This window comes from Lynx rufus, unplaced genomic scaffold (genome assembly GCF_022079265.1).
Source record: "Lynx rufus isolate CCGP_SWC_20201006 ecotype Redwood Valley unplaced genomic scaffold, mLynRuf1.p SCAF_2, whole genome shotgun sequence".
Classification (NCBI taxonomy): Eukaryota; Metazoa; Chordata; class Mammalia; order Carnivora; family Felidae; genus Lynx; species Lynx rufus.
The window spans coordinates 222236932-222372161 of NW_025814834.1; the positions used below are offsets into that span (position 1 = coordinate 222236932).

At 58.1% G+C, this 135230-nt stretch overlaps 9 protein-coding genes across 15 annotated transcripts; 7 read left to right on the forward strand and 2 right to left on the reverse strand.

The window, feature by feature from the left end:
• Positions 1-7058: 7058 nt before the first annotated feature.
• Positions 7059-9086, forward strand: FNDC10 (fibronectin type III domain containing 10). Its single transcript, XM_047083442.1, has one exon. It carries the CDS (start codon positions 7059-7061, stop codon positions 7743-7745), a length of 687 nt encoding a protein of 228 aa, XP_046939398.1. The 3' UTR covers positions 7746-9086.
• Positions 9087-16280: 7194 nt separating this feature from the next.
• On the forward strand, positions 16281-42699 carry SSU72 (SSU72 homolog, RNA polymerase II CTD phosphatase). The gene is made up of 5 exons (XM_047083449.1): positions 16281-16436; positions 25995-26138; positions 39856-39995; positions 40584-40702; positions 42195-42699. Exons 1-5 carry the CDS (start codon positions 16357-16359, stop codon positions 42294-42296), a joined length of 585 nt encoding a protein of 194 aa, XP_046939405.1. The 5' UTR covers positions 16281-16356; the 3' UTR covers positions 42297-42699.
• A 1097-nt stretch (positions 42700-43796) lies between these two features.
• On the forward strand, positions 43797-49741 carry TMEM240 (transmembrane protein 240). The gene is made up of 4 exons (XM_047083456.1): positions 43797-43853; positions 44214-44320; positions 48642-48850; positions 49374-49741. The coding sequence occupies exons 1-4, from the start codon at positions 43797-43799 to the stop codon at positions 49520-49522; spliced, it is 522 nt and encodes a 173-aa protein (XP_046939412.1). The 3' UTR covers positions 49523-49741.
• A 511-nt stretch (positions 49742-50252) lies between these two features.
• Positions 50253-73704, reverse strand: LOC124514974 (ATPase family AAA domain-containing protein 3). The gene is made up of 16 exons (XM_047083432.1): positions 73439-73704; positions 69796-69872; positions 68902-69003; positions 68541-68600; positions 67924-67993; positions 67459-67624; positions 67230-67299; positions 63813-63968; positions 63096-63152; positions 62728-62853; positions 62409-62533; positions 61394-61445; positions 60984-61054; positions 60011-60178; positions 58572-58680; positions 50253-51123 (listed from the first exon to the last, which is right to left on the reverse strand). The coding sequence occupies exons 1-16, from the start codon at positions 73638-73640 to the stop codon at positions 50980-50982; spliced, it is 1755 nt and encodes a 584-aa protein (XP_046939388.1). The 5' UTR covers positions 73641-73704; the 3' UTR covers positions 50253-50979.
• Positions 73705-92225: 18521 nt separating this feature from the next.
• Positions 92226-93725, reverse strand: TMEM88B (transmembrane protein 88B). Its single transcript, XM_047082411.1, has 2 exons — positions 93450-93725; positions 92226-92486 (listed from the first exon to the last, which is right to left on the reverse strand). Exons 1-2 carry the CDS (start codon positions 93723-93725, stop codon positions 92226-92228), a joined length of 537 nt encoding a protein of 178 aa, XP_046938367.1.
• A 996-nt stretch (positions 93726-94721) lies between these two features.
• On the forward strand, positions 94722-99784 carry ANKRD65 (ankyrin repeat domain 65). The gene is made up of 5 exons (XM_047082412.1): positions 94722-94776; positions 96299-96371; positions 96898-97197; positions 97340-97874; positions 98390-99784. The coding sequence occupies exons 1-5, from the start codon at positions 94722-94724 to the stop codon at positions 98828-98830; spliced, it is 1404 nt and encodes a 467-aa protein (XP_046938368.1). The 3' UTR covers positions 98831-99784.
• A 3630-nt stretch (positions 99785-103414) lies between these two features.
• MRPL20 (mitochondrial ribosomal protein L20) lies at positions 103415-108634 on the forward strand. Of its 2 annotated transcripts, XM_047083450.1 has the most exons (4): positions 103415-103523; positions 103613-103723; positions 106765-106842; positions 108237-108634. In XM_047083450.1, the coding sequence occupies exons 1-4, from the start codon at positions 103437-103439 to the stop codon at positions 108408-108410; spliced, it is 450 nt and encodes a 149-aa protein (XP_046939406.1). In that variant the 5' UTR covers positions 103415-103436; the 3' UTR covers positions 108411-108634. The 2 variants fall into 2 exon arrangements, with proteins under 2 accessions (XP_046939406.1, XP_046939407.1); XM_047083451.1 differs by lacking the exon at positions 106765-106842.
• A 2861-nt stretch (positions 108635-111495) lies between these two features.
• On the forward strand, positions 111496-120662 carry CCNL2 (cyclin L2). Of its 4 annotated transcripts, none has more exons than XM_047083433.1 (11): positions 111496-111816; positions 112164-112238; positions 112503-112612; positions 113417-113537; positions 114523-114587; positions 117061-117160; positions 117364-117468; positions 117553-117694; positions 119203-119314; positions 119388-119480; positions 119644-120662. In XM_047083433.1, exons 1-11 carry the CDS (start codon positions 111511-111513, stop codon positions 119996-119998), a joined length of 1584 nt encoding a protein of 527 aa, XP_046939389.1. In that variant the 5' UTR covers positions 111496-111510; the 3' UTR covers positions 119999-120662. The 4 variants fall into 4 exon arrangements, with proteins under 4 accessions (XP_046939389.1, XP_046939390.1, XP_046939393.1 ...); XM_047083434.1 differs by having other exon boundaries at positions 119206-119314; XM_047083435.1 differs by lacking the exons at positions 111496-111816; positions 112164-112238; positions 112503-112612; positions 113417-113537 and having other exon boundaries at positions 114541-115615; positions 116402-117160.
• A 1639-nt stretch (positions 120663-122301) lies between these two features.
• AURKAIP1 (aurora kinase A interacting protein 1) lies at positions 122302-123964 on the forward strand. Of its 3 annotated transcripts, none has more exons than XM_047083447.1 (4): positions 122302-122437; positions 122839-122928; positions 123254-123699; positions 123797-123964. In XM_047083447.1, the coding sequence occupies exons 2-4, from the start codon at positions 122877-122879 to the stop codon at positions 123896-123898; spliced, it is 600 nt and encodes a 199-aa protein (XP_046939403.1). In that variant the 5' UTR covers positions 122302-122437; positions 122839-122876; the 3' UTR covers positions 123899-123964. The 3 variants fall into 3 exon arrangements, with proteins under 3 accessions (XP_046939403.1, XP_046939404.1, XP_046939402.1); XM_047083448.1 differs by lacking the exon at positions 122302-122437 and adding an exon at positions 122444-122597; XM_047083446.1 differs by lacking the exon at positions 122302-122437 and having other exon boundaries at positions 122604-122928.
• The last annotated feature ends 11266 nt before the right edge of the window (positions 123965-135230 follow it).

Sequence of the window (135230 nt, forward strand, 5' to 3'; positions counted from 1 at the left end):
CTTGAGGTCATGACCTGAGCCGAATCAGAGGCTTAAACGACTGAGCCACCCACACACCCCAATTACAGATTTTTAAAGCCTATTTTTTCTGCTGCACTCTCTTCAGTCCAGTTTCCTTTCCTCTGTGTGCTTCAGTCTCTCTACTCCATGTTGAAAACTTTCCTCAAATGTCTGATGAGCCTTCTTTCCCTGCTTGAATGTAGGAGACACCGCAGTGGGTAGGCTCGGGCTCAAACAAGCGTGTCCCCAACCTCCAAGCAAAAGTGGTTAAAACAAGACAGAGGGTGGTTGCTCCCTTTAGTGGGGGTCCGAGGGCTGGTGTCAGGGTTCCCTAATCTTCAGGGACCCCATCTTTTCCCCTTTGCTGTTCCACCGCCCTCACGGGCCACGACGGCCTCCCAGGCTGCAGCTCTCGTGCCTGTGAGCCCGCCGGAAAGGAAGAAGGGTCAGGAAGGTGAGACCTTGGAGCTGGTATCCATGGACCAGAACTTGGCACACGCAGCTGCAAGGAAGGCTGGAAGGCAGAGTTTTTGTGGGAGACACGTTTCCAGGTAAAGCAGCGCCGGCGTGACTTAGAAATAAGGGAAGAGAGACGCCTGGGGGGCCCAGTCCATTAAGCCTCCTACTTTGGCTCGGGTCATGATCTCACGGTTCGGTTTGTGAGTTCTGGTCCCCTCGCTCCCTGCCCTTCCCCCACTCACTCTCTCTCAAAAGTAAACATTTAAATGAAAAGAAGAGCAGAATGGATCTTGGGAATAACTGGCAGTCTCAGCACTTCAAAGCTGACTGGGGGCTCTGCTTGCCTGAGCTTGCCGTCCCGAGGTCGTCCAGGGTCCTGCTGGGCGAGCTGGTGAAGCCTCCACAGCCTGTAGCAGAACATCTTTTCTCTTTCTTCTGGGACTGTTCCACTTCTGCCCTTGGAGAGCATGCCTGGCAGGGGGGAAAGAAGCTTGGAAATCACGCCCCACACCTAACCTCCCTTCTAGATGTTCTAACACCTTCTAGATGTCCTCCCCTTCAAGGAAACCTCCTAACCTCCCTCCACAATTCAAGTCAAATCATCAACATCGGTATTTTCTCAGGGCTCACCGCACGGCAGGCAGTGTTCTAACTGCCTTGCGTGTTTTCACACATAGTTCTTGCTCAGCCTAACAAGCTGGGTGATATCTCCAGTCCTGTTTTATAGATAAGGACACTGAGAGTTGGGGCACCTGGGCGGCTCTGTCGGTTGAGCATCCGACTTCGGCTCAGGTCGTGATCTCACTGTTCGTGCGTTCGAGCCCCACGTTGGGCTCTGTGCTGACAGCTCAGAGCCTGGAACCTGCTTTGGATTCTGTGTCCCTCTCTGCCCCCTGCTCATACTCTGTCTCTGTCTCTGTCTCTGTCTCTCTCTCTCTCAAAGATTAATAAAACATTAAAAAAATTTTTTTAAATAAATGTATGTTACCAAAAAAAGATAATTAAAATTCATACATTTAAAAAAGAACAGGGGCACCTGGGTGGCTCAGTCAGTTAAGCGTCCAATCCTTGATTTTGGCTGGGGTTGTGATCTCACGGTTCCTTAGATGGAGCCCACGTTGGGCTTCGAGCTGACAGCGCAGAGCCTGCTTGGGATTCTCTCCCTCCCTCTCTCTCTGCCCCTCCCCTGCTCACTCGAGCTCTCTCTCTCTCAAAATAAACTTTTTTTAAAAAGCAAGAATACCCAGAACACTTATGAAAAACAAAATGAAGGGGTTATGAGCCCTACCAGATGATAAAGCATATTCAGATCCAAATACTTAAAACAGTGTGCAACAGAGCAGAACCCAGCAATACTGCATGGGACTCCTCTAGGGATTCCTCCCACACCATAAGCCATTTAATAAATGAAGCTGATTGGAGGCTTGTGCCTTACACCAGAACCAATCCCAAGTTGATCAAAATCAGACCTGGAATAGATAAAACCAAAACAGCACAGGGGGTGGGGGACAGGGAACCAAAGGAGAATCCACACCTTTTTTTTCCCCTAAAGATTGGATTTTTAAGTAATTTCTGCACCTAACATGGGGCTTGAACTCACAACCCTGAGATCCAGGGTCAGATGCTTAACTGACTGAGCCACCCAGGCTCCTAAGGATCCCTTTTTAACATCAAGCTGGAAGGCTTTTCTAAATATGACCCCAAATCCAGAAATGATAAAGGGCGTTACGTTTTACCACATACACATAAAGCATTTTTGCCTGGTGGAACCGTTACAAGCAGATCCAAAAGGCCACAAACTGGGAGAGGTGTTTGCAACTTAACATTACAGATAAAAGGCTGGGACGACACAAATTGGTAAGATGGAGAGGAAATGGGTCAAGGACACAAAAAGGACAGAAAATACATTTTTAAGTGAAGGTTCCTGTAGTTTTTTAAAGTCAAGAGCCCCCCCCCCCCCCAACACACACACACCTGGGACGCTTCCAAAAGGGGGAGGCTGCTGGGCCCCACGTCCTGGCGCCTGTGCAGTACCCCGCACGGCCGGTAGGTGGCGATGCCCAGCCCTGCGCCCCCTCCCGGAGCAGGTGTGACGCGCTCGCTCGGGGTCCTGAAGCCCAGTTAGTTCCATTGCTTCCAGGGCATCTTGGCGCAGGTGCACATGGCGTCCGTTCTAGGGCTGCGTGTGCGGCAGTGTGGACGCTATCAAACCACGGAAGCAGCTTGCCATCCACAGGGCTCTGCCACGTAGTTCCCGCGTGCATCTCAAAGGCATATCATCAAGAAGAGAAGGCAAGAGGAGAGAGCATTTAGTATGCTACGACTGTAAACAGGGGCCTGCACACCCTTATCTGCTGACACGCTAACCGCCTGTGGAGGGAAACACGCATTGCTGACCACGGTGGCTGGCTGGGCCGTAGGACAAGGTTCACCATACTTTTATAATGTTGTATATGTGAGTCAGGTTTTGCCTCTGCAAGCAAAAAAAAAAAAAAAAAAAAATCAAATGATGAAATAAACCAACAATTAGGAAAGCAGAGTCCTGTTTTCAGTAACAAGGTGGGTTCCGGCACTTGAAAGCCCTCAATGAAACGATGGGAAATCTGTGCAAAATATAAACAGATGACCATTGGAGTGTGGCACTTCAGATGGAGAAGTGCACGTGTGCAAAAGGGCAGCCCTGAGCCGGAACCGCGGGAGCTGAATAGAGGCCTGCCGCCCTCCCTCCCGAAGGCCAGTCCCAGCTGAACTTCCCCAAGTCAAGTCCCTCCTGACTCCACAGGAGGCCTGGGAAACCATGTGTTCCCGTCACAGAAGCGGTTCCCCGGGTTCTTGGTCACAGCCCCAGGCTGTGGTCCCCACCTTGCCAGCCTCTGGTGCCTCACACTGACCCCTCACCAGGAGCTGGGTCCCAGGGCTGTGTCTAGGCCCCCCAGGCACAGCTGGAGGCAAGGGACGGCGGGACCCGCTACCCACCGTGCTGCCTCTGAGGCCCCTCTGGACCCAGCCGGGGTGTGGGAGGTGGGACCGGGCAGAGATGCTCAGATCTGCAGGGAGGAGCCGTCAGGCCGAAAGAATGACCTGGGGGTCCTAGGAAAGAGAAGGGGTCCGTGGAGGAGGAGGAGGTGAAGTCGGTGAGGTTGGCAGGGCCCGCTTAGGACCTCCAGGTCACGCATCCAGGGGACTCCGAGGTGCACAGTTAGAAAATAGGTGTGTCGATGTTTAGGCAGGAGTTTTCCTGGCTCCAGTGGCCTTGAAGTTCGGGGGCCTCCTAGCCTCGGGCAAGGCTGGATCCGGAGCCTCGGAGCAAAGAGTCTGTGCAGGTTGCTTGCACTTCTCAGGGGTCGGCTTCGTTCTCAGACCAGCTCTTCCCACACCTCATTAGGGCTGCAGCAGCTGGCAGTCCGTCCCCTCCAGCGGAGCAAATGCCCCTTCCCGCGCCCTTCGGCAAAGGCCTCGAGGCCAAGGAGATCATCGTCTGAGAGACCAGGCCCGGGTGCCCCGCCAGCCCGTGGGCGGGGGAGGGAGGGTGAGGACGGAGAAAGGAGGTTCCCAAAGAGAAATGAGGGGTCACTACTCCTGGAAGTCGGAAGGGGGGGCAGGTGGGCACCACCAGGGTTTCAGCTTCAGTTGGCGTCTCTCTCACTTCAGCCTGGCTGCACCCCAGTGGCCAGCCTCCGTGCCTGCAGAGCCCAGGCTCCTTCCCCTGGTCTCCCACGAGCCTGCCCAAGAAGGTGACCCCAGGCAGAAGTGGGGGCCACCTATTCCAGCCCACCCCACCCCGCCTCTGGGGGTCCTGAAAGGTTGGTGAAAGGAAAGCTGGTGTGTGTGTGTGTGTGTGTGTGTGTGTGTGTGTGTGTGTGTGCTTTTGGCGGGGTGGGGGGAACTTTGAGCGATGGGCCACGTGGTCTGTGCACGGGAGGCAGGCGGGCTAAGCTGATGGATGTGCACGGGTCCTGCCCACGTGCCTTTTCTGCTGGCGGGGAGGCCACCGGAGCCGCACTCAGCTACCTGGGGAGGGAGCGTGCTGACCCTCGACCTCCTCCTCCCCTCCCCTTCATGGAGCAGAGATTACAACAGGCCCAGATGCTCCCACAATCCCCATTAGCCCTTATATTTCTGGGCAGGGGGCGGCTGAAGGGGGTTCTCATTGGAAGTTCTCAGGACTGGTGGATCCGGGATCACAGATGGACTGCCTCTGGGGGGCCAGAGGAAAGGGCCCCAATCCTTCCACTTTCCCCTCAGGCTGTGGCTGGTGGCAACACAGAGCCACGCCCTGGGACTGGGTGTCAGGAAGAGTACAGTAGCTATTCTGCTGGCCATTGGCAGGGGCAGCCATGGAGGTGGGTGTGGAGGTTGATGTGGGGTGTAGGCTGGTTGGGGGGGTGTCCCTTGTGGTCTCTGGGGACAGTTCCTTTGCTTCCAGGGCCCAGAACTTCACATGGGAAGAAAGCCTTTCTCACGTCTGCCCTCCCCAATCCTGCTGCATCTGAACAGAACTCACACAGGGACACGCGGGCACAGGTCTCCCCTCCCTCACTCGCTCTTTGCCCACAGTAGGCAGGATGCCCTGGACGGAGCAAATGCCCACGTGGGGGGACAGCAGAGCCTTCAGCCTCATGGTCAACCCTTCCACCCGGCCAGGAGTTGCCCTGACCAGGAAAAGCTCTGCAGTGGTGAGCCCCCAGCCTCAGAACAGGCTCAGGTCACGGACACCAGAGTCCCCAGAGAGGCATCAGGCTGGATCTAACCAGATCTCCACCTCGCCACTTTGCAAAATGCTGAACGGCCCTCCTATTTCTGCCTGGCTCTTCTCCGTGGGGTGGACTGGCAGATTGGCTACCCGTAGGTCCTCAGGCCCAGAGATGCCACAGTAGTGGAGATTTGGGCCACTGGAGAGAATGGGGCCTCCCCCACCCCCACACTGTCGCCTGGGGCAAAGTGACTGCAGGAGCTTCAGGCTTCCATGGGAAACCGCAGCCCAAGGAGCTCGGGGTAGGGACATAGAAGTTCCTAGATCATCATCACTTTCTGCTTCCCTGTGGAAGCGCTCAAGTCCCCCACCGAGCTGGGGCAGTCCGAGCCCAGGGCCCTCCATGCCAACAAGCACCCCTCCCCAAATCTACCCACAACCCTTCCCCACGAGGTGTAGAGGCCTGGGGAGACCCTTGCAGGGTCCCAACCAGCTGGAGGGGCCTGGTGTTGGGGTCAGGGTCCTCCAGGCTGGTAATGAGGCATGCTGGGTACAGGGCTTCTGACCCTCGGCCTCAGGTTTTGGTAGAGGCCTTGAGATCTAGCGCTGCCCTAGGACTTTCTGGGATGACCAGAATTATTAAGGCTGGGGGTGGGGAGCAAGGATTCTGTGAGTGCTGCAGCCCACATAGTCCCTCCTCTCTCCCCCAGGTGAAAACAGCACGTGGGAGGTGCTACAGGGAACACAGGGTCCATGAGACAGTTGCCAGGGACTTCTTGTCGCCTCCCTTCCCAGGGCAGAGTAGCCCCTCAGACAGAGACATGTCCCCTGCACCTGACGTGTTTCTGCTTCAGGTCCCTTCAGGTCAGGCGGACCCCCAGCCCTGGAGGGGTGTCCTGAGAACCGGGTCCTCTAGGCAGGGACAGCACTGAGGGGCTGCTGTCTTGGGCTGGTCCTGAAGACAAGAGTAGGAGAAGGTATGTGTCCGTCCTTCCCCGGGGATGCGCCAGGTGAACTTGTTGGGGGCTGTTCCCTTTGCCCAGCCCTGACCCCCTCCCCAGGGCATGGGGGGAGGGGGGCTAGCCCAGGGTCATGCGTGGGAAGGGAAGAGAGAAGTAGAGGACTGATTAGAGCAGGGGATGCTCTTTGATGAGAAGCTCCATTCAAGTTTTCATCAAAGGAATCCTCGTCTCTCCGGTGCCCCTCCCGCGTGGGCGCTGCCTGGTCTCTAACCCGGTGAAGTAAAGTGTCCGTCTTCGGCCCCTCCTCGTCACTGCAGGCCGACCCTTACCCTGGGTCCCCACCGCGTATCTGGGGAATGGGGCAGCCGAGGGCAGAGTGACCCGGACTCCTCAGCGTTCCACGGCGCTGCCTCCTCTCCCTGTCCGGAGGCGCTGCCAAGGGCGGTCGAAGAGCGGCTCTCGGAGGCCACCACTCCCCGCCCCGTCCCCCCCACCCCGGTCCCCAGAGAGCCTTCGGAGACGCCTAGAGGGGGCGAGGAACGGGCGGAGAGCCGCTCGCTCGGCGACAAAAGAAGGGACAGGCGGCGTGGACCGCGCGCGCGCGTGCGCGCGGGGCCCGTCGCATCTCACCCCGCCCCACGCGCGGGGCCGGGATCTCCAGGCCGCGCTGGCCACCCCCTCCCCTCGGCGATCCACCCTCCGGGGGCCGCGGGCCCGCGAGGGTTAAGGGGGGTGGGGCGTGGGGCGGCCCCGCCCCCGCCGCCACGCCGGGTCCGAGCGCGCACGGGGCGCGGGGGCGGGTCGGAGCGGGCGGCGGCAGCGGCGGCGGCGGAGGGCGCGGCGCGCCGGGGAGCGCGGGGAGCGGCGGCGGCGCGGCCCGCGTGACCCTCCGCCGCGCCCGTGAGCCCGCGAGCCCGCGCCCCGCCGCGCCGCCCAGCCGCAGGATGCGCGCCCCGCCGCTGCTGCTGCTGCTGGCCGCCTGCGCGCCGCCGCCCCGCGCCGCCGCCGCCGCCCCGACGCCGCCGGGCTGGGAGCCGGCGGCCGACGCGCCCTGGTGCCCCTACAAGGTGCTGCCCGAGGGCCCCGAGGCGGGCGGCGGGCGCCTGTGCTTCCGCAGCCCCGCGCGCGGCTTCCGCTGCCAGGCGCCCGGCTGCGCGGCGCACGCCTCGGCCGGCCGCTCGCTGCGCGCCAGCGTCCTGCGCAACCGCAGCGTGTTGCTGCAGTGGCGCCTGGCGCCGGCCGAGGCGCGCCGCGTGCGCGCCTTCGCGCTCAACTGCTCGTGGCGCGGCGCCTACACGCGCTTCCCGTGCGAGCGCGTGCTGCTCGGCGCCTCCTGCCGAGACTACCTGCTGCCCGACGTGCACGACGGCGTGCGCTACCGCCTGTGCCTGCAGCCGCTGCCGCTGCGCGCCGAGCCCGCCGCCGCCGCCGCCCCGGAGCCCGCCGGGCCCGCCGAGTGCGTGGAGTTCGCTGCCGAGCCGGCCGGCATGCGGGAGATCGTGGTGGCCATGACGGCGGTGGGCGGCTCCATCTGCGTCATGCTGGTGGTCATCTGCCTGCTCGTGGCCTACATCACCGAGAACCTCATGCACCCGGCTTTTGGGCGCCCCGGCCTGCGCAGGCAGCCCTGAAGCTCCGGGCGGCCCACCGGGGCTCTGCCTCCTCGAGATGGGCGCCCGCTCCCCACTCCTCACTCCTGCTCCCTCCTTAGGATCTTCACGCAGGGCCCACCGGAGACCGGTAGGGCCTTGGAGTCATCGCACGACCTTCCTAGCCCGGCCTCTGCCTCCCAGACTCCAACTCACTCGGGACTGACCCTTGGGCCTGCGCAGGGGTGCCAGCCTCGTCCAGGGCTCTCCCTGCTTTCCAGAGGCCTTTTTAGGGGCCACCAGGACATACAGCCCCTTCTAGCAAGAGCCATTGGCACCCCCGGGTCATCACCCTGCACCTCCAGCCTGTGCCAAGTTGGAAAAGGAACAGGCTGTCGTCATCGCTTGGTCACTGTGTGCTTTGCTGGCTCGACGAGGTCCCTTGGAGCCTGTCCTCTCCCCACCTCACCCCAGTGGGCTTAGATTAGCTTCGTGCCTTAGTGTCTCTGGCCCACTGCGGAAGCCAACCACCCGTCCTGTGCTGTCTGAGGGTGTCCGGTGGCCCTGGTACTGGCCGGCTTGTGTGTGCTTCCGGCCAGGGCCCCCTGGGGAAATTCCCCCCCCCCCTTCAAGCTTTGCAGGAGCCTCAAGTGTGGGTAAGCGTTGTCCTGTGTTGTCTTCCTACTCTGGTGTGTGACACGCCGGAACCATGATGTAGCAGCAGGCAGGCCCAGCCTTTCATTGCCACGTCCAGGGGTGAGTGTCCTCTTACCTTGTGTGAAGCTGGCGGCTCTCCAGGGCTGCCCCTCATTCTGTTTTGTGGGTACTGCCTCTGTCGAGGGCTTTACGTGGTGAGTGAGGGCAAGTGGCTGGAAAGAGGGGTCTGGTTGGAAAGGACAGCGTTGTATCCAGAGGGTGGAAGGAGGGAGGCCGGCCTCGCCCAGCAGGACTTGCCTCTGTGGTCTGGGTCCCAAGCCTGGACCACAGCATGATGGACAGCACCGCCCCACCCCTTCCCTGGGTTGGCAGTCAAGAGCCAAGGACTTGGCTGGTGATGCCGCTGCCCACGGTGGATGGAAGGCCGGCCCTGCCCCTTTCTGGGAAGACGTGAACCCCCTGGCCAAGGTTGCTTCCTGAGCTGGGCACCGGGCATCCCCAGGAGGGGTGAAGCTCACTTAGCTCTCCAGGAGCCCCTGACTGTGACCACATCCTGGACCTGGCACTTCTGGAGTCACTGTGGCCAACCCCTCCCCGCCCTCACCCTAGGTCCTGGCTGGTGCCCCCACAGTGCCCGCTCCCTACCTCTCTGTCTTTGCTCTGCCTGCCCTTGGCATGGCGCTGGTCAGGTGCAAGCCTGGCGTCAATGTCTAAACGTCCATCATTTTAGACCAAAACCACTGTCTTGTGTGTTTACTGGGGAGGAGGGAGGGAAGGGTGCAGGGTGAGGGGAAGAGGTGGCTTCTCCTCCCAGTCCCAGGGCAGCCTGCCCTTCCAATTTGGGGCTGGAAAAGTATCTCCTGGGCCTGTGGTATTTGGGGGGGAGGTGGTTGTGGCACTGTCTACACTTGGAAGTAGTCCAGTCTCACGGGTGACCCAGTTGAGCCGTGACACGTGCTAATGCAGCTCCAGGAGGGTCCTCTCCCCAGCCCGGGCCTCCCCACGCAGCGCTAGAGCCGGGGAGAGGGGGACCTGGGGGCCGCAAGTGGAACGAGCACTGGATCACCACCCATCCTCCCAACAGCCCGCCCCCTTCTTGGCTGTCCTTGAGATGCTGGAGCTGGCTGTGACCCTGAAGAGCAAAACCAGCTGGGGGCGGGCCAGGCTGTGAGGAGTGACTCATCCCTGTGGAGGGGGCAGGGTGCAGTGATGTGTCTGTCTAGACAGCTGGGGCAGGAGTGGGTTCTGCCTCCAGAAGCTTTCATTCCGACTTCCTGGGGGCCCTTTGCCTGCTGCAGCACCCACCCCCACCGCCCCCCACCGGTCACGTGCTTGGGCGTCTTCGACAGGGTAGAGGTGGGAGCCCTTGGCAGCTCTGGTCTGAGGAAGCCTGGCGTCTGCCATCAGCTCCTGGGTGCCGTTGGGTTCCGGGACCGGAGCCACTGGGAGGCTTTGTGAGGCCTGCCCTCATCCCGTTCTCCCCCTTCCTTGGCGCTCCACCTGGTTTGGGGCCCCTTTGTGGGTTCCAGCTCATACCAGCCGGAGCTACAAGCAGGTCCCATGCGCCGCTTGGCCAGGCTGGTCGGCACTGACCTGCAGCCTTCTGCTCCGTACGGTTTCACTCCAGGGGCTCCTGGAAGGACTGGAGTCCGACTGTGGGTTTGCAGAGGCGAGCGGCCCTGCCCCGGCGCGGTCCAGTCGGCGAGCCTCGGCCTGGGGGCTGCCCCGGAGCTGGTCTGGGTGGAGCGCTCCTGCTTCGGAGCTCACCGTTATCCTCACCAGTGCTCCCTTCCCCCCTGGCCCCACCGTCCTTCCAGGGGCGCAGGGGACACTCAGGCTCGCTCCTACCCCACCTGGCATCACCCCAGTCCGCCTGAAAGACTGACCGGTGTACCTTGTCCAGGGCGTCCCCTCCCCTCCATCCCTACCATCTCCTGGAGGAGACTCCCTCTCCTGCCCCCTTCTGTCTCTCTCCCTTTCCCTCTCGTGTGGCCTCTGCTCTCCTTGTGGCCACTCCAGTTCTGACTGGCCAATGGGTAGACATGCCACCCTCCTGTAATCTCCACGGCTTCCCTGTGTCCTGCAGGTGGGGTCCAGATGCCTCATTTGTCGGTTGAGACTGCCAGTCTCGCGAGTGCCCGGAGATACTTAAGCTTCTGACTTTCTGACGTGGAATATAAGTAACCGCTCTGGTCCCGAAACGCCGAAGGGCTGCCTGGCTGTCATCCTGGCCGTGCCGTCCAACAGCCGTGCGGCCTTTCAGAGCCTTGGTTTCCTCCTCTATAAAATAGAGACCGTCACAGAACCTAATTCACAGGCTTGTTTCAAGGCTCACATCGCTGTCCACGCCCACTTGGAGTGCCCTCTGGGCTGAGACCCCCAGGGCTACATCCCCAGCCGAACCGCACGCGAAATGTAGACATGCGGCCCTTCTTGAAATTCCCATTACGATGCCTTCTGTGTGCAAAACAGAACCCCTCATCCATCCCCTGCTCAGTCGCCAAAGCTGGTTCACAGCCTTTATTTCTCGCTTAGCGGGCAGGAGTGACCCACCGTCATCCTGTGAACACGCGCTGAGTGCCCCGGGGGGCTGGCTCTGCGGCCCCTGCAGCGACTGCATGACGCGGGACGCAGCCCGGGCAGCAGCAGCTCGCCCCGGGGCCCGGGTTCCTCGGGCGCTGGGAGGCCATTCAGGCGTCAGGCCTCACGGGAGCCGCCAGGTTTCCTCAGCGCTGGCCCCCGTGAGGATGTCATACTCTCGGAGGCTGCTCAGCTGGGGGCGGGGGGGAGGGGGGGAAGGTACACACAAGGCGGCAGACAGGATGAAAGGCGAATAGAGGAAAAGTCTCTTGACGGGCACATTGCGGTGCTGGCACTTCCCTGGTCATCTCAGGATTGGAGGTCAGGGCTGGTGGATCTGGTTTTCAGGGACAGTCGGGAGCTGCCGAGGACCCCGGCTTGGGGGACCAGCAGTTTGGCCCCTTCAGCCTGGGTCTATAGAGGCCGGGGACCCTGACACCCAGAGCCTCCCCAGACTCGCCACACCTCTCTGCTGCACCCATTTCGTTCCTCACTTGTCATTTTCTGTTTAGCTTTGCTAACCTAGGCAGTTAAGACTTTTATGTTTTCTGGACTTGGCTTTTTCTGCCACGCTTCCTTTATCTGTAGGGATGTTACTATGCTTCTCGTTCTCTGCTCTTCTCACGGTAAGTCTTCCTGGGATTCAACTGCCACTCTGTTCTGTTGGTCATGTAGAACCGAGACTGGTTTCCTCAGGCTCCTCGCTGAGTGTGGGTGGGCTGAGATAGCTTTCCTGACTTCCCGACTGTGTTAACACTGTTCAACACGTGGCCTCACAGAATCTGGGATCTGCCTTTTCTTTCCCCTTGTCCATTTTGGGGGGGCGGGGCACAGGGAGAGAGAGAGAATCAAGCTCCACGCTCAGCACGGAGCCAGACACCAGGCTCGATCCCATGACCCTGGGATCACGACCTGAGCCGAAACCAAGGGTCGGACGCTGAACCGACTGAGCCATCGAGGCACTGTGCCCCGTCCACTTTTATCTGGACTTTCTCATCCGTTGACCCCGGCATCTCTGTCCTGCTCAACTTGGATTCTAGTCCCACAAATTCTTCCACGCCCATTCCCTTCTTCCCTCGTTAGCAAGCACTCTCACGTGTCCTCAGATAATCTGCTTTTTAATTTACCTCCAAGTCGTGCTGTTGATCTTTACTCTTTACCCAACTCCGCGTCTGAGATTCGCCATGTTGCAGTATGCACAGACGTCTGACGGCTTCTCTGCCGCATACTATTCCTAGTGTCCTCGCCCCTCGGGAGAACACGGGTAGGTGCAATACAATCACGACGTTTCCATGCAAATCCTCAATCGTGCTCTTAAGCAGTTCTTGCCCACCCAAATACTACAAGAATACTTTCCTAGGGCGCCTGGCTGGCTCGGTCAGTATAGCATGCAACTCTTGATCTCAGGGTTGTAAGTTCAAAGGGCAAAAAACCCCGAAGAAGAAAGAGGACACGTAGATCTATAGCTTAGTACAGACTAGCATGTGTGAGGGAATTATGAGGCCAGCCAAAGAACCAACAAAAAGGATCAGAGGGCAAACTCCTAGAGTTCAAGCAGGGCCAGGAGCCTCTACCAACCAGCCAGAGCGCAGGCCTGCTTCCTGAGATTCGGTCACACACACATATGCTGCCTGACGTCGCTGTGCAGCTCACTGATGCGGTTTGTTTTTATCCTTTCTTTGGTTTCAATTATAGTTTCTCCTTGTATGTCTTCAATTTCACTAACTTTCTCTTCTGTAATGTCCAATCTACCATTAATTCCACCCAGTGTATTTTTCATATAGATATTTCAACACAAACCATAAAACAACAAATTGATAAGCATAGTTTATCAAGCTTCAGAACTTTTGTCCTTCAAAAGAAATTGATGAAAGGAGAAAATATTTATTTTTAAATGTTTATTTTGAGAGCGAGCACAAGCAGGGGAGGGACAGGGATAGAGAGAGAATCCTAAGCAGGTTCCGCACTGTCAGCGCAGAACCTGACTCGAGGCTCAATCCCACGAACCATGAGATCATGACCTGAGCTGAAATCAAGAGTCAGACACAACCAGCTGAGCCACCCCGGCGCCCCGAGGGAGAAAATATGTATAAATTACATGTCTGGCATATGTGTGTGTATATATATGTATAAACATAGATATAGAGCTTGAAATGTAACATGATGATAAATGTATAAATGATTTAGGCACTTCACCAAAGATGTAGAGCTGGCCAACAAGCACGTTAAAATATGCTCAATTTCATTAGTCTTTAAGTAAACATACACTAAGACTACATTAACATACCATGAGATACCACCTATTAAAATGTCTAACACGAAAAAGACTAATCATATCAAGTGTTGGCAAGGTAACTCCAACACTACTGGTGGGGACGTAAAATAGCACATCCACTTTGAAAACAATCTGGCAGTTTCTTAGAAAGTTAAATATACAAACATCTGACCTAATCATCCTACTCCTAGGTATTAACCCAGGAGAAATAAAAGACTGTGTCCATACAAAGGCTCACCTATGGATGTTCAAAGCAGCTTTATCTGTAATAGCTAAAAAGTGAAAACCCAAATGTCAGCAGATGGATAAAGTGTGGCCCACACACTCAATGGAATACTGCCCCGTAATAAGAAAGAGCCAGGGGCGCCTGGGTGGCTCAGTCGGTGAAGCGTCCGACTTCAGCTCAGGTCACGATCTCACGGTCCGTGAGTTCGAGCCCCGCGTCGGGCTCTGGGCTGATGGCTCAGAGCCTGGAGCCTGCTTCCGATTCTGTGTCTCCCTCTCTCTCTGTCCCTCCCCCATTCATGCTCTCTGTCTCAAAAATAAATACACGTTAAAAAAATTAAAAAAATAAGAATGACCCACTATTGATACATGGAACATCTCGCCTACAGGCACTCAGCAAGTGCCAATAGGGACAACAGCTCGATGTGAAGAAAAAAGCCATCTCAGCTGGAAACAGAGGTCTTAGCTCTTTAGAGCTGAGTCTGTGAATGTGGTGGGCAGAGCAGAGAGTGCTAAAAACAACGTTCAGAGTCACCAAGAACTAGTTGAATGTGGTGTTGGGAGCACAGAATGGCCGATGGGAGAAGGTGGGGGGAGTGGGGAGTAACGTTTCTTCAAGTTGGTGACATTTATCTGAATCTCAGTCCGAATCTCAGTCTGAATTTGGGGGGTGGTATATGCAGAGGTATATAAGGCATGAGACAAGCAGGTTGTTGTTGTTGTTGTTGTTGTTTAGTTGTTGGGCCACTAAGTTCTAAACAGGGAGCAGGAAGAAGGAGGTAAGAGAGCTTGCTACTGTCAGACCAAGTCTTTGAATTCCGGTTAGTAGGTTCTGAGCACCTAGGGAAGCCACTGAGGACTTTGGTCTTTAAAATGTAAATAACTCTCGAATTTGTTGTGAATGTAAAAGAAAGTACATGTTCATCATAAAAAAACGGAATCAAAGAATTCCAAAAAAATATAAAGGACATTCAAAGCACCCTTAATCCTACCACCCATAAATACCTGCCACCTCACTTTTAACATTTTGGTGTGTGTCCTTCTTATGTTCAAATAAGTAGACAGCAGGTGGGGAAAGTGTCCTCATTCCTCCTCATTCATCCCTCAAACCCCCAAGTTCTTTTTTTTTTTAATTTTTAAAAACATTTATTCATTTTTGAGAGTGAGACAGAGCATAAGCAGGGGAGGGGCAGAGAGAGAGGGAGACACAGAATCCAAAGCAGGCTCCAGGCTCTGAGCTGTCAGCACAGAGCCCGACGCGCGATTCGAACTCACGGACTGCCAGATCATGACCTGAGCCGAAGTCTGACGCTTCACCGACTGAGCCACCCAGGCGCCCCACCCATTTTATTTTTGAGAGAGAGAGAGACAGAGGGGGAGAGAGACACAGCATGAGCAGGGGAGGGGCAGAGAGAGAGGGAGGCACAGAACTCGAAGCAGGCTGCAGGCTACGAGCTGTCAGCACGGAGCCCGACGCGGGACTGGAACTCACGGACCGCGAGATCATGACCTGAGCCGAAGTCAGATGCTTAACCGACTGAGCCACCCAGGCACCCCAAACCCTCAAGTTCTTCCAAGTAAATGCTTCCTTGCTGCCGTCTGCCCTGTCCTCCCCCACCCCAACTGTGTCCAGCAGTCCTGAGAGTCTAGGGGCCGGGTTCTCAGCTTGTTTTCCCTGCAGACAGCATGAGCAAGGATAGGATACTTCAGTATCGGTGACGGTGGTCCCTCACCATCTGGCTTCTGGGTTTCACACGTCCTCTCCAACAGGAAGCCTCTCTTCCACCGTGCCTACGGTCACACCTAGCCTTTCGAATACCTAGTTCAAAAAGCCGCCACCCCCACGTCGACAGCTCCAGGCACCCCACTACCACAGCTGTTCCACTCCAGGGGGATCTCCAAGTCAACGCACAGAGTGCCCCTCCACTGCCGCCACCCTTGCATGGCCTGATTCCTCCTCTTACCCAGTGCGGCTCCCACGGGGGAGCATCGCCCTCCGCTTGCCCCCCCCCCTTTGTCGTGCTCCCCTAGAAAACACCAACTCCCTGTCCACTCTAAACCCGGATCCAGGCGGTGGACAGGGCTGGAGAATGACAAAGGGGGTTCCCTAGTCTGTTACACCGTGACCCTAAATCTCGAGCCCGCAGTGCCTCCAAACCGACCCGAGGACCTAGTCAACTTGCTCTCCCGCGGGTCCTTCACGGGTCCTCTCCCCAAGTGCTTCGTAACTTCACCTAAATGTTAAACTTGTAAGGGTTTTGAGGAGAGCCGTGCGCTGACGCTTGCGCGCGCCCCGGGCCGCAAGGCGGTTCCAGAAGAGGCGGCGGGGGCCCACGACAGAAGCGACCTGGAGCACTGGGGACTGACAGCGTGCGCGCGGAGCGGGTCTAGGGGGCGCGTAACGGCTCCGGCGGCAGGAGCGAGAGCCCGCGGTCCGGCAGGCCGGGGACAACGCACACAACCGACCCCAGCCGCTGTCGCGGCGGGCGCGTCACTCTCGACGACGACGGCGGCGAGACGTTCGGGGCGTCGGGGGCGACACTGCCGGCGACGGCGGCGGGGTTTTGTGACGTAGGACGCCAGCGCGAGGCTCCCGGGGGGCCCTAAGGCAGCCCCTGCGAGGGACGAGGGCCGCGGCCGCACACGCCCGGAGCAGCGGAGCGCTCGCCGGAGGCCCGGCGCCCGGGGGCGGGGCCTCCTCCTCCCCTGGCCGGGCGCTGAGGGCCCGCGCGAAACGCCGCGGGGGCGCCGCGCGCCCGCCCGCCCGCGCCGCGCGTCTCGACGCGTTACGTCGCGGCGCCGCCGCCTTGGCGTCATGACTTCCGGGCGCCGCGGCCGCCATCTTGCTCGCGCGGAAGCTCCGCGGCTGGGTGGGAGTCTCGGAGCCGGCGCGTCGCGGTCGGTGCGGCCGCCGCTATGCCGTCGTCGCCGCTGCGGGTGGCGGTGGTGTGCTCGAGCAACCAGAACCGGAGCATGGAGGCGCACAACATCCTCAGGTAGTTAGGGCCTCCGCCCTGGCCTAGCGCGCCCTGTCCGATGCCGGCCGACAGGCTGTTTCTCCGGCCTCGCGCGCCCTGCCCTGCCTGTGCTGGGCGGCGGCGGTCCCGGCCCCGGTTCCCGGCCCGTGCTGGGCGGCGGCCCCATTCCCCGGTCCCGCAGGCCCGACGCCGGCGGCCGGGCAGGCGGTGCGCGGCGGCCGCCGGAGGACGCCGGGTGGGCCGCGCCGGGCTCGTTGGCTTCGGGGCCGAGCGCAGCGAGGAGTCGACGAGGCTCGTTGGTCCGCGCGGTACCCCCACAGGGTTCCTAGCGTCGCGGGAGAATTCAGGTTCTGAGCCCAGAGGTTCCCGTTCGCGCAAACCTCCAAGCTCCCGGTAAACCCAGATGCTTGATGCTGTTGCATCCACTTTGCACGTATGTTTGTGCATCTGAAAATAGCCGATCTTCTGTAAGATTTTCATCGGTGGGGCGGTAAGTGCCAAGTCCAGGTGAGGGTCTAGGAGATGGTAGTGTCCTGACGACTGTCTCCAGGGGGTGTCGTCATTTATCAGATCTGGAAAACGTACACAACGTAAGCTCAGGATAAAGGAAGGCTTAAAAAAAGAAAAACCCGCCTATTTTGTAAATTTTATGTATTTGTATTTTTGCCCCTGACTACATTTTCGAGTCTCCTGCCAAAAAATGCCCCTCTCCCCAAAGCCTCCAGTCAGTAATTTCTGCACTCCACGTGAATTCGCTTTTTGTGCGCTTGCAATCGACGTGTCAGCACTCTCTTTTGTGATCGTGGCGTTGTATGTATTTAATAAAAGTTTATTCCCGCTTGGTAATTTTTTTCGTTCAAAATCACTTGTTAAAACGTGAACTTGATCTCTCACATTACAGTTAAAGTTTGGTATACATTGTCAACTTTGGTAGTAAAGCAAAGTTGAAACCGCCTTTTCTGCCGGAAGTTTCCACAAGGGATAACAACAGTGCCTGCTCGCAGTTCTCACAGTGCAACTTTAACTCTCCCCAGTAACTTGGAAAACTTAGAATATCCTGCACCTTCTCCCGTTTCTTAACGAAGGTAGGAGTGTCAGGTGTCCAGGATCTGCTAATTAGAAGTTTAATTTTTTCTAATCTATGCCACACAGCCCACAGTATTCGCTTAATGTTTTTTGTTAGAGCATGGGATGCTTTGAACCTAACAATTCATTGTGAAGGTGGTTTTTAAGCTACAACCTTTAAAACCGCGAACTTGTTTTATTTTTTATTTATTTATTTAAAAAAAAAATTTTTTTTTTCAACGTTTATTTATTTTTGGGACAGAGAGAGACAGAGCATGAACGGGGGAGGGGCAGAGAGAGAGGGAGACACAGAATCGGAAACAGGCTCCAGGCTCTGAGCCATCAGCCCAGAGCCCGACGCGGGGCTCGAACTCACTGACCGCAAGATCGTGACCTGGCTGAAGTCGGACGCTTAACCGACTGTGCCACCCAGGCGCCCCCCGCGAACTTGTTTTAAAACCAGGAATGTGCTAGAATTAAGTTCAGAGTCATTAAATGTTTGGTGAGTTTGAGCAAAAGAATGTAAGGTTAACATTCCTGGAAGATTCCTCAAGGAAAATAAAATTTAATGTCCTGAGTTCTAAGAACGCATTATTTGGAGACCACCTCATTCTGCTGGTTCTGGCCGGTGATCTGCATAACAAAGTTGAGATGAAATGTAACAAAAGGAAAATGTTTTTTTAGTTACCTAAAGCAACTTTGTTAATGAAACCAGTTCCAAAAGTCTTGCCTGTCTGATAACTTCCCTGAGACGGTCATCACAAGACGGCGCGCCCTTGTTTAGTTCAAAGCGGCGGTAGCGGCTCAGCACTGCGTCTCCTGTTTCCCCTGGAAATGGGGGTGCAGAAGAGCCCCTCCGAATAATCACCAAGAAGGAATTATGTGTGTTTTTACCTGTTTTACTGTTAAAATTTTACTCAAAAAGATTCAGAATGAGGATACAAGGAGGTAAGTTTAGGTAACCTGTGTTATTGATGTGAATGTGACATTAATTTAGACATGAATCTTTAGGGTCTAAAATACTTACATTTGGGGAATGTATTTTGTTGTTAGAAAGTAGTGTTTGTACAAACAAAGTTCTCCTTGTAAAAGATACAGAGAAGATGGAGACGATGGCGATGACTCAAAGGACCTTTTCCGTGTACCACCTTCTGGAAGTTTCTGTGTGCACAGACGCCTAAGAGATTAAAATGTTGTTTGGTAATCTCACATAATGTTTGATTTCGGTTCTTGTTTTGATGTATTGAATTTGAATACCTCTGTTCACATTGAGTAATGGCAGTGGTTACAAAATCAGGACACAGTAATCCAGAGGAATTCTGTGTAGCAATTAATTTTGTAGCCAGTTCCTCATTAGGAGACACTGGGGCTGTTTTCTTTCAGTCTTAAAATGTCAACATCCTTGTGCCGTATGAATATCTTTGCACAGTTTTCTGATTTCCTTGGCATGAATTCCTAGGGATAGAATTGCTAAGTCAAAAGATAGGCATATCGTACGTTTTCATATATTTTGCCAGACTGTCTTCCAGAAAAGTACCTGTTAGAGAATTCCCAGTTTCTCAATTTGGGTGTTTCATTTTTTCATGCTGCTGGGGCAAAAGAGGATCTCCCCCTTCCTTTGGTTTTAAAATTGCTATTGAGATGAACCAACTTTTCATGCCATTTTCACTTTTGACAATTATTTGTGGTTTTCTATTTGGATTATTTACAGGTTTTAAAAGCATCTTTAAGAAATGGATGTGGTGGTTTTGTTACCGCCTTAGAGCTTATGAACGTCAGGGCCTATAAAGAGGGCGTTTGTGAAAGCCTAGGAAAATGGCGTGATAAGTGAGAAAGGAAAACTGCAGCTCGGTTACAGCCACCTGAGACGGCATAGTATCAGAAGGAATGCAGTGAATTGAACCTGCACAGTAGGTAGTTTTTTTAGTGAAACCCTATTTTATTTTATTCTTTATTTTTGCCCTTTTGAAAATCAGTTTTGACTATTTTTGACAGCTTAAATATTAGTGGTAATAAATGTTGGCATTTTTAGTCACAGTGTTCCCTGGGGTGATCATTTTTGATCCTTGGAGACTAACTTGTTTCAGATACCAGTCCTGGGAGCACTTTAGGTGTTTAGGAGTGTTTCCACAGAGGCTTCTGTTCTTTGTACACTGTAGATTGAGATTGCCCTTTGGGGTCAATTAATTTATTTTTTGTTCCAAACAGTCTCCTAGATGTCAGTGGCCATGTTGATTTTTTAAAATTTTCGTCTGTTTATTTTTTCAGAGAGCACGAGCGCATGTACGTGAGTGCAAGCCAGGGAGGAGCAGAGAGGGAGAGAAATGCCAAGCAGACAGCTCATTGTTGGCACAGAGCGTGACGCGGGGCTCAGACTCACAAACCGTGAGATCGTGACCTAAGCCGAAACCAAGAGTCCGACACTTCACCAACTGAGCCACCCAGGCACCCTAAGGGCCATGTTGATTTTTAGGAAGCTCTCTGATGGTAGCCATTCAAAACAGATTTTAAGGATAGACTTATATATTGCTGAACTGAGTTCTCAATTTGCTTTTAGTCAAAGGCAGTGTGATTTGGGGAGGATGAGCAGAGAGGCTGCAGATGTGAAGGAAACCAGGTGGGGGTCAATCTCTTGAGCTCCTCTCTGCCAAGCGCTTTCTGTATGCCATTTGATTTCATCCTCGTAACCATTAGGAGGTCCACACTTAATACAGGTGAGGAGATGGAACCCAGCGCAGGAAGCCCTGGCTCACGAGTGACAGCAGGGATTTGGACACGAGGGCCTCTGGGTATAAACCAAGACTCTAGATGGGAAAATCGTGGGCTGAAGAGGGGTCCCGGCTGAGGGGAGGACAATGGAATTGGCTGAGGTCCTGTGGTTTTCCGATTTGGGGTGAGGCAGTCAAGTCTTCGTGTCATGACTGGGTCATGTGGGCCTCCGGCCACCCTGGGACAGGGGCAATTAGACATCCTCTCCCAGATGGGACCAGTCTCAGGCTGCCTGTGTTTATACCATAACAGCACACCCAGTTGTGCTAAATCCTCATTTCCAGTAGTCTCTTGTCCTTTACCGGGGGGGGATAGTCAGCTATGCAGCCTCTCTGGCTGTATCTTTTGATATTTTGGTTCTGAGCACACTGGAATGGAAACCATTTGGGAAGGTGAGAGGATTTGAAATCACATCTTTATGGCAGAGGATGGGGCGCCTGGTGGCTCAGTTGGTTCAGTCTGACTCTGGATTTCAGCCCAGGTCGTGATCTCATGGTTCGTGGGATTGAGCCCTGTGTGGGGCTCTGCGTGGAACCTGCTTGGGATTCTCTCCCCACACCAGCCCCCCACCTACTTACGTGCACATGTTCTCTCTCAAAATAAATAAACGAACTTAAAGAGGGAGGTGCCTCCAGGGGAACACATGTGCCTTCATAGATTTTAAGGGACTGCGTTGTTTTTTGTCTTCAGGAGGCAGAACTGAAGTGAGGGTGATGGAGGAACATAGATTTTTGTTTGAATACGAACATGGGTTCAGAACAGGGTAGACCAAGCATGGTAACCACTCTAAGAGCTAAAATATTCTTCCCTGCATCAAGGATCATCTTCAGTCTTTTATAGATGAAAACAGGAGGAGCCCAGAGCGGGGAGTGGTTCAGCAGGCTCCCATCTATGAGGAACACATTCTTGTTTAGGGCCAGTTAGTGTTGGAGCAGGAAAGCAGCACATCGGTGGTCAGCTGTTGCTGGGCCATCTGAGGTACCGGGTCTCGCGGGTCAGCTCTGCTGGCACTGTGCGGCGTGGGTGGGCAGGGACACGAGAGGCTGACAGGAACCAGCAGAGCAGGGTGGCCTGCCAGAAGCCGGGGTTGAGGAAAAGGAGAAGTCGGGGGGAGGAACACCCGAGAAGGGGTGCTGATGGGGGGGCTAAACGTGATGGCTCACTTGTCGCAGGCCTGGCACGGTGATCTCACGCTTAGCCGTTCGGTTTTGTCGATGACCTTGTGGGACGGTAAGAGTAAGGTGTAAACCCTAGAAAATATTTACCGGAATGTGTTTTCAGCCAACGTGTAGCAGACGATGACGAACCTTCCTGGAGTGTTAACGTTCCAGAAGAGCTCATCTTGCAGTCGTCGCGCTGTGACACGGCAGGCAGGCATTCAGGTGCGATGCTTGTGAGCAGTTGATTTGTGTTCTGTACGTATGAGGTCATCACATACCAGACGTCGGGCCGGTGAGCAGTGAGTGATGTGCCTGCGTGAAGGTGACCTGGGCCCGTGCGTGCCTCGCGCCCTACTTAGACACAGGGTGTGCCTTCAGAGGGTTGGCGGTGGGTCTAGGGTTCCAGTCGTAGCCACAGTAATGCTTGAAATTAGATTAATAACCATACTGTAGAAAACTTGGATGTTAGCTTATGATCCTTTTTGGTATTCATTTTAACATCATTATTTTACCTTTAGCCATGGGATGGTAATTGAAACAATTCGTTTCCCAAAATTTAACATTTTCTTTGATAGGTTCTTTGTGATAGGTTTTTTGATACTTGGGAAGACATTTGATAAAGGGTAGTTTAACATGCAAAATAGTTGGTCCTTGAGACGAAGCTTCTTGGTTGTCAGGAATGTTTTTATAGCGTTCAGTTCTCTTATGTAAGGTCATTGTCACACCGCAGTGTTGTCACAGCACAAGATGGGCTGCTCTGTCACTTGCATCAGCTGAGAAGAAAGGGAGCTTCTGTTGCCAATTAGTCTTTTTGCCACTTGGGAACATTCTGCTGGGGGAAGACCGAGCCGCATTTCGTTTTGTTTCAAAATACGCTGGATTGCCATTTCGGAAAGTCGGGGAGGGTGGGGAGGATGGGCCCCAGGCTGTTCCCAGTGGGGGCTGGCTTCCTCCATTCAGAGTCCCACCTGGCCCTTTGGGGATCCTGCAGTCACCCCCTCGGAAGCCTAGGGTATCTACTTTCACGGCTGTGGACAGACAAAAGTGGAAAATGTTCCATTTGGACACCTCATTCAAACCTCGAACCCCCCTGTGATGGAAGATGGGTAGAAGAGATAGGTGGGCCTGCCAGGTGGCGGCCCCAGCAGGATGGTGGACGTGAGTCCCTGCACCGAGGGGTCTCTGGTTGGAACCTCCTGGGAGCTCAGTGGGCAGCTTTCAGGTGGCCTGCCTGGAGCACCCTGGGGTCCGGTCCAGGGTCTCTGCATCACGGGCTAGGATGTGAAGATCTTTGAGGTGCCCTGTCTTCCCGCTCTCCCCGATCCCCTCTGCTCCTGCCCCACAGCTTTCTTCACTGCTGTCCTCTCGCCGGCCTGTCTGTGCTGCGCACTGACCGTTTTACCTGCTTTGTCGTCCCTCCGCCCGCCTCCTGACCTCCTGACCGTCTGAGAAGAGAGATTTGGGTCTGTTTTCATCACTGCTGTGTCCCCAGTGCACAGTAAGCTCCAGGAAACGTTGTTGCATCAAAATGGAATGATAAACCTGCCATTGGAAGTGGTGGTGGGTTTCCATCTTTTGAGACTTGAGTTGTGCCCTTGGGGGTCTTGCTTCTGTCGCTGATGTGGTCTCACAGCACACCTCCGTCCTTTCCCTCGCTGGCTAGAGTTGCGGTGCCCGGGCCAGCAGGTGCTGGGGATGCGAGCGGCCCAGCGCCCCCGGACACTGGTGAGGGGCCGGTGGAGCTGGCTTACCCGCATCCCGGATACTTGCGACGCTTCCGGGAGCCTGCCTTTCCAGGAGCCACAGGGTAGACTCACAGGAGACTTGAGGCTTGGCATGGGTTCGCACACCAACAAGGGGGGTTATGCCACTGGCCAGGGTTGGTCTCAGGAATCCCTCCCTCTTTCCTTCAGTGATGTGCATTTTCCACCTTGCATCAGGCTCTAAGCCGCTGGGGCATCCTGAGGACACTTCGGGGGAAGTGGCTCCGTGCTAAAACAGCAGGCTGCTTGTTGCGGGCAGTTCCTGACAGATTCGGGCTCACCGCTGTGTGCCCTCCAGGGCTCTGTGGCCACGACCTGCTCGCTCAGGACCCTCTTAAGGGGAATGGGACCCGCACGGAAGCAGGTGCCCATGGACCTTCCTTGCTCGGAGATCAGCAGGTGGCTGGCGCCTGGGTAGCAGCTTGTCCCTGTCGGCTGTTGAGGTGACCTTCATCGTGGGCGTGTCGGTGATCTGGCAGGAAGTACTTGATCGTACGTGATCTGAACTAGCGAGGAATCGGGTTCGGATTTGGGGTGAAGACGGTCTGCGTGTACCTCCTCAGGGCACACGAGTAGAGGTGTCTGTGTGTCCGTGCCGGTCACTCTCTGGTCACAGCACAGGGTGTGTTGTGGTTAAGTGTCAGAAATGTTGGTTGTCTTTAGGGTTTTAACGGTTCAGGTACGCGTGGGCCTTGGTTTGCTGATCATCGTGTTCTCTGTCGTGGGTGATGTCCTGGGGGCCTGCTTGCACAGCTCGGACTGGACTTCTAAGGACGCAGGCAGGTGACTCCACCCTTGCCAAAGTCGCAGGACTCGGGTGAGGTGAGAGACGGAGTGTGAGTGGGGGAGGGGCAGAGAGAGAGGGAGACACAGAATGTGAAGCAGGCTCCAGGCTGTCAGCACAGAGCCTGATGCGGGGCTTGAACTCATGACCTTGAGATCGTGACCTGAGCTGAAGTCAGACACTTAACCGACAGAGCCACCCAGGCCACCCCTGTTCCAACTCGATGCCCCGAGTAGGTACCGGCTGTTGAGGCTTCTCTTCCCTTGGGGACACAGCCCCTCCCAGGCCCCTGTGCCACCACAGTTGGACATATTTCCACTCTTTGATTTTTCTGTGAACAGTTGCACCAGATTTTGTGTGGGTGGCACCCTTCACCCTTTTCACAGCGGCAGTTGTGTCCCGCTGCGTGGAGGGACATGGGCTGGTTCTCGTCAGGGTTGCGAGGAGTGTCCTGCGGGCCGTTAGCAGATGTGTGCACGTAGCCCGCAGGACGGACTTCCAGAGGGAAGTGTGTACGTTGGAGAGGGTGGGCGGTTTGTGCTTGACGGATGTCGGTGCCCTGTCCGGAGGCTCACAAGTCCTTGCAGCAGCGCCGTCTGAGGATTTTCTCCCTTGTAAAACTGCTGTTCGTTCACCGTCCGTCGGGTACTGTAGGTGCCAGGGACACGGCGGCAAGCAAGAAGGACCACGTCCTCGCTGCGTGGCGCTGACGTGGCAGTGGGAGGGCGCTGACCCCTGAGCACACTCCCCGTCCTTCGTCTGATGCGTTTCTCTTGTGACGAGTCAGATGAAGCCGTTTCCTTCCTGTAACTTTCATGCCTGTGCCCTGCTCCTCTGGGTTATCTGTCTCCTCCTCTACGTCAGGGCATGCTCAGCCGTGGCCTTGTTGACATTCTGGCCTGGAGGACTGTCCTGTTCCCTGTTGGAGGCTTAGCGGCCTCCCTGCTACCTAGATACCGGCAGCACCTCCCAGTTGTAAACAAACAAAAATATCTCCAGACATAGTCGAATAGCCCAACTTCTAGAAAAGCCTGAGACCCTTCTTGGCCAGGCGGGGCTTGCGCGAAGGATGTGGGAAACACACGTGCTCTCCCGAGGCCTGCAGCTGGGGGAGTCCCTTCAGATGCAGAAGGTTATGGTTTACAGATAGACAACTATGATGAGAAGTCCCATTTATTGAGACGCTTTTACTTAAACTTTTTACTTTTACTCACCGTGAGTTTGGAAGCTTTCAAGTTCTATGCCGACTGACTTTTGCACATGACCGCCACAGACCCGAGAGTGGTTATCAGTGGTGACAGAGCGTCGTGGGCCCTCATACCTCTGGTGGTTATTGTGAGAGGACCTCTGTCCCCGTGTGGGTTGTCACAGGGGCTGCGCTTCGTGTACATCCCCCGGTTGGTTAGGAGACATGCTCGTCCCTTTCCTTATCTTTGATCCAGGTTACAAGAGTCTCCAGCACTCGGGGACTATCTGTTCTTGGCCCTCACAGCCGACACGGTGCTGCCGGCCGCCCCTGGGCTCTCGGTTCTGGTTTCCCGGCAAGCCCCACACCACAAGATGCTGGGGACGGGACGCGTGGCACTCCCCGTGGTAGAGTGTGCTGTTAAGTCCATGGGAGCCTCTCAGGAGTCAGGAGATAGAGGTCCTGTGAACCTGAACCCTCTACAGAGGTCAGGGTAGTGGTCAGGCATCAGGAATGTTCCAGAAGAAATCTTCTCTAACCCTGCATGTCTGGCAGGCCCCTGAGGGTCAGAAAGTTTCTAGAGGGACGTGGTATACAGCTGTGGTGCTCAGACGCCACCTTGTAACTGGGTTGAGACCCTCTGTCTTCCGTCCGGGTGGGCTTCGTCCAGATTCGCGCAGTATGCTGCAGGATTGCTGACAGTTTGTGCATGCGATGCCAAAAGTTACAGATGTAAAAGCGTGTTCTGTAGCATCAGCAGTCACTCTGTTTCCCATGTCATATCCCTTAGTTTGAGAGGTTTGTGTCTTAATCCAACTGTGATTCTTTCTCTCCTTCTGTGTCTTTCAGCAAACGGGGATTCAGTGTCCGGTCCTTTGGAACAGGAACCCACGTGAAGCTCCCAGGACCAGCACCGGACAAGCCAAATGTTTATGATTTCAAAACTACATACGACCAGATGTACAATGATCTCCTTAGGAAGGACAAAGAACTGTATCCCAGTGGGCTGCCCCTTTACAAACCCCATGTGCTGGTCTCTGGCAGGTGTAATCTGTGACGTGTACGTCACTCTGACCTCCGGTTTAGGGGCGTCCGTGAGGTGGGCACGTAGTGGCCGCCTCCGTGGGGTGTGTGGAGTCACCCCACACGCGGTGCAGAAGCGGACACGTAGGGTGTGCAGATGGAAGCGTGGAGCGCACCTTGACAGAGTCGAGGAAAGTTCCGATTTAACATTAAGCAGAACAGCTTAGGTGAGGAAAGCGGAAACCACAGAATTAAGTTGCTTTTCTCACTGCAGGGCTGCCCACCGCTGTCCTCTGCAGGTAGGTAGGCGTGTGCGTGGGTGTGCGTGTGTGCGCGCACGTGTGAGCGCGGTGTGCACTGATGCGTATGTAGACAGGCCGCTTCACACATCTCTGCCACGTTGCCACAGGGTCAGATTAGTAGGAGGGCCAGGTTTGCTACCGAGGGAAGCATGTCAGAAGCAAATAATCTGAGAGAACTTTATTTCATCCCAAGAAGAGGCAAAACAGACAGGATCTGCTACTTAAGACTCGTGTGAAAGAAAAGGTATTTTTTAAATAGGTTTTTATGAACGTGACCTCCGGCTGTGCAGTGGTTAAGATCATTGTTGCCTGGCTTTTGCCCAGGGCGCTTCACGATCACCCTGTGCTGCTTTAAAACTTCGGGGCCTGCCTTGTTACGGTGAGTGATTTATAGTTTTCAGGATGGAGCCCAGACATGTCCCAAGTGCAAGGAATATAAACACCAGACGGAGAACTTTGTCTTCGTGTTGGTGCTCTTACAATTTTTAATAAACTATAAATGTTTTTTTTTGTAAATCTGTAGATTAATCGGTTAGCTGGAGTGTGGCTCCACGTGTCATTCTAGCAAAGTGTAAAACTGGACCCTGACGGTTATTCCGTCTGCCCCCTATGCTCTCCTTCCTCACCTACGATGAGAACGTTCTCAGAGGGCACTGAGGCCACAGTGCCATAGCCTGGCACGTGGGGCTGTCTGTGAGTCGCTGTGGATGGTGGGTCACCTGTGACGCACCGCTCCCAGGAGTCCAGGACACGTGGTGCAGTGGACCCAGCGTCTTCCTGGGAAGTCCTGCGTGCCCCCTTTCTCAGAAGCCCAGAGCCTGCTCTGGGAAGAGACCCCGAGGATTTCCAGTGAGCTGTGCCCCGGTCCCTGCATTGCAGTGACGTGCTCTGCTTGTGTCCTTGGGCCAAGAAAGAAGGCTGGGCCCTGGCTCACCGAGAGCAGCATCTCAGAAAGGCTTTCTCCCTGAACTTCTCCCTTGCGTTGAGAGCTGGTCTTAAGTCTTGCAGAGAAGTGTTGACCACAGCCCCTTTACCCTGGAAAAACCTTTGACCTTAAGTCAAAAACCTTTTTGTAGCTTGTTATAAACTCTCCATGTGTCGTTAGGCTTATCTTGAGACTCTGTTTTTGAAGATTACTCTTCAGCTGGCACCATTCATCTCTAAAACTCTTCTGTTCACGAGGGAAATGGAATCAGAGAATGTTTATTTGTTCGTACTCCCTTAATCATTACAGATTAGGCCTTCTGACCACGGAGTTGACCATGATCCCCCTGTTTCTAGGAACAGGCAGCATGTAACCACATTTTAAAAAGACCAGAATGAGAGGGTTTGGAGTAGGAGGGTTGATGTGATGTCCTGGCAGTTCTGAACGAAAGAGCAGAGAGCAGCTGCTCAGAATTCAGAATCTCCTTTGTAGGCTGACTTTGTACAGAGGCACAGTCTCTCCACAAAGCATCCAGTCCAGGAGACAGCCACACGTGTGTGCCTTTGCTGCATTGTGGGGAGGGTGTGGCTGGGAGGGACGTGGCTGTTCCAAGTGTCACTGCGCTATTTGCCTCCTGAGACCCTGCGTGGGAAGGTCATCTTCACAGACCTCCCTTTTTGATTGCCCCTCGTGAGGCTCTGGGAGGGACACCTTTGTCGATTTATTAGTCACTTCTCTTGGGTGGGATCTCTGTCCTTTAGGAAGGGGGGTTGTACTTGGTTAGCTCGCCCAAGTACAGCCCTTGGCCAGTAAAGGAGGGACACGTGTTCCAGGGGTTCCCCGTGGACACTGGCAAGACTCAGGACGGGGGCATCATTCTTCGTGCATGAAGGGAACAGGGAAGGAGGCGATGGCGGAGGATCAGCTGTGTGTTGGGGACAGACACCGGGCTTGGGAGGTGCCCTGATAACACGGGAGGGGATACTTGGCCGGTAACGGGGCACATCCAGCTGCAGGGGGCCTGCCCCTTTGGTTGCTTCCCCCATTGGCTTTTGTGCGCAGATAAGAGCTAAAAAGCCAGATCTGTAGCCTAGACTGCCAGGGCTCTTAGGGAAGTGACGGTTAGAACCTGCTGTGGAGAGCTGGAAGGTATTTTAGGATGTAACCCACAGATAAAACACCACATTCAGTACATGCTCGAATTTTCAAGGGAGAGAATGACTGGACAGGAGAAAAATGGCACATGGTGAGCAGAGCTGGGAGGTGAGGCCGAGTGGCCCAGTGGCACGGGTCGGGCGCCCTATGGGTGTGCGTGCACGGCACTCCTGAGGCAGAGTCAGGACGCGGTGCTGAGCGCGGGGCTCTCGCTAAGTTTTGGCCGGCAGGCCTGCTAGTGTGAAAGCACTTTATAGGTAGGTGGTTTTCTCTGAGCGGGGTGGGCCTCGAGGGGTTGGGGGCCTCTTGCCTGTGGCTCCCGGTGATGCTTGAGCGGCCAAGCCCTGGTCTACTGTCCCTGTAGGACCTGCCGTGGGAGGTGCAGCAGGGCAGGGGCGTGAGGTGGGATACAGACCTTGTTCAGCTAACCCTAAACTAGTCCATAAAGCTGGACTGGTCTGGTCACCAGTTTCCTGTGGGAATTATCTACCACTAGTACTGGGAGTCAAGTTTACAGAAGAGTTTTGTGGTCAGAGAATCCATGCAGCACACGAAGCTCACGGTCTTGTGGGCCTTCGTGTACTTCATGGGGCCGGGCAACCATCACCGCGGTGATCGTGGACCGTTTTCACCCCCCCCCCCCCCCGCCAGCGTCCCCCGCCCCTGGCACCCACCGGCTACCTTCTGTCCAGACGCTTCGTCCAAGTGGAGTCCTGGGCCTTGTGCCCTTTTGTAACAGGCTCCGCCCCTCAGCATGTCCTCGAGGCTCGTGGGGCCTGTATCCAACTGTCCATTTTTAGACAGGATTTTTTTTTTCCCTCTTTTAACCTTAAGTTTTGTCTTCCTTTGCCCTGGAGTTATTTTGAATATGGAGCAGCTTTAAAGTTAGGTTTTCGCCCTGTGGGCTTGAGCACGGCTCCAGGGCTGGAGTGGGGCAGGCTTGGAGGCTCGGCTCGCACTTGCCTCCACGGCATTTCCTTGGGGGGGGGGGGGGGTGAAGAGCCCTGGGCCTGCCTGGAGCACCTTTCCTGAACCGGAAGTAACTTCTGCGACAATAGCAGATCACTGGACCCAGTGGAGGGGAGGGCTGCAGTGTCCTCCTCGGGCCTGAGAGTTTTGTGCGTTCAGATTAGTGCCTGTTTAAAACCTTTGAGTAGCTACATGCTTTGTGAACTACAAAATCACTTAAAATCACTTGTCTTTAAAAGCAAGTCAGTGTGTGGCTCTAAATATAGTCAATGACATTTTTAACTGGAGACCAGTTGCCCCCTAAACATGGATTTGAAATGCAAATGGAACTATCACTTCCTGGATCCTGGATCCGCCATATTCTTCTCATTTTTCTCCATCTTTTGTAATTACCTTCTGGGGTTAGCTTTTTTTTAACCATTTGTTCCTTTTCATCCTCATTTGCACGGTCTTTTAGGCCTTGGGTTAATTCATGTGTACAGTCGACCCCAAACAGCATGAGTTGAAATTGCCCAGGTCCACTGGTGCGCAGATTTTTCTCGATAAATACAGTACGGTGCTGTAAGTGTATTTTCTCTGCCTTGTGATTTTCTTAAATTTTTCTCTAGCTCCTTTGTTCTAAGAATACAGTATATGATACATACAAAATATGTGTTAATTGACTGTGTTCCCAGTGAGGCTTCTGGTCAGAAGCGGACTGTTAGTAGTTAAGTTCTTGGAGGGTCCCGAGTTATACTTGAATATTTGCCTGCGGGGAGCACCCCTCACCGCCCCCCCCATGTGGTTCCAGAGGCCACCGTACAGCCCGTTCTTTACTGTGTACTTGTCTTGGGGTGAAAGGCGAAAATAAAAATGATCTCTAAGATCGTAAATCCCCACAGCCTCCTGACCCCTGTCTTGGGTCCGAGGTCGGTGGACACGGGAGCTCAAGAGGGGGTCTGTCCTCCCTGAGGCCCTGTTCCTGTGTGACAGGGCCTCTCCCCTTTTCCGGAAGCTTGTGGTCTGGGTCTCCTCAGGCTCTTGTGTCCAGCTGAGCTGAGCCCGGTGGGGAGGAGGGGGGTGCCCGCCTGCCGGTCCCGTCGCGGGAACGGTTCCCGCAGCTCCAGCCAGAGCTTTCTCGTGCCTGCCCCGGGCCCGGCTCCGCTGTCGGATGAGCGCGCTCGCCTGGCTGCTGGTCCCTGGCTGCCCCCTGGCTCGCTGCGCTCGAGGCGCGCCGAGGCTCTCTCCGCTTCTGCTGCGTTGCACCTTGTCTCATTTCATGCTGGTCGGTTGGCAGCCCTTTAAAGTAGTTTTTAAGTAGCTTTTGAAAACAGTGTTTGTTTAACAAACGTCTACTTAAGCCAAACACTGATTTCTAGAGAAACTCTGATGTAGCGTTGCCGGTATCTAAGCTTTCAGGTCTTAGAAAAGCACTCGTGCTTGAAGTTTACAGATGAGGAGCCGGAACAGCCACCACCGTGTCGGAGAGTGTGTGCCACCTCGGCTGGGGTAGCTGCCAGGGGTCGCTTGCGTGTCTGGGCATGACAGAGCCAACACTGACCTCGCCCGCTGCTTCCGGAGCTCACCCAGGGCTGGGGGCAGGCCTGGTCTCCCCAGCCTGCGGGAGGTGATTTGCTGATGCCGGGCGTATAAACCCAAGGGTGGTCCGAGGACATTGTAGACGGGCCTGAACTGGCCGCCGAGCCTCGTGTTGGGGCAGCAGTTAGGTTGGATGCTGGTGGCTCGGGAGCTGACTTTGACATTTCTTCCGGGGGTTGCCAGGTTCTCATTTGTGCAGCCTGTATGCTCTGGAAAAACCGCTCTGATTTCCGAGTTGAATTTCTTCACGTGAAAGAAGTCCCGACTCAAAAGCTTTTGATGTGGTGGTTCTGAGTATGGTCCCAGGGTCCCAGTGCTCCCTACGGCCCTTCCCGAAGACCCCGTGCTTAAAGCTTACCTTTCTCCCTCTCCCCGAAGCGTGGAGAGGGCTCTGGCAGAGGCTCCCCTGCCCACCGTTCTCAGTCCTCCCTCTGACGGCTGACAGGTGTTTGAATGCTTTTGAAGACGCCCCAAACCTGCCCTTTCCCCCAAAGCACTGGGCGCACCCTCTCCGGCTGGCTTTTCTCCGCACAGGATGGGGAGGAAGGGGGACAGAACCTCCAGGTGCGGTAGGTCGCTCTGAGGCCCGTGCGGACCAGACCCCGGGGGCCCAGGGAGGCCTCCGTGTCCCACTCAGCCTGATAACCTGCTGCCTAAGGAGCAGCCACAGGAAACCCGTTGCTTCCGTGCTGCTTCAGTGCTTTGCCCTGAGAACGTGGGCTCGGGGTGTCTCCTGTATCCGGTGGGCGAGGGGTGGTCTGGGTTCCCACGTGTGCTCCTCTCCTGGGGCCTTTCCTCTTAGTCCTCAGCTTGGTAGCACTTGGCGTGCTCCGTGATTCCTCCGTGTGGTTCCCTTTGGCCTTTCTCCCCTGAATCGAAACTCCGAGATGGTGTGGCCCGTGGCACGTAGCCAGTGCTGGACAGTGGGAATCCAGGTGAGCCACCACGGGCTCGGATGGGGGGGCGGGGGCCGGGTGGGCACATGGGAATGGGCCTCTTCCCCGGGCTGGGGAGCCTGCCCGGGCCTTGACCAGGAGGAAGTGCGGGGTCAGGGAGGGCTCCAGGGAGACAGCTGGGCTGAGCAGCAGACGGGGGTCTGGGGTCCCGGGGGTCCCTGCGGCATCAGTCTGGCTTTCCCACCAGCCTTGGGGGTGGAGTGCCCCCTGAGGGAGCCCCGAGTGCAGACACTGGTCCAGCGGCGCCCACCTTGGTACTGACCACTAGCTGGAGCTGTGCGGCAGGGGAGCTCGTGCACACGCAGGGCCTGAGGCCCCACTGGGTCTTCCGGCTGCCCAAGCTGTCGTCGGCAGATGCCCGGGCCCTCTGTCCAAGAGGGGCTCCCAGTGGGCGTGTGGCCTCTAAAACAAGGGACTACATCAGGGTGGCTCTGAGGACACATCCTGAAGGGCAGGCAGCAGCTGCCATCAGCACCCGCGAGGAGGGCCTGCTCCCTGCCCCCGCCTCTGAGCAGGTCTGAGCGGCGTGTTCTGCCAGGATGGCCCCCTGGATTGCAGGTCACCTGGAAGCTTTGGAATCCTGTCCGCCTTTCCCCGATGCGTCCCTGTCCCGGCCTCGCTCCGAGCTTGCTGGGCATCACCGTTACCCTCCAGAGTAAGATTTCCAAGTCCGGGAAAAGCATCCCCACCGGGCCTTGTTGCGTGCAGTTCTGGGCGCGTCCCAGTTGGCGGGGGACGCTCAGTGAGGCCTTTCTCTCCAGAGGCCTCTGCACAGCTTGCTTCTCCGCTGGCGGTGAACCTCGCCGTCGGCTCTCCCGTGGCCACGGCTGTTTTCCCCGCTGGCTGTTTTCTTCGAGGCCTGTGGACCCGGCTGCTCTCGATCCCCACGAGGAGCCCTGCTGGGGGCAGGTGCGCGGCTGTGCAGTGAACACTGGCCTCCTCCCTCGGCAGACGTTTCGACGCTGTAGAAGCTGAGTGCTCAACGGGGGTGGGGGCGGTTTCAGCTTGGTGACCGCCGTGGGCTTTGTCTACTCATCGTGTCCTGTTCCTGCTTTGGGCTTTTTTCTTCTGAGATTCTTAAATTTTGTGATAAAACAAGGGGTTTTTTTAAGGTTTTGTTTTTTGTTTTTTGTTTTTTTATGTTTGTCTTTGAGAGAGGGAGAGAGCGAATCCGGGCTCTGCACTGCCTGCGGCAAGCCCAACGCGGGGCCTGAACTCCCAAACCGTGAGCTCGTTATCTGAGCCCAAGTCGGACGCGCAACCGACTGAGCCACCCAGCCACCCTCAACTATTTTTTTCTTAGCTCACTAAATAACTAGAGTTTCAGTGAGGAAGAGGGATCGTTTTACTTCTCCTTGTACTCATTCACAGAGGTGTCGGCCGTCGAGAGTAACAGCCCTTGCTCAGCCTGTGGGACGCTGCCTTCTGATGGCAAAGCCCCGCGTGTCACGGATGTAGGTGGTCAATGCAGGCGGCCCAGAGAGCAGGGTGTCTGCTGTTCATGCTGCTGGGCTCAGCCCTCCTGTCTCCACGGCCCACCTGGGATTTAGTCCAGTTTGGAACCATTTATGTAAACTAGACGTGATGATAGTCTAATTCATAATTTTAAAACTTTTTCCTAAAAAAGGTTCAGAAAGTAAGTTAATTTTCACTAAAATGCTCCATCCTAGGGCTCAGCTTTTTGCGTTGAGGTTGAAATTTGTATAAAATTAAGCAGCTGGGGGTAGGTATGTGTCTGTGCCTGGCCGGCTTGGTCAGTGGAGCATGTGACTCCATCTCGGGTCGCAGGGTCCAGCCCCTCGTAGGGCTTGGAGCCTACTGTTAAAACACACACACTCACAATTTTTCCCACTGTAATTTTATTTATCTGGCCAAATTATTTAAATTTGTTTTCTGAACTTCCTCAAATTTAAGTGGATGTGGTGGTTTAACCTGTTTGGACAAGTGGTCTCTTCTCGTCTCGTCTCGTCTTTCCTGTGTATTTATTGAGACAGAGAGAGAGAAGGCAAGCAGGGAGGGCCAGAGAGGGAATCCCAAGCAGGCTCCGTGCTGGCAGTGCAGAGCCTGACGTAGGGCTTGATCTGACGAACTGTGAGATCATGACCTGAGCTGAAACCAAGAGTTGGACGCTCAACTGACTGACCTAGGCGCCCCCGTCATCTCTTTATTACGTAAAAGCCTTCTACGAAGCGCTAAAGTTTAATCATGCTGGACAACGTGTTATGGTGGACCTTTGTCGTCTGTTCACTTGAAGCCGACTCTAGGTGGCCAGGGGTGAGGCCCACGCATTCGCTAAAGCCGGGAGCAGCCTGGGGGGGGGCGGTCAGTGACCTCACTGCCCCCACCTCCAGGTTTCTGAGGAGGTGGCGTGGCCCGCAGGATGGAAGAATTGTCATGCCAGGGCTGCATTTTGTAAGCCCCCTTTAAAGCGGGTGTTTCCTTTGAAGAAACGAGCGGCTGTAACCCTTCCCTCCGTAGTGTCTGCTGCCTCTTTGTGCAGGGCCGCCGAGGCCAGGTGTGGGGCGGCAGCCGCTCCAGAAGCCGAGTGCCAGGGTAGTTCCGACGGCATCCTTCTGCGCTGAGTAAACCAACAGGATGTGAGCCGCATCACCCCCCCCCCCCCGAACTGGAAACTTCCCCAGTGAGTTGTGGGGAGGCCATTGGTGCCCCTGGGCTGCGGCGGCCCGTGTGTGCCGGGTGAGCTCGCCTGGCAGGTGCCGGCTGTACTCAGGGACGCTCTGACTCGTGTGCCCCGGGAGCCGGGTGTAAATGTCTCCGCGGCTGGCACACTCAGTGTGACTACTGACGCAGGTCTCTCCACGCACTCTTCTGGTTGAACCCAGCAAGGGCGACCCTGCCGCGGCTGTGGGATTCTGAGCCTCGTGGTGGGCGCCTCCGCTTTGGTGCACCTGCCGTGTGCCCTGCTGTCCCGTGTCCCCACTTAGCGCATTTGCACTGTGGGGTTGCAGGTTGGGCCTCCCGGGAGGCCTCTGGTCCCCGCACTCAGAACGTGCTACCCCAGAGGCCTGTTCTCGTTTTCTTTATCTTTCACGTAAGTAACACTTGTTCCTAAGAACAGTGCCAGTGACCTCTCCTGGTGGGTTCTTGGGAGCTGTGTTCTCTGGGGGGTGCTGTGTGTACAGCCCCCCGTTGCCACCTGTGTGTCTGCAGGACCCGGTGCTCAGCATTCTGTTTGTGGACGTGGTCATTGAACATTAAGTTACCCTGAGGGCTCCCCACAGAGACAGAAGTGCTCCTGACCTGCTTCCTCCGCAGGCCAGCCGCTCTTGGGTTTGTGTTTTGAATGAGGCCTTAAACTAAACCCTGGAGGTTTTGTTCTAATGTTATCTAGGATCCAGGGAAACCCTGCGGCGTCTGGCCCTGGGTGTGTGAGGCCGACAGCCACGTCACTGTGGCTCCCGGGGCAGGGAGGGCACCAGCCCGTGCATTCAGCAAATGCGAGACCTCGCTGGCCACAGGCCTCAGTTGGTGCTGATTTGAAGTTGAAGGCAGAAATGCCACCACATAATCCTGAATTTGAACTGAGCTCTTGAATGCTCTCTGAGATGGGTGGGGAGGCTCATTCCCTGCCTGTTCCCTAGGTGCGTTGAGGGGAGCAGGCACCTGAGAGGCTCCAGCTGCACGGTGGGGGCGCCCGGACGCCTCTCCCCACTTCTGACAGGTCACACACTCCAAAGGAAAGTCCCCAGGGGTAGGAGGGGTGCCCAGGGGGTTCTTGAGAGCAGCAGAGAGGAGGGCTGACGACTGGGAGTTCTAACTTCCTGGGCCAGGGAGTTGTCCCTCGTGGTGGATTTGGGGTCGGGATATTACCCTGGGCTTCCTGGAAGCATGGCCCTGCTGACTTTAACACTGTGCTCTGTCCCCGTGCCTTTCAGGGGGTTTTCAGAAGCCCCAGTCCTCTCCTGGGGCATGGCTGGCTGTCTTCCTGCTTGGGAGCATGGACCTGGGCTCAGCCAGGCGGTGGGCCTTTTCCTCACCATCACCCACCCCCATGCTGAGCACCTGTGGTGGCCCAGACCCCGCGGCGGGGGGTGGGGGGGGGTGCGGTGCTTGGGCATTTCTGAGCTGAGCTCCCTTTGAGGGTCTTTCCCCAGAGGGGACTTGGGTCCCCACTTGAAAATTCTTGCTCCGTATCTTATGTTTGCATATAATCAACCCTAGATGCAGGGTTTAAAAAGATGAGCAGGTTCTCTGGGTGTGGCCCACGCTTGGGGAGCCTTAACTATGGAGGGTTTGGGTTTACATCCAAGGCCAGCAAGTGGAAAGACCTGAACTAAGTATGGTAGTGTTGGGGACCAGAGCAGGTGTTGACAGGGGTCTGGTCACCCATCGTCTCAGCGGGGCATCCTCTGTTAACACAGCCTGAGCAGTGGAACCAGGGCCTGATCCAGCCGCCTGGGGTGTGCTAACCCCCACGGGGGGGTGGAAGGGGAGCCCACTGCACCCCTGCCTGGGTCAACTGGCCCAGGCCCCGCCCCCCCCCACCCCCCCACCCTGCCCCAAGGTGAAGGTTCTGACTTGGCCTGGTTGCTAGCCTCTGGGATCCACGGGCGCTCTGGGGCCAGCATGCCCCGCCTCTCACCGGGGTTTGTCTTGATTACGTTTGGTTGGTGACATTTGTGGGGAAACGAGGCTTGGGCTGTGCTTCCCCGTCCTTGGCAAGAGCCTCTGTTTGGCTGGGGAGCAGGGACGCTGGTGCCTCGTGGCAGCCTGGCGAGGGTGTGGAGCGTGAGGCTCCCCTGGGAAGTCCGTGGCCTTGGTGAACGAGCGTCAGGCCCTCGTGCTCCTGCGGCGCCTTTCCTGTGCGAGCTCTGCAGATGGCTCGTCTCCTGTCACTTGTCTTTAGCGTAAACCTCCGCCTTCCGTCCGTCCTTCATGGAAACCTCTCTGAGCCAAGGTTCCGCAGGTGCTCCAAGGGGCACAGGCCTTGCTCTGTGGCAGTCCCTGGCTCCCTCCATCCCCTCCCTCACTCTCCTCACGGGACATCAAGTTGTGCTTCCCCTGGGGCTGTGAGGGTCTAACTCGGGGGGCCCAGGGTACACGTCCACAAAATGGCTGTGGAAGCCCTCGTCTTTGGGAAATCACTGGAGAGAGAAAAGAGTTCCGCTAAACCTCTTTAGGTTAAACCTAGCATTGGAAAAGTTGCTTTGAATCAGAACGAGAGCCTGTGGCTCTGCTCTCAGGGAGAGCCTAGATCCCTCAAAGGGCGGCCCCTTGAGGCAAAGCTGGCCCCAGGCCCCCGGGGCTCCTGCCGGTCTTGGTGTGGTCTCTGCAGTGTTTTGCCGTGCGCATTTCAACTTTGCAGAGAAGACGAGTTATCGTGGCTTCCCCGTTCCTTCTCTCATTGCCTTGCTCTCTTTCTGGGGACAGTCTCCCATCCTGTATCCCATGGGCTTCCCCTGAGTCTCGTTTGGCCTGCATGCTGAGATTTACATGACAGCTTTGAAAGAGCACGTGCTATGCGCTGGTGCTGGCGAGGTCTAAGTCGTCTGCTAGTTGAGACCCCAGAGTGTTTGAAGACGACCCTTCCTTTTGTACTTCCTGTGATGTGACCAGAACACCAGGTCCTTCCCCGGGGGAAGCCAGGGGGTGCGGGGAACCTGCTGCCTTCACCTGTTGCAGGTGAGAGCGGTGAAGACAACTGCCTTCTGAAGGCCAGGAGTGAGGCGACAAGGCCGTCAGCCGGGAGTGCGCGGTGGCTCCTCGGGTCACACCATGCTGCTCGGCAGGTGGGAACCTCGCTGCGGGTCCACATTGTGCCACAAGAGCGAGAGGGCATAACCGGCTTCATCCCCAGCAACTTGGCCTTCTGGAAAGATCTCGGGGTTCACTTGGAGGCGGAAGCTTCATTAGGAGCCTCCCCGTTTATCCCAGGGCGCTTCCGGTCAGGGTGCTGGGGAGAGTGGCAGCCCGCATGCCACGTCCCATGTCCCCACCCCCCCGGGAACCTGTTTCCCAGCTGGACAAGGGAGCTCGTCCCTTCTGAGGGTGAGACTCTGGCCTGCTGCTGTCCCATCCCTGGAGATGCCTTCCTGCCTCTGGGAGTTGGCCGGCCCCTTACTAAGCTGGTGGCCGCTTCCGGGCCCCCGTCGCTGCCAGCCACAGGAGAACTGTGTGTCGTGGGGGGTCTGACGGTGCTGCCTCCTTCCAGAAGCAGGGCCCTCTGCTGACCTCTGCTTTGGCCTCGCTGTGCCCAGATAAGTTTTTCAGCGGGGCCTCTCTCTGCTCCTCCACATCCTGTCCCTGTCCCTGTCCCAGGCCACTGTGACTTGGAGAAGCAGGTGGGTTTGTGGTCAGTCTTCAGAGGCTCGTGCCCAACCCGGCCTTGCATCTCTGGTGTTTGCCAGGAAACGGTCCAGAAAGGCCACCGTCACTCTTCCCTTGGACACTAATGAAGGTTAGGGTTTAATCCCTGAACGAGGCATTTTTCTCCTTACAGGAATCATTTCATCTGTTCCTCTTCTCCGTAAGTAATTGAGGCTGAAGTAAAGGAGGAACGGTTTCACGAGGCCTTAGTGCCGCAGGCCCCAATGAGGGGCCTTCCCTGAGCGCCTGGTGGCCACCTGTCCCCAGGGGCTGGGAGCCTCAAGCCTCGGCCTCGCCCGAGACAGGTGTGTGTCTGAGGACACACAGGACACGGTCGGGCGCTGTGGTCTTCACCCTGCCGGCAGGGGTGCGGGGGAGCGAGACCACGGGCCGCCCCGGTCGCCTGAGCCGCCTCCGTCCGCCCTGCACCAGCGGGTGGGCCTTCCCGAAGCCGTTTCTTTACGCTGGACTTCGGTGCCAAGCGTATGAAGGGCCGGGTGCTGAAAGGCCTCCGAGTGGCAGCACAGCTGGCTGGGGGGGCAGGAGGGGCTGCGGGCCCAGCCCAGGGGCGCACACGGGGGTTCGGCGGCCCGGCAGCTGACGGGTGTCTTTTCAATGTAAAACTCGACACGGGCCACTCACAGATGTTCTAGAAGCTCTTTCCACTATCCAAAGAGGTAGGAAATGTATTTTGAGTAATAGGAGATTAAATTGCCCTAACTTAAAATCTGGGGGAGCCCTAAACTGTATCACTCAGAAGTCCTCCAGCAGCTAATCTGTCTCGTAAACAGAATTAAAGATGCTTATTCCCAGCTGTCTGGAATGCCCTTTAGTGATAACCATGGACCTCGTCTTTGGGGACTTTGTCCCTGTCTTTTGAGGTGGTGAACCCTATCCCTGTGGTCACTGGGTTGGGTCGGGTGTGGCCCTGTCTGGAGGGTCCCATGTGAGGTGCTTGCCCCTCCTGCGGGGCCTGGGCCACCTTCTATTTTCAGTTGGTCCCCTGCTTCCCCCCTCCCCCACCCCACCCCCCAGCCTCCTCCATGCTTCCCTTTCTCTGGTGGGTTTCCAGACTTTTTTCTTTTTTTTTTTTTAAACTGCTGCAACTGAGCCAGACCTGGGACTGGCTTTGTCTTTGCTGAAGGGCTTGTGCTCAGTGTGAGTGATTGCAGAGTTGCCGGGGGATGAGTCAAAAAGCAGGTTGTAGACACTAGGTCTCTGCTCTCTAGAAAAGGTTGGTCTGAAGGGCTGCCGGGTGTAGGGCAAGCGCGTCCCCCGCCCGGCTTGTCTTCCGCAGGACTCCAGGGACTGGCCTGGTCCACCCTAAAACGGCCTCAGCCCCTCCGTGGCTCTGATGCACCTGCCAGGAAGGGGTCCAGCAGCTCTGCTGTTGCAGACGCTGAGGTGCTGGGCTGGGCTGTAGGCGCTCCCAGCTTTACTACAAGTCTTTAAGGTTCCTTGACTCCGGCGCTTAGCTATACGCAGAACGGCATTTTACATATGTTGGACAGAAACAAGAGAATCAAGCCCCGGCCAGAAAGGTTCCAGAACTGCAGAGACCTGTTCGATCTGATCCTCACCTGCGAAGAGAGGGTGTACGACCAGGTGGTGGAGGGTAAGGATGCAGGCTGGGCGCGCCCCGCACACCTGCTGGCCGTCTGCCCGTCACGGCCTCGGGGGCCCCCCGGCTGTGAAGCAGAGCCGGTCCCCAGACGGCCAGGCTGCCCTGCGCACGGCTCGCGCTTCCCGGCCCAGGGCGTGGCGCGGGGTTCCTGTGGCTCCTGTGGGCAGGGGAGGGCGGTCAAGGCCGCGGTGGGGAGGAGGGGGCCCTCCCTCCTCCTCGGCCCCCAGCCTGCAGGCCGAGGGTGGAGGTGGGGGTGGGAGGGGGTGGCCTTCGGGTGGCCACGTTCGTCAGAGCAGACCCACCTGTGCGTTGGCTGACAGCATCGTGCGGGTTTTAAGTCTTTTGGGCGCATGACGAGCACGTGCGAAGCAGAGGAACCAGGGGCCTGGTGCTCGGCGAGTGGGACCACGTGGCCAGCTCGTTGAGGATGACCGTCGCCGGGTCTCCTCGAGTCGCACCACGTCTGGCGCGCAAGTGCTCGGGCCTGGCTTGTTACCCAGAGGCCGGAGGCAGGGAGCGCGTCGGCCCCCTCGCACTCTGGTTCTGAAGCCCCTGACCGCTGTGTCTCGTCCCTGTTAGATCTGAACTCCAGAGAGCAGGAGACCTGCCAGCCGGTGCACGTGATCAACGTGGACATCCAGGATAACCACGAAGAGGCCACGCTGGGGGCGTTCCTCATCTGCGAGCTGTGCCAGTGTGTGAGTACCCTGTGCCCTCCTGTCCCCTGCTCTGGCCCAGGAGTCCAGGTCTGCCTGACCCAGGGCCCCAAGGAGCAGTCTCTGCCAGAGGGACTTGACCAGGGCCACCTTCTCCCGACACACGGGTTTTACCAGGAAAGTGGCTACCACGTGATTCGGATTCACGTTCGGGTTATTTTCAAATGTTAAAGTAGGTGCAGAGGCGCCCACAGATCTGTGGATCAACCACATGGCTCTGGCTTAAGAACTTGCCTCTGTGCCTCTCGTTGGGTTGATGGAGGCGCGGTGCCCTGCTCCACGTCCGGCTTCCGCGGAGATGGCCGTGCGTGCCCACCAAGACCCGTCTGCCGAAACCTGGCTGACGTCGAAGGGAGCCTGGGGCCCTCAGAGGTGCCGTCAGAGCTCTGTGGACGCGGTGGGTCCTCCTCTCTTGACCCTCAGGACCTGTCAGTCCTTGGCCTGCCCGAGTGGCCCTGGGCAAACCTCCCTTGAGTGGAAAACCCCAGGGACTTTTGCAGCCACTGTGCAGCTGTGCTCAGAGCAAGACCTTCCCTCTCAGATGTGACAAAAGGACTGACCCAAGCAGAGACCCATGCGCCTCGTCCTGTCCTCTGCCCGCAAGCTCTGCGTTGAGGTCAGCTGGCTAGGAGTGGCCGAAATGAGGGAAACAAGTGGCTTAACCAAGAAGCCAGAGACAGGCAGGCCCGGACTGTTTTGCTGTGAGGGCCCAGGCCCTGGTGTCTTGTTCCACACGGCCAGCCTCTGTTCCCAGCACGGCCATCGTGCAAGACAAAGGGCTGAAGGGGAGCGCGTGGCCCAGAAGCTGCGCGTGCGCTTTCCGTTCGGGTCACCCGACGAGAGGCGAGCTACAGGGGGTCTCTTCATGTCGGAGAGGCGCTGCTTACAGGCCGAGGCTTGGGCCGGTGAGCGGCCTCGGCCACTGTGCGGCCCGCGCCGGCCCCGGGCCACCCTGGGGCTGTCCGCCAGCAGCACCTATTTCTTCCAGGAAGGGTCTCCACCAGGGGACGTCTGGCCTTCTCTGCTAACAGCTCTGGCTGTCACAACTGGGAGGGACCATAGTGGCAGCCGGGGGGGGGAGGGGACGCCACAGATGTCCCAACACCCTGCCCTGCACGTGACGCCACCGATGCAGAGCACGGGCTGGCTTTGGGCAAGTGACCGAGCCTTTACGGAATGGGGACAGCGGAGGCGGCGAAGGTCCCCAGTCGGTGTACTTGGGACATCAGTGGGCAGGCCTCCTGCGGTCAGAGCCCGGCCCCTTCCCGGGTGGGCTACAGCAGGCGGAGGCCGGGGACTGCCCGAACCCTCTGTCCTCAGGCCCCCGCGGGGGTGGGTGCCAGCGAGTCTCCAGAGCACAGGTCAGCACCGGGTCGGGGCACGGGCGGCTGGGTGCGCGGCAACCCCCCGCCCCCCACTCCCGGGGCCATCGCCCACCTCCGCACCCGCTCAGGCGGCCTGTGCCTCCCCCCAGATTCAGCACACAGAGGACATGGAGAACGAGATCGACGAGCTGCTACAGGAATTCGAGGAGAAGAGCGGCCGAGCCTTCCTGCACACGGTCTGCTTCTACTGAGCCGCCCGCCCTCCTGAAGCCGACTTTCTGAGCTTCGTTTTGTTAATACTTTTCCTCCCTGATACCTGTTTTTACTTTAAGGTATTCTGCTGGCGGACAGCAGCAGTGCCCAATGAACTGTACATACAAAATGAGAAGATACACAGACACCAGATTAAACCAAATTCTTTTCTTTCCCGCTTCTCCTTATGAGTGGGACGTCAATTAGGAAGTTTTCTTTCTTTAACCAAAAATGTAAACAACGGTTTATAGTACATTTTCCCCGTACATTTGTGGCTCTCATTGTGGTTCCTCCCCTGTGCCCCCCAGACTTGCTGGAATGTGCAGATAACCTGAATGAAGCCGTGCACTCTGTCTCACTAGGAGAGAACCTGCAATCGTCCAATAAATAGATGCTGCTGCCTTTGCTTTGTCCTCAGTTGCCCACCTGGCCTGCCGGGGGGGGGGGGGGGGGACAGGGGGCGCTCTGGGACCTGTGGACCGCAGCCTGACTTCTGGTGGGACCCTGAGGTCCTGCTACCCACAGGGACTGCTGGAAGAATGGAGCCCTCCCTGTGGCACCTCCTGGGGCTGAGATAGTTGTCCCCAAGAAGCCTTATTTCCTCGTGATCCTCCTGACCCCCATATCTGTGGTAGACCTCAGGTCACCATGGGGAGGTGGTAGGGGCTCCCACACCGGCAGTGCCCTTCTGGGGGCTGTGGGTGCGGCCTTGGCGCAGGGACTCTCTCCCGGACCTCCAGCATCCCCGGGCACTCTGAGCAGAGCCACAGACACTGGCCTGGGTTTTCGAGGTGCCCAGTCCCGGTGCCTGGTGCAGACTCCTCAGGGAAGATGGGCCTGAGGCTGGCCCTGCCGCCACTGTGAGGCACCCTTTGGTCTTTGCTGGGCCATGTGGCCATGGCTTTGGAGTGACCTCCCTGGCAGCTCCCCAGCGGCCCTGCAGGGCGGGCGCTCCACCAAAGGCAGGTACTTGCTGGAGGAAGTCGGGGTGCCAACCAACCTGCCTGCGGCCCGGCGACCCGGGAGGAGGGGTCTTCAGTTGAGCTCCGGGGCGGAGGGTCCGGGAGGGCGCAGGGCCCTCCCCAGGAACGACCGGTCCGGTCGGGACTGGCCAGACGGGGACGAGATCCCGCCCTGCGGTCCCCGGGGAGGGGTCCGGCCGACGGCGCGGGGCGGGGCGGGGCGGGCGGGCGGCGCGGCCCCTCCCGGGAGGCGGGCGCGGAGGGCGGGCAGGCAGCGGAGGCCGGAGCGGCGCCGAGCGCGCGGAGGGAGGAGGCCGAGGGCGGAGCGGAGCGCGCGGGCGCGGCGAGCGCGGCGGCCGGGCGGCCGAGCGACCCCGGGAGCGGCCGCGTCCCCTGCCCGCCCCGCCCCGCGCCTCCTCCCCGGCGGGTGCGCGGCGGGCTGACCTCTGCGGAGGCGGCGGGGGCCCAGCATCGGGCCGGGGCCGGGGGGGCGCCGGGGCCGGGGGGCGGCGCTCCGGCCCGGCCCGGCCCCGCCCGATGTCCATGAGCGCGAACACCATGATCTTCATGATTCTGGGGGCGTCGATCGTGATGGTGAGCGGAGGGGCTTCCCGTGCGCCCGCGCCCGCCTCCCGCGCCCGCGCGCCGCCTCCCCCACCTCCCGCGCCTTGTTTACCGGCCCGCGCGGCCTGCGCTCCCCTCCCGGGCTGCCCCGCGCTCCCCATCCCCGGCCTGCGCTCCCCATCCCGGGCTGCGCCGAGCTCCCCCTTCCGGGCCTGCTCTCCCCATCCCGACTGCCCTGAGCTCCCCGATTCTGGGGCTCCCCCGGGCACCCCTACCCCCTGGCCTGCGCTCCCCCACCCTCAGCGCGCCGCACCCCTGTCCCCCAACCCCCGCCCCGGGGCCCCGGCCAGGCCCCGCTCCTCGGCGCTGACCGGTCATGGGCTCTTCCAGGCCATCGCGTGCTTGATGGACATGAACGCACTGCTGGACCGATTCCACAACTACATCCTCCCGCACCTGCGGGGCGAGGACCGCGTCTGCCACTGCAACTGTGGCCGGTGAGTCCGCGCCCGGTTGGGCACACGCGTGATCACACATGTGCGGCGGCGGCGGCGGCGGCAGGGCCCACTGGGGCGCAGGCGAGCCCCAAGCGGGCCTGGCTGCAGGACTGCGCTAGGCCCGCGGGGGGAAGGACTAACCAGCCTCCGCCGGGCACCTGGGGATTGGCCAATCGCTTTCCAGCAGGGGGAGCATGCCCGGGTAGTCAGGACCCCCTCCCAAAATGCCTTTAGAGAAAGGGCCTGTGCCAGGGCGATGAGCGGAATGGGCCCGGGGCCTCCGGGTCCAGGGCCTGGAAGCCAGGAGGGCGACAGTCCAGTCCTGTGTGTCAGGAAGGATCCTGCGCACGGCCGTGCCCACAGAGTACACCATCCTCCCCGGGCCCTGCACTAATGTTCGTGAACTTTCCTGCGAGCCAGGTACGGGGAAGTGCAGAAGGTCAAGGTGGGCAGACCATCTGGTCCCACCCTCTCCTTAAACAGAGGAGGGACTGGGGGAGAGCTGGGTGTGGCTTGCTCAAGGTCATTCAGAGAGGGATGGGAGAGCCCAGGCCCCCACATCCACCGTGTGAACGCCCCCATTCTGTGCACATGTAGTAACGGAGTCTTCCTGGCCATGCATGTTTGTACGTCCATGTACAAAATAAACATCTTCTCATGAGACGCGCATATGTGTACTGTCTGTGCATATACATGTGCGTACACATAGCACACGTACACATTCGCATGCACGCCATCCCCACAGGAAGCCCTCTTGCCGGGGCCAAAAAAAGCAGAAAGATGCTCGGGTGGGTAGAGACTCGCCCAAGGTCACACAGCTAGTAAGGGACAAGGGGCGTGGGCCCAGACGCTGTGTTCCTCACCCTTGTCCTGTACTTCTGCTCCACGGACATGTGTGCGCACACAGTGGGTGTGGGGGGTTGTGTAAGAGAGGGTAGTTTCATGCCTCACTAAGCATGCCACGTGCCCGTGGGTGCAGACCAGTGTGTGGAAAGCAGAACACAGACGTCCAGGAAGGTAGAGAGGGGCGTGTAAATGACCCCCACGTGTGCTGGCCAAGAACCGTCAGAAGCGTTTGCTGGGCGGGTGGCTACTCTTTCCCAGAGATCCCTGTGTTCCTTCCCGGTGCACGCGGCCCCAGGCTAAGGAAAGGCACAAGGTCAGCCCCACCGCCTCCTAAGACAGCCACGGCCACGCGTGGGTATGAACCGGGGCGGTCTTGAGACCCTCCCGGTGGCTGGCAGTGTGCGCCCCGTGAGGCCCGGGCTCCGAGCTCCATAAACGTCAGGAATGCACATTTTACGTGTGTGTGGGCTATCGTGTTACGACCAGCGTGTAAGTGCCTGTGACCTCCTGCCGAGGGCCCGTCTGGGCAGACGGGCTTTGCTTTCCGAGCGTATCTGCCCAGGGTGTGTGTGCGCGTCACACGTAGCGTCCGGAGTCAGGTAAAGCCAGTGCCCACGGAGGTGCGGCTGGAGCTCCTGGTCCCGTGTGTGCAGGTCAGCGTGTCTGTGGGTGCAGAAGACATGGAGAGTCACACCCGCCGCAGTTTCCGGGTGCGCATGTCCACGTGTGTGCTGTGTACACATCACCTCATACGGGATATGTAAATTCAGTGTACAGCGTGGTACGTGTGGACGCCATGTATGTGGACGCGCGGCACGTGCGGATCATGCATACGGTGCGGCAAAGCAGGTGCTCCATGTGGGCGCGGCGAACGTGTCTGCAGAGAACAGTTTTGCACGCGAGGGATCCGTGTGTAAACCGCGCACACGAGCCGCCACGGCGGACTCCCCGTGTGCAGTGAGCAGGCCGCACACCCACAGAGGATGGCTGTGTGCAAAACTGAGTGCATGCGCACGTCCATGTGATACGCACCGTGCTCGTGCCCGGGCAAGCATGCACATGCACAGCGGAGCTCGTGGCCTGAACCCCCGTATACACGCCACGTCCTGTGCATGTGGCCGGCGTGTATACACAACATGCATCGGACCGCAGGCAGACACAGGCAGCATGCGTGGCCCAGACAAGACCCATGTGTGTACACATCGTGAAAACACGTGGGCACACGGGAGACCCGAGCCCCTGTCCCCAGGGGCCTGACTTGGAGGAAGGAGGAGGGCAAGGGGCAGGGAGGAACCCCAGAGGCCAGGCCAGGGCTGGGGGCACAGGTTGTGACCTCTGACCCCCTGGAGGTCCCGAGCCACCAGGGCTGGTCGGGGCCCTGGCCTCACCCTGCTCCAGGGCACCGGGGGCGTCTCTGGCTTCCGTGGCAGCTTGGTCGTCAAGCTCCCCGCCTTGGCCGGCTGCGTGTCCAGGGGCCCGAGGCAGCATGCCGAGGAAGGCCCTGCCGGGGGTCTTAGGCCCGGAAGGCTGGGTAGAGCAGAAGGCGACCGTGCCGCTCCCTGTTAACAGCCCCGGTGCAGCCTGCCCGGCCCGGTGCGTCCCAAGTGACGGGCACCTCGAAAGGGTCACGAATCTGCTCCTGGGCAACCGGCAGCGGCTGCACATTCCGGGTGGTGATTAACAGTCTTCCGCCACTTATTGGTGACTCATGGTGGCTCCTGACAGACTGTCAACAGAGGAGCAGGGCCGTCCTTGCTGACTGACTCCGGGCTGGTGGCCCCTGCTGCTCCGTGGGGCTGTGGCCGAGGCCCCGCCACTGGGACCACTCGGGACCTGCGGAGCGGGATGGCCTCCGGGAGTTCCCAGGAGGAGCAGGAAGGGGTGTGAGCAGAGGCCTGCCCACTGCCATCCCTGCTGGGCTGCTGCCGGGAGGAAGGCGCTGTGTGGCCGCCGCCGCCGCCGCCGCCGCCGCCGGTGCAGGGACATCAGCAGGGAGGGAGCAGCAGGGACCTGTGATCAGGGAAGAGCGGTGCGGTTTCTGGTTTCGAGACGGTCCCTCTGGGGGGCAGCGAATATGGCCAGTCAAGAGGTTGGGGTGGGGAACAGGGACCCGTGTTGGCTGAACACCGGCGGAGGTGCCAGTAACTGAGGGGAGGATGGGGAGGGGTTTGGGGAGGGAGGAGCTATTTTTAGGTGTGCGTTTGAGGTGTCTGTAGATCCCACGTGGAGACGCCACACAGGCAGCTAGAGCTCAGAACAGACGTGGGGGGCAGCGGGGACTTCAGGGGGGTGGGGCTGGAGAGTTGGAGACCAGCAGAGGGCCTCGAGGAGGAGGGCCACCGGGAGAGGTGGCCTCCTGGGCAGAAGGGCCCCAGAGTGGTCCCTGCACTGCCAGGCAAGAGAGAGGGCTGCAGCCGGTGAGGATGACAGGGGCCAAGGGGGGGGGGGCCCACGGTCCCTCTCCTGGGCTCTCCTGCAGGCCGAAGCAGAGGTGGGAGTGGGGACGGGCCTGGGTCGTCCTGGGTGCTTATCTCCAGGATAGAGCTGCCTGACCCAGGACCTCGGGAGCCCCAAGGGCTTCTTGGAGGAGGAGGGAATCCAGACAGGCCCGAGGCTGGAGAGAGCCTTGTGGGGAGAGTTCAGAGTTCCGCAGAGGTAAGCAGGGCTGCAGTTCAGAGGGCTCAGCGGCCCCGGGCCTGGCCAGTTGAGGGAAGGGGGGCTGAGAAACACCGCACAGACCTTGGTAGACGATGGAACACGTGGGAGGGAGCCCCGGACAGCTGGAACATCCCAGGAGCAGCCGAGCAGGGCATAGACGTGCGGCTCCGAGGGGACACCGGCCGGCAGGAGAGCTCCCCCAGGAAAGGGGGTGGGAGATGGACACCCGGCAGAGCCCCGGGAGCCTCCCCTCCCGGCACAGAGAACTGAGGAAAGGGAGGTGCCCGCAAAGGGTGGAGAAGGAAGACCAGAGGCCCAGAGCAGGGCTGACCCACTAGGCTCTCCGCAGAGAAGGTAATGAAAGGACATAGCGAGTGGGAGGGGAGGACAAAAGAATGGACCCCTAGGAACCAGCAGGCCCCCGCATCCGGCAAGTGGGCTGTGACCCTGCCACCAGATGGGGACACCGTGACCGGGGCCTTCGCACTGGAACAGCTTGTTCACCTGCGCTGTGTTCCCGCGACCCCCGCAGGGTTGCCTCTGAGCCCCGGGGCAGGAGGAAGGAGGGTGATACGAGGCGCAGGCACATCCCTGGCCAGGCGCGGGGCTTCCCTCTGACCCCTGGCCTCGCACACTTCCACCCTCTGGGCAACCTCCGGCCGGGTGACTGGGCCCTGGGCGAGTCCGCTGGCCCCCTCCTGACCTCAGCTCCGCTCAAGGGCTGCTTCTAAGACCAGCGGGGCGAATGGGTGCCGCTTACCGCCGGGGTCGCTGCCCGCCCCGCGGGAGAGGTGCCAGCCCGCCCTGCCGCCCCCAGGCACCACATCCACTACGTAATCCCTTACGACGGGGACCAGTCGGTGGTGGACGCCTCCGAGAACTACTTCGTGACAGACAACGTCACCAAGCAGGAGATCGACCTCATGCTGGGGCTGCTGCTCGGCTTCTGCATCAGCTGGTTCCTGGTGTGGATGGACGGCGTCCTGCACTGCGCCGTGCGCGCCTGGAGGGCCGGCCGGCGCTACGGTGAGTGAGGGCGGCCCCACCCCCCCGCGACCCCGCCTCCACCCCAACGGCCACGAGACCACGCCCACTCCGCCCTCTCCGGCTCCGCCCGACGGCGCCCCGCCCCCGACAGACCACGCCCACCGAGCCCTCCCTGGCCTCGCCCCGGCCAAGACCCCGCCCCCATCCTCTCCCTCGCCCGGCCACGCCCCCGCCCACCGTCCGGCCACGCCCTCACAAGGCACCGCCCTGCCTCAGCCGCGCCCCGCCCAGGTCATACCCCCACCGCCCGGCCACGTCCTCACAAAGACCCCGCCCTCTCTCAGCCGCGCCCCGCCCAGGTCATACCCCAGGCCGGCCACGCCCCTCAGGAGACCCCGCCCGCGCCCCGCCCCGCCCACGCCCCCCGAAAGGACCCCGCCCACTCGCCCTCTGCGTCTATCCCTGGCCCCGCCCCGCCTATGCTTTTCCTCGGCCGCGCTCCCGCTCCCGCCCCGCCGCGCCTCCGACCCGACCGCGTTCTGACACCGCCCCTGCCCCGCAGACGGCTCGTGGACCTGGCTGCCCAAGTTGTGCAGTCTGCGGGAGCTGGGCCGGCGGCCGCACAGGCCCTTCGAGGAGGCGGCCGGCAACATGGTGCACGTGAAGCAGAAACTCTACCACAACGGCCACCCGAGCCCGCGGCACCTCTGAGCCGCGCGCAGGACTCGCGGGGCCTTCGGCCAACGCGCCCACGCACACGGGACTGGACGGCCGCCCCGGGCCAGGGCGCCCGCCGGGCGTGTCCAGCGGAAGGTGCTGTCTCCTCTTCTTTTTATAAAAGGGGGTCGGGGCGGGGCAGGCCGCCGGCCTGGGGACAGAACCCCGGCCGTCCGGCCGCATAGGGCGCGGGGGCCGGGACGGCGGGCCCCGAGCGGGGGCGCGCGAGGGGCGCGGGCACCTGTACGGGCGGCCGGGACCACCACCTCGCCCCCGCGCACTGCAGACTCGCTTGCGCCTGGGCTGGGACCACGTCTGTTACTTAAACCCGGCTGCTCCTCGGGGCCAGTTCCGGCAGAGGGAAGCGAAGCCGGGAGAGGGTCTTGACAGGGAAGGGGGCCGGCCCCCGGCCGCGCCCACGTCTGCACACGGGAGCATGTGCATGGGGCGTGTGCGTCCGCGGGCCGCACTGGGGGTGGGGGGCGGGAGACAGGGGTCTGGGGGAGGCCCCGGCCCAGCAGCAATAAGGCCCCAGAGCCCCACCGCGGCAAGTGCGGCCACCCTGCCCAGGGCATCCCCGGTCGGGCGCCTCACTGTGACCCCCACCCCTGCTGGTCAGTAAATTCTCCAGAAAGCTCCAGCCTCTGCCTCTTCTTTCATTTCTGAACCTGTGACCCCCTTCAAGCCCCTGCCCGTTGAAATCAGCCATGAGATACACACGTTGTGAGGTATCCTGTCAGAGTTTTTATTAGATTCTGGATAAAAAGACCCCCATCCAAGGGAGGGAGGGCTGCAGATCCTGTGGACTAGGGCAGCCCCCCCACCCCCGCCCCGGATGGTCCTGGCCAGGGGGTCTTGGGCCTCGTGGGCAACCCCACCAGTTGCTGGCAGCTAGTTCGTACCCCCCGGGTGGGTGTATCACAGTCAGACGTGTGCAGGGTACATCCTCCTCCCTAGCACAGGGGAGAGCAACTCCCACCAGGCAGCACGGGGGCCTACTCTGCTCACCCCTCACCTGCCGGGTGGGCCTGGGCAGGGTCAAGCCCCCCACGCGGGCCCAGCTCTCTCAGCCAGGCCCCCTGTACTGCCGGTCACAGATGCAGCAGCTGGCCACGGGAGCTTAGCCAGCTTGGACACTGTCCCTGGGCATGGGGACAGTGGCTTCTCCCCCACTCAGCCCGGCTTGGAGACTCCCGTCTCCCGGTTGTGTCCTGGGGGGCAGGGGGCGGCCCCAGCCCGGCAGAGAGAGGAGCCGGCCCCGCCACAAAGACGCCACAGCTGCGGCTGGTCCCAAGCAGAGGCCTTCAGTGCTGTCCTGGCCCTGACTGGAGAAGTACTTAAAAATGCTGAGGTGGGCGGCTGTGTAGGCCCGCCACAGGGAGAGGCGGGCATCTTGGGGCTTCTTCCTGGCAAAGCCACCTGGCTTGCGTGCCCCAGGTACCAGGGCCAGTTCACGCAGCCTGGCCACCCTCAGGCCTGGCTCCCTCAGCCTTCAGCCACTGCATCTTCTGCTGGTGCTGCTGGATGGCATCCTGGACCCGGGCATCCACCATGGCCTCAGTGAGGACTCCATCCTCAGAGGCATATGCCATGGCCTGGCAGGGAAAGAGAGTACCGATGTGGGGCACCCAGAGGGTCTGCCCGAGGGGAAAAGGGTCGCCCAGCCTCAGGCTTTCAGCGCCCACCAGTCCCCAGGAACGGCCCGCCCTGCAGGCCAGGGCCAGACCCAGGGATGAGGCAGCCAGGCTGGCCCCACCCTTGAGAACCTGACGGCCTCCTGTGGGGTGGGGGCCAAGTCCACTACCCTCAACCTTGGGCCTGCGCTCCGTCTCAAGAGGGGCCTGGCCTCAGAACACACACGTGCCCACGTGCCCACGGCACACGCCTTGCTTCCCCGTGCGTGCAAGAGTGCCCCCCCCACACGTGCGTGCTCACGAGGGAACCCACAGCCACGGCAGCTGCCGTCCCCGCAATGCCCGCGGCCCTGCCCACATCCCCAGTTGGCACCAGTGCAACATTCTCACGTCACTGAGTTTCTCAATGACTTTCTAAAAATAGAAGGTCTGAGGCCAGCTGTCAGGAAGCAGCTCAGCACCCCCATCACAGGCCTGGAGGGCCTCTACCTGAGACTGGAGCTGGCTTCAGGGCCAGGGCACACGCGCCACTGTGGCACTGGAGGGAGGGCAGGGCCCCTAGGCAGAGCGCTCCCCAGGAGCCCCCAGCGATCCCAACTTGGTCAGAGAGTATCCCACCAGGCCCAAGCACCCCCAGAGCACACTAGGCTCCGTCTCTCACGAGCCCCCGCTGCCCAGGGCTCCCCAGCCCCAAACCCGGCCATGCGCACGGGTGGAGGCACCGAAGCGTGCCGATCAGATCAGGCCCCAGGGTGGTCCACGTGCCTCGGCTACCAGCCAGGTCACCTACGGCCAGGCTGCCACCCCTCCCAGGTGACTCACTGTCTCACCTGCTTCCTGTCACCCAGCCTGTCACTCTGACCGAGGTGGCTGTGCGGACGGCCTCAGTGTTCGCCAGGCAGGGGGCCAGAGCCAGTTCACCTGTCTCTCTCCAGCTACCTGAGTGGCCTCAGCCCATGTTGGGCACTGTGAGAAAGTCCCTGCCATCTGAGATGGCCGGTCACTTTGTTCACACAGGCCGGCCCTACCCTTAGGACACGGCCACCCTCAGTACCCCGTGGCCAACCACGGAGCCAGGGGGCTGCAGGAGGAGCACACAGGCTCAGAAGAGCAGTGAAGGAGAGGCAAGAGGGGACCGCCAGGGGAGCACACCGGCCTAGGGGCCCACGTGGGTCAGGGCCTGGAAGTGGCTGGAAGCTTCCCTGGTAGGAAGGTAGAGGGAGAGCAGCAGCCCCTCTCAGAATCCCACAGTGCCCAAGGGGGGCTGGGCCCCTGCTGAGGGATGGCTACACTTGGCGATGGGCTTCCAAATAAAGGAGGAAAGGGGGAAGCCAGTAACTCTGCATGGAGAACCCTGGCGGGCACCACTCTGACCAGGTCAACATCCCTGTGATGTTGTACGGCACTAGGTGCCCCCAGACCGGAGGCCATGACCAGGAGGACACCTCATCGCTGGGGTCTTCTCCCCAAACCCACAATCTTGGTCTGATTGTGAGAAAAACATCCGAAGGAGAATCTATGTAACGCCTGACCAGCACTCCTCAAAACTGTCAGGACCATCAGTAACCAGAAACATCTATCTGTGAGCTGTCACGGCCTGGAGGAGCCTGAGGACACAGGGCAACCGAATGAGACGGGGGACTGTGGATGGGGTCCTGGAAAAGACGAAGTCCAAGTGGAGTCGACACTGACGTGGCAAACGTGCCTCGGGAGAGGGGTCAAGAGGGGTCACTCATACACGGTGGGGGAGGCTCCGCGCTACCCTTGCAACTTTCCTGTGAGCCGGAAATTACTGAAACAGGAACCTTCATGAAAGAAAGGAAGGGAGGGAGGGAGGAAGGAAGGAAGAGAGAGAGAGAGAGAGAGAAAGAAAGAAGAAGAAAAAGAAAGAAAGAGAAAGAAAGAGAGAGGGAAAGAAAGAGAAAGAAAGAAAAAGAAAGAGAAAGAAAGAAAGAAAGAAAGAGAAAAAGAAAGAGAGAGAAAGAAAGAAAGAAAGAAAGAAAGAGAAAGAAAGAGAAAGAGAGAAAGAAAGAAAGAAAAAGAAAGAAAGAAAGAAAGAAAGAAAGAGAAAGAAAGAAAGAAAAGAAAAGAAAAGAAAGAAAAAGAAAGAAAGAGGAAAGTCCTGGACTCAACGGCTTCACCAGTGAATTCTGCCCAACGCTTATGAAACGGATCCTTCTCACACTTTGCCAAAAAACCGAAGAGGAAGGAACACTTCCTAATTCATTCTGAGGCCAGCATAACCCGGACAGTAGAAGCAGATAAAAATACCACAATAAAACTACAGACCAATACCCTCTATGAATATTGATACAAAATTCTTCAATAAAATACCTGCAAACCAGATTCAGTAGCAGGTTGAGGGCATTTACTTCTGGAATGCACGGATGACCCAAAAGAGGAAAATCAATCAACGTGTTACACCACACAAACAGAATAAAGGACAAAACCCACACGATCATCTCAAATTGATGCAGAAGACGCATCTGACAAAACTCAACACGCCTCCTTGGTGAAAGCACTCAACCAACCAGGAACAGAGAAAATTTTCCCTAACGGTCTAAAGGTCATATGTGAAAACCCCACAGCAAATATATTATCAATGGTGAAAGGCTGAGAGCTTTTCCTCCGAGGTCAGGAACAAGACCAGGGCGCCCGCTCCCACCACTTCTATTCAGCACAGTACTGGGAGTCCCTGCCAGAGGAATTAGGCAAGAAAAAGAAATGAAAGGGATCCAGTTTGGCGCGGAAAAAGTAAAATTATCTGTGTGCAGACAATATAATCTCGTATGTAGTAAATCTGAAAGATCTCCTCCCGGAAGTTGTTAAGAATAACGCATTCAGGACGTTTGCAGGAAACAAAATTAACACACAAAAACCATCTGTCTTTCTATGTCTTTCTATATCATAATGAACAACCTGGAAAGGAAATTAAAATTAGAAAGTTCCATTTACAACAGCATCAGAAAGAATCAAATACGCAGGAAAGTAACTTAACCAAGAAGGCCAAAGAGTGGTATCTTCAGAACTACAAAACACTGCCGAAACGAAAGAAATTAAGACACCAAAGTCAGGAAGACATGTGCGTCATGCGTCATGACACGTGAGTACGTCAGTCCTACCTACCCAAGCGGATCCACAGCATCAATGCAATCCCTATCAGAAATCCCAAGGTGTTTTTGGCAGAAATCAAAATCCATCCTAAAATTCATACAGAATCTCAAGGGAGGCGGAACGGCCAAAACAGTCTTGAATAAGAACAGATTTTCAAGTCTCAAGTTTCCTGATTTTTAAACCCACTACGGGGGCACCTAGGTGGCTCAGCTGGTTGAACATCTGACTCTTGACTTCAGCTCAGGTCATGATCCCACGGGTTCATGGGTTTGAGCCCCGTGTTGGGCTGTGTGCTCACAGCCCAGAGTCTGCTTGGGATTCTCTCCCCCCCCTCCCCTCTCTGCCCTTCCCCTGCTTGCGTGCACTCTCTCTCAAAATAAATAAATACACTTAAAAAAAAAATCTACTACAAAGCCACGGTAACACAGAGTAGTGCTGAGACGGTCATCTAGACAGATGAAGTAGGACTGAGAGCCCAGAAAGAAACCTTCACAGGGGCGCCTGGGTGGCTCAGTCGGTTAAGCGGCCGACTTCGGCTCAGGTCATGATCTCGCAGTCTGTGAGTTCGAGCCCCGCGTCGGGCTCTGTGCTGACAGCTCAGAGCCTGGAGCCTGTTTCGGATTCTGTGTCTCTCTCTCTCTGACCCTCCCCTGTTCATGCTCTGTCTCTCACTGTCTCAAAAATAAATAAAAACGTTAAAAAAAATAAAATAAAAAAAAAAAACCTTCACATGTGGGGTGAGATGGTTTTCAACAAGGGTGCCACGCACATTCTAATGGGGAGAGGACAGTCCTCAACAAATGATGCCGGGACACAGGACGTCCACACGCAAATGAAGTTGGACCCCTAAATAACAGCACGCACAAAACTTAACTCCAAATGAATCAAATACCTAAATGTAAGATCTCGAAGTACAAAACTACTAGACGAAAGCACGGGGGAAGCTTGCAGACACCGGATTTACTGAGGATTTCTCGGCGATGACACGGCCAGCGTAGGTAACAAACACAAACCGGACTTCATCAAAACTAAAACCTTGTGTGCATCAAAGGACACTACCAACGGAGTGAAGAAGGCAGCCCACTGAAGGTCAGGAAATCTTTGTAAATCACACAGCTGGTAAAAGGTTAGTATCCGGAATACGAAAACTGCTAAAACTCAACAAAAAACAACCCGATTCGAAACTGGGCAAGGACTATCCATATAGACACTTTTCCAAGAAGACACACGCCTGGCCAGAAAGCACAGAAGATGCTGTCACTAACCAGCAGGGAAATGCCATCCACGTTACAAGGAGACACTTCGCATCCCCCAAGATGGCTGCTATCCAGACTCGGGAAAACAAGCGCTGGTGAGCGGGGCGACGGACCGGAGCCCGTTGCACAGATGGTGGCAAAGGGAAACAGTGCGGCCGCTGTGGAAGTGGCCTGTCAGCTCGCCCGAAACTAAAAACGGTATTATCATGTGATCTGAGAGCTCCACTTCGGGGTGCACGCTCAAAGGAGTGAAGAGTGGGGCTCCACGGAGACCCCCGCACACCCATGTTCACAGCAGTTATTATTCACAACAGACGAGAGGTGGAAGTCACCCAGCATCCGTCTCGGTGGACGAACGGACGAACAGAATGAGACCGGCCCATTCGGCAGATCACCACTCCGCCCCGAAAAGGAAATGCTGGCACCTGGTCTGGCACGGACGGACCTCGAGGACATCACACAGAGGGCAGTCCGTCACAAAACGACAAATCGTGCGTGACTCCCCTCACGTGTGGGATCTAGAGCGGTCACATTCGGAGAGAGCGGGTGCCACGGCCTGGGGAAAGGGGTGGGGTTGGTGTTTAATGGGATGGCATTTCGGCTTGGGAAGGTGAAAATGTTCTGGATGCGGACAGTGGGGACGACTGCACAGCAATGTGAATGTGCTTAATATCACTGAGTCGTGCACCTAAAAATGGTTAAAGTGGCAAATTTTGGTTAAAAAAAAAAAGAAAGAAAAGGCAGCGAATTCGCACGCCAGAGGACTCCAGTGTGCTAAGAGGCAGCACGGACCCCACCGACAACATCATCATACTAACAACGTGGGCGGGGGTGCCAGGAGGGGGGCGGGAGGGAGGCTCAGTCAGTTGAGGATCCGACTGCAGATTTCGGCTCAGGTCATGATCTCAGGGTCGTGGGATTGAGCCCTGGGCCAGGCTCTGCGCTGAGTGTGGACCCTGCTGAAGATTCTCTCTCTGCCCCTCTCCCCTGCTCTCTCTCCCACAAAACAAACAAACAGAAGCAACGTGGGCTTCAGGGAACAAGTCCAGCCTGGAAGGAGGGGGAGGTGTGCAGGACAAGCCCCACGAGCACCCTGAGCCAGAGGGCACACCAGCAAGGCCACCACACCCCTCCCAGACGCCGAGGCCCGAAGCACCCTGGTTCACTCTCCTCTCCCATGAGCACGACAGGACTCCCGGACACATGCTGGGCTGGGCTGACCAGTCAATGACCGGACGCGCTCTGGTGAAGTGCCAGATCCCCCGGGGAGGGCACCCTGTGGGCTTCAGCACCTACTCACTGCCTCCTGCAGCGGTCAGGGGTCAGACCGGAGGTCTCCCCGGTTCTCCATCCATCAGGCTCGCAGACCTGTCACCTCACGTGGGCAGGTGACATGTGACGTAAAGAGAAGGGAGGTGTGCGGGTTCTTGGTGGAAACACCGGGCATGGACTGCAGGGCACGGTTTGCAGTCAGGGACAGACGCGTCCCACGTTCATACGGTGAAGCCCTGACCCCCAGAGCAGCTGTAGTTAGAGGTGGGCCCTCTAAGGAAGTAGGCAACGTCAGAGGAGGCCGTAGGGGCGGGGCCCTGATTCTACAGGACCAGCAGCCTCACGCGACAGATCTCTGTTTCTGCCACAGGAGGAGGAAACCGCGAGAAAACAAGCGTCTGAAAGGCAGAAAGGGGGCTGCCGTCAGAACTCCACCACACTGGCACCCTCGTCCGGGCCTTCCTGCCTTCCGGACCTTGAGAAATACACGTCTGTGTTTAAGCCCCCTGGGCTGTGGCACCGTCACAGCAGCCGAAGCTGACAGACATCCTATCCTCCACTCTGTCGGTTGTGGAAACGGAGCCACCCTCGTCGGGCCTGGGTCCTGAGTGAGGACGGCTGGAGCAGAACGCCTGGCTGCCCGATCACACGTAGGAGCAGAGTCTGCAGTCTGGAGCTGGGCATAACCCGGCTCATCCTCAGACAGGCTCCTGTGTATCCAAGCTGCTAGGTTCAAGTCACAGTAGAGGTCTATTTAATTAACATAATACACATCCATTTAAAAGCACTGTCACATTTCTAGCGATCAGACTGTCACGCAGCCTCAGTCAGATTTGACTGCGGGCCCCATGGAGGCAGTGATGGCGGCACAAAGCCAAGGGCGGCTGCAGACAGGAGCCACTGAGCACCCTGCACCCGATAAAGCTTTTCTCCTCAGCCATCACCAAGCTGCAAATGCTTTCTAGACGGCTGCACCCAGGACCCCTGGGGGTCAAATGGCTTCCCTGTCCTGGGCGGCGGGGGGGGGGGGGGGGGGGGGGGCTTGTGGGCACTTCAGAGGAGGAAGCGGGTATTGGGTAATGCCAAGAACCACTCTGGGCTGTGTGCCCTGGGTCACAGCACGGCACAAGGCTAAAGTCAACTCGCATTCGCTACGCTGCCCTCGAGACCCCACAGCAAACCCGATTATGTATGGAGCGGACAACATCCTCAACACCAGCAGTCTCCATCTGGCACAGTGCTGGCAAGGAGACGCCCAACCCTTATCAGGTCAGATTCACACCCTGGCTCATCGCACACGCCCTGCGATGAGCTCACAGACCACTTACGGGAAGTTCCATATGCCCCCGCGGTCTCCCCAACCTTCTGTAGAGTCACCTGCCCCAAACGTGCTAGGCTTGAGACCACGTCCCATCTCCAGTGGTGCCTGAGCCTGAGTCTGTGGGACCTTGATGCCGATGTGACACTTGGCTCATTTCCAGGGAACCCCAACTGATTTCAGAGCCCTATCTGATTTGGACCAAAACTACAATGCCGATAAGGTAGGCCATAATGTGGGAAGCCAGGGACACCTCTCCACACGCTCCCTACAGTGGGGGCAGAAGCAGGTGGTGGCAGAAAGTAGAGCAGGGCGTGACATCTGTGTGCAGAAAATCCTTCAACAGAAGCACCCTAGGGGGGCAGGGGCCTGCACGGGCTGCCTTCAGGTGACTCAGTGTCTCCCAACCAGTTGGGCTCACGCCTGCAGGGCGCATGTCCCCAACTCACCTGCCATGCCACGGCAAGCTGGGAGATCTCCCGACCCGACATGCCCTCCGTCAGGCGTGCGATCTCTGAGCACTTCTTCCCGTAGTCAAACTGAGCCAGCTTCAAGCGCCTGGGGAGAGCAATTCCCACATGACGCCCTGGGGGCCTGGGACGACCCCTCGGCTCCTACGCGAAAGGAGGACTGGGTATCTGCCAGGCGCAGGAGCCTGTACTGGGAAGCCCTGTATCTGCTCCTGGTTCCTGCCCTTTCTACCCGCTGGGCACCTCCCTCCCTTCTGGAGCCCCGGTGGGGTCCGTGTGGGGGCCGTGTACGGACAGCAGCGCATGACCACTCCAGAGACAGGTGGAGGGCTGGTCAGGATGTGCCAAAGAGGAGGGGCTCTCGGAGCCTCGCACACAGCGCCACCACCAGGCTCGGAGGCAGGGACCGCGTCCTTCTCCCTCAGACCTCCATCAGCGCCCAAACTAGCGGCACAGCAGCCACGCCCTGTCAGGCGTAGGAAGCACGTGGGAAATCAAAGGGAGAAAAGCCAACACCTCCAGGTTAGAGTGACACGTCACTGCTTTGGTTCGTGTGCGGACCCCTTCCTAGTCAGGTCTGGCTGAAGACCCAGGAGATGAGCTCACAGGAGGAGAGTCATTCAAACACTCATGGAAAAAGAGGCCTCAGGAACTCAGACCACACTGGGTGTCAGTCAGGCTAGAATAGACGATTGGGAGGGTGGGGGGTACTGGGGCCATCCGGGCACACAGGAGAAAGGAGGCCCAGATAATGGAATTCAAGGGGGCAGGGGGACAGCAGGGGCAGGCAAAGCCCGTCCCAGAACAGAAGACAGCTCTCACTGCCACCAGCGACAGGAAGGATTCAGGTCAATGCTGCTGCGAGGTCTGGCTCCCTGGGGATAGTTAAAAATAGACCAGCCCTCACGTATCTGGAGCACTGTGGACAGAGAGCAGTGAGGGAGAGGGTGGCCCGGACAGAATGTGGAGGGCGCCCCCATCGCCCGGTGACTTCTGCAGAATGGGGGCCTTGCTGCGTGCTGGTGAGGGGCCCCAGGCTCCTGGGAGTCAGGATGAGCAGGGAGCCCGTGTCCAGGACGGCCACCAACAGCCTCAGTGAGCAGAGCTCGGCCAAGGTCTGGCAGCCACCGTCACGGCCCCGCACTTCCCAGGGCAGGACTGCAGCCTGGATTCCTCAAAAGCCCCAAATCGTTAAAAGACGCTTCACCTAGCAGGAAAGGATGGAGGTGCCAGCTAGTTTGTGACGATGGGCCGCTGAGTCAAAAAGCTGGCAAAGACTGGGACGGAAGCACAGGGCCAGCAAGTGAGCACATCTGAGCCCCAGGTAAAACCACAGGGTTAGGACTGGGTGTGGCACCTGGGCCAGAAGCTGGTGGGGTACGGAGGGCCCCACACACCCAGGCCATCAGGACACTTACTGCTTTCCTTCTGTGGCTGGCTTCAGAACATACTTGTCAAAATACATCCTCACCAGGCGTTCCCGCTCTTCCTGCCGCGGCAGATCGAAGCGGACCATCTCGTCGATGCGGTCGTTGATGGCCCAGTCAAACTGCTCGGGCTGGTTGCTGGCCAGGACCAGCATGAACCTGAAGGCAGCAGAGACAGCAGGGGCTGAGGGCTTGCCCCTGGGATAGGGGGCCTCTCCAACCCACACAGGACTATTTTCTAACGGGATCTATCTGGCAGCTTTTTAACCCAGAAAAACCCAGACCCAGCATTGCCCTCTACCACCCATCCCTCCCTCCAACACCTCCCTGACCGATGGGCCAGCGTGACGGGGCGGCCATGTAAGCCTCGCTGTGCGCGGGAAGCACAGGGACCCTGGGGTACCATACAGATCTCTGCACGCCCCCTCCCCCAACCTGAGTTGCAGGGTTTGGGGTTTAGCTGGTTGAGCGGAAGCGCCAACTCTGCAGGTACCAGACCAGACTCTTAGGGGGCCTGAGCAGGGTCAGGGGTGTCTGCAGGCAACAGCCGCAGCAGGCAAGGAGGATGCACATGATTTGGTGGCCACACAGCTGACTTGGGGCCTTGACAATGGACGAGAGCAGGATTAGGGGACTCGTAAGGAGTGAGCCCTTTCCCAGGGCAACCTGCACCCCAGGACACCTAGTCGTGGGGTGACCACCCTGACGGCCCATCACGGGAGAGCAGCCAGAGACGCCCAGTGCAGCGCCCTGTGCGTGCGGACTTGCCGCCCGGCCCTCCTGAGACCCCAGCGCGTCCTCTCAGAAGGCCCCACAAGGGTGCAAAAAAGGTGCACCCCCTCTGCACCCCCACGGGCCCTTCCCATTGCCCTGTGCCCGCCCTGCCCCACAGCAGCCCTATGAGCTCAAGCGGAGCCTCAGTTTCCCTCTGTGAAGGGGCCTCGCACCAGAAGGTGGCCCTCACTTGCTGCTGTGCTGCCCTGTCCGGTGCAGGAATGCATTCAGGGTGGCCCTGAGGTCCTCGCTTATCTTCTCCTGCAGAGAAAGTCCTGGCATCAGGCAAAGGCTTCCAGGGGGAAGTTAAACACAGGCCCCACTCCATCCCTCCAGGAGCCACACATGCCAGTGTCTCCATGACCCTGAACTTCAAGAAAAGACTCTAAAAATGCCACACATGTAACTCCTGCTTTTCAGGCCAGATATGTGAAGAAAGTGCAGCTGAGGACGAGGTTTGGGTCAGACTCAGTCGGGGAGGGGGGGGAACAGCAACTTCCCCACAAAGCACAGACGCGGCCACTCGACACGCCACCCCTGACTGCTCACCTATGGCCAGCTGGACCCAGCAGGCCACACGGAAGCTTCCGGAATACTCACAGTCGCTCGCTTCCTGAGGAAGGCATCTGCTTCATCCACGAAGAGCAGGAGGCTGTGAGGGGAGGGGAATGTAGGACTGAACGAGGATGGGTGAGGCCGCCCAGCCGGAACGCTAAGGGGCTGTGCACACGGAAACCGAACCAGGAGCAAAGGCTGCTCTCAGCAGCGTCTGGGACTCCAGACCCAACAGGGGCACGCTGCGTGCCAGCCCACGGCAGGACAGCGACCGGACTGTGCCAAACATGCTAATTGGGCACTAAATTAAATACCAGTGCCGGCAGCCCCTGATCTTCAGTGTTGCAGTTTTTAAAATTTTTTTAACGTTTATTACTTGAGAGACAGAAAGACACACAGCACGAGCCGGGGGAGGGGCAGAGAGAGAGGGAGATGCAGAATCCGAAGCAGGCCGCAGGCTCTGAGCTGTCAGCACAGAGCCCCATGCAGGGCTCAAACCCACAAACCGTGAGATCATGACCTGAGCCGAAGCCAGACGCTTCACCGACTGAGCCACCCAGGCACCCCACCCATTTTATTTTTGAGAGAGAGAGAGAGAGAGAGAGAGAGAGAGAGAGAGCATGAGCAAGGGAGGGGCAGAGAGAGAGAAAGACACAGAATCCCAAGCAGGCTTCTGTGCTGACAGCTTGGAGGCTGACACAGGACTCAAACCCACAAACCGTGAGATCGTGACCTGAGCTGAAGTCGGACGCTCAACCAACTGAGCCACCCAGGCGCCCTTCTTTCTCCAGTGTTTTTAAAGTCAGCCCCTCTTTAAAGTCAGAGACTCCTGAGAGGAGCACAGGCCCCCAGGAATCTATACCTGGGGTGAATTTCTCCCTCAGACCCCCACCCCAGACCACAGAGCTGTTCCGGCCTTGTGCACGCCCACAGGCACAGACTGTGGGGAAAGTCACTGACACACCCTCCCACCCAGCCATCTGCAGCCCGCTGGTGCCAGGAACCCAGGCCACGCAAACGCATGCACATGGGGGGCCACCCCAGAAGGGACCCGGCTCACCCTCGCCGGCTGGTGCTGGCCCAGTCGAAGACCTTGTGCACAGCAGTCACGCCATCCCGCCCCATGGGGGCCACATCCCCACCTGTCATGATGGCATAGTCCATGCCCGAGTGCAGCGCGAGTTTCTGGGCAAGAAAGGGCAAAGCATGTTTACTCTCGTCCCCCCCAAAGCCTGCACAGACCGTGCTCAGGCCCAGTGCCCCTGGGGACGCCCCTCGCCTGGAAAGCTGGCCCCACCACGTGGCTCCTGATGCCCCGCACCCACTCCCCAGAGCCGCAGCACAGCACCCCACGCACCTGTGCCGCCGTGTGCCCTCACCTTGGCAAACAGCGTCTTGCCGGTGCCAGGAGGCCCATACATCAGAATGTTCCTATAGAGGCTCCGGTTCTTCTTGGTGTTCCTTGTCGCAATGGCAATGTCTCGCACGCGCGCTTCCAGGCTGGGCTGCCAAGGAACGGGGCAGTTGGGGCTGGCTCTGCAGCTAGCGTGTGCCTCCTGAACCCCTGGGCTGGCCCCAGGAGGCAGCTTATCCCAGGCTGGGCCTCAGGCAGCAAATTCTACTTTAGGAAAGAAAAGCAGCCCGATCCTGTCGGGGGGGGGGGGGGGGGGTTGGGGAAGAGCTCTGCGGGCAGAAGGGCACCTCCCACCCGACGCCTGTCCCGGCCCCCGTGGGCGGCACCACTTACACTGAGGACGACGCCCTCCAGTGCGTCCTGGGGCTTACCAAGGAGGCGCCTGCTGACCTACGGGGGGACACGGGGGACGGTCAGGGTCATCGGCAGAGCCCATGACAGCCACGGGGCACCGGGAGCAGCTAGGCCACCACACGGAAACAGAACTGCCGTGGCACCCCTCGGTCCAGGACACGCAGGCTGGGCCTCGCTCTGGAAGGCGGGCACACAGAGCCGACCGTGGGACTGGGCCAGGCAACTTACAGATTCCTCAATGACCTTTATTTCCGTAGTCGCACACTGCACACGGGCGACTGCCGTGGACGTCCAGCCACAGCCCACAGAAGGAGTGACACTGCATCAGGCAGAAGCCTGGACCCCTTGGGGGAGGAAGCGGACACAGTACTGCTTCCAGCAACTTCTCTCCTAGGATGATGGCATGCAGGAAGCCGAGGATTTTGTAAATGACCCAAAATCTACCCAGGGGGCAGTCACATCAACAGACACATAGAGGCAACTGACAAACCAGGGTGAGGGTCTTCCCAGTGCTGATGTGGACGGGCCCCTAGGATAGCATCAAAGAGGAAAAAGCCACAAGCAAATCCCATGTGCAAGAAAGGATGGATAGTGTTTGGGTAAAAGGGGGAAATGAAGACGCACGTTCACAACTTGGCTGAAACACCAGAAGGATTCGGGCAGGACACGCCCAATGAGGACCAGACCCACAGTTACCTGCATGGGGTGCCTCAGGGCCTCAAGCACTGTGATCCGAGACGTCTCCCTCACCAGGGACGGCTTCCCCAGCCGGGCCTCAATGTACCGTCCAGCAACAGACGTGGCGTTCTTGGCAGAGTAGACCCCCACGGCCAGCAGTGTCAGCCCGGCCACCTAGAGCAGGGCAGAAGGTGAGTGGCACCCACCACCTGTTCAGCAGTCAGCAACGAGCCCTCCTCATCCCGTCCCGTGCTAGGTGATGGCAAGGGTCATACAGGAGCAGCCCCAAGCCCAAATCCTCAATTACACGAGACTGTAGATATTTCCAGACAGAAAACATACCAAAAAGCTTATCACAAGCACTCTTTCTCACAAAGCTACTGGAGAATACATTCCGGCAGGACTAGAGGTGCTTCCAGGCGACAGGAACCCCGACCGTAAAGAGAGGAACCCTCAGGCTCATGGGGGACAGACCAAACATTGTGGTGGGACCACAATTACAGGGCACACGACCAAGACCTACAAGAGGCTCCTGGAAACTAAAAGCTCTTCCCCACAAGACCAACAGCTTGGCTAGCACAGACAGGGGCAGCGAGGACTCTGAGACCACATGAATGAGGTTCCAGGAGACCAGATGGCAACTGCAGTGACAGAAACAAAGGCCCGCGCCTCCCAAATCCAGCCACCTTTGATGTCATCCAGCCTTCTCCAGCAACCAGCCCTCTGCGCGTCTACCCAGCTTGTTTGGAAAGTAAACGCAAGGGACGTTTTCCCACAGATCCCTTCACGTGCCCAGATTCCCAGCCAAGGAGCCCCGCCAGCCCACAGCACCACCCCAGCCCGACAGGGATTCTGGACTGAGATGCACACGAGACCCCGTCACTAACCACGGGTGTTTACAGCAGCTGGGGAGGTCTGGAGAGATCTGAGTGCACGGGGTACTCAGACCACAAGAGGAATCAGAATGCCCTTAATTCACTTCAAAACACTCCAGGGAGGGGCACCTGGGTGGTTCAGTCAACTTCTCTCCCCCTGTCCCACTCTCTCTCTCAAAATAAATAAACTTTAAAAAATGTAAAATAAAGGGGCACCTGGGTAGCTCAGCCTATTAAGTATCTGAGTTCGGCCCAGGTCACGATCTCAGTTTGTGGGTTTAAGCCCCCCAGCGGGCTCTGTGCTGACAGCTTCGGATTCTGTGTCTCCCTCCCTCCCTCTCTCTCTCTCTGTGCCCCTCCCCTGCTCTCTCAAAAATAAACATTAAAGAAACACTTTTCTTATTAAAAAAAACAAAAACAGAGAGCAGCACCAGGTTTGCTGGTGGGGAAGCAGACCACGTGGTTTTCACTCAAAGGGTCTCACTGCTTTGCTGGGGCTCTGCTCAAACCGGCCCCAAGGGCCTCTGACCAGCCACAAACAAGGTCATGCCACAAAAGCAGGACCCAGGGTTATGAGGAAGAAGGCAGACGTGCTCTAGGGGGCAGAAAGCCACCACGCATTTCACAAACTCCAGTGACAGGACCTCGGTTTTTGAGGCGGGTTCATTAGCCTCTTCACTCCTGCGATGCTCACCGTTCAATGGCCTAGTTCAGAAAAATAAGCTAGTAAACAAGTTCCCAAGATTTGGAACTAAGTTTATTTATTTTGAGAGAGCTAGAGACAGCATGAGTGGAGAAGGGGTGGAGAGAGAGAGAGAATCCCAAGCAGACTCTGCACCGTGAACACAGAGCCCAATGTGAGGTTCGAACTCATGAAATCGTGAGATCGTGACCCGAGTCGAAACCGAGAGTCGGACACTTAACGGACTGAGCCACCCGGGCGCCCCTCCGTAACCTCCAACTGTGAGCGTGAGCACTCCACGCTGAGGCTGTTGCAGGACTAAGCAGCTCTGAGGTGACCGGGCCTCCGCGTTAACGAGAGCTAAACTCCTTCCAGGAGTAAGCGAATTCCAAGGTTGATCTAAAGCTGCTAGTTCCACGAAACAACCGATCAGCAGGCTGACTGGCTCCGATACAGGCAGTGACATTTAGACTCTTCCACAAGACGCTGTCCCTGGCGCAGTAGCCACAGCAGGTACTGAGCGCTTCCTGTGTGCCCGGCTGCGGCACAGAGGACGCCGCGTGAGCGCCACAGAGCCCCAAGGTGGAGACGGGCGAGGAGGGTCAGAGGGAGACGAGCACGCAGGTAAGGCCTGTGGCTCAGACGCTGCACAGCCAAGCCCACGCCAGCTCTGTCCTCTAGTCTCAGACGGGTGCCCCCACCCAGCTCGGCACCAGGAGAAGGCAAAGCCCAGACCCCGTGCTGGGTCTCCCTCCTGTGGGAACCCCAATCTGCACAGGGGTGCCCAAGGCGGGGGGGCAAGATGGCGTCCAGAGGAAGCCCGTTTTCTTCACCAGAACACCAGAGGCCACATTCTGGCAGCTCCCTATGCGACGCGGGGAGTGGCGGGGCAGCCCTGTCGAGAAGCCAGAGGAACTGCTCAGCTCACCCGGCCCCCCGGGCTGCGGGCTGCATGACCCAGGGAGCCCGGACCACTTTCAACAGGGCTGAAACCCTCCGCTTCCAACCCGGAGTTACTCAAAACATGTTTGGGAAGACCATGTCAGGAGCCCCTGTTCGCCCACGTCCCTGGCCTGAGCTAGAGGACTCGAGGGGCCATTTTAAGAACCAAGCGGTCTGACCAGCTTCAGGTTTCCTCGACCAGAGTCCTGGCCCTCCCCAGTCCAGTCCCTGCTCTCCCCAAGGCACGGCCTGACCTCACCTGCCCTCCCTCACGGTCTCCAGAACAAGGCCAGAACTGTGTCCGCTTGCAGAAAGAGCTTCAGGAACCGGCACATCAGGAATGCAAGGGCACTCCTGGTCAGCACGGCTCCCTGCCACCCCTTCGTTAGGGCCTCAGTACCGTGTGAGCAGGTGCCAAGTTGCACCGTGCGGCCCAGGACAGCACCGGGCACAGTGGCAACAATCCCCTCTGCCTCGAGTGGGGAGCAGCCCCATGGCACAGGGCTTTCAGAGCGCGTGCCTAGAACCCTACAGCCTTGTTGGGCCTACCTCCGCTTCCCGCTGGAGGGTGGGAACCTTCACGGGAGCACGGCTGAAAAGGGTCCCCTGCCACATCTCCCGGAACCCCCGGGGTTTCGGCCGGGTCCCACTCCGGAGGCTGCCGGGCAAACTTCCAGTTCCCCTTTCCACGGGGCGGCATTTGTTAAGGACGAGGGAAAACGAAGCTCCCTTCCCGCATCTTCCAGCCCACAGGTCACAAAGCCCACCGCCAGTGCCCCACACCCAGAGGCTACACCACACCTGACTTTCCCAGGAGCGCAGCAGGAGGGACCTGCCTGGCACACTTCCTACCGCTGAGCGCCAGGAGGCAGGGACACAACCCAGCAGAGACCCTGACGCAGGCCACAAGCAGGAGGATGTGTCAGGGGTTATTACCGTGGCTGTCACTTTGTCCCAGTCTGTCACGAAGGCACGGAATCCTTCACCAAACAGGGTGCCGGCTGTCCTGTAGAGAAAGCAGCAACGTGACCAGGAGAGGATGGATCTGGGCACTCAGCTGGAGAAAGGGCAAGAGCTCTGAAGCTCAGCACACGGGAGGGCCTGCTGAAAGAGCCCGCCTCCCGCCAGTGTGCCAACCGAGGGCCTCCTGGGGACTGGGCCTCACCTGATGGACTCCAGAATGGTCTGCCGGTGCTCAGCAGCCTTCAAGCGTATCTGCTCACGAATAATGTCTGCGTTCTCACGCTCGGCCTTGGCTCGGGCGCGCGCCTCGGCCTCCACCCGCAGCATCTCGTTCTTGTGCCGAAGTTCCATCTCCCGTTCCACGGTGGCTGCCCGGGACGTGGCAGGAAAGGGGTGCTCAGACTGCAGTCCCCCACCCTTCCAGCGAGGCCCAGGCAACCCTTCTCACAGGAGGGAGGCAATGCACGTCAGACCCTGGGGGGACGCCCGGCCTGCCTAGGCTTCTGCTACAAAGCTCCGACTAAGGCCAAAGAACGCAGAGCCCCCGTCAAGGTTTGGGATCAAAGTGCTTGAAGAAACACATATCTATGCCTACGGCCTGCTTTCCCTGTGAGCCAGCTCCAAGGACGTAGCCCCCAAAAGCCCCAGGCAGAACTGACAACCCTACCTCGCCGCATGGCCTCCTGCTTCTGCACAGACTCCTCCTGCTTCCTTAAATTCTCCTCGTTGAGAAGTTGCTGACAAGAAACCACAGGAGAAAGGGAAAAGCTTCCAAAGCTTGGAAATGACCAACATTGATCTAAGAGATCAGCGAGGGAAGCTTCTGCCACCACAGGGGCTCTGGACGAGCACAGCGAGGGGCCCGGTTCAGGGGCTCCTGCCTCTGGCATAGCTCTGCCCCAGGGCACTCCCAGCCCACTCCCAGCTGCCCTCCAAACACTCTTTCCCCTGTTAAATTTATAAGCTGTGAGGGTGCAAAGCATGATGGGTGCAAACACTTGGAAACCACCCCCACCATAAATTTGTCCCAGCCAGGTCCCCAGTCAGGTCTCACACAGAAGAACCCCTCCAGCACAGCCAGAGCCTGGAGGCCCCGGGCATCGTGTGTGTGTGTGTGTGTGTGTGTGTGTGTGTGTGTGTGTGCGCGCGCGCGCGCTCTGGGACCCAGCACTGACTGCTGGTAAAACCACCCTGAGTTCTGGCCCACCAGCTGCCCCAGAAGACGCCCGTGCTCTCAGGGAGGCCAAAGGAGGCCCCCCTCGCGTGCCAGTGTGCTGAGCTCACCTGCTGCTTCAGCTGGTCCTCGTAGCGCTGCCGGGCCAGCTTGTCCTGGTACTGGGCCCTCTGGGGAAGAAGACGGCAGCATGAACGCGGGTCAGCTGCAGAAGCTGGCGGACGGCCCCAAACCGACGTCGAGAGCCAGACTTCGCCGGGCCCTCAGACGAGCCGCCTACCTCCGCCTGCTCGCCTGGACACGTGTGCTCCCCGGTCCGCTCAGCGCGGACGTATTCGTGGGCGTTCGCACAAGGTCATCCCACGCCTCGGGGGGTCACTAACAGACCCAGACTGAACGCGGGGACCACGGAGTACCCCAGAAGCTTCCCATCCTGGCCCCCCTGTGCCCGTGTGGCCAAGCGGCCCTTACAGCCTGGTGCTGCCTCGTCTCCTCGCTCAGAGTCTTTCTCCTTTCCTCAGCTTGCACGCGGATCTGCTCGCTCTTCAGCTGCTCCACGGCGGCCTCATATTCCTATAGAATACACCAGCTGCTGCAAGCCCAAGGCCGGCGGGGCCTCCCGCTCTGGACTTTGAGCTCAGGCCTCAACAACCCTCTCCCACATTCCATGTGGGCTCCAAAGGGGCCGGGACAGGAGCAGGAGCTGCTTCCAGAAAACGCTCGCTGGACCAGCACCACTGCACGGGCACCAAGGCCCAGGAGGACCTAGACCCCCCCGGCAGCCCAGTGGCAGGAAATCGGACAGGGCTGGGTCCCAAGGAGCAGGCCAATCTCTTAGGATACTGGTCACTCCCTCCCCAACACCGCTTCCAAGGTGGCTTATGTCACGTGCTCACATTTTTTTTAAGGTTTTTAGTAATCTCTACACCCAATGGGGGCTCAAACTCACAACCCCAAGATCAAGAGTCACATGCTCTTATGACTGAGCCCGCCAGGCAGCCCTCACAGGCTCACTTCTGACTACGCTTTACAACAGCCAATGGCGGAGGGCAGGGCCCATGCCTTTGCTATCCTTCTCTGCTCAACGGGAAGGTCCTGCCAAATGCAGAGACACCCAGTAAGACTCTCCCCTGGGGAGACCAGATGGTCCTCACCTACACCAGCCCTTCCGGGTCGTTCTGCTGCAAGAACCCAAGCCACAAAGCCAGCACATCTTTGACCTCTCCGTATTTCCCTCTTAACCACAAGCAATAAGGTAATCCCAGAAAGGAGACGCCTGAAGCTCCCGTCCTGTGCCCACCACCCACCGTCCTGTGTCCCTCCGCCACAAGGACCGCCTCCGCTGGCACCACACCCGCTACCCACCTTGAGCTTGGACTGCTGCTCCAGCTGCAGCGTCTGCTCCTGCATCTGTGCAAGACTCAGTGCCTCCTTGGCGTGTCCTGTGGGGAGCGGGCGAAGAGGGTTAGGACGCTCGGACACCAGGCAAGCATTCATGTGAACCAAGGGGCTTTCGGGGAGACCACAGCTCACCTCGACATCGAAACACATGTGCCCCCCTGCATTCCCTGACTGGATCTTGCTTGGTGCCCCCTCCCTCCAAAGACCAGTACTCCCTTCTCATCACCTATGTCTGCTCTACGCCTGACAGAAAGCCCGTGTACAAGGTCTTGTACCCCAGCAGCCGTCACATCCCGGAGGGCTCTATCAGAAAGGCTGTTCCAGGGTGCCGGGGTGGCTCAGTCGGTCAAGCGTTCAACTTCGGCTCAGGTCATGATCTCATGGTTTGTGAGTTTGAGCCCCACACTGTGGATCCTCTGTCCCCCTCTCTTTCTACCCCTCCCTGGCTCATGCACATGCGTTCTCTCTCTCTCTCTCTCTCTCTCTCTCTCTCTGTCTCTCTGTCTCTCTCTCAAAAAAAAAGAAAAAAGGGGTGCCTGGGTAGCTCAGTCTGTTGAGCATCCGACTTCGGCTTAGGTCATGATCTCACATTCGTGAGTTCAAGCCCCGCATTGGGCTCTGTGCTCACAGATCAGAGCCTGGAGCCTGCTTCGGATTCTGTGTCTCCCTCTCGCTGTCTGTTCCTCCCCTGCTCATGCTCGTTCTCTCTCTCAAATAAATAAACATTAAAAAAAAATGTTTTTTAAGAAAAAAGGAAGGCTGTTCCACACTAGCTGAGAGTAGAAAGGTCAACGTGGCAGTCAGTTCCCAATGAAACAAAAAGGCACCTGTGGCTACAGGGTCTTATTTTTGTGGAAGTTGCTTAAACTCCTAAGCTTTTAAGCTTTCAGTACCTGTTATTATTAATCTACACGTGCAGATGATAAGATGAATAGGAAGCAAACAATTAAATTAGAAACAAGCCAATGCACAATGACGACTCTTCACAGACCTCGTGTTACAAACACACACGTTATAAATGTTTCCTGCGTATGTTTTGTTCATGAGATACAATTCACATCCATCAATGTTTGGGGGTTCCAAAAAAAACTTCTGGTGGGGGCACCTGGGTGGCTCGGTCGGTTGAGCGTCCGACTTCAGCTCAGGTCATGATCTCATGGTTCATGGGTTCAAGCCCTGCGTCGGGCTCTGTGCTGACCGCTCAGAGCCTGGAGCCTGCTTCGGATTCTGTGTCTCCTTCTCTCTCTGCCCCTCCCCCACTTGTGCTCTGTCTCTCGGAAATAAATAAACGTAAAAAAAATTAAAAGCCTTCTGGTGCTCTCCTAGCCAAAAAAGCCCAGGCATACAGCTTCTCAAATATTTTGGTGATGACACAGTTCTCCCACCTGCAGTACTTTACTGTAAAAAATATTCTAACACGTTAAAGCACGGCAAGAAGGTAGGGAATCCCTGTGAACCCCGCTCCCTGATGCTATAATGTACCTGGTTTTCTCCCTTTGCTTTCTTTCCACTCCCGCCCCATGATCTTTCTTTTTGAAGCCTTCAAAGTAAGTTGCAGACCCCAACACCCACAAACTGCAGCAAACACATAACTAAAGCATGACTTCTGTTCGCTTTTCCATAAACACATCTACACATTTAGAGGGATGTGACAGAAGCCCTGGTGTCTCTGGACAGACTGCTAGGGCACGTGGTGTGCAAAAACACTGCCTAAGCCTGGGAAGGACCTTCAGAGCGGGTCAGGACCTGGCTGACACAGCCTTCCTCACTGCAAGGCTCTCCCCTAGGTCTCTGGTGACTGGGAGCACAGAAGAGCTGAAGACCCGCCCCCAAGGAGAGGCAGCACAAAGGCACCAGCGTCCCATACCCTGTACTGTAAACTTGGGAAGGCACGAAGCCGAGGCCTGAAGAGACAGCAAGGGCCCCTTTAACAATGAACTCTGACCAGGAGGGAGTGAGAGCACAAGAGTGCTCATCCTGGTGCAGCAGACAGGAACGTGAGTGCCACAGGCCAACGATGTGGAGACCAGGTCCCAGCTGCCCTTTTTACCCACAGCATGACCTTTGGCCAGCCGGGTTAACCTCACCTGAAAATGGAAAATTAGAGATCCCCCACCACTGACTCTTGAAAGAGGAAAACAAGAGACAGAGGCAAGACGCATCCTGGGAAGAAGGGTTTGGGGACAGAAGGAGGTGACAGACCAGGGCAAAACCTCTCCCACTGGCCAGTAGTTCGGCCAGGAAGGATGGCAGGAAGAAGAAAAGTAGATGGGTGCCAGGCTGGCTCAGTTGGAAGAGCATGCAACTCCTGATCTTGGGTTTGTGAGTTCAAGTTCCCCATCGGGTGTAGAGATTACTTAAAAAAATAAAAAAATTTTGGGAGCACCTGGGTGGCTGAGTCAGTTGAGCGTCTGTCTCTTGACTTCGGCTCACGTCATAATCTCACAGTTCGTGAGTCCGGGCTCTGTGCTGACAGTTCGGAGCCTTCTTGGGATTCTCTCTCCCTCTCTCTGCCCCTCCCCCACTCACGCAAACTCAATACACTTAGTCTGGGACTGGTGGTGTTCCAGCTAGACCTAAGGGTACAGGCTGTTTGAGTCCCAGGCCCAAATATCCATATGTTTTTAACGTCCCTCTGGGGATCTGAGAGCCAGGCAGGCTCAGAGACCTTGGACCAGGGTTTTCTTGGAGTCTCTGGAGAAGAGCAGGAATTGAACCACAAAGTGCCAGGCCTCTAATTCCTCAGACAGACCCTTGTTTACACCATGGCTTCTCTACACAAATTCCTTTAAAGGGGGGTGGGGGGGGGTGGCAGACCTCTGCTTAAATAAAAATTTGATAGCCGTTATGGTCCTTTTCATCAGTACTTATTCTGTGTCTTCTACATTCTAGCTTCTCAAACACTTAGACTACATCCTGAAACAAATCATTAAACCAACAAGAAAAAGGAAAAGTGAGAGGAAAAGACGTGGGCTTAGCGAAGGTCCAGCCGATGATGGTGCCTTTGGGGGCCCGGGAGTCAGGAAGGCAGAGCCAGGACGGACTGACCCCTATTGCTTTACAGACCTCGACTTCCTGAACGCTGCTTTCCAATAACACGCACAAATCTGCTTCGGTACCATAAAACCAACGGTCCTCAAGTGAGCTTGCCTTCGCAAGGGGAAAACTGCTAACCACCACCACAATCGGGCCACGCTTTGGCCACGTGGAGGCAGCAAGAGGAGCAAAGAGCTCCCCTCCTCTACAGTAACTAAAGACCAGGCTCCAGCCCCAGCACCTGCCACCTGTGACCGCTGAAACTTCCATCTGCAGCGGTCTCCTCACCTGACAGACGCGTGACAGCTTGGGAAGTTGCCAAGGATGATGGCATCCCCAACCTCCCCGCACCCAAGGCGGCTTTGCCAGGTTTATTCCCGCAGACCAGTTTTCTCACCTGGGAAACGGGACTGCAGACAGCCACTTACCACTCGACCACTCAGACGACTGAGGAGCTACATGCGCCCAAGGAGCCGGCATGCCCGGTGCTCGGTGGACTGGCTCGCTGTGAGTCCTGAGCTTCCCTGGCCCCTCGCCCCAGCCGGGGCCCCGCCCTCGCCGCCTCACTCACGCGAATGCTCCAGCTCTCGCGCCGCCTTGGCCGCACGTTCCAGGCCCGTCGGGTCAAAGTTGCTCCATTTGTCCTTGGGCGCCGGCCGGTCCCCCGCGCCGCGGTCCCCGCCGCCTTCGCCCCCGGGCTGAGCGGGCGGCAGGGACAGCGGCGGCCCCGCGCCTTCGCCCTTAGGGCCCTTGATCCCGAAGAGCCACGACATGGCGCGCGAGCGCCGCGTGTCGCGGCAGCCGCCCGGGGCTCAAGACGAGCTGAAGCGCGCGGACCAGAGAAGCCTCCACGAGGAGCCAGCCGGTGGTCAGAGCGCCCGCGCAGGCGCGACAACGCCCCTTCCTCCCAGACGACGGAAGCGCAGGAGGGCCACGTACCGCGTGGCCTTCGGATAGGCCGCGGGTATCGTGACATCACCGGTGGCCCCGCCACGATTGCTCAAACTAGCTCCGTCTGGGGGCGGGCCGTCGAGGGGCAGGGCGAAGCGCTCGAGTTACGGGGGCCGATCGGGAACAAAACCGATGGGCTGGGCGCCTGTATAGCCTGGTTATACGTCAGTTCCGCCTAGCAACAGCTCCGTGTCCCGTCGCTATAGGCGCCCGGAGAATCCCGTCAGAGCGGGGGCGGAGAGGCAGGTGCCGCGGAGCCCTGGGGTCCTTGGTACGCGGGTGTGGGCGACGCGGCGGTGAGCCCCGGATGGAGGGAGCGGCCGTGGGGGAAAGGTCCTGCGGAAAGCGGCTGATCCGCGAAGGAAAATCAGCCCGGGGCAGGTGCGCAGCTGGGCCTCGATTCTGCGCCCCCGACCCGCCACCAGAGACACGACCGGGCGCGGGGACGTCGGGGCCCCTAGACGGTTGAAGCTGCGCTCCGCGGGTCTCCGTGCTAGCGCACATAGCCGGCCCATAATAAGGTGCTGGAAGGGTAGAAACGCGGTTCCTAGCCAGTCTCCTGCAACCGTCATTAGGTTAAAGAGCCGGCTGGAGAACAAGCTCTCCCCATCCTCCGTTTCGGTGTCTCGGCAAACCACATTGCCCGTGGGCGTATGAGCCTTCGTATCACTTAAAAGTGGCTCACAATGGGAGGGAGACAGAAATCGCAACCCCAGAAGAGTGGAAAAGCAGAGCAGACCCCCCCCAAAAGCCCCACAAGAGGGCGCCCTTGCTGGAGGAGGAATCCTGGCTTCTTGGGAAAGTCCAAAGGCCACGTGCCTGCTTCTGGGACAAAGGGCCAGTCTAAAGCCGCCTGGGGCAGAGGGAGAAAAAAGGTGGACCGAGCCCTGTGTTGCTCTAGAACCCACAGTGCCCAAAGTTAGCAAACTTTGCTTCTTGGGCCAGCAACCAAGTTGCCCCTTTGGTCTTTCTTTGATGGAATTGGTTGAGTTCCCAGAATTACACAGTTTCCCCACTAGACTGAAAAAAATTTTAAGCTTGAGTAAAAATGGGCGGGGGGGAGGGGGGATTAAAGATAATTCTGTGATCTTTCATCTCCAAATGAAGAGAAAACCAGATGAATTCTCCAACCAGATGCCCCCGCCCCCGCCCCCACCCCAGTGGCCATTATGGAGGTTCTTACGGACTAGCACAAACTACCAAGGTTCTTATGGAGAGCAACCCTGGTAGGGCTTCGCTGGATTAGAAGAGGAGATGGGTAAGAGACATGAAGTCCTTGTCCAAACACAGCTGGGCCATGTGCCCCTCTCTAGCTCCAACCATCCCAGACCAATATTTGGCAAGCCTGTGTACTTTTACGTAAAAAGGAATCACTTTGAGAATAAAGTTATGCATTTAAAAAGCCAGTTTCAAATAAGTAAAGTCAGTTTCATCTGCCTTAACTTGAAAAACAGAAAGAGATGATTGTTTAAGGATTTAGATAATTGCATTCCCTTTGACAAAGGGGTCTCCTCCAGTTTCCCTCATCCGAGGGTGCTGTGCTTTCCAAACAAAACATCCAGGCCACTGGATTGTTTGTCACTTATGATCTTAGACTGCGAGCCATTGAGGAGGCTTGACACACCTTTCCTAAAACACTAAGTTAATAAAAGGGAATTATGGGACCGCCTGGGTGGCTCAGTCTCTTGCATCCAAGGCTCTGGTTATGATCTCATGCTGAGTTCCTGCTGACAGCTCAGAGCCTGGAGCCTGCTTCAGATTTTTTGCCTCTGTCTCTCTCTGCCCCTCTCCTGCTCGCGCTCTCTCTCTCTCTCTCTCTCTCTCTCTCTAAAATGAATAAGCAGTAAAGAATAAAGGGAATTATGATGATGCTTTCTACCTGATGCATTCACATTTAACTGACAAATGTAGGGTTCTCTGCTGCTTGTGCTGTTTTGCTGACAGATTCCCTGATAGCCCCCTCCCACAACATGTGGCTGTCTTCTGTGAGGGCGTCCTTCAGCATTGACAACCTGGAGGAAAGACTGCTGAGCTCGGAGATGCAGGTGGACAGCTTGGCCTCCAGCCTGTCCTTTAGTCCAAAGAGTACGCTATGCCCCTGGGAAGCCAAGCCAAAAGGAGCAAAGTGGCCCCACCCAGGCCAAGTGCAGAGTACTCTGCCCCTAGCGCCCAGGCAGTTGGTGTGGTTTCTGAGTCCACCCGAATTTGGCCAGACCTCCGGAGAGCTACACAGCACACCAGAGCCATGGCCTACCAGTATGGCCCACAGCCCCCCACTACCCAGCCCCAGGGTGTCCCATCACCAAGACTGTGGCTGCTGACTGCTCATTCTGCCTGACGTCTCCCACCAACAGTGCCTCTGCAGAAGCTCGGCTGCCTAAACTTGGAGCCTCTCATGGGGTGGGCCTGAGGCTGCTGCTGCCCCCAGCCCCCCTCCCCCACCTCCATATCACATTTAAGGCCCCTAGGTCAGCCGGGCCTTCAGAAGTAAAGGGGTGGCTCCCTCTCCCATTCTCTCTCCAGCTTTCCGAAAGGAACTGCCAGTTCTGGTGTTGCTCACGGTCATCCCAGTCCACACGCACCCCATACCCACTCCCACTGGGCAGACCCCAGCCCAGCCAAAAGAAAAGCTGCCTAGCCCGGCCTTCTTAGGCCCAAGCCCCCAGATCTCCACAGGGCCCCTGCAGCTCTTCCCTGTGCTTCCAGAAGTTCGGAAGAGGTAATGGGGTTGTAGTGCTGAGCCCTCAGATGAGCTACCTTGGGCCCAGGGCTGGAAAGGGACTCAGGACTGAGCCCAAAGCTCACTGTCCCTCCAGCTTTGTCTTCCTGAGCAGTGTTTGCTTGTAGGTGAGCATTTGCCTACTCGGGTGCCCTGGCCTACTGTCCTCTCCCCACTGGAGACCTACCTAGCAGAAGGTCCACCTAGCAGAAGGTCAGCGCAGCCGGGACATCCCCAGGGGCACCTGAGGTGGGGAGCCCTCAGCACAGGCACTGGGCTGCCTGCCCACGCTGCTGGCAGGAGACCCACTGTGAGCACTGGCCTGCCCCTCGTGGGACTGAGCCGGGACCTCCACCTTCTCACAACAAAAGCAGGGTCAGATGCACAGTCTGGACAGACCTTGGAAGCAAAGTCGCATGAAGCCATGGCCACTGAGGGAGACCTGGTGTTCTCTGCGAGGGGCTGTGAGTGGGCACACATCTGCCACACGATACAACCGCTTGTTTTCTTGTCCTAACCAGAAGCAATCACAGCACAGACCTTTCTGATTTTCACGTCAGTGTCAGAAGCTCATACTTCCATGTGTCACCTGACACACAGTGACATGTACTAGTTCCTGTAGGTGGCAGTCTTGGCCCCAGACCCAGTGTATATTGAGGAGACAGGGCCTGTGTCTCAGGGGAGGGAGGAGCAGGGTCAATGTTGGGGGCGGGAGGAAACCAGGACAAAACTTTCCTGGAGATTGTTCCCAGACATGGCCTGGACCCATCAACCTTTAAGTGCTGCCTAGGACAGGGACGCCTGGGTGGCTCGGCTGGTTGAGCATCTGACTCTTGATTTCTGCTCAGGTCATGATTTCACAATTGTGAGATCGAGCCCTGCACTGGGCTCTATGTGGAGTGTGGAGCCTGCTTGGAACTCTGTCTCCCTCTCTCTGTTCCTCCCCAGCTTGCACGCTCTCTCTCTTTCTCTTGAAAAAAGAAAAAAAGAAAAAAAAAGGAGTTGCCTGGGACGGTGCAAAGGGCTTCCAAGGGAGGGCTTCCAGGAGAGGTGCTCCGTGGCACAGAGACAGGAGCGGGGGCTCCTCTCCCTGGCCTCAGTGTCCAGCAGTGAGGAGGTGAAGGCTGGAGCCTCTTCCAGGGGCTAGGGCCACATGTCTTTGGCCACTCTGCCCTCCCTTGGGATCGTAGGTGTGTTTGGAGGCGGGAACTCATGTGTCTCAAGTGTGTGACCGAGCTATTAGGAAACCACCCACCAGCACTCTCCTGCTTTTCCTCCTGCAGCGTGCACAGTGCTCTGGAGGCTGGACTGAGAGGTTCAGTGTGGAGGGGGACCTCTCCGGGTGCCCGACGGGCTTGGACCTCCAGGCACCCGCGACATCAGGGTGGCGGACATTGGCCTGCCTATGGGGAGTTCTGGCCCAAGTCCCAGCCCCGGGGAGGATTCCCCTCACCGGCCAATGCTGCCCGGGACACTGCTGTTCGCATCCACCACCTCGGAGGGGGCCAGGTGACTCTCGGCCACCCGCTAACTACAGGTCAGAGTGTAAACAGACACCTGCAGCGGCACACACGGGCCGCACAGTCCCACTTGGCTTCCCTGGGCCTGATTCCGGGGGCTTGTGGGGACATGTAGGGGAAACCCCACGCCCACTTGGCGGCACCTCCCCCAGCATCTGACCAAGTCTGGCCTGGGCGGGCACTACCATCTGCTCCTGGGACCCTGGACCCACAACCGTAGCCCCCCCCCCTCCACTCTGCTTGCTCTGGCCACACAGGCAGGGCAGAAGCCCCTTGTCTCCTATGCCATGTCACACAGGCACACCGTGGGCTCACCGCAGCAGGCCTCCACAGATGTTAAATACACCGAACTAGCGGGCAGTGCAGGCCCTAGGTGTTTAAGCAGGGAGCCGCCGGATTCTTGGAGTCTGCTTCGTGAAACATGGTGGAGGCCAGCTCGACTGAAGGCTGCCGGCCGCTCACACACCCCCACCACACCCGAGAGGGCAGACCCGGAACACGGCCTCTCCGCCCTGCAGTCGCGCGGGTGAGGGAGGGCCTCTATTTCCCAACAGCAGGCAGCGGCCGAAAGTCAAACTGCTGTTGGGGGAGCGGTCTTGCCAGCAGAGGGCGCCACAGCCCCGGCCCCCACCCGGGTCCGAAGGCTGTAGTGAGGGGGCAGCGCGGCAGAACCCGGTCCCTGTCCGGGCTGTTCGGCTCCAAACGCCTCAGTCCCCGCCCACGGAAGCCGCCAGAGCTCCCCGAAGAGGAGGTGTACGTGGCACGGTGTTCTGCGTCTCGGCACCAGGAGGGGCTCGGCTCCCCTCCTCTTCCCCCAGCACCAGCCACAAAACACTGGCCCTCCGTCTGAGAGCATTTTCGGGGCTGGAGTGTTCTGACAGGGAGTAAAGCACACTGAGGAGACCGCGAGGCTCAGTTTACATCTGATTTACTCTATTTTACAGTCTGGGTTGTTAGTGGGGAAGAGGCGAAGTGAGCACTGAGTTGGTGCAGGCAGAGGAGCTCATGCCTTTGTGGGGCTGAAGGACAGCAGCTACGCCCTTAGGACTTGTCTGGTGGCCCCAGGATAGTGGTAGTGAAGACGTAGGAGTCAGAAGATGCTGTAGAGAATCGTTGGGGTGAACCCACCCAGGGAAACCTTGTTTGTCCCTGCCCCCAGCATGGCAGTGCCCTACCCAGAAGCAAGGGAGGCTCCCTATGAGTGCCAGACTTGGGGCTTGCTGGGGCAAGGAGCCCTCCTGTCTCCAGGGCCCCATCTTGTTCTTCCAGAAAGCGGCCATCCTCACCCCGGTGGCTGTGGCTGGACCCAGCAGGGTCCTGGGCAGGAAGGCAAGGTCACTGTCCCCAGCAGCCACTGCCTCTCAGGCCAACTGAATGCCCTGATAAAGACCACCATTCTGCTAACCCAGCTGCTGACCACACCGGCAACCTGCCACCACTCCTCCCTGCCCCTTTCCAGACCCTGTCCCCTCCAGGAAGGCTTTGGGACTCGGCCAGAGCCCGCTCCTGCCCTTCATCCTTCCGCCTTCTACCAACATCTAGGACCTGAGTAGCCGCAGGAAGTCAGAGCGGCCAACTGGACCAAGCCCTCTCAAACGGATGCCGGGCCCCCGCCACCAGAGGGACTGGGCCTTCGCACAAGCCAGAGGTCTAGCCGCTCCGCTCGGCCACCTCCTGTCCTGGGCCCACGGCCAGTCCTGTATCTGATGTTCTCAGCCCGCCCCAGACTCCCTGTCCATCTTGCTGCTAATTCCTGCCCAAAGGACGGCACCGTGTACCCAGGTCTGGGCCCGGGCAGGGGGTCGCGATGGCACGAGCTGCTGCCAGAGCTGCAGCAGAGAGAGGGTCAGGCGGGGGAGTCGGGCGAGGCCTGCGTCCTAGAAGGCAGACGCCCCGAGCAGGGAGCCCTCCGCCGCGGGAGAGTTCTGGGTGGGGGGGTTCGCGCGGAGTCGCCGCGGGGCAAGGCCCTGCTATCGGCGGTGGGCGCCTCCCCCGCCGGGTTCGGGAGAAGGGGGCCCTCGGGTGGGCGGGGCGGCGGGCTCACGGCTCCCTGCCCCCGGCCCCCGGCGGCTGGGGGCGCGGAGCGCGGCTGCGCTCGCCGTCGGGCGTGCAGGCCTTGGCCGACAGCGCCCTCTCGCGGCCCGAGCGGAAGGCTGCCGTGACGGTCACCAGGTAGGCGGTGCCGGGCGCCAGGCCCTGCAGCGTGGTGCTGTTGCGGCCCGCGGGCACCTCCACGCGCTGCGCCGCGCCGCCCAGCAGCGGCCCGAACTGCACGTGGTAGCCGAGCACGGCGGCCGGGCCCAGCGCCGGGGCCCAGCTCACCCGCAGGCTGCGCGGCCTGGCGTGCGAGATGACGATGCGCTCTGGCCCGGCCTCCTCTGGGGGGGGGGGGGGAGGGAAGCGCGCGTGAGTGGGGTGGGGCGGGACCCCGGCCCGGCGCCCCCTCCCCGTCGCCCGCCCCACCCCCCGCCCCCGCCCGGCCTGGCAGGCCCTCCGCCTCCAGCTCACCCGGCAGCGTGTGCACCCGCAGGTACTGCGGCCTCACGAGGTGCACGTTGGACTCGGGCACCAGCTCCACGTCGTAGTCCGTGTCGGGGTCGAGGCTGACCCAGGCCCAGCCCGTGGCGTTCCCCGGCAGCTGCTGGCGACGCACGTTCCCCGGCTCGGCGCTGGGCGCCAGCTCCAACACGTAGTAGCCGGAGTCCGCGGTCAGCAGGGGCGGCCAGGCCAGGCGGAAGCTGCTGGACGTGACCTCAGAGGCACGGAGCTGCTGTGGCTGCATGGCGTCTGCGGGTGGTGCAGAAGGTCAGACCTCCCCGCGCCCGGGCTGGGGCCCTGACTACCGACTCAGGGAAGACCGGACGGGGAGATGTGGGGAACAGGAGCGCTGGAGAGCCCCAGGCCAGGCTCGGCCACCCCAACAGTGCTAACGATACACGAACCGGTGACAGGGCTGGGGTACGGATAAGAGTGCCACCCCAACTTGGGACTCCATCAGGAGCTTCCCTGCCTGCCTCAGCTGCAAACCCAGACGGGTGAGGAGCTATAATGGCCACCTCCCACCCAGCCCAGTCAGCCCCTCAAAAGTGGTGTCTGAGAACAGAGGACCAACCACCCTCCACAGCCCAAGTGGCCGGCACAGTGTGGAGTCAGTTCAGCTCTGGACAGTCAAGGCAGAGGGGCACCACTGGTGCAGCCAAAAGATGGGAGGCCATCGGGGGACACTTGAAGGGTGGATATATGACAACTCCAGGAGTAGCTGGATGTGGGGCTCAGAGTACTGCCTGCCTCTGGTTTCCAGGAGCAGGGGGATTCCAGAGTCAGCCCCCCAAATGTGCATTACTCCTGAGCCTGTGACACCACATGGCCATTTGAGTGACCACGCAAGCAGGTAAGGCTGGACACCACATGGCTTGCATGTAAGGCCGATAAATGTCGAGGCAGGGTTATGGCCATTGGGACCCTAATGCTTTCTCCTTTAATGCCGGGTGCTCCAGCTGTCAGCCTGGCACTCATCCTCCTGTCTATTCCCCATACTCAGACCCCCACCCACCCCTATCCCAGGAGCCCCCCACCCTTTTGCCTAACTGCCTTACAGCCTTGGGTTTCTCCTGTTCAGCTGCTTGCCTTTCCTCTTACTATCTCCTCCAGGTTCAGCCACAGTGGTTGACTCAGGGGCCACCAGGGGCCAGGTGTCCCTGGGGCAAATCTCTGGGAGGACCCTCTACCTTTCTCCAATCCACAGTCCAACTCCTGGTTTCTGGTGGATGATTAACCCACAGGCTGAGACTCAGAAAGAATCCTGGGGTTAGTGGCATTTTTTAGTGGTTAGAGCAGGCTGAGCCAGCAACCAGGCCCTTCATCTCAGCCCCTCCCACTGTGAGGTTTGGCTGGGGGTAGGGGTGGGGGTCCATTAGAAAGTTGGTGGGAGGGGCGCCTGGGGGGTTCAGGCGGTCGGACGTCAGACTTCGGCTCAGGTCATGGTCTCGCGGTTTGTGAGTTGGAGCCCCGTGTCGGGCTCTGTGCTGACTGCTCAGAGCTGGGGACCTGCTTCAGATTCTGTGTCTCCCTCTCTCGCTGCCCCTCCCCTGCTCGCACTCTGTCTCTCAAAAATAAATAAACATTAAAAAAAGAAAAAGAAAATTGGTGGGGAGCTTCCATCCCCTGCAGCAGGCCCTCTCTGGTCCAGCCTCTTCTCCAGCAATCCCCAAAACCACCAATGGCGCAGACCCACTCAAACTCCTCTGTACTGTTCCCACCCACAGGGTAGCAGGGCCCGAGCTCTGTGGGAAGCAGCCCTAGCCCATCCTGACCCGGCTTTCTCATCTCCAAGCACGGTGGGAGCTGGCACACGTACAGGAGCCTGGGCTGCCCATCTGCAGAGTCCTCAGGCTTGGACCCTCCCTCTTCTTCCCCTCCACTTAACCACATCCCACCAGATGCAGCTCCTTGGCCTCTCGGCCCACTCCAGGCCCCCCAGTCGGGGTGGGCCCATCAGCAGAGAACCCCACCCGGAGATGTTTATTCAGGCCCGACCCTCTGTCCCACTATAGCCCAGGTAGAGGGGCACACAGGGCACACGACTGGAGCATGTCCCCCAAGGATGCACAGAAAAGCCATGGGTGTTACCTCCCAGCCGAACCCCAGGAAGTGCCACTGTCCCCGAAGCCCTGGCCCCTGCTCCAGGCCCTCGAGTCCCTCTCCCCCATCTCTTCCCGGGTTCCTCGCTGGGGCACCCCCAGGCCCTGCCTCCTCCCACCTACCAAGAATGGACCCCCTCAGCTCCTGGGCAATGATGTGCAGGTCGTCCACGTCCACAAAGTGCAGGTGATGCTCTGCGGGAGCCGAGGCAGCAGCTGACAGCTCCAGGAGGTTGCCACGACCGGTACTGACGATGAAGACGGTAACACCCAGGTCCTTCAGCTCCTGCATGGGGGGCCCCACGGGGTCGCTGGAGCCGCCATCTGTCACCCACACCAGCACCTTGGGCACCCCCGGCCGGGCCCCTGCCACCTCGGCAAACAGCTGCTCCTTGGCGTAAGCCAGCGCCAGGCCAGTGTTGGTGTCGCCCATGCGCTGGGCTGCAGCACGTATGGCATCCTGGACAGCCGCACCTGAGCTGTGCTGGCCGAAGGGGAACTCAGTGTATGGGCGGCTGCCCACATGCACCAGGCTGGCACGCAGAGCCCCAGGGCCCAGGGGCAGTGGGGCCACCAGCTGCCCCAAAAACTCCCGAACTCGGGAAAACTCATAATGAGACACGCTGGCCGAGCTGTCCAACAGAAACAGCAGGTCCCCCTGGGGAGCCGATGCTGGGGGACCTGGGGGAGAGGAGAGGGTTCAGCCCCAGGTGGTGGCCCCCAGACAGTCCCACACCCAGGGCAGAACCCCCAGGGTCTGAGCTTTCCCTAAGCTGGAGCTTGCCCTTACCCAAGTAGGCCCCGAAAGCCTGCTCCAAAGGTCCTGCAGGCGGCACCCCTGGGGGAAAGGGGAAAGGGGTCCTGAGCCCACAAGTGGCCCACAGTCTCAGTGGGTTCTAGCTCTGCACCTCTCTGGGCTCTCTGGGTCCTCTTTGGGCTCAAGTCTTGTCTGTAAAGGAGAGCTGACCCCTCCAAGCCTCCACACCCACCCTTTCCTTAGCAGACTCTGTGCAGGCTGGAGCCGAGGGTCCTGGTCCAGCCCCCAGGAGTGTGGGTGGATAAGCCTAGGCCACAGTCCTTGTTTCCTCAGGCTTGGCTTCCAGAGAACCGGCCTCCAGGATGGAGTTCAGCCCTACACCCCTGCCTCCAGGTAAAGCAACTAGTGGGGGGGTGGCACAAAGCAGCTGGGGACACTGGGGGCTGAGATGGGCAGATGGGCAGATGAGGGAGACAGAGCATGATCACAGCCCATATGGCCAGGCTGGAGTCATCACGCCACTTACAGATGATGTCACCCCTCCTCTGGACCCATCCTCTGCTCCATCTGGACCCAGGAAGCAGGTAACCTGCTGCAGCAGCTTGAGGGGCCGCCAACCCCCCAGGGCCTTCCTCTTCCTCCAGGTACCCCAGGGGGCAAAAGGACCCCTTCCACCACGGGAGCCAAGGGCAGACAGGAGTTGGGGCGTCTGGGTACTGATCTGGGCTTTGTGGCCTGTTTCCCCCAATCCGGTAGGGCGACTCCAGCCCTCTTACCGTCCCTCTACTAGGTGTCACTGCAAGGAGAGGAAAACTGAGGCAGGGACCGCCTCCCCGACACACACCTTCCCCTCCCCGTTCAGAACCTACCCCCCAACACCTGACGCTCCTCTAGCCGCTCGGGGTACCTGGGCCCGCCCGCCGCAGGTGGGTGGGGTGCCCCTGCGGCCGTCCCCGCCCCGGGCCGCGGGAGGGAAGACTCAGCCCCGCGCAGGCAGCAGGGGGCAGGGGCGCCGCCCGAGCTGGAACCTGGCCCGCCTCCTGCCTCACTCACCACGTTCGGCGCCGCTCCGCGCCAGCGCCAGCCGCAGGCTCAGGGCCAGGCTGAGCGCCGTCCAGGGCAGCATCGCGCGCGACGGGACGGGGCGCGCTCGGCTGCCGTTCGCCACTCGCTCGCTCGGGGACTGCAGGGCGCGCCGCCGCGCAGGCCGGGCCCGCCCCCGCCCCCGCCCCCCGGGAGGCCCCGTCCCCGAGGCCCCGCCCCCGGTGAGCACTCTCCCCGCGTGCCGAGGCGCACAGAGTCCGGGAGGCGTGCGCGCAGAGGGACCCAGGCAGAAAGCGTCACGCGGCACTCGCGCAGATGCGACCGCGGCACACACGCGTGGGCGTGCGTACACACAGAAACCAGAGCTTTCTTTCCTGGTTGGGAGGTTTCGGGGTTCCGCACTGCCCCCTGCCCCCAACCGGGAGCAGAGTAGGGGGCCACTAAGCTGGGCCAGCCCCAGGGCTCACTGCCCGTGACCTCCCCACAGTGCTATGAGTCCTTGAAATCAGGCCCAAGAGCAACCCAGGGGTGCGAGGGGTTGGGGGTGACACCAAGAACAATGCCCCCCCCCCCCAGCAAGCCCCAGGCCCTGGCCTCACCTGGGGCTGGGGGCTGGGGGCTGGACGCTTAGAAAGGAGACAGAGCATTGGGAGGGGGGCAGAGGCCTGAAGGGGAGCCTTTTGAGGGACACAGAGCCCCCACCCCACCTGGCTTCCTGGAGAAAGAGGCATAGGAGCTGGTTCAGGTCCTGTCCAGGGTGACCCTGCCAGAACTATGGCTGTCCCCATACACTCTGCCCAATGAGTGGCCCAGGGCTGGGCCAAGGGCAGGCCCCCAGACCTCTGGAGGGACCCACTGGCAAGCCAGGACGAACCTTGCGATCCAGGATTTTGGCTGGGCCAGACCAGAGGTGGCTGGCTGGAGGGGGCATCCCCACAGGCACTCAGCCCTTCAGGACAGATTCCCTCCCCTTAGGTGAGGCAGGGCAATGTCTTTTGGGCAGGAGCTGAGGGTCCAGATGAGGTCCCTCACTACTAAGAAGGCTTTCTGTAGGGTAACCACTGCCCTCTTCCAGCCACTAGTCTGTGGAGCTGGGAAGGCACAGGTTCTCCCAGCCCGAGGTGGCTGGGGCGTCTCTGCCAGGATGTCCCCTCCCTTTCCCTTCCCAGGAGGATGCTCAGAAGCAAGGACGGATGGGACTCAATGGTTTTCCTTCCTCCCTTTATGGCAGGTGAGACACTCTGTGAGACAGGCTGGAGTTCCAACTTTGCCTAAAAAAGGAAGTGGCTGAGCCAAGCTGGAGGAGCTGGGGCAGGAACAAGCGAAGAGTGTGTCCCCGCCGCCCCCACCCCCTCGAAGGGAGTCTTGGCAGTGGTGGTGCTGGCTCAGCTCCACAGGCCTCAGGACTCTGCTGGGACCAGAAACTGCCTGGTGCTTCCGCTTGGGCCTGTGCGGGTGGTGGGGGCAATGGGCTCCCGCCCCTGAAGTCCAGGGTATGCCTCCCGGAGGGGCCTGGCCTGGCCCCCAGCCCCGAAGCACAGGAGGCTGACCAGGACTGGGGCCGAAGGGGGACAGTGAGCGGAGGCCGTGGTGAGGCCGCAGCAGCTGGAGGAGGCCTGGGGCTCCAGCCAAGAGCTGACCCCGGGGGGTGCTGGGGTTGAGGTGCCAGGTTAACATGTACAAACGCTCCTTGGTTCATTCTCCCTCTCACTGGGCACCCACCTGCCCGGGGCAGAGAGCTGGGCCATGGGATGCTCTGTGGCAGGGCAGTTCCCCGCCTTGTCCCCCAAGTCCTGCATGGCAGGCGGGCCCCAGTCACGCTTCGGCCTGTGCTGCTGGGCTGACAGGGAAGTTTCCGTCCCTTCTGGAAAAACTGAGCGGGTCTTCTTGGCCATGACTCAGGCCCTCGAGGAAGCAGCCGCCCTCCTCCCTCCAGCCTCTCCATCGGAGGGAGAAAGACGGGAGGCCCCGTGTTAGGACTGCTCTGCCAGGGCCTCTGCCCAGCCTTGGCTGAGCTCGACCAGCAGCCCTGGCCAAGTTCCTCCTCAGCTCTGCCCACAGTCACTCCTGCTGCTCATGCTGGGCTCACGCCTGACCCCTGGGAGATGCCCCCACATCCCACCACCCGATCGGCTCTACTCCCCTGGGCCCCGCTCTGCCCTGAGGCTCTACTGTCCACAGGGCCCCTGCTGCCTGCATCATGGCAAGTCTCATTCCAGTGTCCTGCACTCCCAAGGCGGGGACACAGACAGATGGAGGACCCCCAGGGAGTTGTGGGGGTCAGCCAGGAGCGTAACAGTCAGGGTCAGGGCTGAGCTCGAGGCAGACGCCAGAGGAAGCACAGATATAATTGTCCGGAAACCTCCTCTCTGAAGAAAGACAGGCTGGGAGGCCAGCGGAGTTGAAAGGGACACAGGCCGCCAGGCCACAGCAGGCCCTGCCCCCGCCCCGTCGGCTCCCTCCCCCAAGCCCAGCCCCTGCTTGGTCCTGGACTTCGAGGGGCCGGGGGAAGGAGCAGCCTGTGTGGCTGAGGCAGCCCTGCCCCTGCAGCCTTGGCTCAGTCTGAAATCCCCAGGGCATCACTTCCCGGAGCTGGCCCACCAGGCCTGCTGGTCCACAAGCAGGTGGAGGGGGTTCCCTGAAACGCAAGCACACTGCTGCCTGAAGGCACTGCCCCTGCCCCCACCGGGTCCACGGAACACTCCCTCCTCCGCACAGCCCAGGCCTCTGCAGAGAAGAAGGGCCTTTTGTCCCTAGCTCACTGTGGTCATGTTGACCCTGGGGAAAAGGGCAGCTCCCCAGGCCTCTGACCCCAGCCCCAGGGCACTCTGGGCCTCAGGAGCTGAGCAGTGTGGGTCCCCACCCTCACCCGGTGGTGGTGGGGGACGGGGTACTACGTGCTGCTGCTGCTTATGGGTTTGTATCTCACATATGCACCCATGCATGTGCCCACCAGAAACGGGAACAGGGGCTGCTGTGGTCCTGGAATGGGGGCGTGGGGCAAGCCTGAGGCCCCCAGACCCCGTCTTCAACAGTAAGTGGGGTAGAGGGAGGGGGAGCAAGAGCCCAGAAGTTCAGCTGCCCCACCCGCACATTCTTCTCGACTTAACCTGCCTGTTTGTGGTCAGGGACATGCCGAGACTAAAGGATCAGTCCTGAGGGTCTGGAGGTCCTGTTGTCGCAATCCCTAGGAGCCCAGGCCTGCTCTCTGTGGCCCCAGGGCTGAACCCTACCCAGTCCCCCTGCTGGCAACCATGGGGCGTGCAGCCTGGGGGGTGGGTACCACCCTCTCTGAGTTCACCCAGCAGGTGTGAGCCGGGGCAGCCACATGCCAGAGTCAGTACTGGGGACATGCAGGCACCCTGTCCTCCCAGGGCTGCCAGGCTGGAAGGGGGACAGGCAGTGGCATGCTGGCCCAAGATGCAGGCCTGCTTATTTTCCCTGTCAGGGTAGGGCCGTGTCAGACCACATGGACAGGAGCTACAGGGAGTGCCAAGACCCTGGGGCAGAAGCTGACTGGCGTGTGTCAGGACAGTGAGGGGGCCTGGGGGGCAGAAGGGGTGGGGCAGGTTGTAGGGCTTGCATGGGGGAGGCAAGGGCCCATGGCACGTGCAGGGGCAAGGTTGATGCCAGGGGACTGATACGAGGCATCTAAGGGGATGCCTTGGTGGCTGCTGTCTCGGGTAGAGCCTAAAGGACAAGGGGTGGGAGGCAGAGAGGCAGGCAGGCATCCAGACTCCCAAGTTTTTAGCCTGTGCAGAGAGCTGCATGGTGTGCCCTTTCTGAGGTGGGACTCCAGCTTTGGTTCCCCCTGCTGGAAATGTCTGTATCAGGGAGGTGACCACCACAACCAGCCCCAGCCCCAGGCAGAGTCCAGGCCAGTTTGGATTCGTGAGCAGAGAGTAGGGAGGGATGGACCAGGGTCAACACCTCGGTGGGGGCTCCCCAGTGGTCAGGGTAGGACCCAGGGGACAGAGTGAGGGAGCTTAGCTCTCAGAGCCAGCACCAGGCACTATCTGTTGCCACCCAGCTCACCCACCCCAACACCCTTTGCTTACCCCACATCCCTGGATGGGGGATGGGGGATGGGGGCAGGGCTTACACCGGTTGTGTGGCTGGGGGGACTGAACCCGCCAACTCCCCCTGGACCCCTCCTAGCTGCCACCAGTGTCTGAAGGGGTGCCTGCAGACACCTGAGCTCCCAGGAAGAAATACTTTGTGACTGAATATATGACCTTGGGCAGGTCCGGGAACCTTACAGAGGCCGATCTCACCACCTGTGGGGATGGGACAATGTGCCCGCCTGGGGTAATAGGGGAAGCAGACAGAGGGATGCACACACCTGTACACAAACATGCGACGCGTGCGCACACACTGGCACACAGACACGTGCACTGTGGAAACTCCCCCCTGCCCCCTGTAGCCAGGCACACTCTTACAGGGCAGGGGCCTGGGCACCTGGGAAAAAAGTGTTGCCCAAAGTAGAGGTCTCTGCCTGGCCCACAAGTAACTCAGCGCCTCTGCCCTTGCCTTTCCAGACTGGCCCTCTAAAAACAGATCACAAGGCCCCTTCTGTTAACCTCCCACATCCCCTCACAGGGGCTCCTTTTGCGAGTGGGTGGGGTAGAGCTGGGGCTGAGGCTGGTCATCCCTGGGGCCAGCTAGAGGCCATGCAGGACCTTGGGAGTAGGCCTGGGAAGCTGGGACACACCTTAGGAACCCTTCGGGCTTGGGCAGCTGAGCTCTCCATCAAGGCCTCCCCCCGCCCCCCCCCCCCAACAGGCCCAGCTGTTGTTTTGATGACTCTGGGGCCAGGCAGATCCTCAGGAGAGTCCTTGTCTTCATAGCCTGGGCAGGAGGGGAAGGAAGGCGGACTTAGACCAGGGGAAGCTATCCTTGGACGCTGGGCGGCCAGCCAGGCTCCTGTCTGACTGGGTGCAAACAATTGGAAAACCCCAAGAACTCCTGCAGGATCTGAGCCAGCCACACACCGGGCTCTGCTCAAGGCCATGGAACGAGCCCTGAGCCTGTAGCCTGAACCCTGATCTTTGGGTACATCTGAGTTCTGCCCCTGCTGGTCACACACAGAGCCCTGCTGGCAACACGGTATGCTAGATCCTTTAAAAGGCCTTTCAGCGGGGCGCCTGGGTGGCGCAGTTGGTTAAGCGTCCAACTTCAGCCAGGTCACGATCTCACGGTCCGTGAGTTCAAGCCCCGCGTCAGGCTCTGGCCGGATGGCTCGGAGCCTGGAGCCTGTTTCCGATTCTGTGTCTCCCTCTCTCTCTGACCCTCCCCCGTTCATGCTCTGTCTCTCTCTGTCCCCAAAATAAGTAAAAACGTTGAAAAAAAAAAAAGGCCTTTCAGCTACCCCTAGAATCTGGACAAATTACAAGAAACATGTTTTTTTTTAAAGTAATATCTATGCCCAACATGGGGCTTGAACTCACAACCCCGAAATCAAGACTCACGTTCTCTATCAAATGAGCCAGCCAGGTGCCCCAAGAAACATTTTTAATACACTGCTGGGCTTACAAGGAAGTATCTATGTTCAAGGCTCCCCCCAGATTAAAAACACAAAAAATAAAGAAATAAATAAACAGAAGAGTAACGAGCAGAAACCCAGGATGATGAAAGGAAACAGATGGGAAAGCAGGACGTCCCTGGACACAGGAAAGGAGAGCTGCACTGGCAATTATGGAAGCCTGCACAGGACCCTCACAGGGCCCAGAGGGGGCATGCCTCACAAAAGGAATCTCCTCTGGAGGGGTGTGTCCTCAGAATTTTCACAGGCATTGGTGCGCCCCGGGGTGGGGCTGGGGGGGGGGGGAGGCTGTCGGTTGAGCATCCACTTCCTGCTCTGGTCTTGATCTCACGGTTGGAGGGTTTGAGCCCTCTGCCGGGCTTTGCACTGATAGAATGGAGCCTGCTTCAGATTCTGTCTCCCTCTCTCTCTCTGCCCCTCCCCCACTACCTCTCTCTTTCTCAAAAATAAATAAACAGGGTGCCTGGGTGGCTCAGTCCGTTGAGCATCTGACTGTAGATTTCGGCTCAGGTCATGATCTCATGATTCATGAGTTTAAGTCCTGCATTGGGCTCTGTGCTGGCAGTGTGGAGTCTGCTTCGGATTCTCCCTTTCTCTCTCTCTCTCTCTTTGCCTCTCTCAAAGTAAATAAATAAACCTTAAAAAAAAAAAAGAGCACAACTTAAAACAAACAAACAAACAAACAAACAAACATTAAAAAAAACCACAAAGAGTCCGGGATGCCTGGGTTGCTCAGCTGAGTAAGCATCCAACTCTTGATTTCCGCTCAGGTTATGATCTCACAGCTTGTGAGTTCAAGCCCTGCATGGGGCTCTGTGCTGACAGCTCAGAGCCTGGAGCCTGCTTCAGATTCTGTGTCTCCCCTTCCTCTGTCCCTCCCCTGCTTGAGCTCTGTTCTATCTCAAAAACAAACAAACATTTAAAAAAAAAAAAAAAAGAATTTTTACAGGTATGAGCTGACAGTTAAAAATGAGGATCCATTCAAAGAAACAATATGAGAATCAGCAGAAACAACAAATAACAGATTTGGACCCCCAAAAAGTAAGAAATTGGAATTGTTAGGTACAGAATATTTAAAAACTGTATGTGAAATGTTCAAGAAATTGAAGCAAAGCTGGAATCCAAAAATTGAACATGCATGAAGATACCATAAAAAATGATGAGATTTGAATAAAAAAAGCAAGTATGACTTTTAGATATGATAATAAAATAACTTACGATTGAATGGATGAGTTGATGGGACACAACCAGTGAATTCGTGAGCTGAAAGATGAAGAAATCACCCAGAACGCAGCAGAGACAGGAGGTGGAAACAGAAAGAGAAGAACTGACATGGAAGGAGAAGGGAAAAGGTGAAGCCAGAAAGGTGTCCCCAGAAAGACTAGGTACAATGAACCAGGAGGCAGACTTGGAGACCTAGAAAACGGTTGAGAAGTCTCCAGAACTGATGAAAGATATGAATCTGTAGGAACAGGAAACACAGTGTATACCGAATGGACAAGTAAGAACATATCCACGACTAGAAACATGCTAATGCCAAAGATTGCAAAAGACAAAGACCTTAAAATTATCCAGAAAGAACAGACAGCTTTCTTAATCTGGCACCTATCTAAACGCTAACCCTGACCGCCATCTCAGGCTGAGCCCTGCAAGCCTTGGGGCTGCTGGCCATCGCTAAGCTTCTGGAACCGTGTTCTTGGGCCGGTTGTGGAAGCCTCCCAGGCAAGTCTCACCACTTCTGGAACCCTCTGGAGGCCCGCTGACCGACCAGACATGGGGCCCTAAGGGCTGCCCTTTGGGAGGGAGCAGGAGCCCAGGGCAGCCAGTGACAAAAGCCAGGAAGGCCACCTTTCTCCGAGCCTGGCCATGCGCCCCTTCTCTGGGAGGCATCTCCCTCCTCTCTCCAGGCTTCCCAGCCCTCTCCGCGTCAGAGGGGACTGCGGGGGTGGGGACACCTTGGGGAAGGGCGGGCCTGGGTTCCGGGAAGTCAGGTGCCATCTCGCGGCCACTCGAAGCACTGCGCACGAAGCCCCGTGGTATGCCCGCGATTTCCGAGGATGGAACCTGGACGCAGACCCCGAGCTGGCCGGCCTGGGGCCGACTTATGAGGGTCACGGGGGGAGGAGTTCGGATGCCTCGCGGGATTCGGAGGTCGTGTCCTTTGGAGAGGCCTCTGGGCGGGGGGTCACACCCAGGCACAGAACTGCTCTTCCCCGTCGGTGTGGCGTCCCGCCCGCCCACGGTCGCTGGACCCCGGGTGGCGGCGGGATCCAGGGGTCCAAGTTGGGGGCGGTAGCAGCGGGCGGAGACGCCGGGCCAGGCGGGTGCGGGCGGCCGAGGCAAGCACGAGCAGCGGAGGCAGCGAAAGGAATCCGAGAACGATGAGCGCCACGGCGCCTCTGTCGGAGAGCAGTGCTCGGCACGCGGGGCGGGGCGCCGGGTGGACCTGGGGGCGGGGCGACCAGTCAAGCGGGGGCGGGGCCTGGGTACAGGTGGACGGGGCGGGGCGCGCCGTCCTTGGGGGCGGGGCCCGATAAACGACCTGGGGCGGGAGTAGGTGGACCCGCCGGGGGCCTGTGGTGGTCAGTGCGAACCAGAGGGGTGGGGCCTGGGAGCCTGGCCTGAGGTCTGGCGGAGTGGGGTGACTGGGGCTGGCTGTGGCCAGGCATTTTTGAGTCGAGAATGGAAGATCCAGGGCCCAAGCGGTAAGGGCTCAAATAGGAGTCTCTTGAGGGGAGGCTCAGAGACTTGCTCCCCGGTTGTCCCATCCCCACTTTCCTCCCTTCTCTGCTCTCCCATGGCTCTTCCCTATGTTGGCATCTGACCTCGAGCCCCTACCCGTGCCTCTCACCAGCTGGTACCACCCTCTCTTCTGTGGCCCCGCGCTGAGTCCTCTGCCCCTGCTTCATGCCTACCGAAGGAGGACACCGAACCCATCTGCCTACATCCCCCTTTCTTAGACCAAGCCTTAGCCCATTGCGCATGGGGAAACCCAGCCCAGGGCAGGAGGGGTCTGTGAGTGGCTGGGCGGTGGGTGGACTGGAGAACTTTGATGATATCTTCATCTTCTCTTCCTGGAACCCCTCCTTTTCCCACCATGCCCAGCTGTCCAGACCCTGGTGGCCCCTGGTACAAGGCTAGGAGGCCTCAGGGAAGGGGAGGGAACTGTCCCCTCCCATGACAAACAAAAGCCCTTCTTTTGCTGTGTGTGTCTGTGTGTGTGTGGGGGGGGGCTTGGAAGAAGAAGGGGCTTTCCAGGGAAGGGCACATATGTCTCTGGGGACAAGGGGACCATGCTGGAAAGGGGCATATTCACCTACAGCCCCAGGGCCCTGCACTTCTGCAGGACCCCCCCCGCTACCAAGGGCCCCAGCCAGCCCCCACCCTGCCCACGGAGGGCTTAGCTCACCCTCGAGTGGCACAGGAATCCCAGGTACACGATGGCAGCTGCTGGCAGAAGGGCCAGCAGGAACACGGTTGCAGGCAGCAGCAGGTGCAGCAGGAGTCCAGCCAGGGCCTGGCCAGGCAGCAGTAGGGTCCCAAGGCCTCGGACCACCAGGCCTACCCACCGTGGGGACATCAAGGCTGAGGCCTGGCCGTCAGGAACCCTTTCCGGCAGCATGGGGGCTGTGTCCGAAGTGCTGCCTCCCTCATCCTCCTCCATTTCCTTCTCCTGTTCACTCATGCTCTCGCAGGCAACAGGCCTGGTGTGTTCACGGAGGTAGTCAGACGGCAGGACTGAGGCCCCCAGCATCAGCCCTAAGCCCCTAGGTCAGACTCCCACCCAGACACCAGCAACCATAGCGGACCCAGCTGGAGGACAGCACCCTGGTCCAGGTAGGTCCAGCCCTGACCATCAGTCTCCAAGGCCACACCCCTGCCTCAGTTTTCCCCAATGCCAGGCTGGGCCTCTCTCTACCAGGCGACTACAGCTCCGGCTCTGGTCAGTGTCCCCAGCCAGCTCCTGTGTGTTCTGGGCAGGGCTTGCACAGCTGTCCTGGCACTGGGGCCCTCCTCCCTCCTGGTCCCGCCCTCTCCCTGCTTGGAGCTCTCCCCGCCCCCCCCAGATTTCAGTTCATAGGTCTTGACTCTGACAACTGCCCCATCAGTTACTGCTGTGTACAGGTGGCCACCCACACCGCTTCCCAGCCTTAGTCCCTGCTGGTTGTCCTCATTGCCAAATGAGGTTGGCCTCTCTCAGCCTCAGGAAAACAGGGAAAACACTGGGTGCCCACACCACAGGGCTGTGGAGGAGGCATGTGGGCAATGCATGTAAAAAGGCGCTTGGTGTAGGACTCAGAACACAGTAGGTGCTCAATAACAGCATCCTTTGCATTGGAGTCTCATCCATCCTGAAAACAGTGGGAGCACATATTCTGTTATTTCAATTGGGGGGAAGTATTCCCAGCTCCTCCGTAAACCCCAACTAATTTCCCCAAGTATTACTGAAATGCTCTTAACTCCTAGCAGAGCATTCAGCATATTAAACCCCACTTATGTAACTAGCTGATGTCTAACTAACGACTAGGTTACCTGTGAGCCCAATGAACAAGGTGTGCAGCATCAGACGCGAACATTTCCCTTTCACACCTTCTCCCACCGTTGGCTTCATCACATCCAACGTTTCTTCTAACATTTTCCAGCGCATAGACTCCCTTCGGACACATGTGGACAGGGGAAGATGGCAGCGATTGGGCACCGCAGGTTTAAGGAATGCAAGCCTGAGACATGTCCCTGTGAGAAGGCTGCTTGAGGTTCCCTGCAGCGCATGCCAAGCCCTGGTGCCCAACACGCATGCGATTTCGTTGTTTTCACTGGCACACACAGACCCAAACCTTACAGTAGCTGTTTTTTTTACTCAGATAATGAATTTAGGGTAAAAAATGTTGCAAGTGATAATGTTCAGATGCAGAGTTCGGGTGGAGAGGGTACCTGCCTAATCTCTTAAGCTCCGTCCTTTGCTCGGGTCCCTCTTGCAGTCATTCGCTCACGCAGTAAAAACTCAACACTGGCTGAGCTCCCTCAGTGTACCAGGACTGCCCTAGGCTCTGCGGACGCGATGGTAAAGGCCAATGTGGGCCTCTGCTCTGTAGGGACGGCTCTGTGTGGGGCCTTGACGAGCCCGCACGAGTTCACAGCTGAATGAGCTGCAGTGCTCCGGACGGACCGGACGGTGGCAGAAGCCGGGAGGACCAGCCTCGCCGCTGGCTCCCACTGACTCCTGCCTTTGGGAAGGCAGTTTCTAGGCTCATCTGGCTCTCAGGAGGTATGTGGTTTTCCACCAGGCCTCCCAGGGTGCAGGGTAGCTCTTCAGCAACGGGGTGCCCATTCACCCCCTCACCCCACCCCATGCCATTCGTCAAGCTTTTGCTCTCTTGCTTTTGTGGACTACTCAGGTGGTAAACTGTCCTCATCCACCCAGAGCATGTTGCTTCCTTACTGGCTGAATCTGTCAGCCTGTGTGATGTGCCCAAACGGAGACTTCATTCTAGAAGAGGAAGGAAAACATTTAAAATAAAGTTAACACCTACTTTTGTGGAGTGGTAAGTGCTAGGGACAAAATAAAACAGGGTCGGGCTTCTCCAAATCAGGGGGTGAGGCTTGAGGGTTCTCTTGGGGAGGTGACATCTGTAGAGTGACTGAGGCTCAGCCGGTAAAGTCCATATGGCTTGGGGGTGAGATGGGGCCACTCAGCTCCTTGCCAAAGACCCGCCCTTTTGGATCTGGCACAGGAAAGGCTTCTCTGTAGGGAGGTGGGGGAAGGGCCAAGGCTCTGCCGTGGGGGACGGGGCAGGGCCTTCAGGACACCTCATCCCTGGGGGTGTGTGCGTGGGGACGGGGAGAGAGTGGCCATCCCAAAGCTGTACTGCCTCCGGCTGGCAGCTGGACAGGGGAGGCTGCAGGAGCTGGCTATACCTCCTTCTGTCTGGGCTCTGGACAGGTGGCCTCGGACAGGGATCGGGGGATGGCAAGGCATCCTCAGGCCAGGGCCCCAGAGTCAAGGCGACCGATCCTGGAGGCCTTACTCAGGCCCTCTACTGCAGCACCACTTTCTACCTTCTGGACTTGGCTCTTGGGAAAATCTCTTTGCCTGGGTCCCTCCTTCTGTCCGGGGGCTCTGCCCCTTCCCAGGACCCGAGGGATTCCTACTCCCCACAGCGTCAGCCAAGTTGCCTGGCATCCATGGTAAGTCTTCTATCCTGGCATGGCATCTGCGTGTGGGGGAAGGGTCCCACCTCACCCTGTCCCCCTCCCCAGCGTGGAATCAGGGGAGAGGCCAAGCTCCAGCCCCACAGGTGGCCTTCTTGGCCAGCGGTGAACAGGAGTGGAGGTGAGCAGCAGGGCCTGAGGGAGGGGCCCAAGGAAAGGCGTGTGAGTGCCTCCCTGGGGGCCTGTCAGGGCACATCAGAGGCCGTGGGCATGTTTCTGCCTGCCTGGCCTTTGTCTCTGAGGAGGGAGCCCAGGCCAGGAGCCCTGGCGGTTGGCAGGGGAGGAAAGGTGCTGGGGCAGGGGCTGTTGCCAGCAGGCAGGGCTGGGCGTCCCCTTAAGTTGCTGGGGGTGAACAGGGTGGAGAAGTGGCCCTCAGCCTGGCCGGGAGGCAGCACTGCTAACCCCCACAGCTGCAGCTGCAGCCCTCCAGCTTCTGGAAGCAGACACCCCCGCTTCCACACTTCCAGGAGATTCAGGAGAGGGCCTCCAGGGCGTGGCTTGCCCAGGAACTGCATGGAGGGGATATCCAGCTGGAGGACAGGACCCCAGGGAGGACTCCCTCTAGGGGTAACTGGGAGCTGAACTCTTAAGAAGGCTAAGTGGTAGCCCGGTCCCCTGGGGAGATGGGGAGGGGGGGGGTGCGGCAGTTCATATTGGCCTGGGGACATATGGGCTGGAGCTGGCCAGGGGCCTCCAGTATCCGTGAAGGATTCCTGTTCTTCTCAGATGGACTCCGGGAGCTCCCGGCCGGGGGAGCAGAACCCGACCGAGGCAGGGGCAGAGCGGGAACTGCGGTGGGTGGAGCTGAGCTCAGAGGAGGCCCTGGGAGCCCAGACAGAGGGGCCCAGCGCCCCACGAGCCTGGGGGCGCCTGCTGCAGGCCGTGTGGAGGGGTCACCCGGGCCTGGTGACAAAGCTGCTGCGTCAAGGGGCCAGTGTGGAGGAGAGGTGAGCCCCGGGGCCGCTCCGAGAATCTTCACCGGGGTGGAGGAGGTGGCAGGGGCCCCTTCACTGAGCGAGGGAGGCGGGGCGGCAAGGGCGCCTCTACCCGCAGGCCCGCCCTGGTCCACGCCACCCTCGCCGCCCGCAGGGACCGCGCAGGCAGGACCCCGCTCCACCTGGCCGTGCTGCGCGGCCACGTGCCCCTGGTGCGCCTGCTGCTGCAGCGCGGGGCCGCCGTGGGAGCCGCCGACCGCGCGGGGCGCACCCCGCTGCACGAGGCCGCCTGGCACGGCCACTCGCGGGTGGCGGAGCTGCTGCTGCAGCGCGGGGCCCCGGCCGCGGCGCGCTCGCGGGCCGGCCTCACGCCGCTGCACTGGGCGGCCGCGCTGGGCCGGACGCTGCTGGCCGGGCGCCTGTTGGGCGCGCCGGGCCCGGGCCCCGCGGCGGCGGACGCGCGCGGCTGGACGGCGGCGCACTGGGCGGCCGCGGGCGGCCGGCTGCCGGTGCTGGAGCTGCTGCTGGCGGCGGGCGGCGCGGGCCCGGACGGCGCCCTGCTCGTGGCGGCCGCGGCCGGGCGCGGGGCGGCGCTGCGCCTGCTCCTGGCGCGCGGGGCCCGGGTGGACGCCCGGGACGGCGCGGGGGCCACAGCGCTCGGCATCGCGGCGAGCCTGGGCCGCACGCAGGTACGTTCCGGCCCGGCTGCGGGGAGGGCGCGGACAGGCGGCCCCCCACCCCCACCCCGGACAGACCGAGCGAGACTGGAGGGCGGGAGGGGCGGCGGGGAGGGGCTGCCGGGGCCCTGAAGGCAGCCTTGACTGCGTGTCTCTCGGAAGCCCGGGGAGGACGCCTGGGGGCGGGGAGGGCATTCGGACTTTATTCTGGTGACCCGCAGCAACGAGTATGTATTGAGCACCAGGAATGTGCTTGAGTCCCGCGGGTCCCTAGGCAGCGGGGAGGCGGGGAGCCGGCTGCTTAGTCTTGGGTTTTGGCTGAGAAGTTCCAAGTGGATGTGTTGGAGTAGAGCCCCTTCAGACCGGCAGAGGTGCTGGCTCATTCTTACCAAGCGGGGAAGCGGCATTGAGAAAGAGGCTGCTAGGTCGGGGAGGCCAGATGAGGTGTGGGTCAGACAAAAGCTGTGTGGCCCCAGCCCCTCACCTGCCTGGGCCAGTCCCTGTCCTCTCCTTCCCTCCTCTTCCAGGACATGGAGGTGCTGCTTGACCGTGGGGCAGATCCCAGCCTCAAGGACAGGCACAGTCGCTCTGCACTCCACAGGGCTGCTGCTGGTGGACACCTGCCCGCTGTCCAGCTGCTAGTGGCCTGGGGAGCGGAGCTGGATGCTGGAGACTCACTGGGCCTCACACCACTGCACCACGCCGCTCTGGGAGGCCATGCAGAGGTTGCCAGCCACCTCCTAGACAGGGGAGCGCAGGTCAATGCTGCTGGGTGGCTCCACAAGACCCCCCTTCACCTTGCCATGGAGCACGGCCACGGCCCCACCGCAGAGCTCCTGCTGAGCCGAGGGGCTAGCCCCACCTTGAGGACACAGTGGGGTGAGGTGGTCCGGGACCTGGTGTCCGAGGGGGCCTGCCCCAGGCGCTGCTCACCCTTTGCAGAGAGTAGGAGTGGGAGGGGCACATAGCCCCAGAGGCCCTGAGCTGGGCAGAAGGCTCCAGGCTCCCACAGCCTTCCGAGTGTGCCAGGCTCCTCTCTTCTGGGCCGAGACTGCCTGCCTGGACAGAGGGGAGGACAGCTGAGAGGTTCCTGGAAGAGAGGGGGGGCAGTGGCTTGAGCTCCAGTAATGGGTCTGGGACTGCCCCACTGCCCCCTAGGGGGGCACATCACCCCTGCAGCACTCGTTAGCAGAGAGATTGAGTTGTGGCAACAGATTTGACCAAAACCTGACAGTGTCCCCTGGGTCCATCATGGGGTTGTCACTCTCAGCTGCTCTGTACGTGGGGATTATCTTCCTGTGTTTTGTTAGATCCGATATTTGTCTGTTGGCTCCCATGTATTACAGGGCCGAACTAATGGCCCCAGCTGTTTCCATCTCCCCTGTGATCGAGCCTGTACTCAGAACTGCTGTCCTCTCTCCACACTCAGTTGATATTCCCCCTGTCCTAAATTATCTAGGGTCAGGTACCTGTCAACTAGGGACAGGCCCCATGCACCAACGACCACTGGGATTATCCAACCAGTCAATTCTAAACTGCTTTCCTTGCCCTGCCTTGCCTTTCCTGTGGGAACCCCGATAAAGGCTCTGGCCGGAGCTTTCCCCTTGCTCCCGCTTTTGCCTCCAGAGGACACTGGTGCCTCTCTCTGCGGCCATGTAGGGCACGGTGTGCCCTCTTCTCTCAGGAAATGCAGGTAATAAGAAATGTACTTTCAATGGCATCAGCCTCTCCCTGTCGTCACTCAGCCGTCTCCATAAATTAAAACTCCTGCGGTACAATTGAAACAGAGGGACGCTTGTCTCTGACTGTCCACCTCTGTATCCTCATAGAAAAATCACCACCATTGTTCGATTTAAAACTATAATTTTCCTGAGAGAACATCTTTTTCAAAAAAAATCTTTTTTTAATGTTTTACTTTTGAGAGAGAGAGAGAGAGAGAGAGCGCGAACGCACAAGCTGGGGAGGGGCACAGAGAGAGGGAGACACAGAATCTGAAGCAGTCTCCAGGCTCCAAGCTGTCAGCACAGAGCCTGACGTGGGGCTTGAACCCACGAACCATGAGATCATGACCTGAGCTGAAGTCGGATGCTTAACCGACTGAGCCACCCAGGTGCCCTGAGAGAACAGCTTTATAGGACAGATTTCATTTTTGGAAAGTGAGAGTTGTGCCAAATTAGTGCCCCTGCCATGGAAGTGTTTGGATTTACATCTAGGGCAACAGGAAGCCTTGAGGGAATTTGTGTGAATACGACGTGGTCTGATCTGCTCAGGAGCCTGCCATGTACAGAGTGGATTGTATCTGGGGAAGGAAGATGCAGGGAAACCAGTGAGATGGTGGCATGTTAGCGGGGGTGGGATAAGCCTCAACATCAGACTGATTCTGTGGGAAGAGCCCCCTGGACTTGCTGGCAGGTTGGACATGGGGGGCCAGGGAGACGGAAATAACAATGACTCCTAGTGAGACCTAGGCCTGGGGTGGAGGGTGGGTGGTAGGCTTTTTACTATGTGAGGAGGGCAGACACCCAGGAGATGAGAAGGGGGGGAAGGGGGGGCCGGAGGGACGTCTTCAGGATCCTCAGTGAAGACGGTTTTCGAAGGTGCAGGATGGCCCTACACCCGGCTGGCCGGCACAGCCTGTGGGCTCTACCTTCAGAGCACACTGGGCACCCAACTGCCTCTGACCTCCTCCACTGTGTCTACCATGGCCAAGCCACCATCAGCCTCGCCTGGAACGTCATGTTGCCCCAGCCAGGCCAGCTTCGAGCCTAACTGGTCTCCCTGTTTGAGCCCTTGTCTCCCTGCAGTCTGTTTGCAAAACGGCAGCTCTAAGATTATTTAATAAGTTGGATGATGCCCGTAATGACTTCACCTTTCACGAGTGTGAAAAACAAATGTGTCATATTGACGCGTTCAGATGCCCTAGTAACCTCACCCAGCTCCCGTACTCTCTCTACAATGTGATTTCCATGTTTCTCCCACGAAAATTAATAACAGAAAACCTCACTAAAATGTAGTTAGGAGGTTCGGTCAGGGGAGCTCTCACACCTCCCACTCCTCCTCAACTGCTGACCGAACAAGAAGAGAGGGACTCTGCAGGTGGATGCTACTTCATGACCCCAGCTGAAGAAAAAAGGATTTTCTCATCTCCCCAGCAACAGCTCAGCCAATGAGAAGCCATTATACTTCAGACTCTCAGTTTACTCCGGTGGACTTTTTGTTTGCAACAGTTCCTCCAGCTGCCACTTTCCTCTAGAAACCAGTCGCGTGTGGTTGTCGCTCCAGATTTTCCAGTAGTTTCCCTGTCCCGGATTGTAATTTTCTTCTATTCTCAAATAAACCTATTTTTTTTTTTTTTTTTTTTTTTTGCTGGTAAAACAACTGACCATTTTATTTTTAATATTAACACTACCATCCAGAGTTGGAGTCAGTGCCTCTGCCCCTTGACGTTGAGTGAACTTTTGTGACTATTCAAGCTGCCAGAGTACTGCTGAAATGATGCCGTGTGGCCCTACAGGGTGGGCCAAGAAGGCGATAAGGCATCGGCACCACCTTGCGCTTCAGCCACCATGCAGGGAATGACTGCCCTGAAGCCACCATGCTGTGAGGAATCCCAAATGCAGCATGGTAGCCAGAACATCAAAGTCCTTACATGACCAAGGTCCTACACATCCTCACCAACTTCCATCTCCTGCCTCTGATTTGCTCACTTTGATTCAGGGGTCCCTGGGATTCTCATTTGCCCCACCCCCACCACATTGGTTGTTTTTGTTTTGTTTTGTTTTGTTTTAGTTTTAATTTAATCTCTACATCCAACGTGGGGCCCAGCCCAAACTCCTGACCATGAGATCGAGTCACATGTTCCACCAACTGAGCCAGCCAAGCACTCCCAACATTTTTGCTGTTGACCTTACCAGGTGCTCTCCTGCCTCTAGTCCTTTACACCTGCTGGCTCCTCTGCCTGGCAAACTCTTCCCACAGATATCTGCTTGGCTCAATCAGTCACTTCCTTCTTAACACTACTCTCTCACTGCACCCTCTAACACTATTTAAATTTGCCCCTCCCAAAGGGGAAAGCTCTTCTTTAAGTAGAGTGCCAATAACTATAGGAAGAACGATGGGGTCACAAAATTAACAATGAATGCTCCAACGAATGAATGCAAATTAAAAAGTTTTTAAATGTTTATTTATTTTTGAGAGACAGCGCACAAGCAGGGGAGGGGCAGAGAGGCAGAGAGAGAACCCAAGCAGGTTCCAGGCTCTGAGCTGTCAGCACAGAGCCCAACTCGAACTCACAAGCCGCAAGATCATGACCTGAGCCGAAGTCAGCTGCTTAACTGACTGAGCCACCCAGGCGCCCCAGGAGTTATTCTTCCCAGGAAGAATAATCTTAAAATGGAAAAAACTGTGGTTAAGCAACTGACTTTGGCTCTGGTCATGATCTCACCGTTCATGGGTTAGAGCCTTGCTTCCGGCTCTGTGCTGACAGCTCAGAGCCTGGAGCCTGCTTCGGATTCTGTGTCTCCCTCTCTCACTGCCCCTCTTTTGCTCACACACGCACACACACTCTCTAAAATAAACATTAAAAATAAAAAAATTTTTGAAAAAACTGTAAACAGTTGGTACTATGGGGTAAAATACCTTGGGGAGTTAGAAGTAGTCTTGCAACTTTTCTGTAATTTCAAAAGTTACAAAGAAAAAAAGGGAAGGGGCGCCTGGGTGGCTAAGTCAGCTAAACACCGACTTCCGCTCAGGTCATGATCTGGCTGGCTGCTGGTTGGGCTGGAGCCCTGCGTGGGACTCTGTGCTGACAGCTCTGAGCCTGGAGCCTTCTTGGGATTCTGTGTGTCCCTCTGCCCCTCCCCTGCTCTCTCTCTCTCTCTCTCTCTAAAACAAACATTAAAAAAATTTTTAAGTTACAAAGAAACTGCATGCTCCCATTCTGCCCCCCCCACTTCATTATTTTTCAAATTAATGGTAATATAGTGGTAAAATATACATAAAATTTACCATTTCGTTTCAATTTTAGTATATGTACTGCTGAAGTGAGCACCCATTTTGACCATTTTAAAGTGGACAATTCCATGGCGTTTAGCATCTTTACAACATTACGCAACCGTCACCAGTATCCAGTTGCAGAACATTTCATCACCCCAAAAGGAAAACGTGCCCACGGGCGGCCACTCCCCATCTCCACCCCCCCACTCCACCCTCCCACCTTTCCGCTTATTCTGGGCATTTCCTACGAGTGGAACCATTAACGTTTCCTTTCTCCACCGCCCCTTCCGCGTCCGACGCGCTGCCCTGTAAAGACTGGGAGCCCCACCCCCTCGGCGGCAGCCAGCCCCCGCGGAGGGCGCTCCGCAGCAGCCCGTCCGAGCCCCCAGCGACGCGAACTGTCACGCGCGGGAACGCGCACAAGACTCGGCCCGTGGGTGAGGGCTCTGGGAGCGCTCGCGGCGCCCCGGAAGTCCCCTCCGGGCCGCCGACCCGGAAGCGCTCGGGCGCGGCCACCGCTTCCGCCGAGGGCGGTGCGGCGCGTGCGCGGCCGGGCGCGGGCGCCGGCCGGTGGGTGCCATGGTCTTCCTCGGCGCGCCGCTGTGGCTGCGGAGCCGCCTCACTGACCGCTACTGGCGGGTCCGGGAGGTGCTGCAGCACGCGCGGGTGAGTCGGCCGCGCACGCCCCGCGTCCGCCGCGTCTCCTCCCGGCCCGGGGCGCGCTGACCAGCCTCCTTTTCCGTTTCTTCACCCAGCACTTTCGGGGAAGGAAGAATCGGTGCTACCGGCTGGCGGTCAGAGCGGTGACCAGAGCGTTTGTGAAATGCACGAAAGCGCGAAGACTGAAGAAGCGGAACATGAGGACAGTAAGCGCGGGCCCGGGGAGGCTAGGCTTGGTCGGCCCCTCCCTCCCTCCCTCCCTCCCAACCCTTCCTCGTGGCGCCAGGAGAGCCGCGGTCGCTGCAGGGAGGAGGCTGGACTCTCCGCCGTCTGAGAGCCATTTCGAACCCAGCGAGACAGGCCTCTGGGTCCTGACCCTCTCCGCCCCCCACCCCCTATCCTGCCTTAGGGGATGGCTTCTCCGTCCTCAGTACCACCGCCGGTCTCCTCGTTTCTGTTTCTCTCGCTTCAGATCTTTTTTTAATGTTTATTTTTGAGACAGAGACAGAGTGTGAGCAGGGAAGGGACAGAGACAGGGGGAGACAACAGAATCCGAAGCAGGCTCCAGGCTCTGAGCTGTCAGCACAAAGCCCCACGCGGGGCTTGAACTCGGAACCGGGCGAGATCATGACCTGAGCCCAAGTCGGAAGCTTAACCGACTGAGCCCCCCCCCCCCAGGCGCTCCTGTTTCTCTCACTCCACGTCCGAAACCCGGCAAATTCTGGCCACCCCACGGACCGAATCTGGGATGTCCGGGAGCTCACCTTCTCCCCACCCACTAGGGCCCGTGTCAAAGCCTCCTTGTCCGTCTCCCTCCTTCCACCAGCCACCATTGTAGTCTCTACTGCTCCCATCTCTCCTCTGCTTAAAACCCTGTGGTGGCTTCTCACCACACCCCTAATGAAAGTCGCCCCCAGGCCGACTTGGTTACTGAGACCTTGTCCCTGGCCACCCCGTGTGGCTCACCTGCCCCAGGGCCAGTCTTGGCTTCCAATGCGCATCTGGAGGCGCCAAGCCTGCTTCCTCACATGCTGTTTGCACTTATGGTTTCTTCTGCGCCCTGGGTCCTGCTTCACTGCCTGCGGTGGGCGTCCCTAAATCTCGTGCGCTTAGCATCCAATATACCACAAATTTGACTTGATTGGTTATTGCTCCCAGCCCCCAAATGTAAGTATTAGGAGGGAGCTTTGTGTTCTTTTGAATTCTGTAACCTCCCGCCTAGATCACCAACACTTTGCAAATACTGCCTGAATGAATAAGGGAGAGGGGAGAATTCGGACCCTTTAAAATCGGAAATGCCCCATTAACTGTAGGTTAGGATCACAGCATGATAGACTATCCCTGCACATGATGGCCTGGTGTGCAGGAGTGGCCTCTGCATCCCAGCTCTGTTCTTTGTGTCTTTTATTTTCTCAGAGTGGTAAGGTGGTGCTTCCCGTGATCTTGTGGGTATCTGGCCAGACCAGATTGCTGCTCATGGGAGCAGAGGTTCTCCTCGTGGGGCGGGGGCCCGGTACCGCAGCAGCCTCACATAGGAACATGGTAGCAGTGTAGACTCGCAGGCCCCACCGCACCCACTGAATCAGAAACTCTGGAGGTGGGGCCTAGAAATCTGTTTTAACAAACCTCTAATAATTCTGATGCACGTTCAAACTTTAGAACCACTTAAGTAAAAGAAAAAATGGACTTGAGTACCATCTTAAGATTGAGTAAAGAATGCCTTAAGAATCTAATCCCCCCACTTTTTAAGATTAAAAAAATAATAACAAAAGCAAAGGTAAAAAAGATTTATTTTTAGAGTAATCGGTACACCCAACGTGGGATTAAAACTCACAACCCCAAGGTTGAGAGTTGCATGCTCCACTGAAGGAGCCACCCAGTTGCCCCACAATCCAAGCCCTTGTTTAACAGACCAGGTTTGTTGTTGATGCAGAAACTTCCACGTCACTCTGACTTACCTTCCAGATCATTCTGAACCTAACCAGCCTTGATTTCCCTGCAGTTTTCAGACCTTTTGCTGTGCCTGGAACCTACCCTGCTGCTCCCTGCCAGGAGGGTCCTCTGTGACGCTTCTCCCTCCCTCCAGCCCTGCCCCTCCCTCAAGACCGTTTTCCATCCCCCTCCGTGAAGCTTTCACCTCAAGTTTTTCATCCCCACCTGGTAGCACTGATCTCAGTGGCTGTTGTAGTTCATCGGTGTGTATCTTTTGTACACTGAGCTGTGTCTGCCACAGAATCTTTTGTTCATTTTTGTCTTCTCGGGGCCTAAGAATGTGTATTGAATTAGTGCTTTATACCGTGGGACTTTCTTTTTATCACTTAGAATCTTGCATTTGAACGAGGAGCATCAGCCTTTGCTGGCTGACTGTACTGCAGCCCAGTGTGCCTGAACAGAAAGCACTGCTTTTCTATTTTAATCTTTTTTAAGTTTACTTATTTTGAGAGAGAGCACAAGCAGGGGAGGGGCAGAGAGAGAGAGAATACCAAGCAGGCTCCTTGCTATCAGCGCAAAGACCGACGTGGGGTTTGAACTCATGTACTGTGAGTACTGTGAGATCATGACCTGAGCCCAAACCAAGAGTCCGATGCCTAACTGACTGAGCCCCTCAGGCACCGCAATTTTTCTATTTACTTTTGCAAAAAGAAGTTTACTTTGACTTTTAGTTGACTCAGAACCTTTGCTGGGAGTTGTGGAGGTAATGCACAACCAGGTCTTTTTTAAATTTTTATCTTATTTTTATTAAAAAAATGTTTTAATGTTTATTTATTATTTTTGAGAAAGAGACAGAGTGCGAGCAGGGGAGGGGCAGAGAGAGAGGGAGACACAGAATCTGAAGCAGCCTCCAGGATCTGAGCTGTCAGCACAGAGCCTGACACGGAGCTTGAACTCACGAACCATGAGATCATGACCTGCACGGAAGTCAGACACTTAACTGCCTGAGCCACCCACGTGCCACTAGTTCTTTTTTTAATTAAAAAAAAAAAAGTCATTTGAGAGAGAGAGAGAGAGCGCGCGCGCGCACGCGTGCACACACACGCGCGCGCGAGTGGGGGAGGGGCAGAGAGAAGGAGACAGAATCTGAAGCAGGCTCCAGACTCTGAGCTGTCAGCACAGAGCCTGATGCAGGACTTGAACCCACAAACCTCAAAATCATGACTAGAGCCGAAGTCAGACACCAAACTGACTGAGCCACCCAGGCGCCCCTGGACAACTAGCTCTTAAGCATCTCGATGTTTTTTTATTTCAGCTTTGGATTAATCGAATTACAGCTGCCTCCCAGGAACATGGCCTGAAGTACCCAGCATTCATTGTCAATTTAATTAAGGTACGGTTGAGGACATGGTCTGTCGAGATCTACAGAAAGTGGCCCAACTGGTGTGGTCCAGTACAACGGGCAGCAGAGTGTCAGCCCCCTGCCGAGTTCTCAGGTTGGAGTTTTGGCAAGTTTAGGGACTCCTCACAATGGCTTCGTCTTTGCCTGGCTGGTAGCAGAACTGGAAGTAGGGCAGGTGGTACCAGGACATGAGCCCTCATGTTTCCCCATCAAGAGAAGAGGCAGAAAGCTTGGCTTTACTTTAAAGTGTAACTTCAGAGTTTTACACTGAAAGATTTCCGATGAGGAAGCAGATGAATTTGAAACTCCTGGTGTGAAACAGTAGGGTGGTGGTCTTGGGCAGGAGAGATTAAACGTGTCACAAAATCTTGGTAATTGTTGAATCTAGTGATTATGCTAATCCCTCTCCTTTTGTTTGCATTTAATTTTTTTTTTTTAAGGGGTTTGGGTGTTGTGCGTCTAGCGTGTAGCACGCCCTGCCTTTGGTACTTTGCAAGGATCCTCATGTGTGACATCCCCGTTTTACTGACAAGGAGCTAAGGCTCAGGACGGACTATGCCCAAGGCACACAAGGCCCAGGTAGCGGAGGAGCCACCCCTGCATAGTTGGGTTGATCCGCAGGATTATCCTCTCTTTTGCTCTTCAAGTTCATCAGTTTTCAGAAGTCACCTGCAGTTTTACCCGATAGGTGGGAATTGAGAATGCCTGGTTTTGTTCCTGACTCCGTGCTCCCATCTCACGTACTTCTCTGTGTCTCATTTCATCGTAGAATGAGAATTGTGATATCCTCTTTGAAGCTGACTTAAAGGGCTACCCCAGGCCAGCAGTCATAGCTCTGTCTGGGTGATGGCCGTTGACCCTAAACAAGGTTTTTGTTAGTTTGGTTTCTGTTTTTTAATTTTTGAAAGGGAGTGTGAGCGAAGGAAGGGGCAGAGAAAGAGGGGGACAGAGGATCTGAAGCTAGCCCCTCGCTGACAGCAGTAAGCCCAGTGCAGGGCTAGAACTCACGAACTATGGGATCATGACCCGAGCTGAAGCTGGACGCTCAGCTGAGTCACCCAGGCGCCCGTCTAAACAAGGTTCTTAACTCCATGGCTGGTACCAGGACTGGGTGCCAGCATTCTTGTCCACGTACATCACCTCTTGCAGCGATGCCTTCCCCTGTCCTAGTCCACATTTATCCTCCAGCATCCTGCTTTGATAGGATTGGCCCTGTGCTCTCCACCTCCTCAAACAGACCATGCGTCCCAGGACAGAGGCCGCCCTGGAGCCGTGCAGGATGTGCTTAGCAGCAGAGACCACAGGACTCTCAGCTGCATTCAGTCTTGCTGCTTTTCACTGAAACACACTTCCGATGCTGACACAGGATTTGATTTTCTTCCCAGTGCCAGGTGGAGCTCAACAGGAAAGTGCTCGCGGATCTAGCCATCTATGAACCAAAGACTTTTAAATCTTTGGCTGCTTTGGCCAAAAGGAGGCGACAGGAAGGATTTGCTGCTGCCCTGGGGGATGGGAAAGAGCCCGAAGGCGTATTTTCCAGAGTGGCGCAGGATTGCTGAGCGGGATTCCGACATGCATGCTTTCTGCATGCTCTTTGCAGCGGAGTGTCTTAGGAAAAGGTTTTTCCCCCTGATGATCACAGCAGCTAAAATAGGAGCTAAAAACTACTTGTCAACAGTGTGTGATCAGCAATTATATTAATTTGCATTTTAGTAAAAGGTGTGTAAGGCCCCTTCTTCCCTCACTGAGACAGATAAATAAAGCTTGTGTGGTGTGGTGTTCAGTGTTCTGAGTTGTGTTCTCTGGTATAAGCACACGTGCTATGGGTGCCCCGTGGGAGACTGCCAGGTTGAGGGGTTCAACTGAGCCTGTGCTTCCTCTCGGAGCCTGAGATCTCCTGTGGGTAGTCTGTTCAGAACTCAAGCCTCAAAACCCCACTCTGACCCTGCCCAGGCTTAACCTTGTCTTCTACCCTTCCAGCCCTCCCCTTGTCTTCAGTTTCCAGCAGGGACCGTGGTGCTCAGCTCTTGGGCCACCCTGAGTGCCAGTTTCAGTTTCCCTGCTTGCTTCCTCACTCTCCAGCCCAGTAAGAGCAGCAAGCTGGGTGGCTCTCCCTAAGCACAAAGTCAAGCCCAGAACAGGTTCCCAACATGCCAGCTACCTTGATGAGGAAGGACTCACCGCAGCTCTAACTCTGCACGTCCCTTATGTCCGTCCACTGCTGACTGCTGCCTCGCAGGTGTATCTGCCTCCCTGCTCAGGCCCAGGTCCCTCCGGTTACCCTCTTGGTGAGCAGAGGCCACCCTCAGCCTCTCTTGCATGTATTTCACATTCCCCTCTTGGCCAGCTCTCGTCTCCACCTCTTGCTTCCTGCCACTGGGTCTACAGTCGGCCCCATCAGGCGTAGGCAGCTCTCACCAAAGCCATCAGGAACCCGAATCCAACAGATACAGTCAGCACTTGACCCCCAAGGACCATGGATTCCCTCCCCTCTTCCCACGCAGTCTCCCTTTGCCCTCTGCCTCACCCTCCCACACGCTCCAGCCCAGGGGAGTTCTTCAGGCCCACAGTAGCAGCGGCTGTCTGCATTTACCTGGCAATGTACACCTGCCTACCCAGACTGGGCACCCACCTTGCCCCCACTCCTAATGTTCCCATGATGAGCCCTCCATCCTTTGCTAGTAGTCCCCTGAAAGTCCTTCCGGGTTCCTGTGGACTCAGCACCCACCTCCAGACCCACAGAGAACCAATCAAGTCCTGACCGCCTGCCACTTGGCGATCTCCTGAATCTGCCCACTTTACTTCATCTTAACTACAGGCCAGCATTTCTTCTGGCTTCAGTTAGTGTACTGGCCTAACAGGCCCCTCCTCCTGGCTCTTGGTGTCTAATGAAGGCCACCGGACCATTTGGAGGTGCGGGGCTGAGTTGTTCACAGTCTCTTGCACCCAAGGTGCTCAATGTGCACTAGTCAGTAAGTGGGTTTTGAATAGACAGCAGGGTGGAGGACACACAGGGCCCTTTGGTGTGTGGGGCTGAGCTGCGTGTGCAGTGAGCTGCTGCGTCAGAGCTGCCTGCCTTTGCTTTTGCATCTCAATAAAGGAGCATGGGTGTGTGGTAAACAGCCGTGGGCTGCCCCCAGCACCCACTCTCCCCCCAGCAACAGGATCCCGGTTTCCCCTCATGTAAGCCTGGGTGCATGGCCTGGCTCTGACCGGCTAGAGCCATCAGCTTTTCCTTCGTTTCTGGCCACTACTTAGGGGATGGAAAAATCACCCAGGCAGTGCCAAAGAGAAACAAGCTGTTTCCTGGAGTTTCCGGACAAGAAAAAATTCCTCCTTTCCTGAACAGTGTGAGGACATTCTGTAGCCGCCAACATGAGGTAGGGGTGAGATGAGAAAAAGGCTGGATCTTGGTTGGCACTGTTTGAGTTGCAAAATCAAGTTATCACCAGGGGTGAAAGCCAATGGTGGCCTCTGGGTTTGAGCAGTTTGAGGCGAGGGCAGTGTCTGCACCTGCCCCACCCCAGCTGCCCCTTACCCAGGCTTTCCCAGCATCCTCACATGGGTTCTCGCACTAGTCCTGGTAAAAGTTTCGGTACAAATCATTTGTACCGCAGTTACTCCTCTGGTACAGATGCGATAGCAGTACTGCTGTCAGATGACGTTAAAAAAAAGAAAAAGAAAAAAAGATAAAAACCCTGAGGGAGCTAGGAGTAACTGATGAGGAAACGGAGGTTCAGAATCAAGAGGGGTTCACAAATGCACAAACCCCTTCGAAGGCTCCCCACCGAAAAATAAAGTCCAAGCTCCCTCCCACCCTCCCGGGGCCATCCACCCTGGCTCTCTTTCCCCCGATCCCGGGAAGAACTAAGGCCTTTTCCCACGCTCCGCAGAAACATCGAATTCAACGTTTACAGTTACTTTTCCCGTGGCCCCCGTTTGGAAGGCAAGAATTTCAGGAATCTGGTGGCAACATCTGCACCCCAAGGATAACGACCACGCCAGCTGTCACGTATCAACTCCGGCAAACCGCACCCCATGGCTGCGGGCGCGGGCTGGAGACAACTCACCAGCACGCGCACCAATCTCTTCATCCTGTCGACCGGCCACCGGAGGCCTCCGCGGGCCAGGCCTGCTCCCACGCCCCAGGCCGGCTCTCGGGACGCAATCCCGGCGGAAAGAAAGCCGCCACGCCCCCGCACGCGCCCTCACGCAAAGGTGCCGCGCCCCGCCGGTCCGGAGCGGGGTCGGCCTACCGCGCGCAGAATCTCTCAGGGTAGGCCGGACCCCGCCCCCCCAAGAAGCCCTGGGGCTGCAGCAGGAGCTCCACGAGCTGCCAAGGCTTTGTGCCGAAGGTTCGGACTCGCCTGGCAAGGCACCGCCAGTACTGCTTCCGGGTCGGGCCGCAGACCCTGGTCTCACCCGGGCGCCGCGGGGTCCCCTGGGTAACGAGCCCGCCCCCGCCCTCGCGGGGTTCCGGCGTCGACGTCTGTCGCGAAGCTGACGGGTAGATTGCCCAGCCAATCGCGGCAAGGCGGCGCCGGGCCGCCCGCCGAACGAACCAATGGCACGCGGAGGGGGCGGGGCAGTCGTGGCTGTGGATCGTCGCGAGGAGCCGCCCTGCCGGGAAGGAGCCCGAAGGGGAGTCAGCGGCACAAAATGGCGGCGGCGGCGGCGGCGGCGGCGGCGACGGTCGCGGCTGGGACTCCGGGGCCGGCTGCCACCGCGGCAGCGGTCTGCGCCCCGGGGTCGGGGAACGCAGCCCCCGGGTCGCAGGGGATGTTGATCGGGGACCGGCTGTACTCCGGGGTGCTCATCACCTTGGAGAACTGCCTCCTGCCTGACGACAAGCTCCGCTTCACGCCGTCCATGTCGAGTGGCCTCGACACCGACACAGAGACCGACCTCCGCGTGGTGGGCTGCGAGCTCATCCAGGCGGCCGGCATCCTGCTCCGCTTGCCGCAGGTGAGGGCGCGGCCGCGAGCCTCAGGCCGAGGTAACCGCCGCGCCGGCTCCGGGGGAGGCCATCGGGCCCTTTGTTGGCGGCGGAGCCGGGCCTGGCGCCGACCCCCGACCCCTCCTCGTCCCCGCCGGGGCCCCGGGCTCCGCGCCGATCCCGGCCCCGCGTCTCAGCGCTGCCGTCCGTCAGGGGCGATGAGGGAGGCGAGGCAGCGGGGCGCGAAGAGCCTGTGCGGACTGGGGACACGGCTTAGTGCCTGCTCCTGTGTCCGTCGCCCGAAACCAGGGGACTGCGCTGCGAAAGCCTTGGGTCGTGGCTTTAGAAGTGAGGGGAGAACTCTTCTCTTTTCCAGGTGGCTATGGCTACAGGGCAGGTGTTGTTCCAGCGATTTTTTTATACCAAGTCCTTTGTGAAGCATTCCATGGAGGTAAGCGCGCTCCCCCGTGTCTTTCCCGCGGAAATCCACCGAGGGAAAACCTGGGCTGCTGTTGGCGGGTTGCTCAGAGGAGCGAGAACCTGCCTTCTGGCTGGGGTGCTGTACGTGAGGGGTTGGGGAGCCCCCGGGACTCCCGTGGCCTCTTGGAAGCGGCCCTTGCGGGGGTGCCCCGGCTCGCTGCTCTGCCACGCTGTTGAGGCGGCGGAGGGTCTCGGTGGAAGGAACCCACCTGTGTGTGCGATGCTCACCTTCCAGCACGTGTCGATGGCTTGTGTTCACCTGGCCTCCAAGATAGAAGAGGCTCCGAGACGGATACGGGACGTCATCAATGTGTTTCATCGCCTTCGACACCTGAGAGAGAAAAAGTAAGCGTTGGTCTGCCCGTGTTCACCGTTAGGCTGCGCGAAGGTGTCTGGGTGTGGGGTGCTAAGCTGCGCCCGGGACAGGGCCTGCGGCCCAGGAGGTCCGCACCGGGTGCTGTTCATGAGCGAAGGAGCTGCGGCAAGAAGGGCAGGGCGCTGTGGCTACGGTTGCGGGACCCTGGCCTCCGGTGTGCCCACGCCAGTCTCTCAAACGCTCTGGAGCCGTGTTCTCCGTCTCCGCACTGCTGCCCTCACGGGCCGGGTGGTGCTTTGTCACGAGGACTGTCCTGTGGGTGGCAGGGTGTTTAGCAGCATCCCCGACCTCTCTCTCAGTCGTGACGGCCAAACCGGGTCTCCTGACCTGGCCCCGGGATAGCAGAATTGCCCCCCGGTTGAGCACCACAGCCCGGACGACCCAGACTGTGCTCCTCAGGCTGACGCAAGTCCTTTGGAAAGCGCAGCCGCTGGCTGTTTAAACGGTCTACGTCTGCGGTTGTCGGTTTTCCATTTCGTCTACAACGCACGACACTTGCGTCCTGAGCCGGGTGACGTGCTTGTGTGATGAGGTCTCGAAATCTTCCGCTCAGTGCTCGTTGTGCGTCTTGGGCTGGTCGTGTAAGGAAAAGAGTACGTTTAGCGCCGGGGTTTGTGGAAGAGCCTCTGCTTGTGTTAAAGGAGACGAAGCGAGCTTCCTAGGCCACGTGTATGGTGTGGCGTGTGTAGTAGACTTTCACCGGTTGGCGGTCATCGGGGTTCGAGGGACTGTTGTCTTTGACCCTTACGTGGACATGTGCTTTGTCTGTGTAGGAAGCCTGTGCCTCTGCTGTTGGACCAAGATTACGTTAACTTAAAGAATCAGATTATAAAGGCAGAAAGACGAGTTCTCAAAGAGCTGGGTTTCTGTGTCCACGTGAAGCACCCTCACAAGGTGGGTATGTGGCCCTGCTGCCACGTGAGCCCACCTGAGCCACTGCTCCGTTCTCACCAAGGTCGAAAACTCTGAAGAGGACTAAATGTATCCCTGATGTGGTTTTCCAGTTTCTATCTAAAACGTCAGAACGGTTACTTGTTAGTCTTCTCATGCCGTTAATTTTAGTGGTCCGTGTTTGAGAGTTCTGGAAATGGCGTTAAGTTTGAGTTTTCACAGAGAGCGATGAACTTGTAAAAATGGAATCTGTCAGTTTATGTTTTTCTTTCCCGACAACTAATTTTCTGAAGTTGCTTTAGTGATAGCCTTATTTCCTCTTTTGGGGGCATTGGAAGGATTCTGAACCCTCTGTTTGGAAATGAGCTAAAGCAACGCTGTGGCGCATGTCCGCTGAGGAGCGTGGCTGCCATACGGCACCAGGGGAACTTTTATGTGACACGCACACAAATTTCTTAAAAAAAAAAAAAAAAAAAAAAAAGACTGCAATTTGCATCTTTGCTTTTATTCCCCTTTTTTTTTTTGGTGCATGTCTTCGTATCTTCTCTCTCTTGCTTGTTTGACTTTCTGGCATTCATTCAAATTCTTGATAAGTTACCGTAGTTTTTAGAACTTTTTTTTCACACCGTGTCTTGTGTAAGTTGGTGACTAGGGTGCAGAGATGTTTAGGACAAGCTGATCTCACTGGTGGAAACTATGTCGAAGATGAGAATGAGAATCAGCCTTGTGATGGCCGTGAAAAATGAGGCCGCCTCTGCTGTGGGAGCAGCCTGGTCCTCACGTGCTTTTGTGCTGCCTGGGTTCGACAGCAGGTAGCGGGGCCTGTCAGCAAAAACTCCCCTCCAGCCAAACTGTGCACCGGGCATTTGACCAGGAGCCACCCCTGGGATCTAGCATGAGGCTCATGTTTGCTGCATGGACGCTCTCAAGATCTGGATTCTGGCTTCTCAGCGTTCTTGGTAATAACTACCTGACCTGTATCTTCCAGATAATCGTTATGTACCTTCAGGTGTTAGAGTGTGAGCGTAACCAGCACCTGGTCCAGACCTCATGGTGAGTTTACTTTCCTTGTTTTATGAGACCAGCAAGGGCAGTGCAGGAATATGTTGATTTGAGGCACTTGGGCAGTGGGTAGTCGGTCCCATGACTTGATTGTGGGCTGGAGTTGTCTGAGTGCCCAGTGTTCCTGCTGTGTAAATTCCAGTCAGCCTCCCCAATATATCAGGCACTGGTGTAACGGTAAGGTGGCCCATACCCTCCCCCGACCCTCCGGGACAGCACTTACTGGGCTTCCCTCTGGGGGCGGTTGACTTGGCACACCACGATCTTTCCCACGTCGGTGCCAACGTCGATGTAGTGGTCCTGTATCTCCTGTGAAATTGCTTCCAACTGCCTCTCGTTAGAGAGGATCTTACGGGGAGAGAGAGGGTTAGGATAAAGCTTCTCGGGGGACCGGTTTTAACGATGCATATGTGCTAGAAATGAAGCCCAGGGTAACAGTCAGTGCTGGGTGCTTGGTGAATTTTTCCCGCCGAGTTAGGTCTGTAAGGGTCATATTTTTGCTGCCTGAATTGTCTGGTGCTATGGCATCTCTAATAGAGAACCCATTTTGACTTTTCTTTTCTGTACTCTTTCAATCAAAGGGTAGCCTCTGAGGGTAAGTGACTAAGACTTCTCCTCTACTGTCCAAGCGCTTTGGTGCAGGGACAGCGGCCGTCCTCAGCCAGTCCAGTGCAGGCTCTCCGCCGAAGGCCGGCTCTAGACGGTGGTACGCTCTCGATAGTATAGTGCTGGCCGACTGCTGCTGTGGTGCCCTGCCGGTTGTGCTTCTTGTAACCCTCTGTCGTGCTTTGGTAACTGTATCGATCAGAGTTAACTGTCTTGACTTGAATTTTGTCCCTTTGAAACTGCTGTTCTTGTGCGATAAAGATGCAGTACCTTTCTCTTACAAATTGTTTCTACGGAGAGCCGTAAGAATTGGCTGATGGGAATTCAGACTTCAGAGTGGGATATGTCATTATTCCTGGAAGTCCTAAAGTTGCTCTTTTCAGCAGCTGAGTATTGACACGTTTTAGTAAAAGGTGTGCATCTTTACATTATTTCACGGACACTTTTTATATTGTAACTTAGATGTACAATAAGTTAAAATACACGTTTCAGGGACTTCATTTGTTTTGTTTTTAGGACTTAAAAGTTAGTAGATTAATGTTCTCACTGTTTGAGTACTGACCATTCATTAGAACCAAAAAAGTTACTGATGGTTATGTTGATGAAGTGTTTGAACTGTTCAGTTGAATTGCTCTGGGACCTACGGCCTTGGTGCCATCACATGGGTTTTTCCTCCGTTACCTCTTGGTGCCTGGAGCAAGGGCTTCCAGAGCCAGGGGCCACTAGCTGGCGTTTGTTGACTGTATCACTGAGAAATCGGGAGCGGGTGTGTGTGTCCCCTTCGCCAGGGTTTAGGGCAGAGATATTGGGGGGTGGGGGGGGGTGGGGGTATCAGTCAAATCCGGCAGCCTGACTTGGCTCCCCTGTGGGTGTGGCCTGATCTTAAGGCTCGCCGTAGTGGGATACGTTAGGAGCAGTAAATGTATGATCTAGTTGACTGTCTTCTCTTGGAATTCATCTGTCGTTTTTGCAGTATTGATGAAATTAACATGAGATCTGATTTTGGTCTATTTTAGAGAAACAGATCTAAAAGAAAATGTTGAAATGTAGCCAATTTTAAAACCCTTAAGCTTATTAAAAATGCAAATGTTTTGTATTTTTATATCTTCTAAAGTACAGTGTTTTTTAAATGTATTGATTATGATGAAACTTGTAGTGTTTTGTTGCTTTTGTCTGATTTTATGAATGTTCATTTTAAGACTCCTTATTGAAATGGGACAATTTGGAAACGGTTCTTTGATAAGCCTGAGAAGAGGACTTCCCTTTGGGCATTGAGTCTTCCTCTGCATGATGTTCCCATGCACCCAAGGGTGTTTTCCCTTTCCAAGTGGACTCCGTCACGGAACGAGAAGGGCCAGACCCTGAGCGCCTCTTCAAGGAAAAGGGACACGAGAGGACGGCTTGTCTCCGAAGAGCCCTCGCAGGCTGCCTGCTCAGCCCATTCATTTGAGTTTGCATGTTTCTCTGCACTATGGATTTTGAGCATTTAGATTCCTTTCGTCAAGTACATTTCAACCACTACGGTAGACCTTTTTTCTCTGAGGCATTGTGCTTTGCACGAGAGCAGCCAGAAGTTGAGGGAAAAGTAAAGTTAAAGTCGGTTCTCTTTCATAGCAACACGTGTTGTCTGACATTCAGCCAGCTTTTTAGATTTTTTTCCAGTAATTTCCCTGTTTTCCTATCCTGTACTCAACAAAACCCAGCTAGAATGTCTCTCCAGGAATCCTGAGCCTCACAGGACTGTGTAGCTCTAAGCCTAGGAGTAGACTGCGTAGAGTAGTGATCTTGTGTAGACGGCGCACACGGGTATCCTGGGGGTGCCCGGGGCGTTGCAGTTCCTCCTGCCTTTGGTTTTCAGGAATTACATGAACGACAGCCTTCGCACAGACGTCTTCGTGAGGTTCCAGCCTGAGAGCATCGCCTGCGCCTGCATTTATCTTGCTGCCCGGACACTGGAGGTCAGTGTTGTGCCACCACAGGGGATCCCCGTGTGATTCTTTCTCCAGTCTCCAGTAAACTTCTATGTAGCGTCCTTCAGAGTATGCTCATCAGTGCCAATAGAAAGCATGTCTCGGTGACCGGCAGGCTTGTATTTTCTTGCCCTAAGAATCTGATTGGCCATGAAGAAAAGTATTGACAGTGATGCTATTTGTGTTTACAGATCCCTTTGCCCAATCGTCCCCATTGGTTTCTTTTGTTTGGAGCCACTGAAGAAGAAATTCAAGAAATCTGCTTAAAAATCCTGCAGCTTTATACCCGGAAAAAGGTTCTATATTTTTCCACGTAACACACGCATTTGTGTTTGACTAGAGGTATCTGGTTCTGAGTAACTGGAGTTTGACTCTCATAGGTTGATCTGACACACCTTGAAAGCGAAGTGGAGAAGAGAAGGCACGCCATCGAAGAGGCCAAGGCACAGGCCAAGGGCTTGCTGCCCGCTGGCACCCAGGTCCTGGACAGCACTTCAGGGTTCTCCCCTGCCCCCAAGCTGGGTGAGTGTTGGGGTGTGTGGCCCTCCTTTCCTCCAGATTTCTTAGAACTGTGTCTGCTGCTGGCCTGAGCAGTCTGTAGGCACCAGGGTCCCCAGCAGATGTTTGGTGATCTTTGAAATGAGAGGGGTGCTCCTGAAGGAGTTTTCGTTGCTTGTATGTCTTCTTTTTAAGATTTAGTTTGTTTTATTAAAAGTAATTTTTTAACGTTTACTTTTTGTTTTTAGTATTTTTTAAAATGTTTATTATTTTTTGAGAGTGAGAGAGAGCGTGAGCAGGGAAGGGGCAGAGAGAGAGGGAGACATAACATCCAAAGCAGGCTCCAGACTCCGAGCTGTCAGCACAGAGCCCGATGTGGGGCTCAAACTCATGACCTGAGCCGAAGCTGGACGCTCAACCGACTGAGCCACTCAGGCACCCCTAATTGATTTTTAAATGTTTATTGATACATTTTGAGAGTTCGTGTGTGTGAGCTGGGGAGAGGCAGAGAGAGAGAATCCCAAGCAGACTGGGCTGTCAGTGCAGAGTCCGATGTGGGGCTCAAACTCACAAACTGTGAGATCATAATCTGAGCCAAAATCAAGAGTCAGATGCTTAACCAGCTGAGGCATCCGGGTGCCCCTAAGATTTTATTTTGAAGTAATCTCTACACCCGACGTGGAATTTGAAATTGAAACCCCGAGATCAAGAGCTGCACGTTCCACCAACTAAGCCAGCCAGGCGCCTTCCTTCCTTACGTTTTTATTAGCAAGAGACGTGGGCAGGCTTTCCAAAATGCATTTGTTTATCCAGCCCACCTAGTTAGCTACTCTCTTGATGAAAACAGCATAAATCTGGAGCAGCAGATTCTGTTGTCGGGGCCTAGAGTTAAGCATGCTGCACATCCCTAGTCCCTGAGGGAAGTCAAGTGAGACAGGTGGCCTTTCTGTGTCTTTCAGGTGCGTGTTTAGGTTCTGAGTCCCAGGCCGGGAACGGGGAGTCTCCACAAGTCCCACAGAAGTGGTGTTGTCTTGCTCTGCTAGTGTGCTGCTTGTTAGAACGGTTTTCTGATAAGAAACTTTGTTTTTAAGTTTATTTTTTGAGAGAGGGGCACAGAGACACACAAGCGTGGGGGAGGGGCAGTGAGACAGGGGGACAGAGGACCCGAAGCAGGCTCCAGGCTCCAGGCTCCGAGCTGTCAGTACAGAGGCTGACGTGGGGCTCGAACCCATGACGTGTGAGATCATGACCTGAGCCAGTCGTGCCCCTTAAATTTTTTTTTATGTTTATTTTTGAGAGAGAGAGAGAGAGAGAGAGAGAGAGAGAGAGAGACTGTGAGTGGGGGAGGGGCAGAGAGAGAGGGAGACACAGAATCCGAAGCAGGATCCAGGCTCCAAGCTGACGTCACAGAGTCCGACGCTGGGCTGGAACTCCTGAAGCACGAGATCATGACCTGAGCCGAAGTCTGACGCTTAACCGATCGAGCTCCCCAGGTGCCCCTCTCTGATAAGAAACTTCTTGATTCTTTCTAGCAGAATCCCCCAAAGAAGGTAAAGGAAACAAGCCTTCCCCCCTGTCTGTGAAGAACGCCAAGAGGAAGATGGAGGGCATGAAGAAAGCCAAGGCTGACAGCCCGGTGAACGGGTGAGTTCCCAGCAGGCTGTTGGGGTCGGCCGGAAGGACTTCAGGTCTGTAACTGCTCTCCCTGTGTCCTCAGCTTGCCAAAGGGGCGAGGGAGCCGAAGCCGGAGCGGGAGTCGTGAGCAGAGCTACTCGAGGTCCCCGTCACGATCTGCTTCTCCTAAGAGGAGGTATGTGCTGCGCAGGGCCCATCCGGGACCTTCACCTGGCAAGGGGGGTGTTTTCCCCAGGGTGGCTAGAGGGGGTGTGGCTGCCCCTCGGGAAAGTCACTCCTGACCCTGAGGTGGTTGGGGCAAGTGGTCATCTGCTTGGTGGTGGTGTCCTTCCTAACAGGAAAAGTGACAGTGGCTCCACGTCTGGCGGGTCCAAGTCGCAGAGCCGCTCACGGAGCAGGAGTGACTCCCCACCGAGACAGGCGCACAGAGGTGCTCCCTACAAAGGCTCCAAGGTAAGGAGCTATCGGAAGTCTAAGGACTGCAAGTACCCCGCCCAGAAGCCACACAAGTCCCGGAGCCGGAGCTCCTCTCGCTCTCGAAGCCGCTCACGGGAGCGGCCAGATAATTCTGGGAAATACAAGAAGAAAAGTCATTACTATAGAGATCAGCGAAGGGAGCGTTCTCGGTCTTACGAGCGAACAGGCCATCGCTACGAGCGGGATCACCCTGGGCACAGCAGGCATCGGAGGTGAGGCGTGGGGCTCCCAGAGCGCTGCCCTTTGACCCTTGGTGTGCACACCCCGGTGTGACTGGCCCTGTGGTGAGACTCTTTTTGGAAGCGGCTGTTGACTCTGGACCTTGTGAGGAGTTTGGAGATGGAATCCAGAGGCCGGCGAGGTGCCCTTTAGGCCGGCCTGGGCACGGTGCACAGCTGTGCCGGCACAGGGCCCACCTCAGCAGCAGCCCCGTGGCCGCTGGATGTGGACGTCCTGGTGGTGTGGCTTGGTGCTAACGACAGGCTGTGTCTTTACTCCCGTACCGATACTGAATTACGTTAAACCAAGAAAATGACTATTAGAATCTTTGCCTATATTAGGTTGTACTTATGTACATATTTTGCAGCGTTTCACAATGAGAAAATGGCCTTAATAGCCCCTTATTCTCTATCCACCTTGTAAATAAACATGTGTTTAATACAAGTTAAAGCTATATATGAAAACTCAGAACTTGAATTCCGTCAGCTTAAAACTTGTGTAGAGAATTCGGATTTTTAAAATGTGAAGGTATTTAGATCTGTGTTGAAAGTCGTATATTTTTATCTGTGCGATGCTGAGTGCAGGCCACCAGCTCCTAAATAGAGAAGTTTCCTATATATGCATTTTACGTGGTTAAATAAACAATTCTCTCTACTCAGGACATTTGGACGCTGAAGAACGTGTAGTTTGTCATTCTGCTTGCTTGTCCCCGTGCACAGCCTGCGGCACCGTCCTCGTGGTGTGTCTCTGCTGCCGGCTCTGATCTCATTCCGGTGTTGCATTTCGTGTTGAGCTCCTGTGCAGCTGGTCTTCCCTGGAAGGCTGGTCATGAACCTGAGCCATCTCTGCTCTGACAAAGGCTGCTTCCTTGGGGGCCAAAAAGGGAAGGTTGGAAAAGAACAAAATGCTTCTGGAGTCCTCTTGCTCCGGAGGGTCAGCTTGTGTGCGTCAGGCTGGTGGCAACCAGGCAGGCACTTGGAGCATCAGACCTGGGGGGTGTCCCGCAGAACAGGGGTTTGGTGGGCAGGGAAGGTCTTGGGGTTGTTTCCCAGTCTTGTCTGAGCTGTAAGGATGGGGAGGGCTGTTGGGGGCTTGTCGTAGTCCCAGCATCTTCCCAAACCAGGACCTCCAGGTGGGTGTGAGGCAACTGGACATGGCCATCCTAGTGTCACTGGCCCTGGAGAAAGGTGCCCGCAAGTCAGGCAAGTCCAGGAGCTGTGGAGGTGGCAGGGTCAGCACCTAGGGTCCCGGAGGCTCGCCGATGACCAAATCGTGAATGCCTGAGGAGGCTGTGCAGCTGGAGTGAGGCACACTGCGGGTGCGTGGGGGTATGTCAATAGACCTTCCTACTTGGGAACCCGCGTGACACCTCTGGCCGCCGCTGTCACGGAACTGGGCCTGTTTCTGCCATCCGCTGGCCTCTCCTCCACTCAGTGCCTCGCCAGGTTGGGGCAGGGGGATGACCCGGCCTGGCCGCTTCCTGCAGAGACCCGCTGGGAGCTCCTTCTGCAGGGGCAAACTTCGGAGCAGATCCAGGGACTCCGAGGGCCACCCCCCCCCCCCCCCCCGTGCCCGTCTCCTACCCGGCCCCCTGAAGGTTCACTATGGGGATCCTGTCCATCCTTGCCAACCTCAGTGAGAACAACGGAACCCCGGCAGCCCCCTACCCCGAGGCGCGGCGGAACCCCATCCACGGAGGCCGCTTTCGGTTTTCGGCAAGAACTAAAGTTTCTAACTTTTCTTCCCACGGCACAGGAGGGGAGTCGGCTTTCAAAAAGGAAAAAATACGTATCCCCCTAAGCAAAAGGCGTCGTGCTGTCCCGCGTTAGAGGCACGGCCGCCTTCACTGATCCAGTTTCGTGGGCAGAGGAGGCTGCTGGGACCGCAGCCCCGCCGGAGTCCTGGCGGACCGGGCGCCCCGGCTCTGCCTAGGCTCTGCCCCAGCACCCGGCACGGCGCCCTCTCCCCCTGCGAGACCACTCCCCAGGCCACGGAGGAGGGGCCGGGGCCCTTCGCTTACAACCCCAGTGGGTCACTTCCGTCGTCCAGAGAACTCTTTCCGCCGCCGGGCCAACGCCACTTCCGCCCGTCCTCGATGCCGGGCCGCCGGCTCATCCGGAAGTAAAGCGGAAGTAAATCCGGAACTAAAGCGAGGTCGGGCCAGGCCGGCGCACGGGGCATCCCTTGGGGTTGTGGGAAATGTGGTTTTTCGCCAACGTAAGAGAGGGGCGGAGCCTGCGGGCTGTGGGCGGGGCAGGCCGCTCCTCTGGCCGGAAACCGCTGCCTTCTGGGCCCGGCCGGACCTGGGCCGACGCGGAGCGGGACGCCGTGACGCCGCCAGGGGGCGCTGGGAGTGGGTACGGCCTGGCGGCTGCATGCGGCGCTGGGGGCCGGTTTAGGGACGGACCGGAAGTGCCCAAACTCGGCGGCAGAGTGGTCAGTTTCAGTCCACCCGGGTTAGGTGTGGGGAGGCTCGGCGCGAGCCCTCGGCTGCGGGGGGTCGCGGTCGGGTGAGGCTGGGGCCGGACGGGGACCGCCGCCTCGGGGCCTGGGACGCGCGGCTTCCGTGCCTCCGAGCGTCGACTCCGCCCCCTTGGTGGGTCCCTGGGGTGAAGCGGAGGCTCGGGGAGAGTCGGTGACTGCCCAGAGTCGCGCAGCTGCGGAGCGGGGTTTGTGCCCCAGGCTAGCTGTTTGAGGGAGTGAGCCCTGTTTGAAGTGGCATCCTCATCGTGGGAGAGGGTGATGAGGGTGCCGGGAGTCCTGGTCTGACCGGGGCCGCTGCCGGCGCCTCCCGGCCACTCCCGCGTGACCTCCACGCTCACCTACCTATATTCCAGCCACCCTGAGCACCTGGGGCCGCCACCACCCACAGACCATGTTCCTGGTGCGCCTGACTTCTCAGCTGCTTAGGGCTGTTCCTCGGGCAGGTAAGCGGCCCCGTGGGGGCAGGGCAGATGGGCAGGATACACGCCTGGATTAGGAATGTGGGGCTAGGTAGTCCCAACTGCCCCACCTGCAGAGCCTCACCAGCTTGAGGCCGGGGCCTGGCCACACAGACTCCCTTGTAAACATCCAAGTAACAAAAAAGGGGAAGTCTGGGCCTGAGCACAGCCGGCAGGAGTTCCACTGGGCATACTAGGCCATCCTAGTCTGTGATGACAGTTCTGCCGCCCAGTCGGTGAGGCGGGATTGGCCGTGCTCAGGTCTAGTGTGGCTGCTTGAGTGGTAACTGTGCCGTCTTGTTTCCTGCAGGTTGCGGTCGGCCCTGGCCCGTCTCAGGGGTGCTAGGCAGGTGTGCCTGTCGGCCCTGCTACAGCACCCAGCCAACAGGCCCAAGCGGAGTTGCCTCCATCCCTGGCGGGGGGCTCCAGCTGGAGCTTGAGGAGATGCTGGTCCCCAGAAAGATGTCCGTCAGTCCCCTGGAGAGCTGGCTGACCGCCCACTACCTCCTACCCAGACTAGCTGCTGGAGGCCCAGCGACCGTGGCTCCAGCCCGACTCTATGAGTGTCCACCTAGCCGAGTGGGGGAGCGGGCCGAGCAGGGGGACGTGGGGGCCTGGGACGCACCCCGGATGCGGTGCAAAAACGTGCTGAAGATCCGCCGGCGGAAGATGAATCACCACAAGTACCGCAAACTGGTCAAAAGGACCCGGTTCCTGCGGCGGAAGGTCCGGGAAGGGCGCCTGAAACGGAAGCAGGTGAGTGTGGGCCTCTCAGCCTAGGGCCCGGCAAGGAGGCTGAGAATGCGTGACCGTGCCGCAAACCAGTCAGTGGTCCCTCCCTGTGCCTTTGCAGATCAAGTTCGAGAGAGACCTGAGGCGCATCTGGCTGAAGGCAGGCTTGAAGGAAGCCCCTGCAGGCTGGCAGACCCCCAAGATCTACCTGAAGGGCAAATGACTCTAGTGCTCCTGCCCCCACCCGTTACCGCTGACGACCCGTCGTAATAAACGTTCCGAGAACGCAGCTGTCCCCGACTGCCCTGGACCCTCTTCTGCCTAGCGTGACCCGTCTTGGGTCCGAGGCTGGTGCCGGCCTCTGGTTTTCTGGGAGGCACGAGGGCCCCAGGGTGCAGACTGGTGGTTCCTTCCCGGCGAGGGCCCTTCCTGGTGCCACGCCTGCAGGAATGACCGCCTCCCCTGCCTCGGTCGGTCGAGGTCGAACCGCTGGAAGCAGAGGCCCAGCCCCGCCCTCAAGGCTGTTTGGGGGGGGGGGGGGGAGGCCGACTCTTCCCGGACACACCGATGGCAAGAGTACCGAGGGACAATGCTGGGGGTGGGGAGTGTCCAGACGGGGTGGGGTGTGGTTGGGTCGTAAGGCGGGGCGGGGAGGGCCTCACTGGGAAGGCTGGGGCAGGGGGCCAGGCCGCGTCCCCAGAGATGGAGCGTGGCCCCCTGCAGGTCCCACAGGCCTGGGCCTCAGGTGGCTCTCCGAGCTGTCCCGCCCAGCTAGGGCTGGGGACCCTGAGTGGGGGCCGATGAAGAAAGGATGGTCGGGGGCAGGTGCTCGGCAGGCCGAGGGGTGGGGCTCACGGAGGACAGGGTGAGCCGGTGGCCCCCAGTGGTTGCAGGTTCCTCCTGGGTGCGGAGGGTCATACGGTCTCCGACAGCGGGCGGGGGGGACCCGGAGCAGCCTGTGGGCCCCTGCGTCCAGGCTTGGCGAGGGCTGGGCTGCGGGCAGGGGGGCCCGGCCGGAGTGGATGTGGGGGAGGCTGGTTCTCAGCATCTGCCCCGCTCCCTGGCGGCTGGTGTCCTCCCCCCATCCCACCAGCCCGTGGAGGGCGACACCACTTCTCACCGGGGCTGTAGGGACTCCTCGCCTTGTTCCAGAAACGTGTCTGGGGCCGGGCTTGGGTTCTCAGCAAATTACGCACCTCTCGGGGAGGGCTTGAGCGCGGGTTACCCGGCAGTTTCTCCGGGATGGAACAGGCCGCGTTGCGTTTCTCAGCCCACGTTGTCTCAGCGAGCCAGGTGGGCCCCTGCCCTGTGCGTGCCGGCCAGCCAGCCGGGTCACAGCTGGGCCTGTCCGGGTCTCTGTCCGTCAGGGGAGACGGCTCGCAGAACTGCTGTGTATCGTGGGTGATGAGAAGGGTGAAGCTGGCCGTGATCTGGAGGGGACCTTACACGATTGAGGGTACGGGCCTGCTTCCGCAGTCGGGCTCCTGGCAGCCCCCAGGGGTCGGGGCTGAGACCGGGGCAGCCAGAGCACCCTCCCGGCCCAGTCACCTGAGAGGGCCCAGGGGGGCCCTGAAAGGCTCCCAGCTAGGATCACAGGCATCCTTCCTGGGTCTCGCTTTCCCCATGTTGGGGGTGTGGGGGGCGGTCAGGGGTGCCAGGACGCAGCGGTGGAGCCTTCGGGGGTGGAGGGGACCATGCCCTGTCAGTGCCAAGTCTGGGCTCCCATCCGCCCAGTCTCCCAGCAGGGCCCCTGCTTGCCAGTGGTGCCCTTGGCCCGTGCCCATGGCTGCCAAGCAGCTGCTGTGCTCACGGATCTTGGGCCACCCAGTCGCGGTAGCTGCCCTGCGGTCTACGCCACTCCTCCCCGGCCGGTGAGAGAGGCACCGGGACACTAAGTTGATCTGCCATCTGGAGACAAAGCCCCTGTCAGGAGCCTGGCTGGGCAGTGGTTCCAGGAGGTGTGACTGGCTGGCCCGTGCAGGAAGCCACAGACCCAGGCTCCTGGAGGCCGGCAGCTGGCAGAGCACCGCAGGGCCCCGGCACCCGGGGCACCTGCTCCTACCTCTTCCACCTGCGGTGGGTGCCAGCTGGGGGGGTCCCCTGGAGGTAGGGCACCTGGCCACACCTGGTTGTCCCATGCGTGGGGTACTGACAGCAGGGGGCAGGGGCCGGGAAAGCCGTTAAGTGAGCGCATGGGGCAGCCCCTGCTGGAGAGTAAAACATCAGTGGGACTGTGGTTGAGACCTCCGCTCCAGGTGTCACTCATGCCTTTGGGTTCCCTCGTGAGCCCCGCCCCCAGCCCCTGCTCCCTTCTCTCCCTGCCACTGCCTGGGCTGCACATGTGCACAACCCCTCCTGCCCGTGGCTCGGACCTCTTTGGGCCCCGACCGCGGCCTCAGGAGGCAATTTTGGTGATTTTATTTTTATCTTTGCAGTTCCTCCCAGACTATAAGAGACTCTGCCCCTTCCCTCTTCTCCGTGGGGCCTCCACCCTGCCCCCAGCCTGCGGGATGTGCAACTCCTCCCTGCTGGCCCCGGGCACCTCCACCCTGCAGAAGGGCAGAGGCAGATGGGCGTGGCAGAATACCCCCCCTGTCCCTCACTCCAGCCTCTCCCAGCACTGCCTAGGGCTTGGGTTCCGGCCAGAGGCGGCCCCAGCCAGGGCCAGAGCTACTGGCGGTGTTCTTAGGCCCCCGCCGGGGCCCTGCCTCTTGGGCCCAATGTGGAGGCATCTCTGAACTCATCCCTTGTGCCTCGTCACTCTGCTGCTCCACGTCTGGGGCACGGCCGGTGTCCTGTTGCCTGGGTGCTCCTGCCTACACGGTGGGCCAAGGAAGGAGCCTGAGGCGGGCTCAGGCCCCGGGGGAGGATGCTGGGTCCTGGGAGCGCTGGTTGTGGCCCGTTCACAGCAGATGCACAGGAGACAGCGTGCGTATGTGCAGGGGCCCTGAGCTGGGAATGGCTGTACTCCCCGCTGTCCACGAGGAGTATGCAGACTGGTGAGGGTGACAGGCTGAGAGCGAGGCCTGTTCCCTGGCCTGGCTATGGTCAGCTGAGCTTGCTGAGGACGGTCTCTGGAACCCAGGTGGACAGGGGTGGGAGGGAACATTCCTCTCGGGGGCCGAGTTTTGGGAAAAGCTCGTAAAGGGTTCTGGGGCTATGGCCCCTGGGATGGGGCCAAGGAGTCCGGACCTGGGTGTGGAGTTGGCCTCAGGTGGGGGCCAGAGGGTGACAACTCCCACCACCCGGCTTGGCGCCCAGAGGCCAGCCCGTGCCCCCGTCCAATTCTGTCCACTGCTGGCCTCGGCCTCACAGGGCCGTTTGAATGAGGAAACTGCCCCAGGGCATTGGGTCACGCAAGGGCTAAATGCTAGAGCCGGGCCTAGAGTCCAGGGAGGCTGGGACTTGGCCGCTTCCGGGGGTGGAGTCCGAGCAGCATCCTGAGGCTTGGGGTTCTCGGAGGGTGTGGGGGGGCCTCTATGCCTGCGTGTGTTGAGGACCACCCCCGGACGTGCAGGGGAAGGAAGCCCTGAACACGGCTCCCAGATGAGCCACGGGCAGGGGAGTGGCTCTGGGAGCGTGGGGGGCAGCCACAGGGCTGTCAGGGCTCCCTGAGGCCGAGGCTGCGGGGAGGGGAGGGGAGGCCTCAGGCCGGGTGCAACCTCTAGAACGTGGCCAAGACCGGGGTCGAGCGGGGTCACCAGGTGGCATTCGTAATGCCTGCATCTTGTGGAGGGTGCGTCGGCCCGGCAGATTCGGGAACACAGGGGTCAGCTACAGCTGGACACGGGTGAGTGCCCTGGGACCCGGCGCTCCGCGCCCCACGTCCTTGTCCCCCAGGCTGGCCTCACCCTGCCGCAGATGACGTGCGGTGCGGGAGAAGCAGAGCCCAGCAGCCCAAGGTCTGCTGCGGGTGGAAGGGGGTCCCCGAGGCCAGCAAGACCGTCTCAGGGACAGGGGCCTCCTGTCCGCCACCTGTGCCAGCCGAGGGGGGTCAGGTAACGCCTGGGTCCTCTGCGCCCAGACCAGGGGGGGCCGGGTCGGACGGGCTCTGGGCCGCTCCCCTCCTCCAAGAGGAGCCCATTCACTTTGACCGGTCTTGTTGGTCTTATTATTTTGCATTTACGGTTGAATTTTATTCTTTAGCTTTTCAGCTGAAAGGGGTCTATTCAAAGCCCCCTCCCCAGTCAAGCTTACAGACAAAACTGACGGTTGTCTGCACTTGGCCCTAACTGGGTTTCTCCAGGTCGTGATGCTCTGCATTCTCAGAAGACAGACCCCAACTACAAAACATTTTTGTTTTAATTTTATTTGAGAGAGCGAGCTGGTGAGAGGGGCAGAGGCAGGGGGGGGGGGGCGGGGGAGAGAATCTTTTTAAAAAATTTTTTTTTTTCAACGTTTATTTATTTTTGGGACAGAGAGAGACAGAGCATGAACGGGCGAGGGGCAGAGAGAGAGGGAGACACAGAATCGGAAACAGGCTCCAGGCTCTGAGCCATCAGCCCAGAGCCCGACGCGGGGCTCGAACTCCCGGACCGCGAGATCGTGACCTGGCTGAAGTCGGACGCCCAACCGACTGCGCCACCCAGGCGCCCCTAAAATTTAATTTTAAAATATTTTTACGGAGGTTATGCTCGTATGTGCCTGCGTAGTTCGATAGTTCAACGGTGCTTATGGAAACTACCACACCATCTGCCCGGAGGCCACTGTAGCCCCTTAGATGATTCTTTTGGTATTTTTTGTCATAACTTCAAATTGGTGGCTTTTAGATTTTTTTTTTTTATTTTGAGAGAGAGAGAGTGAAGGAGGGGCAGAGAGAGCGGGGACAGAGAATCCCAAGCAGGCTCCCCGTTATCAGCGCAGAGCCCGATGCAGGGCTCAAACTCACAAACCCGCGAGGTCATGACCTGAGCTGAAATCAGGAGTCGGACGCTTAGCCGACTGAGCCACCCAGGCCCCCCCAAATAATTTTCATTATAAGTATGTCCTGGGGGTGCCTGGGTGGCTCAGTTGGTTTAAGTGGCCAACTTCGGCTCAGGTCATGATCTCAAGGTCTGTGAGTTCGAGCCCTGAGTTGGGCTCTGTGCTGACAGCTTGGAGCCTGGAACCTGCTTCGGATTCTGTGTGTGTCTCTCTCTTTGCCCCTCCCCTGCTCTCTCTCTCTCTCTTTCTCAAGATAAATAAAACCTGTTATTTATTTAAGGTCATGTAAACGTACACATGTATGTTTATATCCTATGAAAATAAGTGCTCTCTGTCATTAAACATGTCTTGTAAACGCCAGTGCTCTGAATTATTTGCACGTCATTATGCCACGTATCTCTCACGTCCCGTGGTATATTATCTTTGACGATGTCACCACAGTGTCCCCTTCCCTGCACACATGCTGCTGGGCATCGTGACTCTGCTGCTCGTTCTACTGAAAGTGGCGTCTGCCTCCCTCCGCGTGACCTGCTCTGGCCCCAGCGTGGAAACTGCCGAGCTTGGGCCTTGGGGGCCCGGCAGCTTCCGTCAGCGGAAGGAGACCTGGGCTAGGTTGCTGAGAACCAGGTGAGCGGAGAGAAGGGGCCCCGTGGACAGAGAGGGCCACGTAGAGAGAGACGGGGCCCCGCGGAGAGAAGATCCAGCCGATGCCCCCTCTGAGGCCCCAGGTGCCAGAATGAAGCCGTCTGGACCCTCCAGCCCCTGTCGCACCATCCCTCCCAGCGCCACGTGGGGCAGACAAGCTGTCCTGCCGGAATTCCTGACCCGCAGAGTCGTGAGCAGAAGACCACGGACACAGGCCAGATCCCTCCCGCACCACGCCGTGTGGTGAGGACCGGGCCCCTGCAAGCTACTTTCTGCTTTGGCCGCGTAAATGATCTGGGACTCTCCTGCCTTTACTTAATCAGCATGGGGGCGCCTGGGTGGCTCAGTCGGTTGAGCGGCCGACTTCGGCTCAGGTCATGATCTCGCGGTCCGTGAGTTCAGGCCCCGCGTCGGGCTCTGTGCTGACAGCTCGGAGCCTGGAGCCTGGTTCGGATTCTGTGTCTCCCTCTCTCTGACCCTCCCCCGTTCACGCTCTGTCTCTCTCTGTCTCAAAAATAAATAAACGTTAAAAAAAAATTAAAAAAAAAATCAGCATGGACGCGGGGATGTTGTCTTTCTATTTGGATGACGATGCAACACACTTGACTGACTTTCTCGCCGCACCGGTCCCAGCTTTGGCTCCCGTGCCCTTTGACACACCCCATCATTCTTGTTTGTTCGTTAGCACTTGCTTGCTTTTTGGCACCACGGGTTCTCCAGGCTTATCTCGTGTATTTCCTCCCCCAGTCCTAAAATAAGCCATTTCTTCAAGGAACCCCGATTCCTTTGTTGGAAAATGGTCTTAGGGACCAGGATCTAAGGGGTGGGCTTGCTGCCTCCCGAATGCAGAGCTAGAAAATGCGAGTATGTGTACTGACCCACGTGTAGACACAGCTCTATGCTTCACATATGCACCTGTGTGCACACCGCTCGGGACATGAGCCGATACAGGCGTCTCTCGGCAGTAATCCCCGGCCACACGGCTCATTGTAGCCTCCTCTCCTTCCTTAACCCCCAAGTAGTGACGGACCTGGCCGCCACTGGCCGCCACCACCCGCTTGCCTCATTGTACACATCGGAACGGGTAACACTGACCCTAACCCGCAGGGGACAGCTCTGTCGGCTCGAGGGCGGGGCTGTGTGCACTTCCTCCCGTGTGGTAGTGCAGACTCTTACCTTAACTTAGGCCAGCGCTGCCCACCCCCAGTCCCTCCCCTCCCCTCCCCCTCTGCTCTCCTCCCCCTCCCCTCCCCCACCTCCTCCCCTCCCCCTCCACTCCCCACCCCCTCCACTGAGCTCCTTTCACTCCTAATGTCCTTTGCTTGCTTGTTTCTGTCACTTTCTGATTCTCCCAACTTCCTAAATGAGTTTTTAAAAATGTGTCTGTCTTGAGGTTCACTGAGAACTGTGTGGTTCCTTGGGTTTCGGTAAACACACAGTGTCACTTATGCACCATCACGGTAACGTACAGCAGGGCTCTCTTGCTCTTGAGAAATCCCCTGGGCCCCCTACTCAGCCTCATGTTGTAGTTTTAAGGTGGTTTGTTATGCATCAAAGGCTATAAGAAATATCTGGATATATATTGGAATTCCCCAAGGTCGAGACTACAGAAATAGTGATCACGATATAAAAACATTTGTTCTTTTCGCATTATGTGTTGTTTGGATGGTAAAGTCAATGTGGTATTTGTGCTGTGTTGCACACGCACTTGAGTGCAGATAACCTGAAGCTGACAGTTTAAATATGTTATCTACAATATAAATGTTTGTGTACGTGCACTCACACAAAGGTAAAGGAGTGTCGTTAAACTGAGAAAGTGTGTACATAATACAGAGAAAATGGGGCTCCTGGGCGGCTCCGTCGGTTAAGTGTCCGACTTGGGCTCAGGTCATGATCTCACGGTTCGTGGGTTCGAGCCCCGCGTCAGGCTCTGCACTGACAGCTCAGAGCCTGGAGGCTGCTTCGGATTCTGTGTCTCTCTCTCGCTGCCCCTCCCCTGCTCATGCTCTGTCTTTCTCTTTCTCAAAAATAAATAAAACATTTAAAAAAATAAAAATAAAAATAAATAAATAAATAGATTTAAAAATTAAAAAAAAAAAGGAATGCCATCATTATTGCTACGTTTGAGCAGCGTCGCATGTTCACGCCCACAGGTAGGACCCGCACGGTAGGCGTGTTTTGGTGCCCTTGCCCGTCAGTGACAATCAGGACCCCGTGAGGTGAGCAGAAAGCCCCTGGCAGTTTCTCGTGCCCTCCAAGCTCGCCATCGGTTCTTGCTCTCAGAGTGATTGTTGGTCAAATCCTTGGAAGGTACGTTACAGCTGAAGACGGGCTCCGCTCTCTGACCTTCGGATGCGCCGGCCGCCCCGTCAGCTGCGATGCTTCCTGCTCTCCTCATACTTCCCTGCTGCCAACTGCAAATCCGACACGGATTTTTCTGCAAGAAAGATCAAGAGGGCCCGCTTATGACAGGCTGTTTCAGGGACTCTTGGCTGGCGATGCCGTACGAAACGGCCTCCTTGGACAAGCTGTCATATGACCACAGCCGGGGACACGTGCCGCGCTGTCCCCGGGGGCCACATCGGGGCTCCGGGGCCCCTCCGCACCAGTTGCTTGGGGCCTCGCCTTTCAGTGTCAGGCTGGTCCCCACCGAAGCTCAAAGCAGACGGCCTGGGAACACATTCCGCTCAGTCCCAGGTCCCCATGACGAAGCAGAGTGAGCGGCGGCCCCGGCTGTGGGTGCAGGTGGGGGTGCTGGGCACACGCAGTGACGGGAGCCCCCCAGGCTGCGGAGCCCACGGCGGGCAATGCAGAGGGAGGCGGGCGCCGGCGTCCCTGTTGAGAGCACTCCAGGAAGATCGCTGTGGTCAAGTCAAGGCTTCAGGATGGCCGAGGGACCGCGCGTCGTGGGCACGACGCCACCGGCCCACCCAGCCCAGCCGGACACACGGGAGAGCCCGACACCCAGTGCAGAGCGGAGATGTGCACAGGGCTCGCGTGCGTGGCCCCACGGCCTGTCCTGGGGGACGGGATGGTGGTGGCCGTGTCACATTTAAAGGCAGATTTATTGCCCTCGGTTGGGCACGGGAAGCAACCAGGTCCTCGAGTCGCCCGGACACGCACTGCGTGCGGGAGCGATGCTCCGTGGGGCCTCTCGGGACACTGGCCCGGAGGCCGCTCCGCAGCCTGCCCGCCCAGCCGTCCCCGAGGACAGAGCGTCCCTTCCCGGCTCGCTGGAGATGTGGGGGGACGTGGGGATCTCGCAGGCGGAGGTCACCCCCACAGTCAGAGGCGCCGCAGGCGGAGTCCGCTAGAACCAGATCATCGGTTCTTGGTTCCTGGCTTCAAAACTGATGGCCTGTGAGGACAGTACAGAAACGATCCCAGCACGACAGGAGACGCCGTGTACGGACGTGGCCCAGGAGCCCGAGGCTTACAAACCGTAGAATAAATAGGCTTCTGCGCATCATCGGCTGGTTGGCAGGGCCGCCACGGACCGAGGAAGCCGAGCGAGGACAGCACCCCACTAACGATGCCACGCCAGGAAACCGCTGATCGGGGGGCCGACCGTGACTAGTAAAATCTGTGGTCCCGGTCGCTTGACATTTTCTCGGGATGAAAGCGTTGGCTGGTCCCTGAAGCCAGGTTTCTGTATTTCCATAGTTTGTATTTTCAGATCACAGTGTCTCGATGCCTGGACGATGTCCCAGCCCCGTCTTGGCGGGCCACCCGGCCCACGGTCCTCACGAGAAGGCAGCTCACGGTCTGTTCCTCGGGGTCACCGGCTCTCCTGAGGGACGCGCCCAGGCTGTGCGAGTCTACTGCCTCCCTCGTGGCGTGAGACGTGACCGTGTGGCAAACCGCTGCGCCTCGGGGGGGAGGGACCAGCACACATGCAAGCGGCCCCTCCCCGGAGCTGGTCAGAACCGACAGAGGCTGGCCGTGGCGTCGGGAGAGCTTGTGTCGCTCACACGTGGACGCAGCTCCCGAGCAGCCTTGGGGTCTGCCCGCACCATCCCTGCGGCCAGCGGCCAGTCCCAGGCTGGACACCAGTTGCTTTTCCTTGTGAAACTTGTGCCTCCTGCTGCCGTAGGCCCTGGTCCCGCTCTGTGCCGGGAGCCCGCTGCCTTGCCGTCCAGTGCTGTACCGCGCACGGCCACAGGTTAGCGGCGTGGCACGGGAGACTCGTCACACAGCTCCCATGGCCCACACGCCCGGATACGTGGCTTCTGGGCCCTCGGCGTCCTCCCCCGCGCTCATTCCGGGGACGCTGCAGGACTGAGGTCCATGTTCTTCTCGGCTGGTTGCCTGGGGGCAGCCCCGCGGTCCCCTCCAAGGGCCCTTTCACGCGACGGCCGGCCGTGATGGCGACCGGCAGACAGTGACATCCCAGCACGTTGTCACGTGGGTGCAAAGGACTCTTCCAGCCTTGTCGCCGCTCCTGCCCACGCTGAGGGAGACAGGACACGGGGGGACCGAACCTCACAGCTCGGCACACCACCTGGCCCCGGCAGGGCTGTTTTCCTTGTGTGTTCACGTCAATCCTCCCAGCCCTGAGCCGTCTGGACCACACCCTCCTCACTTAGACCCTGCGGGCCCCCCCACGAGAGCCAGACTGCAGCCCTCACGGACCTCCCTGTGCGAGGCGCTGCTGTCTCCCCTGGGAGGTGGTTCCCCAGGCGCCGCCCGCCTGGAAGGACATTTACCTGTGGGTGTCCCTCCATCAGAGGCCATCCCGGTCAGTCCCACGGAGGAAGACCCTGCCCCGTTTTCGTCTCCAGACGGCACTTCTCCCAGAGATGAAAACAACCTTATTTGTCAGTGGGCGGACCTGCCGTCCGTCTGCCCTCCCTCCAGCAACTCGCAGTGCCCTGGCACACAGTAGGCGCTCAGCAAATATTTGTTGCGTGACATTATTGGTGGGTGTGAGCACGTGTCTCTGCGTCTGGTTGTGGCTGGTGGCGTCTCTGAGTGCCTGTGGTTTCTCCTCCCAGTGAGCCTGGCTGCCTGGAATGTCTGAGTCCTCGGGAGGAACAGGCAGAAGCTGAGTCTGTCAGGCTGAGTGACTGACCCCGGCCTCGTCCAGCCACGCCTCCGAGGAGAGGGGCGGTGGGTCTGGGCCTCTGGCCTGGCCGGGGGATTGGCCAGAGCTCAGGGTGGGACCAAGGCGATGTCCGTGGGTTTGTTTTGTCCTGCTCGGTTCCCTTCCCGAGGGAAAACGGGGTGCGGGCGACACCGGGAAATGAGCAACCCACAGGCACTCGTGAAGGAGCAGGAGGCCTCAAGCCTCTGCCGGGGGAGGGGCACGTGGCCTGCTGGCTCTCTGCTCTCATCGGTGGCTATTTCCTGCCAAGAGCGGGGGTGGAGGGGTGGGCAGCGGCCCTTTGCCGCTGACTTTGGTTTTGCTGGCCTCAAGCAGAGAGGGCAGGGAAAGGGGTTTGCAGCCCTCCACTGCCTCTGTCCCTTCTTGCCCAGGGTGCGTGGGGGGTCAGCTTCCCCCCAGGGGCGGCCCCCTCAGACTTCTGCACTTGGGCCGAGCTGAGGGCTGAGTCCAGACCTCGAGGGCCCCGCTGGACCTCAGTGTGCAGGGCCTGAGGCCAGGGAACCTGTTGGGAACAGGAGGGCGCCCGCAGGCTCCCGGCTCAGGGCTGGAGCTGCCCCCTACCCCCTTGTCCCCTCCCAGACAGAGGGACCAGCCCTGGGCCATTTCTGTCTCCCTCCAGCACTGCCTGGACATCTTCCCTCCGTGGGGGAGAGGCAGCCCGGCAGACAGAGGCGGGAATGGGGGACAGAGATGGAGAGACATGGGCGGGGCCCAGAGAAGGGAGGTCACCAGCTAATATAAACCAGTTAAAAAAACAGGAGGAGAGGCCAGGCCTCAAGGCCAGCCAGGCGGGCTTGTTTTTCCAGAATGAAAGGCCCAGGGAGGGGCTGGGGCCAGGACAAGCTCTGATTCCAGTTTGGAAAAGGGGCTCCAACCCCCCCCC

Bases quoted from the DNA above. Each gene is read 5' to 3' on its own strand.
- TMEM240 (XM_047083456.1), top strand. From the start codon at position 43,797: ATGTCCATGAGCGCGAACACCATGATCTTCATGATTCTGGGGGCGTCG. The intron at 44,321-48,641 runs GTGAGTCCGCGC...TGCCGCCCCCAG, and splicing joins TGCCACTGCAACTGTGGCCG to GCACCACATCCACTACGTAA. The intron at 48,851-49,373 runs GTGAGTGAGGGC...CCTGCCCCGCAG, and splicing joins GAGGGCCGGCCGGCGCTACG to ACGGCTCGTGGACCTGGCTG.
- LOC124514974 (XM_047083432.1), bottom strand. From the start codon at position 73,640: ATGTCGTGGCTCTTCGGGATCAAGGGCCCTAAGGGCGAAGGCGCGGGG. The intron at 67,994-68,540 runs GTGAGCTCAGCA...GTTTCTTGTCAG, and splicing joins AGGACCAGCTGAAGCAGCAG to CAACTTCTCAACGAGGAGAA. The intron at 58,681-60,010 runs GTAAGTGTCCTG...TGCTCTCCCCAG, and splicing joins CCAGCCACAGAAGGAAAGCA to GCGCTTGAAGCTGGCTCAGT.
- FNDC10 (XM_047083442.1), top strand. From the start codon at position 7,059: ATGCGCGCCCCGCCGCTGCTGCTGCTGCTGGCCGCCTGCGCGCCGCCG.
- ANKRD65 (XM_047082412.1), top strand. From the start codon at position 94,722: ATGGCAGCGATTGGGCACCGCAGGTTTAAGGAATGCAAGCCTGAGACA. The intron at 94,777-96,298 runs GTGAGAAGGCTG...CCCCCTCCCCAG, and splicing joins CAAGCCTGAGACATGTCCCT to CGTGGAATCAGGGGAGAGGC. The intron at 97,875-98,389 runs GTACGTTCCGGC...CTCCTCTTCCAG, and splicing joins CGAGCCTGGGCCGCACGCAG to GACATGGAGGTGCTGCTTGA.
- MRPL20 (XM_047083450.1), top strand. From the start codon at position 103,437: ATGGTCTTCCTCGGCGCGCCGCTGTGGCTGCGGAGCCGCCTCACTGAC. The intron at 103,524-103,612 runs GTGAGTCGGCCG...TTCTTCACCCAG, and splicing joins AGGTGCTGCAGCACGCGCGG to CACTTTCGGGGAAGGAAGAA. The intron at 106,843-108,236 runs GTACGGTTGAGG...TTTTCTTCCCAG, and splicing joins TCATTGTCAATTTAATTAAG to TGCCAGGTGGAGCTCAACAG.
- TMEM88B (XM_047082411.1), bottom strand. From the start codon at position 93,725: ATGAGTGAACAGGAGAAGGAAATGGAGGAGGATGAGGGAGGCAGCACT. The intron at 92,487-93,449 runs GTGAGCTAAGCC...CCCCGCCCCCAG, and splicing joins GATTCCTGTGCCACTCGAGG to GTCCACCCGGCGCCCCGCCC.
- AURKAIP1 (XM_047083447.1), top strand. From the start codon at position 122,877: ATGTTCCTGGTGCGCCTGACTTCTCAGCTGCTTAGGGCTGTTCCTCGG. The intron at 122,929-123,253 runs GTAAGCGGCCCC...TGTTTCCTGCAG, and splicing joins TAGGGCTGTTCCTCGGGCAG to GTTGCGGTCGGCCCTGGCCC. The intron at 123,700-123,796 runs GTGAGTGTGGGC...GTGCCTTTGCAG, and splicing joins GGCGCCTGAAACGGAAGCAG to ATCAAGTTCGAGAGAGACCT.
- SSU72 (XM_047083449.1), top strand. From the start codon at position 16,357: ATGCCGTCGTCGCCGCTGCGGGTGGCGGTGGTGTGCTCGAGCAACCAG. The intron at 16,437-25,994 runs GTAGTTAGGGCC...TGTGTCTTTCAG, and splicing joins GAGGCGCACAACATCCTCAG to CAAACGGGGATTCAGTGTCC. The intron at 40,703-42,194 runs GTGAGTACCCTG...GCCTCCCCCCAG, and splicing joins TCTGCGAGCTGTGCCAGTGT to ATTCAGCACACAGAGGACAT.
- CCNL2 (XM_047083433.1), top strand. From the start codon at position 111,511: ATGGCGGCGGCGGCGGCGGCGGCGGCGGCGACGGTCGCGGCTGGGACT. The intron at 111,817-112,163 runs GTGAGGGCGCGG...TCTCTTTTCCAG, and splicing joins TCCTGCTCCGCTTGCCGCAG to GTGGCTATGGCTACAGGGCA. The intron at 119,315-119,387 runs GTGAGTTCCCAG...CTGTGTCCTCAG, and splicing joins GCTGACAGCCCGGTGAACGG to CTTGCCAAAGGGGCGAGGGA.